Source organism: Sinohyriopsis cumingii, chromosome 16 (assembly GCF_028554795.1).
Source record: "Sinohyriopsis cumingii isolate HCF-2022 chromosome 16, ASM2855479v2, whole genome shotgun sequence".
Lineage (NCBI taxonomy): Eukaryota > Metazoa > Mollusca > Bivalvia > Unionida > Unionidae > Sinohyriopsis > Sinohyriopsis cumingii.
Genome location: NC_142976.1, coordinates 48,832,116 through 48,976,294, shown reverse-complemented (window position 1 = coordinate 48,976,294; position 144,179 = coordinate 48,832,116). Strand labels below are relative to the sequence as shown.

General features: G+C 38.7%; 2 protein-coding genes and 1 long non-coding RNA gene across 6 annotated transcripts; 2 read left to right on the top strand and 1 right to left on the bottom strand.

Annotated features, from left to right (window-relative positions):
- Positions 1-35,071: 35,071 nt before the first annotated feature.
- On the top strand, positions 35,072-77,214 carry LOC149780378 (uncharacterized). Of its 2 annotated transcripts, none has more exons than XR_016415069.1 (3): positions 35,072-35,188; positions 50,396-50,458; positions 55,023-55,161. XR_016415069.1 is itself a non-coding variant. In XM_089937285.1 (3 exons), exon 3 carries the CDS (start codon positions 61,559-61,561, stop codon positions 70,922-70,924), a length of 9,366 nt encoding a protein of 3,121 aa, XP_089793411.1. In that variant the 5' UTR covers positions 35,072-35,188; positions 50,396-50,458; positions 60,856-61,558; the 3' UTR covers positions 70,925-77,214. The 2 variants fall into 2 exon arrangements, 1 of the variants encoding a protein (XP_089793411.1); XM_089937285.1 differs by lacking the exon at positions 55,023-55,161 and adding an exon at positions 60,856-77,214.
- LOC149780377 (uncharacterized) lies at positions 50,466-117,607 on the bottom strand. Of its 2 annotated transcripts, none has more exons than XR_016415070.1 (3): positions 117,522-117,607; positions 72,000-72,095; positions 50,466-51,275 (listed from the first exon to the last, which is right to left on the bottom strand). It is a non-coding gene; the product is annotated as an uncharacterized LOC149780377 (long non-coding RNA). The 2 variants fall into 2 exon arrangements; XR_016415071.1 differs by lacking the exon at positions 50,466-51,275 and adding an exon at positions 56,714-57,719.
- A 783-nt stretch (positions 117,608-118,390) lies between these two features.
- On the top strand, positions 118,391-132,206 carry LOC149780376 (uncharacterized). Of its 2 annotated transcripts, none has more exons than XM_089937282.1 (2): positions 118,391-118,440; positions 124,500-132,206. In XM_089937282.1, the coding sequence occupies exon 2, from the start codon at positions 124,518-124,520 to the stop codon at positions 128,826-128,828; it is 4,311 nt and encodes a 1,436-aa protein (XP_089793408.1). In that variant the 5' UTR covers positions 118,391-118,440; positions 124,500-124,517; the 3' UTR covers positions 128,829-132,206. The 2 variants fall into 2 exon arrangements, with proteins under 2 accessions (XP_089793408.1, XP_089793407.1); XM_089937281.1 differs by having other exon boundaries at positions 118,395-118,527.
- The last annotated feature ends 11,973 nt before the right edge of the window (positions 132,207-144,179 follow it).

Below are 144,179 nucleotides of genomic sequence, written 5' to 3'. Positions count from 1 at the left end.
ATTTAGTGACTTATTTTGATCGTGATTTTTCTAGAAACGATGAGAAAGTAAATCGTTGATTTTGTGACTAGTATGCTTATTTTGTTGTCTTCAGCTAGGAAACGTAGTGTCCATCCATGACTCAATGACTTGCAACAGTGGAAATCACAATTTCATTCACAACGTTGCCAACCCTGTTTAAAGTAGAGTGTAAATTGAAAAAAATGTTTGTCATTTGAAAAAAATGTTTGATGTTATATTGTTGGATTATTGTTAAAAAATGTTAGAGTTGTTGGTTAATGTTAAGTGATTTTGAATAAAAAATGTTGTGTTTTGAAAAAAATGCCTTTGTATAGATATCAGCTTGTAACAATTAACTTTTGTGTTCATTGTTTTTGTGTCCACGTGATTGTATACAGTATAGATATCAGCTTGTAGAAATCAACTTTTGTGTTCGTTGTTTTTGTGTCCACGTGATTGTATACAGTATAGATATCAGCTTGTAGAAATCAACTTTTGTGTTCGTTGTTTTTGTGTCCACGTGATTGCATACAGTATAGATATCAGCTTGTAACAATTAACTTTTGTGTTCATTGTTTTTGTGTCCACGTGATTGTATACAGTATAGATATCAGCTTGTAGAAATCAATTTTTGAGTTCATTGTTTTTGTGTCCACGTGATTGTATACATTATAGATATCAGCTCGTAAAAATCAATTTTTGAGTTCATTGTTTTTGTGTCCACGTGATTGTATACATTATAGATATCAGCTTGTAAAAATCAACATTTGTGTTCATTGTTTAATACATGTCAACTCTCACGCCGGTAAAAAAAACTCCCAATGTTTGGGGGCCGTTCCACGCCTACCTCCTGATTTCATAAATCTCCCGATTTTTGCAGACAACTCCCGATTATTACATTATGTCTGTCGATTTTTAGTTCTCCTAAAAAATTACAAAAATCTACATAGATATATCGTATGCAATCCACATAATCCATGTTCTGTTTTATCACCCGTGAATATTGTTGTAACGAAATAATTGTTATCACACTGCAAAGAATTTTTGCTTCAGTAAACACAATTTTATATTCAAGCATTATTTAATTCAATTTGTATTTTTTTAACCCTACAACAACTCTAAAATCAGAAAATAAACAATGATAATAAAATTGTCAGTTTCAATCCCAAGAATGATCACTGTAAATGTTGTATGTTCTCCATTCAGATAAAAACAATCGTACACGAGTGAACATCTGGCATTACTGTACCGTATAAAACATACATTAATTATAATAATGAAATTATAAGAAGGAATGAAGAAACACGACATGAAACGTATGTGCTTTCAAAATTCAAATAAATATGTTATTTAGTACATTGCAGCCTATGTGCCCTCAAAATTCAAATAAATATGTTATTTAGTACACTGCAGCCTATTTGCCCTCAAAATTCATATAAATACGTTATTTAGTACATTGCAGCCAATGTGCCCTCAAAATTCATATAAATATGTTATTTAGTACATTGCAGCCTATTTGCCCTCAAAATTCATATAAATATGTTATTTAGTATATTGCAACCTATGTGCCCTCAAAATTCATATAAATATGTTGTTTAGTAAACAACGATGGTGAACTCTCGATATGCATATAAGGTCTGTTCCGTAGAATTGACCTCATAGTTACGAATGCGCATGTTTGAGCCAGACATTTCGAATGAAAAAAATAGTTTGATGCATTCACAAGTGATTGGACAATCCTAGTTTTGTAAATAGTAGAGATGACCCGAATGACAGTTAAAGACATATTCGAGGTACCACATTACCAATTGTTTTTCCATATACCTCAATACTAATGTTTTGTGAAATAAATATACTTTGTATCCTACCTCAGCATGCATGCCACACGCTGTCATAGAGAACGATGCCAGATTGTCAGTTTGACAAGGACAAAACCAGGTACTCCAGTGCATTAAGAGAGATATCTCTGCTGGAACTTGACAGGGGTAAGAGTTATCTAGTCACACAAGACAGTTTCAGCCATGAGTACCACATTTTTAAAAAAATCATAAAAATACAAAATATGATCTAGATATGAATCAACATAATCTCACATGTTTTTGTAAGCCTAACAGAAAGTACAACTCTTACATAATGCACCAATCACAGCTAGTGTTGTTCTTTATTTCTGAATGCAATGTTCCTACACGTTATGCTCCGCCCACCTGGACTTGCGCAATTGATACCATTATACCTCGATGTACGATCTGTAGACGTGACCTCAAAGTTGCGAATGCGGTATCGAATTAGGTATATTAATGTATAACAGCAAAATGGGGCCCAAAAGTGGTATAATTACCTCTTGGGGGGTCTGACTATATACAGAAACAAACTGAAACAAACCGGAACAAACGAAAATACCGGAACAAAAATAGATCATACCGGGACAAAGGTTAAAACACAAATTCTACTTACTTCTATAACTTGTTATAATTTTATTTACATTAATGTCAATTAATTTTATACTAATGTTGATTTATTTTTTTTAATCTTGTTGTTAATCGTTTTGCACTACTGATACTTGCTATGTATGGGGAAGGGGTTGCGATTATTCAAGGGCAATAACTCTTCTGTGCTTCAAATGTATTAGTACTAAAATTATACTACACTGTATATATTATGATATGCTAATGATACACATTGAACTTTGTAAGTAGGATATCTTGGTGAATCAAGGAGCGGCTACTGGTAGCACGGTATAAGTTGGTATATTATGATTCTTTGCAATAGTGCCGATAAACTGTTCTTTGTTAACCACACTGCCCATTTTATTGTGAGCAAATACAAACACGGTTTTATGAAATAATCAGACTAGTATTGCTCAACATGCCAGAATTTACGAAACACCAACGAAAAACACACAAATGAATATTTGTACATTCAAAACAGAAAGTGATGACATATGACGTAATACAAGTAAACAAAATTAAAAGCTACCAGGCTAGTATTGTATTCTCACCTATTATGTACGTCTTAATTCCTCGTCCCTGTCATTGCATCTGTCTTTGTCAGCGTCAGCCTGTTTTTGACGTTTTGCCGTTCTTGTTCGTTCGTTCGTTCGTCCTTTTTCTTTCATCTACTCTTAGGTGCCACAGTTGTAGTTGTCCCATCAGATGAAATCACCAGTTTCGTACCTTTTTGGATGAACTTTGCATAATATTTTTCCCTTTCAACATTTATTTTGGCAGCCTACACTACTTTAGATATCTGGAATTGTATATGACTGTCAGCTAGTCTATATTGTCCGGTACTTACGAGAACCGTTCGTAGGCCTTTAAATTGAGCGTCTACCATTTCATTCATGTCATATATAAAGTCTAGTAAAGGTCTAGATTTCCAGTCTCCTCCTTGTCTCAACATATGATAGACAGATCCACAGTTATTGTCCAGTGATTAGAGCCGAGTCATACCAAAGACTTATAAAAATGGTACAAACAGCTGCCTCGCTAGGAGCTCAGCATTAAGCGGTTAGTGTTAGGATTGGTTGGCCTGGTGTCAGGATAATGTGACTCGTTGGGACATCAGGCTACATGTCTGCGGAATGACGCCCCACTGCTGGAAATCACTATAAACTGCCACACTGCAGACGTATCAGCGAAGTGACTGAAAAATCGTTAAAGCTAGGTGTAAAATCTAAATGACACACACATACCTTAGATTTAATTTGATATTTGAGAATTTGATCAAAATATTTTTGAAATTTATCTGAAATTTGTGTGATTTTGTTTGCAATTTCTTCTGTCATAACATCAAAACAGATGGTGTCTTCGGCATTTACAAGCTCATCGTCTTCATAGAGTTTATTCAGAATCATGTATCTGTCTTGTCGACTGAATCATCTACGAGTATGTGTTTTGCATTTTGTCGTATATGACAAGTACACACAATCTGAGTGGCGGATGGAAATGCAATTTGTATGGCCTTCAAGATCTGCTCTCTCGTCATCGCTTCAGATCACTAAGTCAGAGGTGTCAACGTCAGTTAGTTTAACTTTAAGATGGAGGAAAAACTGTGAATAAGATTCAAAGTCACTATTGTCGTGAACACAAATTGGGCCGATAAATAATGGAGCTTTGTATGTGTCAGTTCTAGTCACGGTCAACTGTTTAAAACAAGCCAGTCACGAGTATGTTGCATAGATCGAATACACCAAGGAACGTCTGTCCCGTACAAGCACAGCTTTGGTAAGTCCGTTAGTTGTTCATCAATTGTACAAAATAATATAGGGTTATTTGCCTGAATTCATTACCACAAATCGTATAAAGGGATGTTTCCTACTTACTACGTTTTCAATTTCTGTTATATTATCTCCAATATTTTCTTATGTTACCACTGATAATAGCTTATCATCTGTCTAAACGAATGTTAACAAATCCATATTTTAAAAATATGTATTGTTTTGTTTACATCTTTGCCCAACAAGTAGATTTCGATTCATTTCTACTAGAATTGGTAACATTAACTTGGAACGCTGCTATTTTTGACGTATTGAAAATCAGAAACTAGTACTAAGGAATTCGAATATATTGAACGCATTTCAAATGCATTCATCTTATTTCATGATAACCAAAAGCGTGTGGTATGTTTTGTGACAGACCCAGTATAAATTTACAATACTCAATGTATACCTTATCCCTATCAGGTGCCTCATATATCGTTTAAAATAGGCAAAACTTTATTGTCAGCTATTTGATGTGGGGCATTAGAGGTAATTTGGCCAGTTTGAATGAACTACATTTCAATGACTGTTCATCTTTTACAGCTTGAGAGGCCTGATGTTTTCTAACACATTTATCAAGAATGTTTTGAGGAAAACAAGCAGCCCAAATATTTATGTTTTAGTTGCAATTTATGTTGGTGCATAGTAACATTCACATTGTTTTGTAGATAGGCTCCGGCACGTCGTTTTACTAAAAGACACTCAAATATACACAAATATACTCAAATATATGTTAAATGTATCTTTTGTTGTATATTTACATATAAATAAAAACACTCAAAACAATAAAAATTGAAATGAAGCATATGGTCTTAATTCTGGGTAAATGTCTAAGAAAATAAATTGACTTCATTCATTTTGGACACATGTTCATTTAGGCTGATAAATCAGCCCCTCACCCGTGATGATGTTAATTTTCGGGTTATGGGCTGATATCACATATTATTGAAAGCTGCAGTATTCGCAGCCACTTTTGTCTGCACACATAGGTGCACATTTTATACACATGCTGGTATTTATTGTGGCTCTGGAGCTACCGTCGGTTGAAGAATTAGTTTGTTCACATGTAAATTATATTTCCGGAGCAAATTCTATGTTTGGTAACTTGTAAATCCACGTGAAATAGCACAACCTTCTGTCCTGTTGCCATTTTAAATTTCCTGTTAGATATGACTCTAAACAACTACCGGTATGTGTCTAAAGTGTATGGAGGATTGTTCCGGAATGACCCGCATGCATCAAAATTGCATGTTTTAATAAACAGGGGACATCATATACACAGATCATCCATCAGTATAAACACCGATTTGGGGTTTTGATTTATCGGACTACAGTTCATTATCCTTGGACGAATACCTGAACTTTCAAGATTATTTTTGTAATCATTAGTAAAGTAAACTCAATGAAACCTTCGTTTCTACTTGTGACTCTTTATACTGAATGGTGGAAGTTTTGTGATTTTTTTAAAATACTAATTAGCCAGAAGTATTTTTAGTGAGACCGTACTTTATAATTTGTAACTCGTTACACTGAATGCTGGAAATTTTGCATTTCCGATAATTGTGATTGGCAAATTCTGGCCATCTTGTGAACGAGGTTTACATATTTCATTAGTTAATTATTCATTTTTTGGACACCAATAAATTAGTTATGTATTTAATATGGAGCAAATTTGTTTCATACCAAAATCGTCAACTCTCTTCTGAATATTGTTATATTCTCGAAATTTTTTCACCAACTTACAATGACTTGTCCCAAAAGAGCCTGAGTGTCAAGTTGGCCATGTGGAAAATGAAATGAGGATGACACAGCTTATACTTTTATGTGTGAGGCTTGTCAGAAATGGTCTAATTACAGCCGTGAATATCTGTGAAGTGAGACTTTCAAGTTTCTTAGTGAGATGAATGACTATTACTAATGTCCGACCTGTACGCTGCAAGACTATCATCATCACACCACTTCCCATCTAAACTTCTACAACATGTACTGAGAATATTTTAATCCTGTTAACGTTTATACTCTATCTTCAAATCTGAATGATGTCTAGAAATTACCAGTAATGTGTACACTTTTCATCATGCGTGTACTTTATCAGAAAATCCTCTAGATGAGATTCCTTCTGGCCAAAAGTGCAATAAGTTTTTTTTTAAAAAAAAGATAGTACATCAAATTTCGAAAGGCTAATATTCGGTAGTTTTTTTAATTATGATTGCGGAGTATGGGAATCAAAGTACATTATTGAGGACACATTTTATAAAGAATAAAAGACCAAAATATATTTATATGGAAGTGATAAGCACGTCCTATTTCACATCCTAATCGATAGGAGAGACACAAAACAGGTACGGAACATAAAGTATCATCAAGAAAGGAAGGATAAAGTACTTTTAAACAATAGACAGAACTTTATGGCCGATGAAATGTTACAAGTATTATCTATGCTCTCTGATCATCATTTCGTTCAAGATATTTTACATTGCAAAGAGCAGGTGCCATCCGTAATTTGTTCAACATTATATAACTTCAAGATCTGGAAAGTTAGGAATCGATGGAGCATGTAAGTTATGATAGTATTACGTCACAACTTTTGTATACAAAAAATGTATGACTAACCAGTAAAATAATCAGTAAGGAAACTAGTGATAATCCCCCTTTTTGGGGGATCCATTGTTCCTGCATCATGATGTATCATTATAACAGACTTACAGATTTTTTCTCTCCTATTTCTAGTAAATTGGAATCGTCCGTAATAGATGCTATAGACTTTCGCAAACAGAAAATAGTTTTAGCAGACAGGATATATTCGCTGCCAAATAAAGCAAGGAGAATAGCAAAGAAGGCTGGCCAGTGAAAACGAGGCATATTTGTAAGAACAAATAAAAGGATAAATTGACTATTAAATACTTTATTATTTATATGTACATATAAAAAATAAGAGAAATTGGGTTCTTTGTCAAAATTGTGACGTTAACATCCTTTGTGGCTTTGTAAAGCCTGTTATTATTGAACATTAAATAGCAAACAATCTATTATTATTGATCACATAAATAAAAAGTAAAAATATTGCATATTGTGATTTTGTTCTTGTCAACAGCTTACTGTTGGAGTTAATTAAAGTTTATGTCAACGTGATCACGCAGTGTCAGTTACTCAGATTACTTTAAATAATGTGTGTGGATCTACAATTAAATATATTCAATCGTGATTGGTGAATGCTTGTGACACCTTAAATTCGTATACAAAAAAACTTCCAGACGAAAGTGTTCATAGTATGGACTTTTACATATACTAAATTGGATGAAAAGGAGGAAGTTGGATATTTATTGCTGATAATACATTTATATAAATAAAAATATTTAATTAAGGTTAATATTGCGAAAAGGAAACAAGTCTCGGCAAAGACAGGTAAAGATAAAACAAAAATGTACACCAAAAATATAATACATAAGAATTATAAATGCTTGCTTTGTCTCTTTGCTTATATTTTTTAAAATTTCAATTAACTTAGGGGCCTTACAAGAATAGAGACTATGATTCCTTGTATTTATATCAGAAAGTAAATGACCGTTGAAAGAAACTTACAAAGATTAAACAAATGAAAAGACTGTTTAAAAATATAAAATTACATCCACATAACTATTATATAAATGGTGGGTCAAGTACGTTATTTACCGATTTGGGTAGTCAGATAACGTTAATGGGCTAACCAAAAAATGAAAAAGAATTAATAGTTCATGAAAAAAGCGTATCCTTCCGTTTTAATCTTACTTATACTATTTACGGAAATAAAGCATGTCTAATCCACGTCACGTGCTCATAGTTCTTAACAAAGTGGACGCACATCACGTCAACAGCCAATAACAGTGAAAGTGGAAGCTTGAATTATGTACGTTCATCAATTAACGATTAAAACTTGTCTACGTATATAAATATACGGCAAAATATATATTTAATATATGTAGTTGAGTGTATCTGAGTAAAAAGACGCACCCGGGAGGCTCCCTACCAAATACAACAATTCGTATTGGTGTTTTGTTTTGTTTTGTTTCTTGGGGTGGGGTGGGGTGAGGAGTCTGGTTCTTTTCCTGGGTCATGTACAGTGTCGCTTTTTCATCGGTGATGTGAAACTTGTCGTTGGACTGCTGAACGTGTTGAATCTTGTATATATATATATATATATATATATATATATATATATATATATATGCAATAAACTAACAACGAACAGTGCAAAGCTAGTATCTAACTAGCCTAAGCGCATTGGACTCTGAATAAGCCTTTTTCAAAGACAAAAACAAAACACAGACAAGACAAATAAAACAAAAAATTCGTTGTGTTTGCAAAACTTTACAAGAGTAGTGAATGGGGATGGTATAGGGTCTATGGAACTTATCATTAAAAATACCCTTGGGAACATATAGGGTCTATGTAAATTTAACATGGAGAAAAATCGTGGGAACATATAGGGTCTATGGGAATTAACATGGCCAAAAACCCTGGGACAATATAGGGTCTATGTAAATTTAACATGGCCAAAAAACCCCTGGGACTGTATAGGGTCTATGTAAAATTGAAATAGGGAGGGTCTCTATTTTTTTTTTTTTTAAAAAATAAAAAATAAAATAAAAAATAAAATAAAAAAAGGGGTAGGCAATTCAAAGGCTATCTCTTTTCGAGAAATATGGGGGCCCTGAAAAGGGCCTTTGGGTTTTCTTCTTCTTCTTCTTCTTCTTCTAATTTCTTCTTTTTCTCCACCAAGTTCTTATTTTATCTCCTACACTCTTCTTCCCTTTCTTTTTTTTCTTCTCCTCCTCTTCTTTCTTCTTCTCTTCCTCCTCTTCTTTCTTCCTCTTTTCATTTTCTTCTTCTTTTTCAATTTTTTCGTTCCATTTGCGTATTCTTATTCTTTCCTCTTCATCCTCCTTCTCCTCCTTTATCTCTTTCATGACACCACTAATCTTGTCCTTTGCTTTTCTTAAGTTATTAATTTCCATCTTTACACGATGGGGACTATAGGAATAATGGTCTTCAACGAGTCTTATTAGCATCTGTTCCATTATTCCTAAGTTGTCTAAAACGTCTTGCAAGGTTTGTATTTTGTCCATTTGGTTTGACGCCATCTTCTTTTTATTCTTTGCAGAATGGTTTGAACAACGAACACTGTGGGTTCTTATAGTGAAAGCGCGGACGTGAAGGAAAACATCCCCCTAATAACATAAAATTGATCTTACCTAGATCATGACCTAACATCGCGCGTACGTGAAGGAAAACATCCCCCTACTTTCTCATTTCATATAACCACAACTATACTCTCTACATACGCTAAGAATCAATAAATAAACCCATAATCTACTATTCACACAAACTTACTTCACCATTTACAAACACAAACTTACTTCAACATTTACAAACACAAACACACACACAATCACATACACTTTGACTATTAAAAAAGAGTTAGTGTTTATTTTCACACTACTCTACCTACACACATTGGCAAATCGATCGTTATTTCTTTTCTAGAGTATTGGGTAGCCCTGAAAAGGGCTGTTGGTTTTTTTTAAACTCCAGATGCACCTATCTAATGGTTGCACCTTCCTGGCCTTGCGCCACACACGCATCTTCTTCCCCAGTCTTCTTTCACCTTTCTTCTGGGGAGCGCAGAGGGAGGATGATTCGCTTCAACACCCCAATCCTCTATCTCGGGAATATTGAACGACATCCTCTCTTCTCTTTTCTTTTCCTCTTCTTCCCTCTCTCTTCTCTCCTCCTCTTCTTTCTTCATTCTTGCTTCTTCTACGATAGCCTCCGCTGATAGTTCGTTTACTATGCGCCTGGCATATTCCAGGTGCATCTGGAGTTCTAACAGTTTCACTATTCTGCTATTCATTCTTGTGTTGATCAATCAACAAGGGTAGCTGGACTGCCGAGCGAGTTTCAATTTATACTGAAAGCGCGGACGTGATGGAAAACATCCCCCTAAAAACATAAAATTCATCTTACCTAGATCATGACCAAAAAAAACCAACAACAACGCGCGGACCTAAAAGAAACACTCACTTTTTATGCTACCCATCACTATTTTAAAATTTTTTATAAATCACTTCAATAGACTATTTACATACGCAAAGCAATCCAATTTAACCCCAAATATACACCTCAAACACCAAAAAAGACATTATTTTAATCTACTATCCATACCAACTTACTTAATCACTTACAAACACAAACACACAAACACATACCCTGACATTTTTTTTTAAAAAAGAGTTAGTGTTTATTTTCACACTACTCTACCTACACACATTGGCAAATCGATCGTTATTTCTTTTCTAGAGTATTGGGTAGCCCTGAAAAGGGCTGTTGGTTTTTTTTAAACTCCAGATGCACCTATCTAATGGTTGCACCTTCCTGGCCTTGCGCCACACATGCATCTTCTTCCCCAGTCTTCTTTCACCTTTCTTCTGGGGAGCGCAGAGGGAGGATGATTCGCTTCAACACCCCAATCCTCTGTCTCGGGAATATTGAACGACATCCTCTCTTCTCTTTTCTTTTCCTCTTCTTCCCTCTCTCTTCTCTCCTCCTCTTCTTTCTTCATTCTTGCTTCTTCTACGATAGCCTCCGCTGATAGTTCGTTTACTATGCGCCAGGCATATTCCAGGTGCATCTGGAGTTCTAACAGTTTCACTATTCTGCTATTCATTCTTGTGTTGATCAATCAACAAGGGTAGCTGGACTGCCGAGCGAGTTTCAATTTATACTGAAAGCGCGGACGTGATGGAAAACATCCCCTAAAAACATAAAATTCATCTTACCTAGATCATGACCAAAAAAAACAACAACAACGCGCGGACCTAAAAGAAACACTCACTCACTTTTTATGCTACCCATCACTATTTTAAAATTTTTTATAAATCACTTCAATAGACTATTTACATACGCAAAGCAATCCAATTTAACCCCAAATATACACCTCAAACACCAAAAAAGACATTATTTTAATCTACTATCCATACCAACTTACTTAATCACTTACAAACACAAACACACAAACACATACCCTGACATTTTTTTTTAAAAAAGAGCTAGTGTTTATTTTCACACTACTCTACCTACACACATTGGCAAATGGATCGTTATTTCTTTTCTAGAGTATTGGGTAGCCCTGAAAAGGGCTGTTTTTTTTTTGTTTTGCTATGGCATTCTTTTTTAGTTTCTAAGAATGCGATGTCCTCTGAGGATAGACTTTCTGGCGATAGGTCTGCTTCTTCGGAAAGAGAAGAAGAACTCTTTGGTGTCGATACGGCAATCGACAAAGCCTCTGTCAGCTTCAGGTTGCTGCTGTTGTTGCTGCTGTTGCTGCTGTTGCTGCTGTCTCTGAAGTCTGTACTTCTCTGTCCATTCTTCTTTCTCCCTGTTCATTTCTTCTCTGAAGAGCTCTTCTATCAGGTCTTCAGTGATTTTTAACATTCTCACATTCTCTATTTCTTCTGGCTTCGGTATCAGACTGTGTCTGACCCTATGCAAATTCACGTAGGCTTCGTTGAGCTTAGCTAGTTTGGAGCACATCTTCGTAGGAGGATGAGTCGACAATGGATGGTTAGACTGGGAACAAACCGGTTCTTAAAATCAAAGCGCGGACGTGAAGGAAAACATCCCCCACACGGTTTTTCGAGCCGCAACGTTCATGAGAGGGATAGTAAGAAATGAAAGAGCATCAATCCAACATTCTTATAGCTAAACAAAAGACAAAAGCATCTTTTCAAAACACAACATTTTTTATTCAAAAATCACTTAACACTAAACAACAACTCTAACATTTTTAACAATAATCCAACACTATAACATCAAACAATTTTTTCAAATCACAAACATTTTTTTCTCATTTTACAACCTACTTTAAACAGGGCTGACAACGTTGTGAATGAAATTGTGATTTCCACTGTTGGAAATCATTAGACCATTGATGGACACTACGTTTCCTAGCTTGAGACAAAAGATAAGCATAATGGTCACAAAACCATCGATCTACTTTCACATCGTTTCTAGCAGAAGAACGAGGATCGAAATGAGTCACTAAATGTTCTAAGGAATAGCCCAGGCTGCGATGATGCAGAAAATACACACAGTACTGTCCACACACCAAGGAATCTGTGCCTTGTAATTTCACATTATTGAATCGGGTGGTTTGAGCATTTCTTCTCATAAAGTCGATGATATCGTCTTCCAAAGGGGGCAATCCGTACGAATCGAAATATTCCACACATCCTTCTTGAGGAAAGTAGACGGCTACCCAGTGGGTTCCTGGGAGATGACTGTCGTCCGTGTTGATCACGTAAGCTTGATGGTCTTTAGGTTTGCGATGAGGGAGTTCATCTTTAGCACAGACGACAGGATTCCAAGAAGCCGTATACGAACTGTGGTTCAAAAGGTAATAAAGTTCCCAGGTATCCATTGTTTTGTGTTTTCTTCTTCACAGGTAATAATAAGTCGTCAATTCGATCCTGACTTTTTGCTTGAAAATGTCTGACGAATAAACGGTTATTCGTTCTGTTTCCTCACTCTGATTCAGGAGAGCTTCGATACGATGGATCTCTTGAGTGGTTAATGGTGGACAAGAATGTTCACGCAAGTCTTTATACCACTGGTGCAACACGTCTTTGTTCGAGATGAGACTCCAAGCTTCGTCCAGATACTCGTCCAATTTTTCTTCTTGACTTAACATTAGGCATTTATCGTGTTGAATTTGACTGGGATGATCGTTTTGACATCCATAGCAATTTTTCTTGATCAATTCCGTCATTTTATCGACCAAGTGTTTGGCAAAACAGGAGACTAAATGGGCTTCTTGTTCTGGCCATCTCGACTTCATTATGATCACTTCTTCTTCTTCCACAGTCTCCTCACATTTCATGTCCAAAGTTTCTCCACTAGGTAAAGAGGGATAACAGTCTTCCATGACTTCTAGTAATCTAGAATGACTTCTCTCAAACTGTTGATTTCTATGGTATTGTCAAATTCTGCATACAGGATGACGTTCACTGTGTGATCTGGAGGTGGATTTGCAAACTGAAGTTCCACACGAATCTGGCCTGATTTTATAGGCTGGAAATGTCCCTCGTCGCTGCCTTGGTCTGGAGTGAAATCAAAACCCCACAAAGCATAGCCTCCTGCATAATCGTCGTACGAAATACCGTGACTGTTGTTGGTTCCTAACTGTCCGGTGGCTTCGTACAGGGACAAGTACGATCTCAAATAATTCTTTGCGACACCAAAGTTGGGCTCAAAGGGTCGGGTACACAAGGTCTTGCCGTCGCGACTGACTTCGATCTTGGACACATTGTAATGTTGAAACTCAAAAGGATTTTGATCGTGGGTTCCGTTGAAGGCTGAATTCCTGACGATACCAACAATCAAACGTTTGGGTAACTGTCCTTGGAACAGATGATCTTCGATCATAGATCGCTGTCCAGCAGGAATGGTGAACGTTTTCACTTCTACGCGTCGTATCGGATACTTGGCGGTTGTTCTGCTCAATGTCTGACTGATGTCGTTACCTACTTTAGGTAACACTTCCACACGACGCACGCAGAGTCTGGCTTCTTGGATGATGGTTTTGTAAGCGGCATCAGCAGCAGCCATCAAATGGAAAGCAGCACTACTGCGATTCAGTCTCAGGCGGACATCCACCCCGTTCAACAAATACTTTTCTTGTAACCACGTGTCCAAATGCAAGCGATCCATCAGTTCTAAACTACGACTTAGTGCAATTTTCGCTCGTCGTTCTACAAATCCCTTTGAATGTGAAGCATCCGCAGCAAGTACAATAGTGTTGAACTTAGTCGCTGGGTCAGGTCTCCATACCACGCAAGCATCCAGATGACTGTTCTTGGCATCTATTCCGTACGTCAAGAGATTTTCCACGTAGGCACGGTAAGGGTAAGTATCCATGCTGCTGCTGACTAGTTTGTTATTCAAGTACAAGTCCACCTCGCTAAACAAGGAATGCATGAAATTGTTGACGGGAGCTAGTGCATCATTATTGTCTATGGCTTCGTTGTTCGCTTCGGTTACTTTGACTTTCAAGTACAGGTAACTGCTATTCAGATCGATGTAATCTTCGGGTTGTCCTTTGATTTCAAACTCGATGGGAGCTGATTCCGTCAAAGAGGAGACGGGATGAAATTCCACCCACTGGGATTCTTGCATGGTCATCATGGTGGGGGGCATGGCAAACAGGTCCAGTTCCGTCTTGGAACAAGCGCAAGACTCTCGGTGCATCATTTTTTTCTCTTTCTCAATAATCGAAAACGTCTAAGTCTCGAACGGTTCTTCCTTTCTTGGCCTTTCTCGCTTGAAGTCTGGTGAAAGGGTGTTTTCTTCGTCGTCTCTTTCTGCCTTGTCCTTGCTGAATGCCTGACTCGGTAGCGTGCAGGGCATTTATAGGTGTGTCTCGTCGGCCCAAAATGTCTTTACCCGTTTGCAGCAAGACATTTTTGCCTGCCCTCATGAAGGCTTCTTTAGGGTTTTGTTTGTCGATGATGACATTTTGGAGAAATTCTTTGCCTTGCGTCAGTGCCGCATCTTTCAAGGCGTGCAATCCGCGTGTCACCATCGGTTTCAACACCGGAGCCACCGAACGAAAGGCCGATTTCAGCATGTCTCCTAAACCGTGTCCTCGCTGTCGAGCAACCCCTCGGTACACTGGATACATGACTTACTTACGAATCGTGAGAGAACCGTTTTCGAAAATGGAGTTTCACCGTGACTTTTCCTTTGGTGAATGGAATATTTTGTCCCAAATCTCCTTTTATAGTAATGTTGACCGTGTCCAAATACGACTTGCTGACAGGCAAATAGTGAGGATGGACAAATTCGCGGTGGACGTGATAAGTGTTTCCACCTTCCTCGTCAGCGTTCGTGGCAGAATCCACTTTGAAAGGAATGACACGCAGTAACGGTACAGAGGTGTGTCCCACCACGTTATACTCCACCACATCGGAGTACACAAACATCAAATTCAGTCCTTGGTTCAGTTCTACCGGGGCACGAAATAACTTGCTAAAAGACTCGTTGTCGTAAACGATGGGTGATTCGTTTTTCTTCATCATGGCCATTCTCATGTTCATGTCTCCGCCCAACATGTCAAACAATTCAGGACAAAATAAAATGGACAGGATTTTACTCCCGTCAAATTTCATCAAGAAGCGACGAGCTGTTTTGTGGTATTCCATGGTGACACTTTTTTGACACTTTCCAAAGCTTTCAGAAACACGACATTAAACCTGGAGGTAATGGTGCTCACCAAATGTTGACCACTAAAATAATACCCTGGGGGAATGAACAAGTGATAGGTGGTGTACTTTTGATTTTTTGTGCCAGGGGTTTTCTTGTCATATTTGCCATAGGTATCCAAGTACTGTTGCAATTGTTCGTCATGAACTTCCACATCAAAAACATTTTGATTGGGAAGGACATTGAGGACTTGGGTCGGGTGAATCATTTCCACTAAAGCCACTTCCCAATGGGCTTCGTGATCTAAGGGGATGGTCTGAGGTAATTTGGCCGTGTAACAGCACAACGTGTTGTGGGGAAACACCTCCATGGAACTGTCACTGGGTAAGGTTAAGTAAAATTGGTTTTGGTGACTCATAATTCCAGAGTTCTGTGGCTGTCCGAGGGGTTATTAATGGACGTCAGAGGCGTGTCTCCGCCCAAAATGGGGTTCTGATTGTGGTTGGAGTGGTGACTGGCACTGGCACTGGACACAACGTTCCCGTTCGAGGAGAATTTCAGGGAGGGATTGGGAAGCAGGTAACCGATACAACTGCTCAATAAAATGGTCCACAATTGTTTGTCTCCTTGTTGCAAACTCAAATTGGCAATGGCTGCCCCGATGACACAATACACCACGAAGATTTGGCAGAAAAAGACGATTTGCGTTTTAGGCACACGTTCTCCACACCACACCCACAAGGGTTGTTTTTGTAAATCTTGCACAGAAGAACTGGGTGAAGAAGGACTGGTCGACGTAGCTGCGTCTGCTGTGTGAAAGGGCATGATGATCACTTCTTCTTTTTATAGTCGATGACTTGCGAAGCGTCGATCCAAGAATCGAAACTGGGTGGATATCCTTTCCAACGTACTTTGACTTCTTTGACACGTCGTTTGCCTACTTTACGGGTTCTGCGTTCGAGAATGCTTTCGATGTCGTACACGTCGTCTTCTTTTTTGGTGACACGTTGTAACTCGGGCAAATAAAACGTTCCTTTGAGCACTTCTCCGTTCATGTCTTCCAATTTATAGACGGCAGGATCACGGCCATGCACTCGTCCAGTGACGCGAAACAATTCGGTCGTCCAGTTAGGTAAGTAACCTTTGTCGAAAGTGCGTTTGGTTTTGCCAATGCGCACCCAATCTCCTACGGCCAACACTCCCCTTTTCTTGGGGACAGTCCTCGTCGGGGACGTACCAAACAGACGCTCAAACACCAACACTTCGTTGTCGGGAGTCACGTCTTGCGGGGCACGTCCGATGCTTCGATGGTAAGATTGGTTGTACGCTTGCACCAGGTGCGTTAAGATGTCGATGTACTTCAGAGTGTGGTGATGCGTAAAATATTTCCACATGCGTTCTTTCAAAGTGCGTTGAAAACGTTCCACGATGCTGGCTTTGGTTTCGGGATTCAAAGTGGTAAAAAAATGAATGTCACGTTTCTTTAATTCTTTTTGGAAAGCTTGGTTCAGAAATTCGGTGCCTTTGTCCGTTTGCCATCGAAAAGGGTGACGACCGCTTTGTTTCAACACCCGTTGCAGGGCTCGCACTAACTCGCTGCTCGATTTGGAAGTCAAGGGTACGACCCAGGCAAATTTGGAAAAGACGTCGATGACACAAAACAAATATTTGTAACCACGATTGTAGCTGGCCAAGTGAGAGACATCGGCTAAATCGGCTTGCCATTGATGATCGATGCCTTCCACTCGGGTGCGACTTCTGGCAAACTTGCGTCGAATGGGTTTGTGTAAAGTGTAGGTAGCTTGTTCTTGTAACCATCGTTGCACTTGAGGTAAACGGAGACTTTTCAGTCGAGTTTTGGCAGCACGATACAATTTTTGAACTCCTGCGTAACCTGCAGGATGGGAGGGATCGTAGTAAATGCTGGCTAAGACTTTTTCCATTTTTTGTGTTGGTTGGTGTGTTAATAAGACACCCACTCTTGGAGGATGCTACTCTTTTTCTCTTGGGGTACTTTCTTGGATTGCAATGCTTTGCGTGTGCGGCCAGCAATAGGTGTCGAAGAGGAGAAGGATGTCTGAGCGGGGGATATCGGTTCTTGTTTCACTTCTGTCTTCACTTCTGTCTTCACTTTCTTTTTCTCTTGTGAGGAAGAAGAGGTGGCCATCATCTTTTTAATCCATCCAATTCTGGAGGTAGGTAGTGTTGTTAACTTGCGTACTTTTTCTGGTGGAGTTTGAAACCCTTCCTCTTCTTCTCCTTTTTCTGTCTTGGTCACGGGTACTGGTGGTACTGGTACTGGTACTGGTACTGGTGATGGTGCTGGACTTTTCATCAAGGTCTTAAAATCTTTCAAAGTGGGTAGAGCTGTTTCGTCTAAAGCTTTCTGGTGAAAGAGTTGCAGTCGTTGCAAGAGTTGACCGTACTTTTGCGATTTTTCTGTTTCGGACAAATCTTGGCGATCCATCAAGGACTGCAATTCGTGTTGTAACTGGGACATCTCGCTCAAATTGGGATTGGGAGGTAAATGCGGGGTGCGTTGTTCTTGCCACCGATGGTATTCCATCCATCGTTTGTAAGGCACTAAAGCTAGTTTTCGTCCTTCCATGGGGTTGTCAGGGGTCGATTCTGAGATCTTGGGACTTTCGAAGGCCTTTTTATCTTGCTCCCACCAGTCCTCCCAACATGGTTCCCAAGACTCCTTTCAGTATGGGGCCTAGCAAGAGAGGCAAAATGCCTCGACGTTGCACTAAAATCTTCTTTTTTTGACGAATGGGAATTTTCTTTCGAACCATTTGGTGAAGAACGTGACGATGTTTGCTTAAGCATTGTTTCTGGTGTTTGGACAAAGGGATCGTGCCTTTCAAAACGTTCAAACAACATTCGCACACGGTATCGATGACCTCTTTGGAGGCCGTTTGAATGAGTTTTTTTCGTAGGGGTGGAGAAGCTTTGGACAGGACAGATAACAGGTCCCCATGTTTGGCTAAACGTGGTGGCAGTCCTTTCCTTTTCTTTCCTTGGGGTTTTCTGGAGGGTGACATCTTTGAGTCTTTAGGAGCACCTAAAAAACACTGATACCCTACTCGGTCACAGGCCTTTTTTATACTGGAACGCGTCGCCACTGATTGTCTTTACGGCGTATCAGTTTGAGGACAGGCATGACACGTCGTGCAGGGGTACGTAACGGACTAAATCGAGCCAGTTCTTGCTTGGACAAATCCAGTAAACTTTGAAACATGCCCGGTCTTTCATGGACTTTGATTTTGGGAGAAGGTACTTTGTGAGCAGCAGCCACTGCCACTAAATTGGAGGGTCCTGCCACTGGGGAAGTTCTTTTGGGGGTCATCAAAGGAGAAGTTCTTGGTGTGATCAACGTCTCCAAGTACTCTTCAGTTCCTGGTGACATCAACGGAGAAGTGGATAAACGTGAGGCTGCCGGAGACGCAGTCACCGCTGTGGCAGGTCGCGGTTTGCGAGTGTAAGGTTGCGTCCTGGCCGAAGTGCCTCTCTTGCGACTAGTTTTCTTCTGTGGACTTTTCTTTTTCTGAGGACTTTTTCTCTGTTTCTTTTTCTGGGGGCTTCTTTTCTTTTTCCGGGGTGGTGGTGTCTGGTCAGAGGAGGGTCCTGCCACTGGAGAAGTTCTCCTTGGGGACCTGGTCTTTTTCTTTTTCTTCTTGGGGCTTCGTTGGACTTTTGTCTTGGGGATAACTTTGGGGGTATTAGGATCCCATCTTAAGAGTGAGCGAATGATGACCCCTCCTAGAGTACCGCTCCCTCCAGGTTTCAAAATGATTTGTTTTTTGGTTTGAGTGTCGATGCGGGGATCAGCCAGTTGGACCAAAGCGACTTTGTTTCGATCAAAAAAGCGTTTGGTTTGATGAGGAATCTGAATGATTCCTTGGAGTAATTGACGTGCCGTCACCGTGAACCATCGTAAGACTTCTTTGAGACTAGCTTCTAAGACACGAGCTCGTGTTTGTGGGTCTTTTTCTCGACTGATGCCATACAAGGCACGAATCAATTTGACGGGAAGATGCGACTGAAGGGACGTCATGTTCACACTGTGTGAGACAGACGAAAAAGGGTCTGAGGTTTTTATAGATTTTTTCATGGGGAGTGAAATGAAGTCGAGGACGGAGACGTGTACAGGACAGGCCCTCCGTCTTGGCACCAGTGGTGAAACAAGTGGGTACGAAATCGCAAATCCTCGGGGGTCGTAGGTTTCAAATCGACGAATAAATAGGCGTGTGGTGTTTGAGTGGCATCGTCGTACGCCTGAGTCAGCCAAGGCGTTCCTAACTGTTTGGCTAAGACTTGCACTTGCGATTTATCTCGAGGGCTTTTAAGCAAGACCACGTAATGAGCATTGAGACTGATGGTGCGATGGGCTTTACTTTGTTGAAACAAATTTTGGGTGATGTAAACGACACTGGCATTACGGTGATGCCCTTTGCGCGTGAACCACAATTTAATTTCTTCTTCGTCTTCTCCTAACATGTCGTCGAAAATGACCAAATGGGTTTGACGGGAGTCAGAGACGATGCCGTCGTCTTCTTTAGGAATGCCTTCCACAAACACGATGGAATCGCCTTGACTTTCTCGCAAGAGGTTGTACGCCGATTGCCACTCTTTGTAACACCACACGATCCGTTGAGGTGTCCGATCGATCAAATGATGTTTATGTTCGATCAAACGTTTGACGAATTCGGTTTTGCCTGAACCGCTAGGTCCAGCAATGAGCATGTTAAAGGGATGGCGAAGATACAAAGCCTCCCAACTGGCACGATCTAAGTGTTCGTCGATGACTTTGACAGTAGAGGAAGAGGGAGCAGAGACAGCAGAGGTAGCCATGGTGTGAGAAATGTCACTTGTGACACAAAAACAAACAAGACAAGAGTTTATATACTTTTTCAGAACACGTTTTTTGAATGTTTTTTTTTCAAACATGAATACGAAAGACAAAAATACATAAAAGCCAAAGGCTTAAGTACAACAATAAAAGGCACATGATAACTATGAACGTGGAATAAACACAAGTGTCTGTACAACATATTTTGGGTAATGTTCTAACCAGTTCTATAGTAGGGGGTAAGGTCACACAAGTGTCCTCCCGAAAGGGTCTTTCAGGCCTGTCCACGACAGTCCTGTCCTGGGTGACGGGTTCTTCTGGCACCGTCGCTAACACGGGTTGAAAAGTAGCTTTTTTCCTTGAACAACTCTCGTGCATACTGGGCCACTTCTTGGGTCCAAGCCTCAAAACCCCATTCTTTCCAGGCACGGACATCTGTCCAATGGGGATGTAAGTCACAAGCTACACACACATCGTCATACACGTCTTGGGTAGCTAAAAGTTGACGAATCTTTTTTTCCTGTTGAGGTCGAGAAGTATCCAGATGAAACCGCAAGGCTTTGAGCAAAAGGAGTTTTTCGTGACCATTTAAGGCCATTGAGGTGGTAAGTACTGATCGTAAAGAGTCCACAAAGAATCGGCTGGTAAACGAAATCCCAGAAAACAAGTCACTAAGACACACACCACTTGTCGTCCCAAATTGAATGGATACAGTTCTTGTAATAATTGATGGTAATGATCCACGGTTTGAATATGGTCATTGAGTTCCTTCCACGGAATCTGTTGGATGACATGTGACATAAACCGTGGCATGGCAGCCTGTTTTTATATTCTCTTTTTTTCGGATGCAATACACGTACTTTCTAGCCAGAGATCTTCGTTCTCCAGTAGGGAATCTAAATCTTGCATACTGTAACCGAAACGTCAGAGTTCGTTTAGAAGTTTCCTCTTCCGCTAAGTAGATTCCACGTAACAAATGTTGGTAATCCTTTAACTTGTCTTCCTCAATGCGTTGCACTAGGTGAATCTCGAAGTAACCATAATCATGAACATGTCGATCATTAGCGACCTCAAAGTTTTGAACAATGTCTGACCATTGAAAGAATTTCTGACGAATCAGTTCTCTTATACCATTCAGGTACCAGTGGTTAAAGATCTGGTGACGTATCGGATGCAATTGTTCTTTACGTTTCACTTGTATTTTGACCAGCTCTCGGTAAATCCTTTCTCTCAACTCCACAGGCAAAGCACGAATGTTTTCTTGTAAAGTATTCATGAATAGGTCAGTCCGTACAATTCACAAAAGTAATCCACATAGTGAGTAATTTCTGACCACTGCCATTCAGGGTAACGTCCAAGAATGTCACTGAACTCTTTTGATGTAAACGGTCTAAAGCGATACAATAGGAGGAATGCACCCTTGACCCAAAGAAATCTAACACACTGGTTGACTTTTTTCACTTTCCTCTTATGAATTTCTCGACACAAAAGTTCTACAGTGACCCATTGAGATTTCACTCTGGCAAACCCCTGCCAAACTTCCTTGTAAATCTTCTCTTGTAGTTCTTTAGGTAATGATTCAATATCATTTTTGAAATGAAGTTTAAATACTGGTCTCGGTGATGTCCAACATTTGACTCCTAGCCAATCTGGTTTCTTCTTCGTCAACGACATGGTAAGTTACTTCAATGTCTCGGTCCCACTAAGGGTAAGTAATGACAATTCGGTGACCATCGAGCATGTTCTACGTAGGCCGAATCTTGCGGTTCCCAGTGGTGAAGTGACACACCGCAACTGAAGCACTTGACTTTATCTCCTTCGCCCAAGTAGAAAAATCCGGCTCTGGCTAATTCTTCGGGGGTCGGTCCTCCCAGATATTTAGGCCATTTTCCTTTGAACGATTGAAGACGATTTTCAAAGTCGCAGTATTCCGACAAACGCACAGGAAACGAATATTCGTTTTTTACAGGTTCGTTTCGATGAGGGTTGGGTGACAGGAACAGGAGTTTGCTCAGGGCTGGATGACATCCGTAGGGGGGTAGACGTGAAGGTGAACATTCCCCTTTAAACCCGGTAAAATGTCTAAGAGGACGAGCGGCATCGCTTTCGCATCCCTCAGGTTTGACACGCACAGCATCACTTTCCATGACAGGGGTAGTGAGAACAAAGTTCCCATGATGCTTTACGGCATCGCTCAGGTCACAACGTACAGCATCGTACCCATCGCAAGGCTCACAATCGCACTCGTCTGCAAACTCCGTTACGCAATTACAATGGTAACCACATGGACAATCGCAGTTTCCTTCCGGACATTTTCCGTCGCAATGCGCGGGTCTTATCCATCCAATATTAGTCACACTAGAGGAAGATACAACTTTTTTACAATCCCCAAACTGGAACGATGCCTCTTTCAAAGTATTCATCTTGTTCGCTCGGTCTTGGTAGTCACAATGAACTATCGATCTTGCCTAGGGTTCCTTTTTTATATACAGACCAATACCGACGTGACCGTACGGTAAGGTGAAATGATTGGGAAGTCGCACTCGCTTCTGGTATACAATTTGATAGACTTTTTCCAAGGGTCGACTGACGATGTGGTGAGTGGGTAAACGTACAATCTTGTTCGGTTGATAGATGGTCACTTTAAAGTTTCCATCCTCTCCCGATTGCAAGGCTTCTTTCAATACCCCAAAGTTGACCACACGACTGGTACGATAATTCAGAGTCAGTCCTTTCACTTTGCACGTCGTGTGCACTTCTCCTTGTTTGTCACGGTATTCGTAGCCGTAATTTTTGGGACCGCCACTGACGAAACTTAGAATCTTGTCGTCGGGATGCTCGTCTGTCCAGGCTCCTAAACGGTCTCCTTCGATGTTAGGGTGATGTTGAATCGGGTGATGGATGTAAATGTAACTGTCCGTGTCAAAGTACAGGACGCGTTCCCCTAACAGTTCTAAAGCTTCGTACAATTTTAAGCGAGCATGGGCTGTCACGTAAGCCGCAATGATGACATTTCCAAAAGGGTCGTCTTGTACAAAGTCCAGATCTTCTTCGTAATTGACCAAGATCAAATTCTCTCGAACGACGTCCACGTGTTTCATGTATTTGGTTTTGTCGTGAATCATCTGGAAGTAGCGGGAAGGTTCTGTCAAATATTCCGTTTTGGGTAAACACGGTCGTTGTGCCATTTTACCCCACAAGCAATTTAACATCACTTTGGCAAACGATCGCCTGCCTTCGTTTTTCTCGATGTGGTCTAAAGTGATGCCTTCTTGTTCGTAGTATTTCTCTTTGAATTTTATTTGGTCTTCGGGAGTGTGACACCAGGAAGGATAGCCGCTGGCTTCTTGCTTCAGTTTCAAAAAGGCATCCACGTAGTCGGCGAAAATGCCTTTCTGCGTGGGGTCACCCTTGTGGTATTGTTGTGTCTTGGGAAAGTGGCAAATTTCGTACACTTCTAACAGTTGGTATCCCATGTCCAGAGCTTTGAACAATTCTACGCTGACCCAGGTTCCCGTCAAGGCCCGTTCTTCCTGGCTGTGATGGCAAGGTTGGTCTTGGTTGCACGTTTCGGCACAAGCACGGCACAAGGGAAACATCAGTTTGCCTTGACAATGGTGAGGTAAGACGGGATGGTATAGGTTCGTGGGATCAAAACTTTACACTTGATCAAGCCTTCGTATTGTCGAATGTTTTTCAGGTCGATGTGTTCCGTCAGCAATTGCGGGTGCCCTACAGGAAAGCGACAATATTTGCACACGTAGGGATACAGCGAACACACGTCCAAGTATTTGATTTCTTCTCCTTTCTCTTCGTCGGCTTGGTACAGCAAACAGGTGGCATTGGTCCTTCCTCCGTACAAACTATCCCTCGGGTTCAGCGGGTCCATGAACTGGTAACTTTCCACGAGGCGTTTAAACTCGGGATCGGTTTTCATACGGTGATCGTACTCGTGTTCCCACATTTCCACCACTTGGTATCCTTGCTGTTCTAACTTTAGGCGCCGCTGACAAGTGTCCTGGTACAAGTCTTCCATGGTTCGTTGCAAAAACTGATTTTTAGTGCCACGGTCAGGGTAACAGACGGGACATCCGTGAAATAAGCAACCGTTAAACTCGTACACGATCTTGGGGTTTTCTAAGTCCCAGCCATCGAACGAATACGTTCCGATGGTCTTTTCGCCCCCTCCGTTGCGGGTATGCTGAATCCACTTGTCTTCCTTGTCGCACAAGTAATGTAACCAACGTAGGGCTTTGACCGAGTATTGACGTTTGACAAAGTGGGTCGTTTGAGGACTGATGACAGCCACGGTGTTTTCAGGCATGAATCGTTGTCGATACACTAAGGAACACGCTTTGGCAATGGTGCAAGCTTCTTTCAAAGGATCGACCCCTCCGTGTTTCATGAACAGTTCTCGAAATTTTCCACAGCAACGTCGTAAAATGTCCACGTCGGAACGACAATACTTTAACATTTCTTCCTGAAAGTCGAAAGGGTCCGAGGCGTGAGCCTGGTACCAAGCGTAGAAAGCTTCTCGTTGTTCGGTACGCATGTTGTCCGGGTCGTAATAGTGAGCCTCAGGTAAATGGGGTAGAACGGCGTGTTGATTGGCTTCCGTATTGAAAAAGTGTGGAAAGTACCCTTTAGCCATTTCTGTCATTCCAAACATTTTAGGCATTCGACTCAAAGGCATGGCCAAATAGCTCATCGAATCTTTAAACTGTACTTGTCCAACTTGCATGAAAATGATTTTGGCTCCGTTCAAAGTCACTTTAGGACGTTCGGTGCCTTGTTCCGTATAGTACCTCAAAAGAAACTGTCCATCGTATCCGGAGAAATTGTGAGCCATCACCGTGGCATGACGATGACAATCTCCGTAACGTTCGATGTCCTCTTGGCTCCACGTCTTGTCGACGGGGTCTAAGACCCATTGGGCAAAATCGGCTAACGTGTTCGGTCCCCGAAAGATTTTTTCACGCCCTCCAGGAATCTTGCTGCAGTGAGGGCAATGACTGAAGATAGGTTCTTGAATGCACTTCTCGCACGCTCGATGAGCCACGCAGAAATTAGGAATGTGAATGCCAGTCTCTTGCATGCATTCGAAATCGAAAAAGATGAAATTGCCTTTCTTCTTGTGACCGTCCTCTTTCTCTGGTGGGGGTTGGTATTTTTGCACGTAACATTGGTGTTCCAAGTCCACGATGTGGTGACAAATGTGACATTTTTTCTTTCCTCGACATACGTGTGCCTTGGTACTATTGGTACGTATGACTTGTTCACACGTAGGGCACAATCTCAGGAGTTGACAAGCACATTTCTTCTGTGAACCTTGCGTTTTCAGATGTTGTTGGTAACAGGTAGGGCTGACAAACGTGCGCAGACAAGTTGAACAAGGCACTGGTTCTTCGCTCAGACAGGGTGAAGAGGCCAAACATCCTGAGCATTTCCATCCACAATGCTTGTGTTGCTCTCGATTATTATAACCATAGTCACATTTCTCACAGTAATAACCGTATCCCAGGAATCCAGTGATATTGGTAATGGTATCGAAATGTTCATCGTGATGATAAACATGAATGTATTTTCCGTCCTTAAAGTCTTGCCCTCGAAACAACAAAGACCCGCGCACTTCTTGAGGGTGCACTTTCAAGGTGTATCGTGGAGCTAGGGCATCTTGCAATTTTTGCATCTCAGGAATGCCACAGGGTGTGTCTTTGGACAGTCCAGCTTGTCGTAACAGGAGTTCTGCTTCACTTCGTTGTTTGGCTCGGTCCGATTGTCGAATGTTCTCCCAGTCTCTTTTCCATTCTACCGTGTCGTTCTTGTTGGCATAGGTTCGTCCCACCACGATGGCACGGGCTAAACACATCTGGTCATGAGGATTGTGAATTCGGACAAGGCTACGCTTAATGCTGCGAAGGTCGTTCACCAATAACATCTTTTTGCGTCCGGTCCCTTGAGGAGGAGAGACGTGGGTCATGTCCAATGTGGCTTTTCCATCGGTGATGTCAAACTGGTCATTAGATTGTTGCACGTGTTGAATCTTGTCCATGACTTTGGAAGCGGTCAATTCTGCAGGGGTGCTAAACTCGATCCAAACAGGGGATTTCAAACCGTCGTGTTGTATGGAAAGTCTCAAGCGATCGTCTTCTTTGGGTTGACATTGTCGCTTGAGTGCAGTGAGCAGAGAATCCCACACTCCGGTGATGAACCCTTCTGCTTTCTCTAACGGTACTTCGGACTTGAAATCTTTAAACTTCACCGTGTAGGTGTAAGCCGTGGTTCTAAATTTTCTAGAGGAGCGCTTTTCCGTCTCTCGAATGGAATAGTATTTTTCAGGGTTGACTAAGGGTGGTGAACTTGGTTTAGAGGTTTCAAATTCTGGTTCACTCATGTCCTCTTCAAAATCACTGGCATGAATTTGTGCCAAGATTTCAGCCCTGGTTCGAGGCGATAGATCACGTTTCTGCCTCTTACTTTCTTCTTCTTCTTTCTTCTCGAATGAATGGGATCGTTTCATCTTGAAAGCAAAAAGTCAAATGACTCAAGTTCAAACACCATGAGCTACTTTATAGTCATAGCAGACCAGCGTATATAAAAGGGTGTGTGTCTTATCCTTTCACTATTCATTTCACTCTCAAGCCGAGTACAACGATGGAAGAGACTAACCAGATGGAACGTTTCGTCAGAGCTTTGCGAGGGGTCATTAGAAAATTCTCTTCAGACCAGCCTACGGACTACTCTCCTTCCTTTCGAGATAAAAGTCAAGATACTTGCTATATCTGTCAGAAGAAAGGGCATTGGTCTTCAGAGTGTCCAGACCGTCAAAAAAGAACAAAAACAGGGACTAAAAAAGACAAAAGTCAAGATACCTGTTATTATTGTAAAGAAAAAGGACATTGGTCTCCAGATTGCCCAAAAAAGAAACAAGAGGAGTCAGAAGAAAAGAAGGATTCTTCAGAAGAAGAGAGGGATTCTTCGGAAGAAGAGAGGGATTCTTCAGAGGAAGAAGAGGAAGAAAAAAGACAATTCTATTTACAAGAGGCAAAGAAACAGGAGAAGAAGAAAAGAAGAAGGGAAGAAAATGAGGAAAAGACGGTGAAGAAATTCAAAAAACAGAGAGACTAAACAAGGAGAAAGAAGAAGTCAATGAACTTTTTATTAAAGTGTTGTGTTGTGAATTGTGAATTGGATTGTAAAAAATGGATAAAAGAATAAATTAATGATATAAGGTAAGTGTCTTTGAGTTTTGATTTTAAAATAAGAACGTACACTCACGCACTCATACACAGACACGTACTATAAGGGTAAAATGGGTGGGGTTTATTTTTGAGTTATTGGCAAATTGAAATTGTATTTCTTTTCGAGAAATGTGGGTGGCCCTGAAAAGGGCCTTTTTCTCTTTATGATGTAGGGGTGAGTTTAAGCAACCAACTTTAACTGCCTTATGCCTTTGCCACGGCCAAGGCCTACTTCTGGACTGCGTAATGTTGATGATGATGATGATAATGATTGGGTTGAAATCACTAAGGGTGGTACGGTAGGCTTAGTCACAGGGTTGACGTGTTTAGCTCGGGAAGGTCGTATTCTCTTCGGTCGTGATAAAGAAGTCTGATACATTTGTTTCAGACTTCTTAACTCCGCTAAAATGTCCAACAGTACCGTGACCGTTTGATTTTCACCCTCTTGTTTCTTTGCTGCTACTTCTTCTTGCTGTTGTTGCTGTTGTTTTTTTCTTACCTCTTCTTCTTGTTGCTGTTGCTGTAGGAGAAAAGCCTGTTCCGCTTCCTTTTGTCGTTGTATAAATTTCTCCAATTCTTCTTTCTGTCTCTGTCTAAAATTCTCCACTTGCGGTAATGAAGAAGGTAACGAAGGTTCCGGAACAAATTCTTGCGAGGAGAGAAAATCCACAAAATCCCAATTCACCTCTTCTGAAAGTAAGTCCGAGTTGCCTTGGGCAGTCTCCCCTGCTGGTGCACCCCAATGGATCGTTTTCTGAGTTTCCGTCATGTTGAATCACTGTCGCATAGATTGACTGCACACAAGCGCTAGCGAATCTATATAGACTACGTGACGTCACAGACTGCTCTCTTCGGATTGGATGCGAGCTGACTGAATTCTGTAACGCGTGTTCGGATTGGTAAATGAACTCAATCCGTTTCAATCCTTCCTGTACCTATAAATAAGCGCTGTTCAATGCATTGATTCACCTATTCTCGGAGCCTCAACATGTGGACCGACGTTGAATCTTCAACCCTTGTGTCAACAATGATGTTCAGGACGGACATGCTCATGTATGTCCGATCCAAGTGGACCGTTGTCCACAGGACCAGCAGCAGCCTGTGGATAAGAAGAGTCTATATAGAGAGACAAGGTTGCCTCAAGAGGACTCTGATGTATGGCCCTGCTGTAAGACGAAGTTTGAGGACAAGAAGATGTCGCAAATGCCCTTTATGTTAAGGGCATATTAACATAAACCAAAGGCCCTTTTCAGGGCCCCCATATTTCTCGAAAAGAGATAGCCTTTGAATTGCCTACCCCTTTTTTATTTTATTTTTTATTTTATTTTTTATTTTTTTAAAAAAAAAAAATAGAGACCCTCCCTATTTCAATTTTACATAGACCCTATACAGTCCCAGGGGTTTTTTGGCCATGTTAAATTTACATAGACCCTATATTGTCCCAGGGTTTTTGGCCATGTTAATTCCCATAGACCCTATATGTTCCCACGATTTTTCTCCATGTTAAATTTACATAGACCCTATATGTTCCCAAGGGTATTTTTAATGATAAGTCCCATAGACCCTATACCATCCCCATTCACTACTTACAAGGCTGTTTCTAAATGAATTAAACCTTTAAATGAATTATTTGTCAACTAGTTTATTTCAACTTGTTGTGGATGTTGGAAAATATTTGTATTGACCTAGAAATAGATGAGCCATAACGACTTCTGTTGTTGTATGTAAATCTATGTAAGCACAAATTATATCCTGGATATTTCATTGTGATAGTAGTAATTAAAGGATATTAAGCAAATTTAGAAAATTATTTAAAAGAAAAGATATCGGCTGCAAAAGTTAATTGAATTTGTGCATGGCTGTCTTTTTCTAGTCTTTTTGGTTTAAACTGCTTGGTTTCATGTTCTAAGGTCGCGTATCCAGTAAAATTCCTTTTACTTTATTGGTTTCGGAACTCCAGATGGGGCTGTGAGCAACTGCAATCAGTATTATATCACTGAAAGTGTGGCCAGGGGAGGAGAAGTGTTCTGCGACCGGGCTTCTGTACAGCGTCTTTGTCATCCAATCAGATCTATGAAGGTTGATCCTTTTGTTTAGCTTTTCAGTTTCTCTGACATACTGAAGGCTACAGATCTTACATGTGATGAGATAAATTACATTCTCTGTTTTGCACGTTTTGTTTGGACCATGTATGTTTCGTTTTTTCTAGTCCCTGTGCCAGAAAATGTCCTGATCTCTATCATATGTTGACAGGTTTGGCACCTTTTATCGCCACAGGGGCCAGATTGACTAGGGTGGTCTTGATTAGTGATTGGCGTTAACTTCGCCCTGACTAGGATGTCCTTGAGGTTTTTTGGTGTCCGGTAGGCTACTACAGGTTTGTTCGTGAGGATTAATTTTAGTACGTCTGACGATTCCACGATGGGCCAATGTTTCCAGATGATTTTACCTACTTTGGGGTTGTCTGGATAGTATCCTATCAGCCTTTTCCTTCCGAACGAAAGGACGGTTATTCGCCATCTGATTTATATTCGTTATATATATATATATATATATATATATATATAGAGAGAGAGAGAGAGAGAGAGAGAGAGAGAGAGATTAGTGTTAGGACTGGTCGGCCTGGTGTCAGGATAATGTGATTGGGTGGGACATCATGCTGCATGTCTGCTGCATGATGCCTGAGTGCTTTGACATCACTATAAATTGCCACACTGCAGACGTCGTAGCGATATGACCGAAAAATTGTTACAGCTACGTTAAAAATCCAGATCACTCACACACTTACACTCTACATTTCTAAGAGAAAAGTTTTCGTTTCCTAGGCAATGTGTGTTATGTATGTTTGTTTAAATATGATTATTATTATTATTATTCTGAATGCTCATATTTGTTTATCAAGACTATATGTACATGTACATATGTGATGATATTCTGACTTTACAACGTCGATCTCCAAATCAATGTAAAAAAAAAAACATTCATCCAATAGTGATAGCTTCGTTTTGATTTTTAGCACACGATATCAGGAACGGCAACTCGTCCGAAAAGCTTATTGTAACCGGAGTCTGTTGGAAGCATAAAGAGTGTTTCAACGGATAAATACTATTTCTGCAGCAGAATCAAGTATTGACCATTTGAAAAGAAAACTCATACGTTAAGAAGCACTAAGGTGGAGGTTACAGATGGCAAAATACGCACAAAAAAAAACAAAAAAAAAAACGCATGAGTCCCAGATCAATAAACTCGTTGACATCACAAACTAACAGTTATCTGTCTTCATAAAATGCCTAGATATCAACAGCTTGAAAACAAAATTCACTGAAGACTGACACCTGTAACATGAACCAAACATATTAAAACAAAGCTCCACTTCCCTAAACCCTTGGTATATGGTCTCAAAATGACAGAAAGATTAATCAAATTATTACCGGTACCAAAAATTAAATTTTATAAAAATATGGATTTTAATATTTTTACTCGTTTCCTTATGAGCTATTGGAGCACAAGGGAACTCTGCTATAAGGTTCCAAATTACTATTAGGTTCCAAATTAATATTAGATTCAGAACCGCTATTAGGTTCCAATTTACTATTAGGTTCACAATTACTATTAGGTTCACAATTACTATAAGGTTTTAAAGTACTGTTAGGTTCACAATTACTATAAGGTTTTAAAGTACTGTTAGGTTCACAATTACTATTAGGTTTACAATTACTATTAGGCTCCAAGTTGTGTTCACAATTAATATCAGGTTCCGATTTACTATTAGGTTCACACTTACTATTAGGTTCCATATTACTACTACATTCAGAACTGCTCTATTAGATTCCAAGTTACTAATCAGTTCACGATTATTGTTAGGTTCCAATTATTATTAGGTTCAAAATTACTGTGAGGTTCACGAGTGTTTATATTGATATGAATACATTTACTTTATGGCAAAATAAATTTTCAACTTCACAATAAAGGAAATGTAATTTTATCATCTAATAACATTTTCTTTCTTATTGCATACATTATCTGACTTCATTGTATCTAGGGGAATATGGTTTCCTCTTCTGCTGCATATTAATGTGTCATGCAGTTTACTGCATCTATTTGTGCATGCTATATCATCTCTCTTTCACACCTGCAAACCAAACAAGAAAGACAGTCTTAACTAGCAGAGTGCAATATTTATAATTATGATGTATCTACACCGCATTATGAGAGAGTCAATCCTGCATCTAATCAGCCATATATAAACACTAAAATGACGGTGCTCTTCGTGATAGACAAGGATTGAAAACAACTACAAACTCAACATTTATCTGTCTAAGATTGCTGTCTGGGGAAAACATAATTATTTGAGTAAAGCTTTGTTCCCAGTCTCCTCTTTGGGCATTTGTTGTTTTGCAGTATCCTAACATGTGCCAAAAGTAACAATGTTTGTTACAGTCAGCTTATCAACAGGCATTCACCAGTCCTGAAACACCATATAAAGGTAGGAAGTAGGATTATTACAATGTGATTGACTATATCGGGTAGGTATCAAATTGTAACACCGGTCATAAATAACAAGCAGACATGCAAGTTGCCCCTGCAATTGTCAAAAATAACACTAGTACTTATTATAAAATATATATGGGGTAACTGCGGTGGTGTATGGAATTTGTGAGATGATTGAGTCCAACAAAGACAAATTAGCGCCAAAGGAAAACGTAATAAATTGTGCTGCATGGCATATTGTCGTGTATTTTATCAAAGCAGCAAAGCCTGGCTTGGATTCAGCAAACGGCGACGTGATAAAATATCCCACTGAGAATAACGTGTTCATGAAAACCGTGCTAAGATTGATGATATTAGACATTAAATCAATCAGATGTCCAGTCGTCGTCATCAGGAAAATCTCGAGCCAAAATTAATATTTACAACCCTATGTCTTGATGCCATTCTAAATTTAGTGCTTGATTTAGCTGTTATCAAATACCAGTATGTGTCGAACCTGTACGCAGGGAGTGTTCCGGAAATATTTTCATGCAGCAATGTTACGAATTTTAATGAAAAATTGAGATCAGACCAAGTAATCATCCATCAATACCAACGCAGCTTTAGGGCTGATTCGTCGGACTAGATAGTCTGAAATTCACTGGCACGTTATTGAGGAGCGATTAGGTCTAGTGAAAATCTGCAATATGGTTCTCCAATTTACAAGAATTATCCAGATGGCGGTTACGTTACGTTGCTCAAGGAATCGTTAAAATTACACAATAACTTGCTGCAGCGGATAAGATTTTCATGGACCAAACAAGATGGTAATTTGCTTCGTTTGCTTATGGATAAACTCTGTCTGTCTTTACAATCGGGACCTTAACGGGTAAACACGAGACCACGTAAACGTGGTCAATTAGAATGGCTACGACAGAAATAAACTATGACAATCATATATCGGGTTATCCATACTGGTCTGCACTCAGAGTAATACATTTACGAGCTTTAGTGTGGCGCGCATATTACGGATATGAGCTCGGTGAAGTTAACACGCGTTTGTTTAAAAAGAATTGCCACGCATGCGCTGCCAATTGCAAGACAACTCGTTGCAGAAACCCATTTACGTCGTTGGACAAAGCAATCGGCACTGTCGGTGATTTAACATGAAAAGCATTCTCTGCTGTGCTAGATACAAAAGCAAGTTCGGTCTCACAAATGCCTCACAAATCAGTAAAACTGGTCGACACATCGTCATGCTAAATACTGTTAGTAAAATTGTCAAATGACCGCGGAACAAGGATTGAATGAATTAGCGACAAATTACCCATATACATGTTTGTTTCTGATGCGACAACAAGCTTCATTTGAGAATACTACTACCAATATGAGTGCTAGTAGTGAGCTGAAAATTACTGCGCCAGTTAGACATATACAACGAACACAAAAGCAGTTTGAAGCCCGCATTTGACAATGAAACACCCGTGCTGAAAGATGAGACAATGCGTGATTATCAGTATTATTCTTAAGACGCACGTGTACCTGACGAGAGTGAAACTGTAGAACTGCAAGTTCAAGATACAAGCATATACGTTCTGCCTAGTAAAGCGTTCAATGAATTCTAGGGAAGACACATGAAAACCGAGGGTAATCCATGTGCGGCTCTGGAACAAAGTAGATTTGTTAGCAACGACATATAAAGGCGTCCGATATGTCATTGACGACACAAAAATCCCGTTCTCGACAACGTTGACGTGGCAACATGATTACTTGGTCTTGTTAGTTACAGCTATGATTATTAACACTCGGCAGGCAGAGGCGGCATTAGTAGTACGCGGGGCCTGGGGCCGACCATGACCGCACGGGGCCAGAGTATCGGTATCTCGATTGGTATGCTACTGCAAACACTGATTATTTCTAGACTAGATCAACTTTCGCGATTTGGCGCACGAATTTAGTTTTTTCATTATTCATTTTAAAAAATCATGTTTGTAGACAACGGTTTTTTTTACAAAAATCGAAATAATAACATTTCGTGCATTACGTGCGGCCTGTATCAGCTTTTCCAATTTACCGGAGAATATAGCTTGACAAACTCATAAGGATGACTTTAGGCCTGAAGTGCGGGGCCCCCTCAAGAGCGGGGTCTGGGGCGGTCGCCCCACCCCAAACGCCGTTCATGTCGGCAGGTCCATCAATGATCTCTCTCTCTCTTTCTCTCAACTGCGATGTTCCTTTAAGTAAAATGTAGTAACGTACGTAGATATAAATGTGGCCTCATTTGTTTTCGTGTTTTTCAGTAAAACGAGCGTTGAATAACTGCATGAAGAAAAATAGTAGAAAACAAATAACTAAAATGAACAAAATTATTGCACGTTTACATTTGCTTGGTCTGATTTGTTATTTCTTATACTTGCACCCTATCTGTTACATTAAAATTGTTCTGTTTTTAAGGATAATGTATTTTTCCACCTTGAATTGAATAGTATAAGGGTGTATATCTCATGACAATTTTCCAGTTTGTTACACAAGTTGATTTGCAACAGTATTGAAAGCGAAGAATGCTTGCTTTTTGACGTTAATCAATTTTCTGAAAAATATAGTCTGCATTAACTTTTGAGTAAAATAGCATTCTAATGTAGGAATACTTTTTTTTAAAATAAACCTATACTTTACGATTCCATTTCGTATGATGACTTCTATTTTTTCTCAAAATTAATATTATTTTAAAAATTTAATTATCTATCATGAGGTATGAACCTATTTGCATTTCACTCAAAATGTCATTTAATTCTATACATGTGATATAAAAGGTGATAACATTTTAAATATTTATTTTCAAAGTACTAATAATAAATAATTTAAGGAAATTACGTTCAATAAATGTTGATTTTTTTTTTCTTCAAACATGTATTATAGAAGGGAAATAATATAGTTTTCATTCACATCAAACTGTTCGTTCCGCTGCATTGCATAAAGTAGCTCAATCTCGTATTTTAGTCTAGCACCTGCTTATAATGGGAAGGACTTCCGCGTCACAGTTTATATTTGTGCAGTAATTTATGCATAGCAGATACCCAGGAGTTTGTAAGATCTCCATCTTTTGTAGTGTTACAAACGAGAGCACTCAAGGTAGATATGACGAAATCTGTACAATCTTAGTGCACATGAAAACAGAGATTCTCTTATGAAGAGTAGTCTGAAATGATTTGCCTCGTGGTCACAGTAGTCAAAAATCAGAATATCTGAGTATCATCACTGACTCGGATTAAAAATTCAGACTGAATTTCATCAGAAGTAAATTTACTCTTAGAAGCATCATAATAATTTGACTGCTTCGTTCAACATTCTATATTTCAGCGGTAATTAGTACCAATTAGTGCCTAACCTTTCGTCACAAGTGCGTCGCGCATGCGTCCACGTGTTTCTGAGTTTTCATGGGCCTTTGTATACAATTAAATGTGAATAATATTATTATTTAGTATTTAATTTTAAAGCATGTTCAGTACGTGATTAAAATGTAGATACCTTTATAATGCAGCCTGCAGTAAAAACGAAAATGTAATGGCTTAGCACGGGGAAAATAAAACAACAAAAGCCGGACAATAGCTTTGCTGTAGCAAAGGGGAGGGGTAATTCGAAACAAACATTGGACCTGGAATCCATAAAAGGTATATTTTTGCACCATACCTTCAACTCATGTGATTGCTTGTACGGAATTTTGAATATGCAAGCAAAAAAATGAAAGAAAGGTCTTGTGTCTCTGGCCAAATTACAAGTGTAACACGTTTTAAGTTGACTAAATTATGTGATGACCAAATCCTTTTAATACAGTTTCCATTTGTGCATCAGGGATGCACAATGGAGAAAATTGATGCACGCATTTTGTTGCCGTGCAGTTTGTTGATGCAAGGGATTCGCATCATGCGATCAGGATTTATTTAATATCCAATGCGTTGGATGAAGGGTGACATCATGTATACTTCGAGCATAGGCATTGACTGGTTTCCCGCCATGTTTACTCCCTGTGTTGGGCTTCTATTCGTATAGCGAAGTGGAACACACGGAGCATACGAAATAAGGAACCAGACTAGCATAGACGATGTTATGACGGAGTAGCTTCACCATATCTAGCAATCTCTCAAGCGATTTCCATATAGCTCAGCAAGATGTCATCTAGATGTTTAACCTCAATGCTTGTTGCACTAGAAAGTGATCTCCAGATTAAAAAGTCATGCACTGAAAATCATTAGCGAAGAAAGTGAAAGAAGTAGAACACAAAAGAGTAACTGGATCTAACTTTAATGAAAAATGGAGAAAATAATTCCCTTGACTGGAATATGGCACATCCATTAGGATTACTGGTGTGACTTTTGATAGCGTGATTGTGAAGACTGCGAAACTGAATAATCCTTTCATGCCAGGATTTAAGAATTTTAAAAATCTGCCCTCGTTTGCCACAAGATATCTGGAGAACACATTATAACCCAAGACATTCTTTCACAACAAAGAAATCAGTAAACGTGCTGAGACATACAAGGGCAGATGCCAGTAGCTACTCTCAGGTCCGGGGTTTTCCAGGATTCTTCCTCCACCAATTATACTGGCTGCCATGTATAGCCTATTTTGTGCTGAAAATGGCGTTAAACCCTACAACAACATCAAATGAGGGCAGATTTTAAATATATAAAAAAAACCTCTCACGAAAGGATTATTCACTTTTGCAGTCTTCACATTCACATGATCAGAAGTCACACCGGTAATCCTAATGGATGTGCTGTATTCGAGTCAAGGGAATTATTTTCTCTATTTTTCATTAAAGTTAGATCCACAGTTAGTCATTTGTGTTCTGCTTCTTTCACTTTCTTAGCTAATTACTCTTAGTGCCGTTTTAATCTGGAGATCACTAGTGCAACAAGCATTTGAGAGCTCGTGAGATATGGGGAAGCTACTCCATCATAACATTGCCTATGCTAGTCTTGTTCCTTATTTTGTATATTTCCTGCATTGCACTCTGCTACACGAATAGAGGAGTGCAATCCAGGGAACAAACAAAGCGGGGAATCAGTCAGTGCCTATGCTCGAAGTATACACGATGCCATAATTAGTCCAATGCATTGGATATTCATAGCTGCCAACCCTCACGAATTCTCCAATCCTCAATTATTTTAAATCTTTAATAAAATAACCGATTTCCCGTTAAGCACTAGTCGTGATATTTGCAGTTGCCGTAACGGTCCGGTACTGCTGGTCGCGATATTAATAGATCTACAGCCAATTAGTACAGTTGGCCTGGTAGCAAGCATTTTAGCCTATTTTAATCTATATGTGTAAGAGTAGTTTTACAAATGCTGTTGAGAAAAACGGGGGCCTAACTGGAATTTTGCTCCGCGCATGCGTCACCAACACTGATTTGAGTTGTCGTTCAGCATCGCATGTAAGATCTTGAAAATGTCTTCACCACCAAGGAAAGAGAAATATATTACTCAAAAAGTGAAGTTTTATTTGGAGTATATCAAAAATTGGCCGTGCATTCTGCCATTAAACATTGATATTCATCATGCTTTTTGCACTCAGTGTGCCATCACAGAGACGATGTGAAGAAGCACGTCGGTTGCAAGAAACATGTAGAAGTTGGGAAAATTAAGAATTCGCAGATTTCATCTCTGGAATATTTTAAACCATTGGCAGAAGACCTGCAGGCTACCAACGCTGAAGCATTATTTGTGAGTTTTCTTGTCTAACACAATCTACCTTTATCAACTGGAGACCATGCTAAACATTTGTTCTGACAAATGTTCCCGGACTCGAAAATCGCTTCCAAATTTTCCTGTGGAAGAACCAAAAGTGCTGCAGCTCCTGTGCATTCATCACAGCAACAGTGACAGCGAAATAGTATTTTCTCTAGTGAGGAAAAATAAGACACTTTAGGGCCTCCTTAGCTGCAGAAAATTTGTCAGCAGTTTTAATGAGCAAGATCAACCAGCAGGCAAGAAGTCTGAACTGTTTAGAAAACAAATTTACGATCAAGCAGTTGATGAAGTTCAAGTCTGCCACAGTATCATCTCTTGATAAATATTTCTGCATATATGTAGTGTTTTAGATTTTTATTGCGAACTTGATATAGTGTGGAATTGACGGTCAGAATGGATGGAGTGCTCAGAGTGGATTTAGTTATTGTCATGGTATTTTTCACGAATTCATGTCCAAGTTCACGACTTTTTATCCCTAATTTCACTAATTGTGAGCCTGGAAGGTTGGCAGCTATGGATATTAAATAAATCCTGATTGCATTGTGCGAATCCTTTGTGTAAAAAAATGTGCATGTCAGTTTTCTCCATTGTGCATACCTGATGCACAAATGTGTGTAAAGGGAAACATTGATCCATTGTCATTGGTGGTGTTGAAGGATCAGTCCTGGTCCCATTCATAGGAGGCAAAACACCAGTTTACCATTGGGAGGAACTGCAGCCTTTCAAAGTCTGTGTTACTGCAAAGGTGATGCCATCATGCCATCCTTAGAAGATTGTGGAACAATTTTAGTCAGATAATTTTAATATGAGATTGTTACTAGAATGGATTTTATATGGTCATGTGTGAAAGACCATCAGAATAACTGGTTGTGCACTCGGCTTAGTAAATGTTCAGGCAGTCAGGGGGCTTGATGATTTAGAGACATATGTTTTACTTGCTAGCATTAACCTTTCTGATGCAGGTAATGTGCTCTCAGCTTGTCTCATGTATTAGCATTGGGTTAGTTATAAAATTGGATGTACCTTTGAAATAGGCTCTTGCATAATTGGCTAAGTTAGTGTGTAGTACAAACTGACCAGTATGACCTCATCTTACTCATGGTCAGGTCTTTTTCTGTTGAGCCTGGAAAGTTGTAATGCATCTATTTTTATCATAATTTCCATCCTTTTCACATTAGGTATGTTTAGAGCCCCTCAGTGCAACACATCTCATAGCTGGCAAATTCCCTGTGGTTGATTCTTGCCTTCTGCCAGTACCGCTCCGGTGGCCTAGTGGTTAGAGAGTCTGCCTCGAATGTGGGAGGTAGTGGGTTCAATTCCCGGCTGAGTCATACCAGATACTTACAGAAATGGTAGTAACAGCTGCCTTGCTTGGCGCTCAGCATTAAGTGTTAGGACTGGTCGGCCTGGTGTCAGGATAATGTGACTGATGCTACATGTCTGCGACATGATGCCCCAGTGCTAGACATCGCTATAAACTGCCACACTGCAGACATCGTAGTGATATGACTGAAAATTTGTTAAAGCTACATTAAAAATCCAAATGACACACAACCACACACATATTTCTTCTGCCAGTAAATCCATATGTAAATGAACTTGTAGTTTCTAGGAAAAATTGTAAACCAATGCTGTTGATAATTAGTTTTAGCTATGGTTGAGAACAGAAGACCTGCCAACCCTTACGATTTTGCAGTAAGTCTTGTGGAAATGACTCTTAAAATATGGACTTGCAGAATAAAGGTACAAATTATGGAAATTTGATTGTTTGCAGTAAAATTTGGATAAATGCTTGTCCGTGTTTGATCCATATCCTTGTGTCATATTAGATTTAGTGGATTTGACTTTCTTTACAGAAGTACCCCAGATGCATGAAACTGCATGCATTTTGTGATACAAAACATTTGCATGATCAAGTTGTTGCCTATTAGTTTTCAAATGGCATGCAACAAGTGACAGTTCTGGACAAAAGGGACAATACACCTCTTAAAATGTTTTAATAGTGCTAAAGAGTCAAAAGAATTCCGATTCTTGGGGGAAAAGCAGAAAGGTCAACAAGTACATTTAGTTGACGTTACGTTAACATATCGATTTTAGTATGTCACAGGGTAGGAAAGATGATTGATGTTGCCATGGCCCCTGTCCTTTTTTAAGGAATTACAGTTGAACCCGGTTATGTCGCCGGCCTAGGGGTTTGCCAAAAAGCGTCGAGATAACCGATGATCGAGATAAACGAAAACCAATATGGTGGCAATATATTAACATGTGCTTGAAATTTCTTAATGTACATGATGTGCGTTAATAAATGAGAATGTACATGCACATGTTTTTGGAGTTTTTTTTACACAACAGCGTTGCCGCGATTTGTTTGATGAAGCGATCGGTATGCTATAAAAATGTACATACATGTTTGCTAACAACAAAAGGCATATGTGCACCAACTAACAGCAGAGATTTACCAGTATACAATACAAACCACCGTCAATTCTCGATACAAACCTTTATTATATTCTCCAACATTGCAAACACAAAGATCGCTCACAAAATCACAAAAAACGTGCGGGGTGTAGTTCGTTTGTACAAAAAGCTAACCAGTGTCAAAATTAAATTCGCGTGTCATTTCACTCTGACACAGTTCAGAAAAGTATCATACACGCGGTTACTATGGTTTCTTTACAAAGTCTAAAATGCTTTGTTGCTTTTTGCCTTTAACAGTCTGCTTGAAAACAAATGCTTCAATATTATTTATGCTGTCTAAAACAGTTTCATCTCCTACAAAAGAACCATACCGTCGAATTGTGCTACAGATATTAGGGTTCGGTGACATAAAAGAATCGACATAACCGTTGAGAAAATGCTAAGACAAAGAGAGAATTTGGCGGTTCCACTTCAAAAACGTCGACTTAATAGGGTTGGCGAGATAAGTGGGTTCGACTGTACATCAAGTTGAAAGATTGCAAGAAGCCATTAAGCTGCATAGGGTTTTTAGCCATGCAGCTGTGAAGCTGTACTAACAGGTAAGTAAGCTTGAAATTTCTTAATGTACATGATGTGCGTTAATAAATGAGAATGTACATGCACATGTTTTTGGAGTTTTTTTTACACAACAGCGTTGCCGCGATTTGTTTGATGAAGCGATCGGCATGCTATAAAAATGTACATACATGTTTGCTAACAACAAAAGGCATATGTGCACCAACTAACAGCAGAGATTTACCAGTATACAATACAAACCACCGTCAATTCTCGATACAAACCTTTATTATATTCTCCAACATTGCAAACACAAAGATCGCTCACAAAATCACAAAAAACGTGCGGGGTGTAGTTCGTTTGTACAAAAAGCTAACCAGTGTCAAAATTAAATTCGCGTGTCATTTCACTCTGACACAGTTCAGAAAAGTATCATACACGCGGTTACTATGGTTTCTTTACAAAGTCTAAAATGCTTTGTTGCTTTTTGCCTTTAACAGTCTGCTTGAAAACAAATGCTTCAATATTATTTATGCTGTCTAAAACAGTTTCATCTCCTACAAAAGAACCATACCGTCGAATTTTCTGTAGCATTTCTACCACCTCACCAGCTGAGGGAATTGGTTCCAAATCTTCGTCCGCATCTTGGTGAAGTGGCATCGATAACTAACATTTTCAAAAGCCGGCAATTGGTCATGGGGATCGAGATAACCGACGTTAAGTGGCAAATTTGGCCTTCTTTTGTGCTTTAGATATTAGGGTTCGGTGACATAAAAGAATCGACATAACCGTTGAGAAAATGCTAAGACAAAGAGAGAATTTGGCGGTTCCACTTCAAAAACGTCGACTTAATAGGGTTGGCGAGATAAGTGGGTTCGACTGTACATCAAGTTGAAAGATTGCAAGAAGCCATTAAGCTGCATAGGGTTTTTAGCCATGCAGCTGTGAAGCTGTACTAACAGGTAAGTAAGCAGACATGATTTTTCTCCATCTTAATCGGTTAATCAAGTTTATGGAAATTTCTTAGAAATTGTCAAAGAATGGCTCTTTTTGTAACTTATGTGCAATACTGATGCACAAATGATGAAATAAATACATATTATTCAGATTTGGTGATGTCACCCAAATTCTCCCATTAACTCATTCGGCCCCAGAGGTTTTTGTCGTTTTTGCCTGAAATGTGCGTAGAAAAGACATTTTGAGGGCTATTTCTGAATACGTCATAATACATTGGCTTTTAACAGATTTTTCATGAGACTGATGCCTAGTTGTATTAGAAACAGCATTTTCCTTTGGTTATTTTGCTTGCGCATGAGCAGAAGGGTAAAAGTTGGATTTTTTAATAATTTTTTTTTGCTTAATGGACCCATCATTTTCGTATGGAGGCCGCAATTTATTCCAAACGCCCACCTTATCCTAGTTTTTGCAAAGGTTCACATGTCTGTTTGCAGTTAAGACTTGTATGCCTTAGATCTGAGGCCAAAAGGTCTAAAATCTGGACACAAAATCGCATTCCAGTCTTGAGCAAATTTTTGGTGGAAAAAAAAAATGGGTCCAAAAAATGAGGTTTTTTCCTCTGTATTTTGTAGTGCAGCTAGAACTTCCAGATTATTTGGTATCATTTTAGAGCTATATCTGTCTGCTTTTTTTAAATACCACCCATGTTGGTGTATCTTAAATGACCTTGATGCTGCAGAGCTTGGAAGTATGGTGCAGCCTCATCATGTCTACAGACGGGATCGGAGCCGAATCGGTTAAAGCAGAATTCCGCTTTTCTTCTGACCAGAATCAGATTTTTCTTGATATAGTCCATTTTTTGTATAATCTCTGATCTGGTTTTTAAAAATAGTCTCTCTGCTCCCATTCCACAATGACCCTTGTAAATTATTTGTTCCATATATTAGTTAGCACATGACTCTTGTAAAGAGTATTCTGATTGGTCAAAGGTTTAAATTCATCCAATGAATCTTTGTGTAATGGAAACTGATGGCAATGGGAAGAAGTATGCTTGCAAAACACGGCATCCCAAGTTGTTGAGAGATACCATGACACTAAAAGTTTAGATAAAGGTTTAGAAAACATGGACATAAGAATAGCTGGAGTAAAAGTTGATATAAATTTAGTTGGTCAGTTTATAAGAAAACTGAATGCTAGAGGACTGGCATTTTTTACCTCTGCAAGAAAGATTTCAATTACTGTAATCACGGTTGGAAGAGTTTGGTACAGCACCTACAAAAGAAGCTGCATATGGAAATATTCAAGCTCAGAAGGCATCTGGAAAAAGTGCAGTTAATTACTATAGGAAGAAAGATTTCTTGCATGAGTGAACAGATGTAGCTCTCTGTCAGAATATGCGCATTGCATGTTGCCAATACAAGCACCAGCTTGAGAGGAAAAAGGATCTCATTGAGAAGGAAAGAAATGATTGCACATTGAGCCAAAAAGTCAGTGGTGACAAAAAGGAAGGCTAAAGAAATCTTTGCCAAAGCTGCAAAAAGAGCTTGAATGTCATATCAACAGGTTGTGTCCATTGGACAGAAAGACAAGTTAATGTATGGGATTATTTGTATATAGTTGATGTACTTGGGTGTTTATTTTACAGATTTGTTATGAAAAGAGAGAAGTTTAATATATTTGCTGCAAAAATTGAGAAGTTGTTGTGGCTTAATTAATTATGATGTGAAAACTGACAGGCATTGTGGCAGGACATGAAATAACTTTATCTTCAGTAGTATTGGAGAACAAATTCATGTATACTTTGTCTTCAGTAGTATTGGAGAACAAATTCATGTATACTTTGTCTTCAGTAGTATTGGAGAACAAATTCATGTATGCTTTGTCTTCAGTAGTATTGGAGAACAAATTCATGTATACATACTGTGAAATTATTGTGGTCAAGTTGAACATTTTTGTAAGTTTATTAGTTTTTCAAATCGCTTATTTGGTTTACTTTATGATTCAAAATTTGCACCATTGGCAATTTTTATGAGTGTAAGATGTGTTTTTTGCCGGGGGCCTTTGTCTCCCTTAACCCCCATATAGGGGACACTGCCCCTCGAGACCCCTTTCGGGGAGGACCGCCACCCCACCCCACCCCTCAAAAAAATGTTGCCTTTTTTATGGAGGAACAAAATCATGTCTGTAGTAAGGTCAAAGTAAACTTCTGAAAGATTTTGTTGAACACAATGTGTACCGTCACTGCATCTGTCTAGCATCAGGTTTAAATGCATTTTTTCCAGTTTCACATATCAGTACATTATATTTTGTGACACCTTACTGAGAACTGTACTTACTTGCAGGGGGACCCTGAGTGGTCTAAAGCGCTCTCCGTTACGGATTACTGCCATCTCACTTCTGTCTGCGTGGGTTTGAGTCTAGGATTTGGTCGATGTGGGTATGTGAGAAAGCTTGCCAGTAGCTTCTCGTGGGTTGGTGGTTCATCCTCCACCATTAATACTGGCTGCCATGCATAGCCTGTCGTGTGCTGAGAAATGGCATTAAAACCAGAGATCTCGGAAACGTTTAATTATGCATATTTGTACGCCAATTTTTTGATCTGGGATGCAGAAAGTCACTGAGGCGGGAGTCCTACGCATGTAACAGGTGTGTGGCAAAATTGAAAGACATGCCAGTCCCATACATGCCAACCATTACGCTTTTTTTCCCACTAAATTACGCTTTACGTGTAAACGTATATGGATTACGGTTTTTCGTTATATCCATCTTCCAAAAAAATCAATCATTTGTTTTCTCGTTTTTAACATCATTAATCCCACAGACTGTATTTTAGAAAAGACGGCTTCTACATAACTACAATACAAGAGTACGCTTGTCTGTGGACTTGCGTGCACTTTCCTAACAGTATTATGTTCTGTTTATAGCTACTATCCTTTTACCAAGAAACATGCTGGTTCTACTTTCAAACTTTCGATCTTGTTTTCTATTTATAGCCACTATATGGGCTTAGTGAGGAGAGAACAGACTGGTTTTCTAATATTTAATCTTGTAGATTCTTTGTTCTAATTCATATTTAGTACAGAACCAGTCTATAGTTATTTGGCACCAAAAAGTATAATGTATTTAAGTCTGTTTATATGAGAGCAAAAGGATCTCCTCTCAGATAATTTGACAGATGGATTAGAAAAGGCAAAAAATAAACGAAACCAAAAATAACCAAATCCTCCAAAGACGAAGGCAGGATCACGTAACGTCTGTTGCAGGCCGTGTGGAAAGAATTTTACTATTTGGCGCTAAAAGTCCTCCGATGGATTCTAGTCGATGTGTGTAGTAAAACATATTTTTTCCAAGAATTTCACAGATGGATCAGAAACCGAATCCTTCAAAGATGAATACATGAATGTAATTATACAGCGTTCCATTCTAGGGCAGCACCATGCTCATTGCAGTCTGTGTGGAAACAAGTTTTTAATATTGGGCATGGTGTTAAATTTGATGTGGAGAAACACTTGAAAACAAAGAAACACATCGAATTAGCTCGTCTTACGAACTCCAACACTAAGGTAGCTTCTTATTTACAACAGAACTCTAGTGCGGACATGAATGTTATAAATACAGAGGTGTTATTTACGGAGTTCTTAATAGAAAGATTTTAACTGACATAGACTTTCATGACCGAGCAAACCAGAAAGATAGTGAAGATCTTGCTATTGGTGCAGAATCAAGAGAATTCATAGAACACAATTCTACTCTTGCTGTGCTGTTCTATGATAATGTTAGAGACTGTGCTACAGCCTGTGATTACTTGCTCCAGAAATTCCCATATGGAGATGAAGTGCTTTTAATAGCTTCAGTTGCAGAGAGTAAATGAGAGACAGTCAAAAAGCTTCAAAAGTGTTAGATTCTTTGTCAAGAGATATCCCTTTCTATTGCCACCCTTGTCTACCTTGGATCATCTGGAAGGAGAATTCCTGAAGTATCAAGTTGGGATTATACCTGACAATATACTTAATGCAGATAGAGTTGATGTGCAATGACACCTTATTTCCCAGCTAAAAGACCCAATCACTAGAAGATATAAATTTCCTCTTCTTTGTCAGGTTATGAAAGGAATATTGGTTCTTTACCATTCTGATGATGACTGATTGTTCAGTATTGTTAACAAAAATAAAACTGAATTCAGATCCAGGCTCAGTAACCCAGTACTTAGTGCTCTACTGGTGTGCAAAACATTCGTGGTCTCAGCTGGTACAAAGTGTTTTAAAATGCAACATGATATTCTGTTGCTTTTAAAGCTAAAAGTGCTACATATGAAAACTTTAAGCAGTAAAGGATGTTAAAAGACCAGAGGGGCAAATAAATCATTGTTCATTGTATTTTTAGCATGTTATTGTGGATTACTCTTTCTGCTTGGATTCCTCTTTTTGTCCACTTGGATTACACTTTTTCCTTGTCAGGGGTTGGCATGTATGCAGTCCTGCTTCAGCCACCTGCTTTGTGGGAAAATGTGTTGATCAATTAGCTTTGCTGATATTTACAATGACAGCATTCAGTGACTGAAAGACCCCTTGATGTCTATGCATGTTGCCATTATAAGAGTACATCAAAAATAACATGATGCAATAGCTGGGCGGCAAGTTCAAAGGCTTTGACTGGCGGGGGGGGGGGGGGGAATGTACTGATATTTACAGTAATTGAATTCAGAGTCAGAAAGACCCAGAGATGTACATGTGGTCATTTGTAAAAGTACATCAAATAAACAACTTTAGCTTTCGTTATTGTGTTCATTTCCGAATGTATCGGAATAAGTAGTGCACGAGAATCAAGACATGTTGAGACTTAGACAAAATGCCATTCGTAAATTTGGATAAGTATTTTGGGGTTAAACGGCAAGCTTAGTGTTTGGAATAAGTCCTTACTTGGATTGAGAAAATTCAGTATAACTCTGAAGGACGAACAAGAGCTATTTAAGAAGTACATTGACTGACCATACTTTTTTTTAAATGTCCATCGCCTTAGCCCAGTTAGTTCTAGTGTTGTAGCAAAATGTATTCATCAATACATCAGTAGCTAGGTCTGGTTTTGATATCAGTTACGTTGACAAACAAACTCTTGCCCATTCACAAGCATATGTTTTGATAGCTGATTGACCATTAACCCTTTTCTGAGTACGGTAGCAACTATCAATTTCCTGCATGATATCCTTTGATGATAAAACATACAAACATGTACCTCTTGTACACTATTTTATCATAAAATTAGTTGGAAACTAAGTGAACCAATAGGCCTAACGGGAAATAATGGCTGACTTCGCAAAGTCTGGGATGTACCAGTTTATTAGATTGTCTTTTTTTGTAAATCATCGGGCAAATATTTTCAGAAAAATATACAAATCATCGAAAGCAAAGCAAAGGTATTATTTTATTAAATATTTATCTTTAAAATGCAAACTATGTAGATCAGAAACGTATGGGACAATGCGATGTTGTGGTATTCGTGAGATGCGCTTTAAGGTCTTAGCTGTTTTCTGACTTGACATGTATTTGCAAAATTATGGGGGAAAAAATATAAAATCAGATACTATTTAACCATTGCCTAAAATTACTACAAGGACATAGACAAATAAATAAACCATAAATTTGAAATCATGTCAGTGGACTGTTGTAATGAAGCTATATTCAAGTGAGTGATTACATTACAAAAACCTCTCCATCTAAAAATAGATGCACTCCTGTCTGTGTTGATTCTGTAGGAAAGAAGGGACTGCAAGTTTTGATGGTGGGACTCCTATTTTTTCCAAAATTGGAGTCCTGGACTCCTAGTTTTAAAATACTGGCGAGACCTCTGAAAACCCACAACAACAAGTCTTACTTGCCGAAAATATCGGCTGCCTTACTGAGAAGGTCTTGTTGAGGTTAGCAGGTCTGAGTCATGAAGATCAAGCTAAAAAGAAATAGTAAACGTGTGATGGGCTAATGATGCTTACATATGACATGTCTGCTGCTTTAAAAAATCAGCCCATTACCCTGGACCACCATAAATTTCAGCCCCTGTTGTTATCGGTAATCATCATACTTTTCATGACATTTTGTTGGTCCTGAATGAAAGTTGTGCCGATCTAACTTCTACAGCAGTTCACTTGCAAATTGAGTTATTTCTAAATAATAATGAAGGTGGTTTCAACACTATGCAAGTTCCTTTCAGCCAGTTGAGCGTCTGTCTCTTTGAGGGGCTCTTATTTGTTGGCAGACTCTAACCTGAGGACTGAGACTGAGGAACTAGTGGAGATGGCTCATTCCCCAACCTTTTTGTCCCTAGCTGACTCCCATCTGACAGGCCCAGTCTTAAAGAAGGAGAAAATCTGGAAGTTCTGTAGGTGGTAATGAAGATTACCACCTACTTCACTCGGACTTGTACCCCAAAGCATTTGGGCCTCGACGAAAAGAAGTTATGTTTCAGTTTGAATATACTGTTTTTTCAGCACAGCATCCAGGCCTTCTGTTGCACAGACATTCTGTGATTATAAAAGAGTAACAAAGGGGGTTTTCAGTAACTCCATCCATGCTTTGTGTGCTGAATATGGTGCTTCAGAGTTTGCTCTTCTTCATGATCCATCAGCCCCCCCCCCCCCCAATTTCAGTCACTGTGGCATTTATTGTCCAATTTTATGCCTACGCCAGCCAGTTGAGCACTTATGAATGTTATTGAGTCTTATAAAACAGTTACAGACATTTGATACCATTTACTTTGTCTCATTGTGCTGGAATGCTACATTTAATCTTTGCTGTAATTTCAGCCAAGTAAAATTCTTCATAAAAGAGAGTTAACGTAAAACAAAAAATAGCCAGTGCTCATGGAGCACTTCTGCTGTCACTTATGCAGTCTTACATGTTATCAAGCTCTATTTAACTTTACAGCATGAAAACTATTTAAACATGTAATCACGGCCTAATTGCAATTGAAAAGAATTGAAAAATCTCCCAAGTCAAATAATAACCAAAGTACACAAATCACTCCTACTAACATCTTGAGTGTCTCGCCAGATGATCGAAGCTGGAATTTCTGGATGAATATGCCAACTGGTCCAGGCTAGAATAGCTGCAAAGTTTATTAGATCTATGTACATTTATAACCGGTTCCCTCTTTTCCAATTATGCATGGACCATGTGGGAAGAAGCAATTTGTCTTGGATGAAATTTTATAAAAATTGGGGGTTGGGAATTTTTCCATGCAGGTTCAGTGCTACCCTCTAACAATTTAAATATAAACCTGTTGATTCTGATAATGCATGGACTTCCAAAAACAATGTTGCTCTTTGCCGGCCCCCATTCACTTCCAGGCCTAAATAATACTATAGCATACACAATCTTATCCGGATTCCATTCTCATTTAGATTTTGTGTGGCAGTTGTACAGTTTACACACCACTTTTTGTTCAACCTAAGATACAACATGACTTGAGCATTTAAGAAAGTGAAAATTATTTTTCAAAAATAATCTGAAACATTAAGACAGCCATTTACAGGGTGGGGAATGCCTGGGATTTTGTCGTGAGTTAAAATGCTGGTTTTTTTTTTTTCTTCATCTGAGGGTTATAACAGGGGTTTTGGTGCAATAAATCAGCAAGAATGTTTTAACTGTCATGGAACTAAAAATAGTTACCATTCTGTGGCACAATAGGTTCTGACTACTTAGCTTGCGACCTTATCACATGACCTTCATTAGAGGAATGACTTCTGGAATGGGGTTACATGATCAACTAAATGACAAAATGGCAGAAGTTCCCATCTAGAATCATGGCTCAACACTGACTCATTCTCTCTCAGTGATTTCAGTATCTTCTAATGTTTTTCTTCTGAAGGAGGGGCCCCAAGTGTCCGAGTGGTCTAAAGCGCTCCGTTACGGATCACTGCCATCTCACCTCTGTCTGCATGGGTTCGAGTCTCAGATTCAGCCAATGTGGGTATGTGAGAAAGCTTGACAGTAGCTTCTCATGGGTCGGTGGTTCTTTCCAGGGTTTTCCCAGGTTCTTCCTCCACCGTTAATACTGGCCGCCATGTATAGCCTCTCGTGTGCTGAAAAATGGCGTTAAACCCTACAACAACAACAACAAAATCTTCTGAGGGTATTGTTTTCTCTACTGATTATTCCGATGTTATCCCAATAAATAGTATGTCCTTATTCTTTGCAATGTTCATCAACTGTTATCACCACTGATCTCTTGTGTTCAAGATGGTGGTGGTGGTGTTTAATGCCATTTTTCAGCACTTGATAGGCTGTACATGGTGGCCAGTATTAATGGTGGAGGAAGAACGCGGGAAATGCATCATGGTGAAAATGTCGTCCGCATACTAGTGGGATCATTTTTATAACTAGACATGCCTTCTCATCCATCAAAAGTGTCCTAATGTTTTAGTCATAGTCCCTTCTATTCAGAAACATTGTTGTTCTACCTTTGTCTGCTGGGAGTATTAGGTATTTGTCCCATGGTCAATGTTTATTTGATCAAGGGACTCCAGTCCAGAAGTTATTCCTCTGATGAATGCCCTATGATAAGGTCAGAAGAGTTATAGTGTGCATCTATGCTTAGATTCACTGATTGCAAGTGACTTGTAGCAGGTAACAACGTTCATTCTAGTTTTCATTTCTTCTTTCAGTTTCTGACAGTTTGTACCAAACTACTATTGGAAGACTTTCAGTGAAGATCAGTTGACATATCAGTAAGTAATACTGCCATGGTTGGATAATTTTCCAGAAAGGATTTGACTGTGGGTAAGAGTGACATGGTTGGATAATTTTCTAGAAAGGATTTGACTGGGTTAGAGTGACATGGTTGGATAATTTTCCAGAAAGGATTTGACTGTGGGTTAGAGTGACATGGTTGGATAATTTTCCAGAAAGGATTTGACTGTGAGTTAGAGTAATAATTTTATTTAATGTCAGATTGTTAGGGGGTGATGTCCCACTACCTGTTCTGGTGCTTTGGTTATCATTATCGATGAGATGATCGACCACAGTATTATTGCCCAGATAAAAGGAACAATAATGTAAACTATGAAACTTATGGGTGGAATAACAGAGCTGAGCAAAGATATAGAAGAGAACTCCCTTAAAATATAACAATTTAATTTAATCTGTGTAAGACAGAATGAAATTGAAAATGACATTTGAATGATACACTATCTCTTAGAAATAAAATTATAAAATCTATGTGAAATGCAATTAGCCATTCTGTTATACCGATAAAACAAATGTCATCATGTAATCAACTGAACAATCGAACTCCAATTGCCAGTGTGTCAGCAAAACCTGGTTTCTTCTGGTCCTTTCCAGATCACTGTTGGTGACAGGTCACTGTTGTCATATTTCTTTTCCTTCCTTCTCTTTCTCTTTCTTTCTCTTTTCAACCTAATTGGTTCATCAACTCTGACTTGTTGTAGTCTGTATTTCTTCTGAATGTGTAGAACAGGTATGGAGCTATTTTTGTCCTTGGTGCAGTGTTTCCCTTTACGAACATTTGTGCGTCAGGGACGCACGCTGGAAAAAATTGACTCACACATTTTGTTACCGTGCAGTTTTTTTTTTTTTTTAACGCAAAGGATTTTCATAATATGATCATGATTTATTTAATACCCAATGCATTGGACAATGGATGGCATCGTATATACTTCGCGTATAGGCATTGACTGGTTCCCCGCTTTGTTTGCTCCCTGCCTTGCGCTCCTCTATTCATATAGCAAAGTGCAACGCAGGGAACATATAAAACAATGAACCAGACTAGCATAGGCAATGTTATGACAGAGTAGCTTCCCCTAATCTCGCGAGCTTTTCGCGATTTCCATCGAGCTCATCAAGCTGTTCTAGATATTTAACATCAAGGCTCGTTGCATTAGAAAGTGATCTCCAGATTAAAATGTCATGCACTAAAAAGCATTAGCGAAGAAAGTGAAAGAAGCAGAACACAAAAGAGTAACTATGGATCTAACTTTAATGAAAAATGGAGAAAATTATTCCCTTGACTGGAATATTCATTATGATTACCGATGTGACTTCTGATTGCGTAATTGCAAAGACTGCAAAAGTGAATAATCCTTTCGTGAGAGGATTTTAAAAATAGGCCCACGTTCGCCATAAGATATCTGGAGAACACATTATAACCTAAGACATTATTTCACAACAAAGAAATAGTAAACTTGCAGAGACAAATGCGTTATTTGGATTACAAAGTCAGCGGGTCATTGCAGATTTTGTTGGTTTTTAACTTTTACTGCAGTAAAAGAAAGATCTTAAAGTTCAAGTGTAACTTATTAGAAAGAAGATGAATCAGTATCCTCCTTGATATTTGGATCAGTGTGTTCTAGGACGAAGTACAATGAAACCTATGATACACATTTGATGAAAGGCAGTAAATTAACTCCAATTTGGTTAAAAAGATTTATTTGGCTTTTTTGTATTGGCTTATATGTAATGTGTTGGGCTATAATATTGTTGAGGAGACTGTTAAAAGTACGACTTTAAAAGAAAAATGAACTAATAAAATTATTCTTTGAATGGACAATGCATTTGTTTGTTAACTGTGCATGTTGGTGTATTTGTATGTTTAGAGAGAGAGAGAGTATGTTGTGCAAGTTGCAATATCCTATTTCAAGCTGAAAAAGTACGAATCGTATGAAAATTTGTCAGTACATTTTTGACCCCCACTTTTTTATTTGACCCCCAGTTTTGACACCTTGGTTTTTTTTTGTACCCTCAATTTTACACCCCTGGGGGATACACTGCCTTGGTGCCATTCCCAGAATCATTCTTTCTATGCAGCCGAATATCTCTTTCCATGTCCCTCAACTGTGGACGATTTATTTAATGATAGAAATTACTTGTTAATTTCCCCAGAGTCATTCAGACTTCCCTTTTGGCAGAAGAACTTGGGCTGCTGAATGTCGCAAAGGAAATGACTTAAAACATTGCATTTTATTTAGGAAGCTCACCTTAAAGATTTTGGCATGTATTTCACGGCCCTCAATAGCGATTCACTGGTTCACTCTGCATGCCAAAAAATCATGAATTCCCAAATTCTCAGTTATTTTTAATCTTTAATAATATAATCTTTTTCCCATTAAGTGCTAGTACGTTATCGACAGTTGCCGATATGGTCCAGTTCTGCTAGTCATGTTATTAGTAGAACTACATCTGATTGGGGTACAGTTGGCCCAGTGGCAAGCATTTTAGTGTATTTTAATCTGTATAAGAGTTGTTTTACAAGTGTTTTTGAAAGAAATTGTGGCCTAACAAGATGTTTTTTGCACATGTGCTGCCACCACTGATTTGAATTACCATTCAGCATTGCATCTTAAAAATGTCTTCACTGACAAAGAAAAAGAAATGTATTGCACAAAAAGTGAAGTTTAGTTTGGAATATGCAAAAAATTGGCTGTGCATTCAGCCGTCAAACACTGATATACATCATGCTTTTTGCAAACAGTGTTCCACAAATTTTAGCATTGGGCATGGTGGCAAAGATGATGTGAGGAAGCGCATGGTAGTAAAAGGCACATGGAGGTTGGGAAAATTAAGAACACCCAGCAGATTTCAGCTCTGAAATATTTTAAGCCATCAATGGAAGACCTGCAAACTAACAGTGCTGAAGCATTGTTCGTGAGTTTTCTTGTTGAACACAACCTACCTTTATCATTTGGAGACCATGCTAAACATTTGCTCTGACAAATGTTCCTGGACTTGAAGATTGCTTCAAAATTTTCCTGTGGAAGAACCAAAATTGCTGCACTAGTTAAAGTAGTGTCAGAGAATGCCACAGAAAACTTGGTGCTTCACATGCAAATGTCTTCATTTTCTATGGTGACTGATGGCAGTTATGATAGAGGAGCCACTGGTGGTTAAATGTTTAAATCCTGACCTTGGCAGGGTTACAACTGAGCTGTTACCATAGAAGCATGCAACAAAGCTTTCAGAGGTAATTCTTTTTACATCGACTTAAACAGTTTATCACCAATAGTCTGTATCTAGCAACCACATTATAATTTTTCAAGTATAGAATTTATATAATTCAATAAAATGTATACAGTAACTATATCAGATCCTCCCATCATAATTTTCTGATTTCATTGCACATAAAAGTAATGAATTTTCTTAATCTCATTAAATTATCATTTATATCCCTCTTTTTTTAGAAGATTCCTACTATCAGTTTCCTAATATCATTTGCTCATATTTATTGCTTTTGCCTAATTTGGTATCATGGGATTTTTGTGCCTTATTTGGTATCGTGGGATTTTTGTGCCTTATTTACTTTATTGTATAGTTTTATAATATATCATTTTTGCAGGGGATTGTTTGATGCAGCCTTAAAAAGGTATGGGATTACTTGGGAGAATTGCTTATGCTTTGGCTTGAATAAGCTGTGGTCATGACTAGCTCTAAAATAGGAGTTGCATTATTCCTTAAACAGAAAAATACTGGCAATTTTAAGCAGTGTTGCCCATGTCAACTGTTGCATCTTGCTGCAAAGAAAGCTACTGATGAACTTACTTTAGACCTGGAAGAAATCTTTACAGGTAACCTAGAAGAGTCCAGAAAAAATGTCCAGAAGATTTTAAAGTGTGGACCCGTTGATGGCTGTCCTTGCTCGACACCATTACTTGCCTTATTGAGCAGTGGGAGTCTCTTAAATCCTTCTTCATATCTGAATTACCTCCCACATCAAACCAGGCACCTGCAAGTTCTGCTGCAAATGGAAGCCAGAGTGAAAAGCCAGGAAAGAAGGTTGAGAGAGTGGTACCTTTTTTAAAAAAACCATCGTCAAAGCTATATTGCTTGTATCTTAAATCTATTCTACCATTGTTTACAGAAAGCAACAAGAAGCACCACAAAATGAGAAAGATACTGGAAGAATTGTTAATTTAACTTTATTGCTGCTTTCTCAAGCCAGAAGCTGTAGATAAGGCTGCTTTTTAAATCCAGAAACTGTAGCTAAGGCTGTCTCTCTCATGGAAGTGGATTACCTCAAGAGGACCAATGCCAGAAAGAACAGCATGACAGGATTTGTCATCGTCCAAGCAGCCAGGGCATAATGTCAGATGCAGAAGATGCTGGGTTGCCGTCATCAGCATCTGTTGCTGTATTTTATGTTGGTGAGTTGATGTTTCCTCCATTTATTTGACAATAATAGTTTTGTAGTGTCTTCCATCACTTTTAACAGTGCAGTTTTGAATTAGTTACCAGTTGTAGCATTTTGTTCCATTGATTATGTTCTTTTATCCATCTTTCCAGCTGTAAGACACTTCTACAGAAAAGCATGTGACTACATTGTAAAGAAAGTTCCGATTGACAGTGAACTCCTCAAGCAAGCAGAGATACTTGATGTCAGCCAGAAAATGGAAGCAAAGACAGACAGCATTGACTACTTTGTAAAGAGATTTCCTCACCCCACACCCCACCCCCCAGCAGAAAAGGACCAAATCTGCACTGAATGTTTCAGGTATAACGCTGGGTTTTTTCTTCAGTATGTCACTATTTGCAAAATGAAAAACAATTGAATTTCTTTTTGTTAATATTTTAACTGTTTCATGATTATTTTATACAACTAAAAAGATACAGCTATTTGCTTTCATATATATGCATCTGTGTGTGTTTATCAAAGTTTTATTCCTATTTCTAATTTCAGATGGATTCCTCAGTGACTTCCATTTTAACAGGAGTGGAAAAAGTGGACCAACAGTGGGTGAGAGTTTCGGAGAGTCTAGCATCTGATGGAAGCCAGCAGTAAATTCACGCTGTAGCTCCTGTGCATTCCTCACAGCAACAATGACAGTGAAAGAGTATTTTCTCTAGTTAGGAAAAATAAGAGACTTTAGGACCTCCTTACGTGCAGAAAATTTGTCAGCAATTTCAGTGACAAAGATCAACCAGCAGGCTAGAAGCCTGAACTGTTTAGAAAACAAATTTACAATCAACCAGTTGAGGAAGTTCAAGTCTGCCACAGTATCATATCTTGATAAATAACCACAAAAACAAGTGAAGTTTGTGAATAACATAATAAAAAGAAATGCAGATATATATATATATATATATATATATATATATATATATAGATTTTGTTTTATTTTCAGATCTTGATCTAATGTAGTACTGACATACATGCCAACCATTATGCTTTTGGTGTAATCATTACACTTTTGTTCACTAAATTACACCTTACGTGTAAATGCATTAGTTATATGCGTTTTCGGTATACCCCCCTCCCAAAAAAATTTATAATTTGTTTTCTCATGTTATTAACATCCCATTAATCTCACAGACCGTATTCTAAAAATACAGCTTCTGTGTAACTGCAACGTAAGAGTACAGTACTCTTGTCCATAGACTTGCTTGCACTTTCCTAATAGTATTATATTCTATTTATAGCAGCTGCCCTATTTCCAAGAAACATGCTGGTTCTAATTTAAAACTTTTGACCTTTGTTTCTATTTATAGCAGCTATATGGCTTAGTTAGGAGAGAACAGACTAGTTTTCTAGCTTGTAATTTTTGCTCGCAAATTCTTTGTTCAAATTCATGTCTGGTACAGAACCAGTCTGTAGGTATTTGGCGCTACAAGTCAGATTTATTCTAGTTGATGCGTGTGTTAGAGCAAAACTTTTTCAAATAATTTCACAGATGGATTAGGAAAAGACGAAAAATCCATTCAAAGATGAATACATGAATTACATAATACAGCATTCCATTTTAGGGCAGCTTCACGCTCCTTGCAGGCTGTATGGAAAGGATTTTAATATTGGTCATGGTGGTAAAACAAAGAAACCTTGAATTAGCTCGTTTTACTAACTCCAATACTAAGGTAACTTCTTTTTTTACAGCAGAACTAAATTGTGGACACAAATTTTATAAATGCAGAGGCATTATGTACCGAGTTCTTAATAGAACATTGACTACCCCTAGCAGTAGATTACTACATTGGTCCTTTGTTCAAACGGATGTTTCCTGATTCCAAAATTGCAGAAAATATGCATGTGCAAGAATAATGATCTAATATTATTGGACATGAGTGCTCACTCTCACTTGGTTGATATCTTCCAAGGTCAAGAAGTTGTGCTCACTAAGAACATAATTAAATCGTTCTGATACAGTCTTAAAATGTGCTCTTACAGGATCTCTTCGTGTATGCCTTCATGCGTTAATGATGTACCTATCATTTTGATCCACTTGTCAAAAAGTGACCATATGCATGCATACAGTTGCATGTGCGATTAGTTCTTTTTGACAAATCTGAAAGATAGAAAAACCTATGATTGAATAAAACATACATACATGCATGAATACAGACAGACATACACATACAGACATAACGAGTAACATTACTAGAAATACAAAGTCCTAAATATGGCTTCTCAATGCTGCTAACATCCTGTCATAATGAGCTTTCAGTTTCCGAGTAGCACATGTGCCCGCTGTTACTAAAAAAATGAGTAATCTGTATACAGTGTTTCAAGCGCCACTCAGCAGAATATAAATATGACACAAAGCATTCTGGCATAGTGATCTTTATTAAATTTATGAAAGTGATTCTGATCTGCCATCAAATTTTGACAAAGTATTAATTTTTTAAACATTCATTCAAGAAAATGCTCAGCAAAATTTAACCAAATTTGACAAATTGACATTCAGATGTGTGTAAATGATGCCAATTCAAATATAGCTGCTTTTATTACAAATAGTAAATCTTTGAATGACTTTTGAAATACCTCCAAAGAAGAATTTTAACAAAAATTTTACACAACTTCTTGGCATAAAGGACTTTTAAGTTTGTACAACTGCTGCTATCAAATATGACTGCTGCTGTTTAAAAGACGAATTGTTGTAACTACTAATGAAATGCTGTCAAACAAAACTTGAATGGAAGCATGCAGGCTTGAAGGTCATCAGAATTTTTAGAAATGATGCTAATCCACTATTGATAATCCCATGATTTCTGAAAAGAGAAAAACATTTGCTGGACTTTATCTCAAAAGCAAGCTAAGCAGTATTTAACCAATTCGGACAGAAGGCATTCTGGCATAGAGGCCTCTCAGCATTTGACAAATGATGTGGATGTGCCCATCAAGTATGGATGCGAGTGTCAAGCCATAAATACTTTTAAACAGTTGTTTTCTTCAATATGAAATCAGTAACGATGGAATAAATGTTATATTAAAGCATTTGCTAGTTAAATAGATGTCAACTATGGATTGAGATGGGCCTCTTATTTAATTTCATTTCAATACAGTTTTATCATGCCCTTTTATGATTTGGAATACATGATGAATGTACCTGCTGTATAGATAGGCTGGTTAGTTTAGTCCAACTCCAAACTGCAAAGATCCAGCTCTGTATGTGCATTGCATGATGACAAGGCAGGATCTGTGTTATTTTTGGTTGGGCCTGACTTGAATATATATGAACATTATCTTGTGTAAAGCATGTCTTTTCTTTATAAATAAATGCCCTTATTATCCAAACCTGGAGGCAGATAGACAAGCAGGCTATGGCCAAATTCTTGTCTTTTTACCAGCACAACTCTGATCTTTAAAAAAATGAATTTTGCCCATGTATGTGAACCATGTTTCTTGCAACTCATCTTGCATTTATTGGACAGCATTGACCATAAAGAGTGGCATAGTCCAGATTGAGGACTTGATCAGTTAAAGAGATTTTATAGATAGGGGTGCAGGAAAGTAGTTTAAGTGAAAATTGGATGGCTTTTCTTCATATAAATGCATTCTAGGGGACAATTGAGAAAAACTATTCACTGTGGAACTGGAAAAAAGATGCCTTCAACTGCTCCTGTGGCCTAGTGGTTAGAACGTCCACCTCAGATGTGTGAGGTCAAACATTCAAATCTCGGCCGAGTCATATCAAAGACTTATAAAAATGGTACTAAAAACAGCTGCCTTGCTAGGCCCTCAGCATTAATAGTTTAGTGTTAGGACTGGTCGGCCTGCTGTCATGATAATGTGACTGGGTGGGACATCATGCTACATGTCTGCAGCACAATGCTTCAGTGCTAGACATCACTGTAAATTGCCACACTGCAGACATCATAGCGATATGACTGAATTTTTTTTAAAAGCTACATTAAAAATTCAATTCATACACACAGCTATGTTCATTGATTAGTGTTGCACTTTTCATACCTGTCAACCAGTTGAGCTGAAAACCTGTACACCAGACCCATAAAAACCTTACAAAGACCCAAAACCTTACATGAAAAAATGTATTCATGCATTATGTAAGGTCAGCAGTTTTAAAACAACAAATGCCATAAACAAACTAATTTTACACACACTTGCATAATTATTTACATCTCTGAAACTTTATTTCATTTCATTCTTTTACTTTTTAGTATGATGTAACAAACACATTATTATATGCAACACATGCACCCTTTGCACTTTTTAAAATGTAATCAGGGTTTTTAAAGTCTATGCAGCAGGTGTAAATGTTTATTGTACATTGTAAAAATGATGTTAGTGTGTCTGCATTCAGGGAATACAATATGTATGCATGTTTTTTATCATAGAAAAAGATCTTTCACAATTTGCATTGTTGTGTGGCAAGGTAAGTAGTTGCTGCTGAATAATTGATTTCAGATTGGGAAGTGGATGCCACCAGTACTGATTATCTGGCTGATAATATCCATCCAGTAGCTAAAAAGCTCCTTTTCTGGCGATTGTTAATGAATGAACATTCATCAGGCAGCATGCAGTAATCCTCAAACTCATCAGGCAGCATGCAATAATCCTCAAACTCATCAGGCAGCATGCAATAATCCTCAAACTCATCAGGCAGCATGCAATAATCCTCAAACTCATCTTTAAGTGCTTCATTGTCCATGTGTGGAGCAACTCAGAAGCTAAAGTGTCTCTACTAGGAAACAAAAAGTATATTGCAAGGTATTTTGAAAAAACAATTTTCAAGGTGTAATATTACCTTCGGATTTATCATGGTCTTGTTATTACATAATTATACTTTTCCCCCATACACCCTTAGACCCACAATATAAAACCTCATCCTGATATTTATTATCTGGGCGTTGAGGTTTTACTGCCCAATGACGGCGCTGTGTAGCGTGTTCCTACATTAATTAACTTCGGAACGATAAGTAACATTTTCAGGAATATCTCGCACACTTAGCATCCCATATCACTGCTTTTCTACAAATTGAAGTTATAATGATTTAGTCAGACTATGCTTTCACTGATGTCATTTTCCAAATAAATTCAAATTCCCACACAAGCAAATGGACATGTTTTCATGTTCCATTGGCTTCCATTTCAGTTGGATGGAATGCAGAGGAAGTTGTGAATACTGAAATCAGTTAAAAGGATCGTAAGAATATTGAATGAAACGAAGCTATCTTAACACTTTCTTCAAAATCAATATATTTGTATTCATTTCGTTAAAGAAAGATACTTTCACTTAACCTGATTTCGGCATTCCTGGCTTCTGTCACTTCCAAAGCATTTTAGAGTTATCCCCACATTGATTGCGAATAGCTTTAAAAGATTCTGGATTGTGCTTGATTAAAACAAACTATCTCCAAACTCACTGGATTAACCAAAAATTTGTAGAAATTAAAATTTTAAAAAATGTGAAATATTTATAAGAAAAAAACATACAAAACAGTTTTATGGCCATACAGTAGTGAAAATGAAAAACAACATACAAATTACTAGTAAACCATTTGTTGACATGTACTAAAGCTTATTTCTAACTGGTGCCATTGTCTTGCATTCATCATGATGAACACTAAACTTGTTAACTGAACTTGACTCATTCTTGTCTGATTGCAAAGCAAATCTGGCTTATGGATTGATGATACATTTTGGGAAGTCTGTGTCTGTCCATCCATAAAGCCTCTACACAGAGGTTAGGCTTTGAATTCAGTTAATTTTCTCAGCACCTATTGAGTTGCATGAATTAGTATGTAACGGTGTCTCGATGAATGCACAAGCCATCTGTAGAAACAAGGTAATAGTGACCTGTATTTAATTGTTTGAAATTGAGCCAATGATGGTTTTCTAGTTTCATCTTTTTAATAATGAATTTATATTTCTCTTTCATTTCAGATATTCCATCGATGATTGGAGGGTTTGAATGAAAACAGGAAATGGTCAAGGAGGTAGAAGACTTAAGTAAAGGATTAAATATGTACACTATTTCTTTGCTTTTGTAGATAGCATTACATTCAAGAATCAGAACAGCCATCATTTAGGATGACACAGTACCCACTGCTATGATGAAGCCATGGAACCTTTGAAGGAAGGAAATTATGCAGGAGATGGTATGAGATCAATTACAAATTTTGACACGTCAGAGGCTAAAGATTCTAGTCAAACACCAGTATCAAGTACCACATCTGATCAGCACTGTACACATGAGGTCACAAATGCCATCACAGATGGAAACCTAAAAACTGAGTCTAAAATACAAGATGATACTGTTTCTACATTAGAAACAAAAAAGAAATGTGGCTCTTGTGGGGGAGCTGAATGTAGTTGTGCCTTTTGTGATGATATTTTTGTCGTTTCTAGTATGGTGAGCATGTGAGATTCAAACCATAGTGCCCATTACAAACAAGTAGGTTAAAACATGATAGAATATTAAAAATGTTGAGATTTTTGTAAACCGTATTGCTTGTGGAGACAAGGTGTATAGAGTCAGGTGAATTGGGGTTATTTATAGTGTGATTAATTGTTCTGAAAACAATTACCAATAATATATATATACATATATACTAAAGCAATTTTGCTTTTTTCTGAAGAAAAGAAAATGGAGTTGACTGAAGGATCAGACAGTATGGAGATGTTAGTAGACAATAAACTGGACCTTGTTGATTACAATGAACAGCTTGGAAACAGCAAAATTGACTTTGATAACATCACTGGAACAGCTCAAGACATTGAACAAAACCTGGATGATGACTGTGAAGTTACTGTTGACAGTGAGCACAAAATGGATGAAAATGTTAAAAGCCTTGAGAACAGGATGTACAATTTTTCTGACACCGTTGTTGGTGATAAGGCTTGTAAAGAAGATATTGATTCCAATTATACACCCATCATTGAGAATGCACAAGAGGGGAATGATAAAGGTGAAAGATGCGTAGATAAGGAATCCATTGCTAATGAGATGTGTGAATTATTAGAAAAAGAGGATAATAATATTGAAAGATTTCAAAATATTCATGACCAGGATGCCTTACAATCAGCCATAACAGAAGAGTCAGTTAAGGGGGGCTCTTGGATGATGTCAAATAAAGAAGTTGAACAGGATGGTCAAGTATCTCTGGAGGAAAGTCAGATTGAGTGTTTGAATTCTGCATCAGGTGCAGCTGAGGATGTACAACTAGGCCCATCAAATGACAGAGCACCTCAGATACTTGAATGCCCAGTGAGTGTCAAACTTGAAATCTCTACAGGTAATGAATTCAGTTGCAGTGGTAATAAAAATACTTCCGGCAGCAATGCTGACCAACAAGAGAATGACTTGCTCAAGAAATTAGATGAACAATCTTCCAGTCTCGATCCACTAGAAGAACACCGGAAACTAATTATTCCCAAAAAGGAGGTCACGGCTGTTGGGGACCTAGAAGGCTGTGAGATATCATATTCTAGTCAGTTAGAACAAGCGTTTCCCATGGCATCAGAAGCAAGTCATGGAGATGTGGGAGAAGAGAAGACTGTACAAGATGCTAAAAGAAATGTGTGTCATTCTTCAGCTAATAAATGTAGCTTATGTGGGAAGGTTTGCTTAGGACAGGCCAGAATGGTTAGGCATATGAAGGTTCACTCAGGAGAGCGTCCATTTGACTGTAAAGTTTGTGGCCTTAACTTCAAGCACCAAGAGAATCTTAAAAGGCATCAGAAAACACACAAGACCTCAAAACAAAGGAACACCACATCACCTAACTATAAACAGATCCTTAAAACAGTGGAGCAGAGGAAAAGGAGTAATTCAAAATACTTGGACATCCATGGACCCTTCCAAGGTTCTGTTGTTAAAAGTAGGGAAAAAGTGAAGTGTGTGCCTCAAACTGAAGGCATAAAAGGCTGCTTCGCCTCAGAAGATAATATCACAGATCCAAATGTTTGCAAGGAAACAGAGATTTCTGCTACAGTAAAAGAAAATGTGAATTCTCATTGCAGATTCCTAAAAGGGGATGAAAGGAAACTAATTTCTTCGGTAGATAAAGTACTCGTCACTGAACAGAGTGAACAAAACACTGTGGAAATATTTGCCTGCTCAGTGGTGCTCGATAAGATTAGTCTCCAAGAGCAAAATACTGAAGTGTATCGCAAACACCATATCAAGGAGAAACTGACTACCAGTATTACACAAATCCAGTGTCCTCTGGGATTGCCAATAAATAGCAAAACCAATGCAGATAAAGAAGGATCAACTGACAGTGTAGAAAAGAATGACTCTCGGGGTGAGGGTGTATTCAAATGTCCCCTCTGTAATAAGAGTTATTCTCATAAACGGAGTTTGAACAAGCATACAAGGCATGTACACCCAGATCGTTGGCATCAAGAGACTGTCCTCAGCATGAGGTCAAAAAAGAAAATATTCATGTGCAAGTACAAGTGTGACAAATGTGCATTTCGTTTCTTCAGTACAGCTGGACTAATCAGGCACCAAAATAGGTTTTGTTCAATGAAACTTGCTGATTCTTCTGAAGAAAAAATGATGAGCACCAGTCAGTCGAAGCAAAAGGTTAGAGGAAAAGAAGCACAAGTTTTGGATTACAAATATAGTCAGCTAAGACCATTAGGACAGAACGTGTTTTCCAGCTCAGAATTGGAGAGTGGCTCTGGGAATGAGAAGACAAATATTTGTAGATTCTGTGGAAGAGTGTTTTCTAGAAGGATCAATCTTTGTCAGCATGAGCGGATGCACGTTCGTAAGAAATTAAATGCAGTAAAGTCCGAAACAGAACAAGAGTTATTTTCATCACCATCCCAAAATGACCACTCTCCAGTAAATTCAGATAAACTTTCAGATGCCTCAAAGCAACACAGATGTAAACTCTGTGGGAGAATGTTTTCTAGAAGGATCAATCTCATTCAGCACGAGCAGATGCACATTCGTGAAAGATTAAACACAACAAAGTCAAAAGCAGAACATCAGTCTTTTTCATTGGCGTTGCAAAGTCATCAGTCCCCAGTGAATTCAGATAAAGTTTCAGATGCCTCAAAGCCTCTCAAATGTAAATTCTGTGAGAGAATGTTTTCCAGAAGGATAAATCTCATTCAGCATGAGCAAGTTCATAAAAGAAGAAAACCGGTGGAAATGGTTTTGGATGAAGTATACCCAATGGAGTCTTGTGATAAGAAAAGGTCAAAAGGACCAGGCAAAAATACCTTCAAAATATCTTCAGTACAAATCAATCATAAGTGTAGATTTTGTTCTAGAAAATTCTTTAGAAGATGCAATCTTTGTCAGCATGAGCGGGTTTGTCATAGGAGACAGACTGTACAAAAACTTAAGAATAACAGTAAAACCAAGACTCACAATTCAAGCTCAAAGAAAGTGTCAGTCAGCGCTGTTGAAAATCCACTTAGGATCATTTCCAGTAAGAAATTTAACAGTTGTCTGTATTGTAGAAAGACTTTTTCAACCAAATCAAATCTTAACCGACATGTAAAATTGCACAAGCAGAAAAAGAAATTTCTTCAGCAGAAAAACAACAATAGTAAAAGAACAGATGACAATCTTTATGCCAAGAGAAAGTCACCTGAGTCCATCAGAAATCAAGTCAGAATTATTTCTAATGATAATCGGCATCCATGTCAACACTGTGGAAAGTGGTTTCCTCGAAAGCTGGATCTTTCTCAACATTTGAAATTGCATAGCCAGAAAAGCTCACGGCAGGAGCAGGGAAACATAGTGAACAGCTCTTCATCAGTGAAAAGCAATTTACATACAGGCACTTCAGAATCAGACCAAAAACTGAACACTTCAGAATCAGGCCAAAATTTAAAAAAAGAAAATATCAATAAAACTCCTCATATTTGCAGATTTTGTGGAAGACCCTTTGCTAGAAGAATTAATCTTTGTCAACATGAGCGGGTTTGTCACAGGAGACAGATTATACGAAAACATAAACCTGATAATAGCAGTAGAAGCAAGACTCCCAATTCTAACTTGAAGAAAGTGTCAGTCATCTCTGTTGAAAATCCACTTAGGGTTATTTCCAGTAACAAATTTAACAGGTGTCAGTATTGTAGAAAGTTTTTTTCAACCAAATCAAATCTTAACCGACATGTAAAATTGCACAGGCAGAAAAAGAAATTTCTTAAACAGAAAAACAACAACAGCAAAAGAACAGTTGACAATCTTTATGCCAAGAGAAAGTCATTCGAGTCCATCAGAAATCAAGTCAGATTTATTTCTAATGACAATCGGCATCCATGTCAACACTGTGGAAAGTGGTTTTCTCAAAAGTTGGATCTTTCTCAACATTTGAAATTGCATAGCCAGAAAAGCTCACAGCAGGAGCAGCGAAACACTGACAGCAGCTTCTTGTCAGTATCAACAGATTTAGATACAGAAACTTCAGAATCAGGCCAAAATGTCAACAATTCAGAATCAGGCGAAAATATTAAAAATGAAAATATCAATAAAACTCCTCATATTTGCCGATTTTGTGGAAGACTCTTTGCTAGAAGAATTAATCTTTGTCAGCATGAGCGGGTTTGTCACAGGAGACAGATTATACGAAAACATAAACCTGATAATAGCAGTTTAACCAAGACTCACAATTCCAGCTCAAAGAAAGTGTCAGTCATCTCTGTTGAAAATCCACTTGGGGTTATTTCCAGTAACAAATTTAACAGGTGTCAGTATTGTAGAAAGTTTTTTTCAACCAAATCAAATCTTAACCGACATGTAAAATTGCACAAGCAGAAAAAGAAATTTCTTAAGCAGAAGAACAGCAGTAGCAAAAGAACAGATGACAATCTTTATGCCAAGAGAAAGTCATTCGAGTCCATCAGAAATCAAGTCAGAATTATTTCTAATGATAGTCAGCATCCATGTCAACACTGTGGAAAGTTGTTTACTCAAAAGTTGGATCTTTCTCAACATTTGAAATTGCATAGCCGGAAAAGCACACAGCTGAAGCATGGATACACCATCAACAGATCTTCATCAGTGACAACTGATTTACATACTGACACTTCAGAATCTGGCCAAAATTTTAAAAAAGAAATTATCAATAAAACACCTCATATTTGCAGATTTTGTGGCAGACTCTTTGCTAGAAGAATTAATCTTTGTCAGCATGAGCAGTGGCATAAACAAAAGGATGAAAACGTTTTTAAAGAAAACAACAAGAAAGCAACACATATTTGCAGAGTTTGTGGAAGATGCTTTGAAAGAAGAGTAAATCTTTGCCAGCATGAGCGATGTCATAGCCAAAAGAATGTACGTCTTTACAGGCAAGAAATGATAGAATCAAAACCATTTCAGGCAAAAAGGAAAAATAAGTGTTGTGTTTGCAGCAAGACATGTACAAATAAATCAGATCTGTTGCTACATTATGAATCCAGACATACAGAAAATTTAAAGTGCCAGATTTGTAATACATTATTAGGAACCTATGTTCATTTAAGGAATCATATGAGGACCCATGTTGAATTCAGTATGGTTGACATGAAGGAACTATCACATAGCAAAAGGGCAAAATATACTAATGCTGCACATTTTCACAAAAAGACAAAAGTTGGAAAAAGGTCTCAGGTCACAGGAAAATCACACAAAGTAACAAAAAGTAAGAAATATAAATGCACGGTATGTGGCATGAGTTTCAACACCCATTCTCTTCTCTTTCTGCACAAGAAGAAACATGTGATGTCAACACATGCCTGCTTTGTATGTGGGAAGATATTTACAAGGAAATTTGATCTAGCTCGACACCTTCAAATACACACAGGTGACCAACCACATGAATGTGATATTTGCTTGAAGGGCTTCCGTTGCAGGCTTAATCTTGTTGACCATATGGGAACTCATGTTCTCGAGGAGGCTAATGAATTTCAATGTGACGGATGTAAAGCATTGTTTTTTGACAAGCGATCCATCCTGAACCATCTAGAGTCAGCCCACGCTAGCCACCACAAAGTCAGTCACTTAGGAACACAAATAATTCATAATGATAATGAGCTGCAAGGTAATGAACATGCCTCAGGAAGTGAAAGTATTGAGAGTGACAGTGTGATTAATTACATCCAAAGTAAAAAGCCAATATTCTCCTGTGGAATATGTGGAGAAGTATATGAGGAAGCAAGTCATCTATATTTGCATATGGGAAATCATGTCAGTGAATCATTAGAGATCGAAAATGGCAAAGAAGCAGGCATAACGGTTAAGGCTGAATCTTGTAGTCCAAACAGACAGACAGACAGACAGATGGATAGTTATCAGCACTTGTGCAAACTGGAAAATCATTCATCCCATAATGACATGCAGAATTCACAAGGCCATGTCAGCCTGTCGGACTTTGTTGACACCATACAAAATGAAACAGTCGTGAATACAGTTTCAAGTCTTGGTGGTGAGGGGAATACATTCACTCATGCAACTGAAAGTCTGAGAGACGAGTACATTGATTTAGGCATAGATGATACTGTAGACCCTTCAGAAAGTCTATCAGAGTTTCCGAATGTGAAACATGATAATGAAATGGATGAGAGAACCATCAGTGTTGATAATAATGGAGCAGATTGCACAGAACTGAATAAAAAGTTTAAATGTGGCCTGTGTATGCACATGTTTTCATCAAAACAGGGTCTTTCACAACATAAAAGATGGCATGCAAGTATGGATGTAAAGTTCAATCAAATGAAGAAAGACTATTGCACAGTTTGTAAAATATACTTTTCATCAAAATCCAGTTTTGCTTTGCATTTGAATTGGCACAAAAGTGGACTAGCGAAAAAAGCTGTAATTTCAGATAAAATAAATATTCCTCTCAAACCATACAGATGTGAGAAATGTGGAAAAACTTTTACAAGGAAAGATAGTCTTGCCAAACATAAATGCATGATGCATTATTCTCATGACGAAGAAGGCGATTCAGGCAGAAGTAAAACAGTGATGACAAAAGATGTAATAAAGTCAGTTCCAAATGGATTCAGATGTGAAGTCTGTGGTTGTTCTTATGCTCAAAGAGCTTGTCTTGTCCAGCATCTCTTACACAAACACAATTTGGCGGAGAAAAATCTTAAAGCTGTGTGTGGTGAGAAAGAGAAACCAGTCAAATGCCAGCTTTTCCTGAACAATCCAGGGCTTACAAGTCACAGCCGAAAGGACCAAAAAGGAAATCAAAGAGCGTACAAATGCATTTTTTGTAGGAAACAATACATCAAGAGACATGCATATTTGTTACATACTTCCAGAGTCCATCCCAATTATTATCAGCAGGTGCTGGGTAAAATGGCAGAGGAGTCTTCCAACAAAAAGAAGTGCAAACACTGTAAGATTTGGTACAATCCAAATGATAAAACTGGCCATAAAGATAGGTTTAATTGCAAGTCATGTGAAAAAATATTTCCTTGCAAAGGATGTTTCATTCAGCATCTGGGCCTGCCAGAGTCTTCCGAACTGGAAGGTGTTTTTCGGTGTTGTGTCTGCCAGATCAAATTCTCCAACAGAAATGAGCTCAAGGAACATGTTCCTCTTCATGCATCTGACCTCGGAAAATATAATTGCAGAATGTGTAGACAAACATTTAAGTACAAGCAGCACCTCTTTAGACATGAAAAGGTACATGGCATCAGCTTGCAGTATAGCTTGAAAGAATCCTATACTTGTAAATGGTGTGACAAAGTGTTTCCTTATGAGCATGCGATGCACCTTCATGAGAAAACAAAGCACTGCATAGATCATAAGACATCTAGAAAAGCCAAGAAAAGACAGGTTCTGGTGAATGCAAAGTCATGCAGCATCACAAACCTTACTAATGTGGTAGACGTAAATATCGCTTCTCCAGCCGGAGTAGGTTCAGACATTTTCTCATCATCATTACCTGGGCAGTATGATGCAATAGCTCTAGATCAAGCATACTGTGAAGCATTCTTCACAAAAGCTCTTGATGAAAGCACTTGTAGAAATGAACAAGGAAAAAAGGTTGCCTCAAATTTGGGATCATTGGAAGCATTTCCTATGTCCATAAAACAGGAGCCAGTTGATTTGTGTGACAACTCAGTATGTGGTTCTACTTGCACCAGTCCTGTCAACGAGGTTGAGAACAATGGCATCGTACACAACTCTGACTTTGATACAAGCATACAAGATTCCCCTTTTCTCAACAGAGTTGGCTCTGATGCAACAAAATTGGATTTGTCTCCTTCAGTACAGTTACATGAGAGAGTCGAACAAGATGACATTCAAAGAGGTTTTGAGGACTTTGATCAGGATGAGGTTGATATTGATGACATTCATGACAGGAGCAGCTCACCAATTGACAGATCTGATATGCTTTATTTTGCGAGGTCAACCATGGAAACTGGTCAAAATGACAGCTTGGCTTTATTGAAAGAAGTCCTTGAAAAACCATATTCTGAAGCCCAATCGAGTCATAAAAGTCCTCCAGGTCTAGTTAAAGCTGCTTATGTTAAAGATATGGAAAAGTTTGATGAACAACAAAACAGCCCAGAGCTCCCGATCCCACAGATGGAATCATCAAACAAGTATGATAAATCCCATAGTCACAAACCTCCAAATAATTCAGAAGACAATGCTAATGATGCATGTAAGGAAGATTTACTCGAGGCTTCAAAAAAAACCCCAAAATGTCTAAAACAAACAGAGGATGTGTTGAGAAAAGATGCATCTGACCATTCCCACTATCAGGAACATCAAATTATTAAAGACGATGAGTCATCGACTTCAAGAATAAACCAGGAAAGTAAAGAACAACGGATACGATGCATTATCTGCTGTAAGATGATTTATTCACAAGAGTTGGTCAGACATTTGCAGAGCCATGCAGATTTAAAATTGTACGAATGCAAGCACTGTGATGAATGCTTTTTATCAGCAATGTCGTATTCAGAACATATGGAAAAGAATTATGGAGTGATTGTATGTTGTGCATGTGGAGAGACATTCACTGAAAAAAAGGACCTAATAATGCATGTTAGAAAACACAATTTCGATGTTGTCCTCAATTGCAGCATATGTGGAGCAGTATTTACAAGCCATGATACTTTCTCAAAACATCTGGAGTTCCATGTCATTTCAGAAGCAGAATCTGCAGAGACACAAATTGATAGCAGTGATGACAATGGAAGCAGAGACATTGAGATTATTTCTACAGAGGATAGAGAAGAAGAAGAAAATCTCAGGGCATTGATGGAGGATCAAGGAGATGCAGACAAGAACCCGAGTTCAGTAATCACATCCTCGTTGGCTGCTTGGAAACAAATGCCTATGACTTTATTGTCAGAAGGTTCTATAGAGGATGCTAGAAGAGATGATAGTGCAACGGAAACCATTGACAACCCTGGGGAGTTATTAGGTACTAGCAAAGATGCCGCTATCTCTGAAGTCGATGAAGTGGCTGACATCAAACCAGATATAAATGAATTGCATGATATCATGATGATGCAAAATGCTTACAAGAATATGAAAACTATCATGGGATGTAACCAAACTATTCTAGATAGGATGGTTCAGAACAGTCCATGTCAAGTGACAGCAGAGTCCATAAAAACAGGTTGTGGAGCACCCCTAAATTGGTACAGTAAGTGGAAAAAACTCACAAACATTACAGGTTCTGAGAATACACATCTGTATGACAGATGTCAAAAAGAGCAAAACCAGGCAGCTCCATCCACATCTTCTAACAGGTTTCCAATTAGAACTGAACTAAGAGAACCAGAAAAAGTACCTGTAATAAAGAAGGAATTCTTTGAGCAAGATACCCAGCTTCTGATAAAACAATCAGTGAGACCAAGAACTACAGGTAGGACAGGACTAATGCAACTAGGACTCAAGCCCTGTTATGTAAAGTTGGAGAAAATTGATTGCAAGATTCTTACCTGTCTTCTCTGCCTTCGAATATTTGTAACGGAAAATGCACTGAAACATCATTACATGTTGCACTTAATTCCAGGACATAAATTTTCATAGCAACCTTAGTTTTGTGATGAAACTGTTTGCATCATGCTGTTTTTTTATATAAATACATAGGTGCTAGTATATTTCTGCTGAATGTAATAATTTGGATGCAAACATTGTGAATTCCATTACTGTTAATGTGTATCATATTCTGTATCTATGAATTGTCTTTTTTCAGTGGTAAATTTTCATCATTTCAGTTCACATTTTGTGACTAACTTGTATAAGCATAAGAAATCTATGTATCATTTTTTTGTATAGTGACAGCATCAGTTTGTGAAATTCATGTGCCGTGGATATGCGATTGTACTTATATAGGTGAAATTCATGTGCAGTGGATATGTGATTGTACTTATATAAGTGAAATTCATGTACAGTGGATATGTGATTGTACTTATATAGGTGAAATTCATGTACAGTGGATATGTGATTGTACTTATATAGGTGAAATTCATGTACAGTGGATATGTGATTGTACTTATATAGGTGAAATTCATGTACAGTGGATATGTGATTGTACTTATATAGGTTAAATTCATGTACAGTGGATATGTGATTGTACTTATATAGGTGAAATTCATGTGCAGTGGATATGTGATTGTACTTATATAGGTTAAATTCATGTACAGTGGATATGTGATTGTACTTATATAGGTTAAATTCATGTACAGTGGATATGTGATTGTACTTATATAGGTGAAATTCATGTGCAGTGGATATGTGATTGTACTTATATAGGTGAAACTCATGGTTTAGCAACAATTTGTGTTGAATGATTTTTTATTGCATTTAAAAGTATTTAATGCCTGTATGTATATTATGCAAACTGTAAATGGTGTACATATATGCAATTAAAAGGTGGGTTTATATTTCACAATTGGTCTTGGATGGCATAAATTTGGACTTCAGTACACTTAATGCAAGTATTGGTAAAGTTTGACTTAAAACTGCTTTGGCATAGGGGGATTTCAACCCCTCACTGTTTATGGTATTATGTCTGTTCTATTTTTAAAATGTAGATTTTATTACTAATAATAGTGGCAGAGTGCTCTAAGGCACTCAGATTTATTTATCACTGACATCTCACCTCTGTCCACATGGATTTGAGTTTGAGTGGGCAAAAGCGTTTAAGTAGCTTCCTGTTGATTGGTGGCTTTTCCCAGAGTCTTGCCAGCTTCTTCCACTGCAAAATATACCAACCACCATGTATAGCTTATTAATGCTGTAAAACAGTGTTAAAGCCATGCAACCAAGCAAGAAATAACTAAGTTTTATGTAAATTATTAGATTTTGTAGTAGTTATCTTACTTTGTGAATGTTCAAGTGATGGTAATACTTCAAACAATAGGAAAGGCAGACTTGCCAACGCTTGTGATTGGACTTGTCTTTCTAAAATGACCTTTAGTTTACAGACTTGGAAAATATACTAAATTTGATAGTTACAATAAAATGTAGGTATTTGCTTGCCTGGTTTTGACAAGATCCAGGTTTTCATGTTATATAAAATGGAGTTGGTTTGAGTATTATATACGCTACCTACAGGTTTTATGCAAAAGAGCAGAACGATCAAGTGTTTCAGTTTACATGCAATCTTTATTTGTTATCCAGTAAACAACACATTTTAAAATTGAAACGAATAGCACACAGGTATAAAAGGTAATGATTATTTGCTGCGCTTAGAAAATGAAGGAAAGGCAATTTATTGAACATTGTGACGTGTCAATTTGAGTATTGCTCATGATGGGAGAGATGATTGCCAATGCTCCATGTAATGAAACAATTTTGTTCACATCAAGTTGTGAGATCTAGCAATGATATATAACCTTTTTTATTGGGTTAATTGGCCTAGCAATGCTGATGCACCTGACAACTACAGTCAGTCAGTGAAATCAACCATAATAAACCAACACTGTATGTAAAACTATTGTAAACATTTCATTCTCGTATTTTATTTTCTATGGTGCTAAATGGCCTTATGGTGCCGGTGCAGCATAAAACTAAATTAATCAATCAACCTAGCAATGAGCAACTGCAATTAATCAGTCAACCTAGCAATGAGCAACTACAATTAATCAATCAACCTAGCAATGAGCAACTACAATTAATCAATCAACCTAGCAATGAGCAAGTACATTTAATCAGTCAACCTAGCAATGAGCAACTACAGTTAATCAATCAACCTAGCAATGAGCAACTACAAAACTACAGTTAATCAATCAACCTAGCAATGAGCAACTACAATTAATCAATCAACCTAGCAATGAGCAACTGCAATTAATCAATCAACCTAGCAATGAGCAACTACAATTAATCAATCAACCTAGCAATGAGCAACTACAATTAATCAATCAACCTAGCAATGAGCCATTGACCTACATGGGGTTTAGGAACTACATTTTTGAAACTTTACTGGCAGTCATTAAAATCCAAGTGTATTTTACAAAACATTTCATTGAACATAATGTTGTCTTCAGAGCATTGGATAACACTTCTGAAATTTTCAAATGCAATTTTTTTTTTTTAGTCACTAGCAGTACAATATATTTCATCACACATTACTGCAAATTGGTTTAAGATAATTTATTGACTGCCATATTGAGAATGTCTTGTAAGGGTTGGCAGGTTGAAATGTTTATATAAAGCTACTATTATTATGACAAAGAGAAGAAATTACATTAATATTATTAAAACTATTTAAAGCAGTCTGTTTTATATTAAAGAAAAAAATACTCTGTAGTTGCATTTGTGTATAAATAACCATCAGTTAAGCTCTGTAAGCCGATGCTGTTTCTGAAACTTTATGTGAAGCAAACTCCAACAGTATTATATACCCAGGACTAAAATGTTGGGTTAGGGCAGGGGGTTTAAGCAGGAATGCATCTGTAAAGAAACGTCTTCCAGGAATTGATTACACATGTATTTGGTGTTAGGCGAGGCAGTTGCAGGCTTCACGTCCACTTCTCTATCCACTCCATACCTCTAGCTTAAGCTCAAAACTCTTCAATCAGCTATACCATGGAGTCAGTAATTTTTATTGGTGATATTGTTTTGAAGTGGGGCTAATGTGTTCTTTTCATTAGGAATACTCAAGTCTAATGCAAATGCTTGTGTACAGTGCCCAGTGTTTCATGTTTTTATGATATTTATTTACCTTTTGAGTTGAGCTCAATTTGATTAGGTCATGGCTTCAATTTCAATTACTTCCTACTTCACTGTTACTCATAGAATCACATAATATAGCATATGTAAATGCAAACCTGTTATAACACGATGCTTGGGTTCCAGAGAACAACATCACGAGATAAGCAGGATCGCATTAACAGATTTTTAAAAAAATTTCTCGATAGAAAATGAGCATTGAAATTGCAATGTCATCAGCTTAAACTAACTTCTTGATCATGTATTGTTTGTTTTAATTGCGGGGTTTCATTAGACATCAAATATACTTCAGTTTTGAATAGCATACATGCCAGGATGATGGAAATGGTGTACAGTGATGAAGTAAATATACCCATTGACAATTGACGCAGTGCAGGAATTGAGAATTCGCTAGTAACACGAATCTGCTTTTCTGAGAGCATGTATTTAGGATGTTAAAAAGAAGAGATTACCTTAAATTAAAAAATGGGAGCCATGCTGTCATCATGTTATAAGCAGAATCACATTATTCAGGTTTTACCTGTATGTGCAGTGTGCAGTGATCATCTGTTCAATGAAAATAAGGTCACATTGTTTTATATTCAGTGACTTTACACATTCTAACTCATTCTCTTCGACATTATGGCCTATATTGGCACTTGACTTGGAATGTAATTCAAGTACAATGACAAGAGGTAACTGTGATTTCATGGTTCAGGTATGCATGATTATTTGGGGTTCATTCTCTCACGTTTCGGGTTTTTGCTACCAGTGGGTCATTGTTCTCAGTCACTGTTGCATATAGAGTCACACAAGTTTGTATCTACATGTCAGTTATTTTTTCAGAGGATCCAAAATGTATGCAAATATTGGTACCCCATGAACAAAAAGTAAAACTGAATACCACCATTTGAGGGTTTTCTCTTCTTGACGGGCAATAATGATGCTTGCAAATCATTGTCATAACTTATTTCAGTATAGTGGAGTGTTGTGTTGTAACTTGTTTATCATAACTTATTTCAAAATGTAGTATTACGTTGTGCTGTGATTGGAAGACTTTCTTCACTGACACCTACAAATCTGTAGAGTTCTTATTCAAGCAAGATTTATCTTCCCTATAGTCAAAGGCCTGGCATCATCTTAGGCTGTTTGCAGTCCACATAATCAAATATTGTATTAAGTTAATGTCCACAGTTTTAGGTGTGTGTCTTTGTGTGTATTTTATGTACTCCTATCAAAATTATCTTCATTGGTGGGGAGGAGGGAACAGTTTGTATATTTCATGTGGAATGTTGGCATTGAATTCTGTGCTATCAATAGTTTAGCAAAGTCAATAGCAATGGCATCTAACACAGTCAGGGATGGAAAATAGTAAATACATTACATTATCTGTTATTGATTTTGTTCAACAATATCCATCTCATGATTGTAACCCATCTTGAAAATCTTGTTATTTTTACTCAAAAGAAATTGAAAATCATCAGCATGGGCCTTTCTCAAGAATATATCATGTTTATCAGAAACTTAATGGTGATGACATGACACCCAGTATGTTCACCATCATGAAAATTTTGCTGCTCTTAAAGTCACTTAGACAAAATGTTTTTATTTTAAGAGTTCTTGTGTTGCCTAGCTGGTCTTAGCTGAAACTGATGCAGATTTACCCACAATATGACAGTCATACAGCTTGAAATCTCTGCTCCTCCTAAATGGATAAACATGTCAGCATCAAACATTTTCAAAAGTAGACTTCATGCAATACCTTTTGATCCTGAATGAAGATGGTCCTAATTCTACATCCATTATGGTTGTCATGAAAATCTTTTTGTAGCTACTTCCCCAGAATGGATGGTCATAGTGTCAGGGTCTTCACAAAAATAAAATAAAAATTATTTGGATGTCTACTTATTTCTACATGAAAATGATCCCATTTTGACATCATGACTTGTAATCGGTCTTGATAGTTTTGGCAAAAGACTTCTTGGTCTGAAGTAAAGATGCAGTCCAACAGATTTCCAATATGGGCTGCAACGAACGTATTGAAATATTAGTTCTCCTGAATAGAGGGGTAGGGTTATGTTGGCAAGAGGTTTTTACCTCAACTGAGAGTAGGGTCAGAGTGGCATGAAGTTTTTAGCTAGGATAGGATCATGGGTCCATGAGGGTTTGACCAGAACTCTTCAAATGCTTTCTGGTTTGTCCCAAATGAAATTGGTTGTGATTGCCATGGTTCAGATTTTAAATTCGCATGGCTGAAAAAAAATAACCAAGTTCGTTTCAACACTCGGTAGTTAAAAAGAAAAGATGGTCTTATCATAGTTCCTGGACTTTGTTTTGGTGGATCTTAATCCCTGTTTAAGACCCACCTGTGTACAATTTGGTGGTGAATCCTAATCCTTGTTTAAGACCCACCTGTGTACAATTTGGTGGTGAATCCTAATCCCTGTTTAAGACCCAGCTGTGTACCATTTGATGGTGAATCCTAATCCCTGTTTAAGACCCACCTGTGTACAATTTGGTGGTGAATCCTAAATTTTAGTACTAGCTCTAGTTACATCAAGAAAGTTGCATTTTTTATTATGTGTATCATGTGCAATATGAATATTTTAGAAAAAGATGATCGGTAAAATTACATGGTCCTTGATGATACTTACCTTATTCCTTTTTGTCAGTTTGTGTGAATTTTAAAATTAGGTCTTGCATGCTTGTCAGTAGCAAAATCACTCAAGTCATTAGCTCAGATTTAAATTCAGGCTTAAAAGTTTACAGTGTTTAAAATATTTTTATGAAGAATTTGTGTAATTATCATTATTACAAAATTAGATTTTTAAAGTTTGCATTGCACATAACGGTAATGCCAATTTCTTGTTACACGACACACAAAAAATTTGGTGTAGAGGATTTCTGACTACAAGGATGTTGAATTGTATCCTTCGATCAGAATTGCCTGAATCCTGGGCTAATGTTGTGTGTCTTTGTGAATAGCATTTACTCAGCTGCCTTCAACTAACTAGATGAATCATTTTTGTTGCCTCGTATCTTCATTTTGCTGACTACAAATTTGCATGTAATTAATGCTTCAATATGTTTAGTCTCCTTTCAACCTATAATATTATTGTTTTGCTGTCAGGCACATTTTAATACAAATAAAAGAATGAAACACCTGGGATGTGTTTACTAAAATTATTTTTCCCGTCATTTCAAGAAGGCCTATTTTACAATGACTAATATATAAACAAATCCGTGGCGACTCTAACAGCGTCATTGGGAATTCTTTTGATCATCTGTAATATGTTTATTGATGAGTAGGTGAGCATTGATAATCTCAAATGAGTAAATTGATGAGAATAGCCGTCGCAGTAGCTAATAATAATTATTCCATCTCGTGTTGTTGCATTTGTCCCTGACACGAATATACTTTTTGCCGCTGTGCCCTTCATGACAAAATCTAATTCTTCTGGATCCATAATTAATTTTGTACAACGACGTGATGAACACTGAGTAAATTTACCAATATTTTTTCTGTACATTTTTTTGTCATCTTGCGGTAACCAAACTTTTTGTTGTTGTTTGTACTAAATTATTGCAGAGGTTACCGTTAATGACGTTAAAATCTTAGTGTCTAACATATATAGTAATAACACTATTTGAGCCCAACCATAGTGGTATTTTGCGCAGCAGTCATTTAGATTGACATTGGTATCTGGGTTATTAAAGTGTCTACCAAACCAAATTGGTAAAACTGGATGAATACTCACTGAAAACTCGAATGATTCAATCTTGACAAATCCAGTAAGATCAATATTTAGTAGTGGCCCATTTATTGCAACTCGTGTCATTTCATGTGTTTGGTACCCAAATCGTTTACAATAACGGTGACACTCGCCAAGTTAAAGAAAAGCCTTTGGATAAGCAGCGACATTGTTGACAGAAATCATATCCAAGGAATTATATTTTGCATTCCAAAGACCGCCATGACCAAATTGGACGCAAAATTGTGATACATCATTGAAAAATTCTTTTGAAGTTTGTCGCCGAGAATTGTTGTACTGGGTGATATGCACAACAGACGACATATTAAACAGTTTTGTGTTTGTAATTCATCGTTGTCTAAGTTATTTGACCAAAATATTTTTCAAATTTTGTTAGAGTGATTCATTCCGATAAATAACTCCAGATGGTAACATAAACTGATCAAATGTTGATTCATCTTGCTCAGAGTCACCTCCACAAAATAACCAGATTGATACAGGGTCATGCTTACTTATGTTTTAGATTTCTTCGTAGATGTCACCATGGTAGTTAATTAATGTTATTGGAGCACCGCATGATATATATTTTTTCGAGTTGTATAAAACTTAACTCGTTATTGTTTTCATAATTATCGGAAGCATTAACAATTTTTCCAATTCAACTATCATCTATATAAGCTCCAGTCGCATTGACATGTTTTTCCCAATTTTTTGTTTTTAATTCTTGATTCTGTTAATTTGTTTCCATGTTTGAGGTTTACTAAATGCTCAGTGATATGTTAAGCAACACAATTTAACTAGCCTGTTTTCATCGGAGCAAGACCAGCTATGTCTGGTTCATTTAGGTAATAAATTGTGTAAACAACACTGTAGCAGGATAAGCGTTCTTGTAGTAGGTGTTTTCTATCCCGATAAATGTTCCTGGTTTGATATTTTTGTACAGGACGACTATTGATGCTGATCTTGACTGTTTTTACCGGATCCAGCTGATCATATGTGATCCGCTATGATCTGTCTGGTGTTTGTTGCTCAAAAAAATACTTCTTGTTGTCCTGCAGATTTTGCAATATTTTGAATCAATAAATGTTACATCACCATTTATTTAAAAGTCGACCAAACATAAACAGCACCATCGTCGTAAAACTCCTTCTTTGCTGTTTTTATTTTTAATGTAATTGTAGTTAAAGTGGTATTAGTTTTCTATCATCGTAGAGTCTGTCTAAATCAAATCTTGATGTTGACAGCTCAATCGCAGACAACCTTGTAAACTCATCTTGTGCTTTTCTTTAATATTATAATATTTATCTAATCAGACTTTCACAAAATAATAGGGGCCCCGAGTGGCCGAGTGGTCTAAAGCGCTCTTCGTTACGGATCACTGCCATCTCACCTCTGCCTGCGTCGGTTCGAGTCTAAGATTCAGCCAATATGGGTATGTGAGAAAGCTTGCCAGTAGCTTCTCGTGGGTCGGTGGTTCTTTCCGGGGTTTTCCCGGGTTCTTCCTCCACCATTAATACTGGCCGCCATATATAGCCTATCGTGTGCTGAAAAATGGCGTTAAACCCCACAACAACAACAACAACACAAAATAATATGATCAACTAACCAAATAATAGTTGTAAATGGTTGATGATGGGATCTGCTATACCTTGTGGAAAAAAACTGCTGCAGAGACTATTGCAGTATTCATTTACAAACTGTCAGAAAAGAAAATACCGACCGAAAACTTGTCTGAATTGTCGCGTCGGAGTTAAAGATAGGACACTATATGTGTAGCTTGTGGCGGAAGAAAATATCTTGCATTGAAAGGATACTATGAGATAACAAATGCATCTGATGACGTTAAAAAAGAGACACTCAAGATTATATTGCTCGGTACGTTAAAAGTAAGGAAAATAATATTAGAGATAAAACTATTGTATAATGGAAGAAGCAAAGATTGAAGTCAGTAATATTGATGAATTTGTGAAACACCCGATATTTACTCATTACGAAACGAGCAGAGTGGGAGTTATAGGAAAGTGTCATCTAAAGAAAAAAACCTGTAGGAAATATCAATAACTTTGGTTACGTTATGATCGGAATTTCTGGAAGTAAAAAAAATAAATAAATATTTTGCTTATATAATTACTTATGAGTGTTTCAATGGCATATTCAATAAAGGTCTTGTGATTGATCATATTAACTCAAATAGAAAAGATAACAACATAGAAAATTTTCAAGCAATTACCCAAAGTGAGAACAGTAAACGCGGAAAACACAAAAAACAGACTAGTGAAATCAATCAATCTGGAAACCGGTGAAACATAATATTTTGATATTAATACACTTTCTGTACAAGATGTAGCTAAACCAATTCTGCTACATAAAAGAGGCTCAAGCAATAAAATTTCAGTATATTGTATATATTCAGTAAACATAAAAGATCTTTTGTTAATACTACTTGTATATTTTTGGCGTCATTTTCACTTGATCTTCTCGCCATTTGGTTGATTACCCCCCCCCCCCCCGCTTGTTATGTTGTTCATATTGTGACAAAATATCAAATAAAAATATTCACATTTTATGGCACATAAAAAGATCTTGATGTGTCACACATAGTTTTGGTTACTATTCGTTGGTCATTCCAAAGGTTCCATGTATTTTTTACGTCATTTTTTCACCACCCCTCTATCCGCTATTTCCTCTGCTCACTCCATTTGCTACTACTGTTTTGATGGCTCCAAAAGCATCAAAAAGGAAAAGAGGTTTCATGATTAATTGTGCAAAAGGATCTAAGGCGAATTCGCACAAGGCAAATCTCACATAGTCAAAGAAACATCGGGTGGGTACCGTTGCACTATAGTAAATTTATGAACGTCTGACTAAGCGACGGATATTTCCGGATGCAGTCCAGCATAAGATTGTCGCCAGTAAAACTATGTTCTGGACTACTTTCTTTCATATGGAACAATCAATATCCGCCACAGCCCCTAAATAAGTATTCTGGTCTCTGGCGACTTTCTAACCAATTTTGGACATTATCCTGACGCCGACCAACTCTGTTACCATGTCTATATGTTAAGAGCTACACATTAGATCCAAACATTGGGCCCCATTAATCTATTAATTTTCAGGACCTACTGAAGTCAATCAGCAGCAGGGAGGGTAAACCCTACTTTTTTTTTTTTTTTAGCGGTCATTTTTGAAAAATAAAGCTTCCTACGAAAAATGAAAATAGAAGGTTAATAACGTCAAACTTAAGCCTCTAACCGACCGAAACTTCTCTAATTGGGTTATTTTATCTTTGAGTTTCTGTTTACGTTTTTTAGTCGTGTTTGTTTACCTACCCGGACACTCAATATCTGTCGTCGCCCATCCCTGCTGCTGTGTCTCTCAACCAAAATTTGTTCGAGACCAATACAATATCGCGAACGAGGATCGTGTAAATTTATCGTTATAAATCCGTGTGGGGTAGCTTGGGCCTTTGAAGAGAAGTTTCTGAATTTAATCATATCCATGTCTCCTGAATACCAAGTCTGATGGATGTTTCGCAGAGTATGTGTATCGACTCCGTTAAAGACAACTAAGAGATTGCAGTTATCTCTGATCTTTTTAGATAGCTTGGTATATTGCTGAGCAACATATATAATATTGGTGTTTTTGTGTCTGCCTCGGGGATATCTCTAAGCTTGACTTGATTGTTGGTCCAGCATCACATCATCGTATACCTCGAGATTATTAATAAATCCATCGAGATCATCTACGGATGGAGCTTCATCAATATCGGTGATAAAAATAAATAATATCATTATCGTTTTCATCCGACGACTTCGCTTCTTCATTAAAATCCCTCACATCGTATCATCACTGATCAAATACGGATGTTATCGCTAAATACAACTTGTCCCACTTGAACCATCTCATTATCAGATTAATCAATAAGTTTGTCTATGGACCTATGAAAATTGCTCTGATAGAATTTGATAGCGGTGGATGATGTTTGAATGGCTCTTTCTTTCGTGTCGCTGAGAAGACTATGATATTAATGTTGTAGAAATTTAATAAATAATATGGATTTGTATTGTGTTCGATGCAGAACACCCACCCCACCAGTGGATTAACAACAATAATAAGAAAATAAAAAGCTTGCGCTTAAAGGCAAGTGTGTGTAATGTGGTACAAGCAAATACGTATTTATTTCGTCTCGTACGAAGACAGGTGGTGTTATCGCTGCTTCATTGTGAAAATTACGAGGGACTCTATGGGCTAAATACCAAGGAGAAAAACATCTTTTTGGATATAATTATTGTGGTCATGGAATCCGACTTGACGAACGAGACCAACCAAGACCTGGAGAGTATCCAAAAATTGCGATTGATCAAGCGTGCCGTATTCATGATGTCGCGTATAAAAATCTAAATTTACAACAACGACATGTCTCAGATGTAAAATTGATTATTATTTTAAAGTCTGTAAAAAATAAATCTCTCAGAGAATCATTAGCTAAATGGTTGGCAAGATCTGCGTTGAAAGGTAAACTAGTGCTAGTGGCAGGTAATAATTATAGATAACTATTGTAATGCAATCGATTTATTATAGCCCAAGACGATATTGGAGGGGTAGAGCAGCGATTAGTAAACTTGCTGATGCAGCAAATGTCACATGGCAAATTTATCTACCACCACCTAAAAAAAAATTCCGTACGCAGATTTTGATGTCAGCGCTCCAAATGTAGTTCGTCAAGCAGATATTTTGTTTTAACCGCACGATACTGTTAAAACTGGTAGACGTTAACACGCACATACAAATAGGCGCTAACTGTCGTTGATGTTGCAAGTAGGTATAAAGAAGCAGAACCACTATCAACAAAGACGGCAAGTGAAGTTGCATCTGCATTTGAAAGAATTTATCAACACGGCGGTCTACGATGGCCAAAGCTAATGCTTGTTGATCCTGGCAAAGAATGTATTAGTGCAGTAACGTCTCTGATGAAACAACATAATGTCAAATTCAGACGAGGACATACCGTAATTCATCGCGATCAGGCAATCGTTGAGAAATTTCATCGAACACTTGCTTAGCGATTGTTTGGATATCAGCGTGCACAGAAAATATCCCTAAATAAAGTTAAGAAAGACAAAAGATCTAATGAATGTGTTGCAAGACTACCAAGTGTGATAGCTGCGTTAAATAATTAAATTACTCGTGCAACTTCTATGAGTCCCATCATCGCGATCACAAAAAAATATACCAGTACAACGACGTGACTCTTTTTCAAACTGATCCCACTTGGAGTGTAACAACACATAAAGTTTCCATCGTGATAAGATCTACGGGTAGACCTGCAATCAAAAGACTAGATTCAAATGCTCCTCAACATGCAATTGTACAATTACAAGTAATTCCTGAAGATACACAATTACCACTGCCTCTACTTCTGTGACACCAGTATCCCTACATCGATTACACTCGACAGATCAACATCACATTTTCGCGTGTGTGACCGTGATTACTATTAATTCTATCCATGGTAAACTGTCTTAGGTTATTCTTCGAATCCTTGTCTGAAGGATTACTGTGTTATAGCTCGCACAATGGTCATTTTGTTGTTGTTTCTGTGTCGTGATAAATTAAACATTAAGGTGAAAGTCACGTTTATACTTTTTTTGTCAGCTCACTGATAACCAGCTAATTTTTTTCTTTACTGCATCATCTCAATTTATATCAATGATTTAATCGGTCATTCTATGATGCATGAGAACCCTCCGTAGCTGAGACAGTTTTCTAATTCTAGATACTGCTAGATAAACTAAATTCGACTATTCGATCCGATCATCTTCAATCCATAGTTTTGTATCAGAAATAGTCAATCCTTGTGATGAGTGAATCGTTATAGCATATCTTAATATCCACTTAGATTTGTCCATCATTACTGCGCTCTCAACGGCACTCACATCAACAACAACAATAACTAAGAAAAATTATGTCTGATTATAAACATAGTGAAAGAGGTGACACTGCCAATGACTGAGTCCTTGAAGAAAGTCAAAGTGGATAGAAAACATGAAAGTATTAACACCGAGTAATAATACATGTACTAATTCAGATTAAGATTATAACGATTATTCTGATTGAGAATATTTTTATTTTTACCTTTTTGTGAAATTATTATTATGTTACTTTTTTCTGTTTCCAGTAATATTTTCGTTATTTGAGTATTGTTTACCCCAGCAAGTTATGAATTATGGCCGAATTACAACTCTGAGTACCGTTTACCCCAGCAAATTATGAAATATGGTCGATGATCACAATTTTGAGTACGAATTATCCCAGTAAATTATGAAACCCGGTTGACAATCAGTAAAAAAAATTATATTACGAATCTATAAGACTTATTTATTTGTTGTTTGTGAAGTCATTATGTAATTGTTTCCTTTTACTGTTTTCAGTAGGATTTTCAATTGTTTGAGTACCAATTACCCAAGCAAATAATAAAATCTGGCTGACAGTCACAACTTTGAGTATCGTTTACCCAAGCAAATTAGGAAATATGGTCGATAATCTCAATTCTAAATACCAATTATCCCATCAGAAACATGAAATCTGGCTGATAATCAGGAAAAATTATAATTTTATTACGAATCTATAAGATTTGTTATTTGTTGCTTGTTGTCATATTTATTAATATGTGAACTTTTTTGTTTTTGTTGTTTTCAACGTTGCGGAGAAGCGTTTTCTATATCGATTCCGACATCGAGAACCTTACTAAGAAGATGTTTAGACAAAAATAACACACCATCAATTGTTGTGCATGGTTTAGTTTTTCTATATCGGCAATTATTCCATCCATTATATTTATTCCTGATTTTAAATCAGGATGATTCAATTTGAGAAGAGATCAGTCACGATCTCACACGCAAACGTATTGTCAAAACTTTATATCGCATATCAAAAAGGTGTCCGCTCTAATCAGTCAGTCTGAAATGTATCCATGACAGTGGCGGTTTATGACATCGTAGATAAACTGGATTAACGGGTATTGACACAATTAAAAATCCAGGAGGTATTTCAGAGATAAATGAATATAAGATATATCCTAGCTGCACTTATCTGGATCTTTTCAAATCTACTTGATAGCTGCCATCGATTGCATCACATACAAGATCGACTGCGATCGTTGATGTAATATTGACAATAGCTGGTGATATATTTGACGACCTACGCCACATGCATCATTGTTTTATCGGAGAATATTCGCCGGCGGGGATATTTTTCTCCACGCGGCAACAATCTGTGGAAACCATTCATCAACGTTATCACTGATTGCTTCTGGAATCTCGTCGATGTTAAATAATGGTATTATAAATTTTTGTTATTCTGTGTCCGTGACTGCGTACTGTCTGAGAAACAACTGCTTACGTGTCGTTGTATGTGGGTTCATAATTAACGAAATTGTTACCGTCGGCGATTAGTTTCAATGGTAGGTTTATTGATATACTTAATGTCTGATATAACTTGGTTTAGATGTTGTGTCGTTCAATGACGTGTTGTTTTGTTTCAGCGTTGTAATATTGTGCAACACTGGAAATAAATTTCGCAGGTTGTTGATTGATTGTCTAAGCTCGGACTTAATGGAGTTGGAAAATGATTTATTAAATTGTTCGTCGATGATTGGTTTTCTATTAGCATCATAGTGATATATGGTTCGTGATAATCTATGAAGTCTTGTGTCATCAGACGCAATAAAATAAAACTTTTCCGCCAATATCTATATCACGTACTTCCGTAGAAATCAATGGTTCTGTTTTTCGGTATTCTGGAAGTGAATTATTGTAAACTCTCTTTTGGTCTATAGTGAAATCAGATTTCCGAGGCTCCAGTAGACTTTCATAAACAGGCGAAACTTCTGGCAATCCGAGAATGATTCTGATCGATGACTGATATATATCTATGGTGTATTCGTGTGTTGATATTTTTATCGCAGCTGCGAATGTTGGCTCGTGAACTGTAATAGCGATTTTGGATTAATCATGCGTGGGAATTCACTACTGATCTGTTTTATTTAATACGGCCCGTAGGAATACCAACAACTGGCCAAGCTAGAATTCCGTCATATTTATTTTTATAAGAAAACACTAATGAATTAATTTGGGGCAATCCACAGAACGATTTTGATCTAATATTTGGTCAGCTGTAATATCCTCGCAATTGTGCTAATGCTATTTCCTTGGCTGGAAAGCTAACGTCGACCTCGGGATTGGTTGAGCTAGATGATATCATCGTGGTTGTTTGTTGTGTTGTATTAGCGACGATTTGTTATAGAAATCCTAATGACGTAGTCATTAGTTACATTATTATCATTACTTCCTGATTTAAATTTGGGATCTTTGTCGTTGACACTGTCCTTGTCCCTGACATAGGAGACAAGAAGGTTTGGTTTCCAGTCGAGCCATTGTAAACCTTAATTATTTCTGCGAATTCCTAATCTGATATATATCATTGAGCCCTGACGATATCAGCGATAATGTTGCGTGTATGTGTGTATTGCGGCTGATAGTAATATTGTAAATTATTGTAATTTATCAGTCGCACTCGTTGATATTTTGTTTGCGATGATATTATGAATCCTAGTAACACCAGTTATAACTGAAACACCAATTCCTATTACTGATGATATTATGTACGTGGCTCATAATGATCGAATTATAGTTGCTGTTTCAGTGACTAGCGTAGATGCAGAATATAAAACTATGTCAGTAACAACGACACGTCTGTGGTATTTATTTTATAGTTTTACTATATATTCATCAATGATATTTTTCAGTTGGTCTGCAAAAGACACACTTGTTCGAATCTGTAATGCTGCGCTGCAATATCACGTTGAAAGTCAATCGTGAAGTCGTGGACCTTCTGGTACATTATACAATTCAAGTAGGTGATAGTTTAGCGACTAATCCTATACACCAATAATAAAACAAACCGAGTTTTTTTCTTCTTCGAGATCCACCACGAATGTTTCCTCGTCGGTTTGATCCATTACTGCTAACACAGATCCAATCCACTAAGTGGATAACGACGCAGTTTTAATGTGGTAGATACTGTAAATGTTGTGTCTTCGAGTACTGAGAATCGGTATATGCGGGTAACCTCAGCGCGATGTTTAATGGATTTATTGAGTGGTTCCTATAATGCTGATCCAGACGCTACTGTATATACTACATCATCGTTGATCTTTTTTATTTCAGAGAGCTTAATGTCGACGATTGCTGAACTTCCAGCAAATTCGTTACTAGCTCTATTTGTGTTTCTACGAAAGTTTACAAACGCGGTTACATGAGTAGCGTATTCAGATCTAAATGTGGTCATTCCATCATTGATTGTCATTGACGAGGTCATCATAGGGATGTTGTCATTGGAAACTTATTTCTTTGTTGTTGCAGCGTCATCGCTTGTTTCTGCTCCTCTAAGACCAGTAATTGCATTATTAGCCATATTGAGGGAACCAGTCATTGTTACACAGGTGAATAGTATACGAACATTGATATCGGTTCTGATCGTATTACTGTTACTGTATACATATCTTTTCGTTGCCACATCATCGTGTGATTTTGGTTTTCTCAAACTGATAATTGTATTTCTGCTTATACTTAGATCTCCATACATAATATCTCCAATTCTTCTGACGTGTCCAGTAATCTCTCTCATGAGTGTTAAGACCGATTCCTCCAACATTTTAATTTTGCCGTTCTTAGTAAATACCGCTGAGATACATTCGGCCGCATCTGGCACTCGCGGAATAATATCTGTCACCGGGATAGTACTCGTTTTTATTTGTCCTTGTTGATCATGAGAAACGACAACTTCATTTTGGTCGACAACTTCATTTTTGGTCTGCGAGACGCAAGCGATTAGCGACCTCGTCCTTGACTTGGTCAAGGATTGCATATTTGGATAATTCACCTCGAGGTTTGAGACTCCGAGATCTTCCGAAAATACCTACCATTGTATGTTCACTAGGGACTATTTAAAACAACGGTGGACGGTTATACCGTCTGGTGGTATACTCGTGTCCGACTTTATGAGGTGGTGTCGTTGACGATGCACAGCGTCGAGTACAGCAAGTACTTGACGGCCACATATTGGCGGATCAGTTATTAGCTGTATTGGTAATGATGAATACCAGATTGGAGTGTCGTGCATTCCGCTGACATATTTTAAAAATTCGTTCGGCGGGGCTAGTCCGTACGAATCAAAATAAATAACCCCACGTGGATCAATCGCGTATGCAACCCAATGAGTACCTGGACTAGAACTTCCATCGAGATTGACGATACCGGCTGAAACACGGTTTGGTTGTTTTGGTAATTGATCACTCGTAAAAACTACTTTGAAGTTTTTGATGTTTATTTTTAGCAGCATCACATAAATCAAAATTGGACATAAGAAGAATCAGCTAAGTGTTCAGGGCAGTCTCAGGCTTTCCCCGTGGATCGACCGTACCACGAATGGGGAGTTCCTGGCAGTCTTAGACCGCGTCATTTTTTGGAATTTTTAAAATCTTTTTCTGTTGATTTCTTTAATGCCATCCCAGAAGCAGTTCCAATAGCGCCAAGTGCAGCTGTTTTAGCAACAGCTGGGGAAGCAGCAGCTATCAACGCTAGTATAGCTACTAGAAGTGAAAATATACCACCCGTTTTGGCAGTGTCTTTAATGGTACCCTCATACAGAATAAGTCGTTCGCCGGTCTTTGATCGTTTGGGATTACTTATCTGCTTGAGGTGACGTTCAGTCAGTAAAAGCTGACTTGAACCACCTGTGATCTGTTCTCATCTCACTGATATTTTTATTCCACTATTCCCATTTGATACTGATTGTAGCTTTTTAATCGGACCAGGAGTCAGAGTAACATTAACGTGATGATAAGACATTATAAATGCTATCCCAGTCTCACGATTTTATTTTATCTAAATGTTTAGTACAATTATTTAAAATGTTGCGTACATGTACCTGGTTTCCAATGATTACGTTGCTCATTTCATCCAATGTGATGATTTTTTCGACTCGTCACTATGTTTCGAGTAACTGTTAGATAATTATGTATTATTAGATGACAATATTTTATTTTGCCTTACTTGTTTACAGTGTATTTTAATCAAATATTGCCTCCCGGAACGTGTTCGCTAGGTTTGTAATGGCGCCATTGTTCGCAGTACTTTAGTTTGCTGAGTGCGATGTGGTAGCGTTCTCCTTTCTAACCCGTATCGGAGAACCTCGAGTGTTCCCGTTGTTTATATTTGTGCAAACATCCAAGGTTCTCCAAGGCTATAGAGAGTATAAATAAGGCCCCCGTCCTTGCAGACGAGAGACTGACAATACTGAAGTCACAGCCGTCTGTCTCCTTTCGGACCAAAATTCTAAATCCAAATTTGTATCAGTCATGACTACTTTTATTCAGGTAAAAGCCCTCTCGGAAAGTGTTATGTTATTACAATATCAAAATTCGGATTTGTCCGGATTTTGATTTGTACAAAATTTGGACTTATCCTGATGTAAAGTTATCCGAATTTAGGATTTGTCCAAAACTCGGATTTGCCCAGATTTTGATTTATACAAATTTCGGATTGGTCCAAAATTCGGATTTGCCCAGATTTTGATTTATACAAATTTCAGATTTGTCTAAAAATTCGGAATTACCCAGATTTCATTTAAAGGTTTTATTTTACAGAATTTCTATAAATAGGGGTAGTACAATCTACCACCAATAAAACTGACCTTACGCCAGAAGGAAGATCGCTCCGCCTACCGAACACGTGACTTGCAAACCTCTTAACCTTCGACAAACATTCTGTGAAAATGACGGGCGTGATAACATTAAAAGATATACCAGACGATATTGGTGAGCAGTATTTGCCATATGAAACAACATTGAGACAGAGACAGAAAGCGAGAGCATTTATCCATCGCTTGCACTTCTGTAAGTTACGTCGGTATGCGGAGAACTCTTCCCATGGAGAACTCGCCCCCACGTATCTGGAGTCGCCCCAGAGTGGTTGGAGAAGTCGCCCCAATTGGTTGGAGAAGTCATCCCAAAGCTTGTCACCAAAATAACCTTTTTCTCACAGAATTAAGTCATCTTTTGCGTGATTCATATTATATATATATATATATATATATATATATATATATATATATATATATATATATATATATATATATATATATATATATATATAAACTAAATTAAAGCAATATCAAAGTAATATTTATAAGGACGAAGTTAAGTCTGTATATATTCTAATGAATGACGACAGTATAGTGATTAAAAAGGATGATAAGTCAAACACTATTATTATTGTGAATCAAGATGATTATCTTAAAGAAGTTGAACGTCAGTTAGAAATTAAATAAAAAATTTCAACATGCATTAATGAGATTGATAAAAATAATAATTCCATATGTGTGGAATTTGATACGTTCCCTCTTAACATACGTACACCTCAATTCAACATATTACCCAAAATTCATACAAATCCTGACCATAATTTACCTTTAAATTTTCCAGGACTACCCATTATATCAGGTTGTAATTCATATGCTGAAAATCGATCCAAATTTATTGATAGTGTTTTACAACCTTTAATGAAATCACTTCCTTCATACATTAAAGATACAACTACTTTCATTAAAAAGTCGAAGTCTATTCCACATCTTTCTGGTATCATTATATGTAACATTACTATATACCAACATTCCGCATGCAGATGGTATTGAAGCGTGCAAATATTTTCTTGATGACAATCCTAATAATAGCACACTATTTAGCGAAGATATTTGTAAAATAAGAACAATTTATCTTGGAAAATAATTATTTTCAATTTAATAATACGAATTACATACAGATAATGGGTATTAATATGGCTCCTATATACTCTTCCCTTTCATGGGTGAATTAGAAATGGATTTTATTTAAAACGAAAAGCTTAATCCATCTCCTTGGTTCAGATTTTTAGATGACATATTTATGATCTGGAAGCATTCAACTGAAGAACTGAAAAAAATTATTGATATACAATAGCCGAGTCGATATCGACAGAAGGAGCTTGTCGGAGGAAAATGGCGGATGTAAACAGTGTCTGGAGGTGTGTATAATAGTTCTCGCTGATTGGTCAATCGAGCAGAATGATTGACAACTGGCGATAGGTCAATTATACTTTGATGTTATAAAAACATAATCTTCATTATATCAAATTTAGTTTTAAAACATATTTATGCTAAAGTCGTTGTTTCTTAAAATATACATGAACCCTTGTGTATTAAAAAATAATCTTGTTTGGCTTATCTTCTATAGAAAATGTATTGTCATGAAGTAAAATTATTATTGTGTATGTCAATGTAATTTTGATCTTGTGAGTATTAGAAAACGGAAATAAGAGAACACAATAAAAAGTAAAACATAATTTATTCTGTATTTATTTGCAACATAAATAGCACACATTTCTTCCTTCTTTTCTATAATCTCCTCTGTCATTCTAGCCTTTTATTGTATAGAAATATCAATACAAACACCACAATCAAAATGCTACATTCATTTCACCTCAAGCCAGTACCAGGCGAACCCAGAATATGTTATGACTGAAAGAACCATAGCAAACATCGTAACATAATATCATGGGCGATTTATTATTACGTTTTCCACCAAGGCATCAGCAACTCTCAGTCGTACACCAACACATTAAAGCAACATTGTTTTGTCTGAGATTGCTTTGTAATTAGCAATAGCTCCTCTTGCCACACGAGCTTGAAAGTTTATATCAAGGACAGATTGCCTAAATAAACCCAATTGTTCCAGTGAAAAATAATAAATCGGATACAACGTTGTAAGATCTAGCTGTGATATTTGTGAACTAGCATCAACATTTTGATCACGTCCCATATATGACCACAAACCATGATATACACGTGCTACATGATTATTTTCAAAATTCAAAAATATATCTTCCGATGTCCATTGTTTCATAGAGAAACGTCAGAAACACCGATTTTGTGAAATATCATTATAATGTGTTTGTGAATCTAATCAATCATAATTTTGGAACGCAATAAATATATATTGTGGTGCAGAAATACCTTGTTGTGACGCTATCTGCAACGTAAATAAGCCATTAGCTGTACTCTGAATATTATCTGTGGTCATTGTTAACCATGATAATGTTGATTTTCCGCTGGATTCCATAAAAGAAAGTAACCACTGTTCTGTACTCAGCGATGGAGTTAATACTGGCATCCACAACGAAAGTTTTGTCAGTATTCCTTTACCAGTATCACTGATAGGGCGCCAGACTGCATCATCGTCGGTAGCCTTTCGTACGAACACAACTGTACGCTTGGCTCCGAAAATAACCTTTCTGATATTTCTGCAAATCCAAAGATATGTGACGGTGGAATTGCACATGAAAATCTTCTACGACCATCTTTCAGCATTGATTGACGTGCTGCGAATCCTAAGTTGAATTCGGGATTAGCACAATGAACCAGCGGAGCCACATCTGCGTCGTTAGCAACAACTGTAACTTCTATTTGGTCATCTTATATCATAATGCCTGTTGCCTGGGTAGTCAGAAGTATCCTTTGTAAACATCACTGACGGACCAGCAGATCTTGAATAATCGTCGGAATATCTTGCTAGACCCAATATCGTTGCGGCAACATGGACGTCTTTCTGAATTGATTCAATATTTCTTCCGTCAATCATATACGTGGGACTGTCGAACAATGCCATAATACCATTATTAACAAAACCAACCCTAACATCAGCTCCGTATTAAGTATCATCTGTTTTCAGAATTCTACCTTCTACTTCAATAAATGCTTCAGCGGGCAATAAATATCTGCTTGTATCCTGAAATTGCAGCTCAGTTCGCCCATGCTGATGTGGCTGTCGTGCGTCATAAGAATAATATTGACATCACTCACCGATTTATCCTTGAGAACTGTTAAGTCCATGTCGAATGCGGTATCAGGTGTATATTCGAACATTTTATTATACTTGTTATCGTCTAACACGAAGACCACTTCCTGCTATCAGATTCGCGATTATATTTGCTTTTCTTTTTCTGATATGGGTACACCAGCCAACTCTGCTAGTGTTTTATTCGCAGCTTGATTGACTGTTTTACTAACATTCGCAGACATAACTTCAGTGCTGGGTAATTTTGCTAGCTGAGGTTTTCATTGTATTAATCGTGCTAGTCTATCCTTGATTGCCGAGAATGCTTTACTAGCAACGGCACCAATAACTTTACAACAACGTCAATATCTTTCATTCCCAGTTGCTTTGCAATCGGTTTTGCTTTTGGGGCTATCCAACTGACTAAACCCTGAACAACATCATCGAGTCCATCTCCGTAGGTAACCCTGCATACTGGTGATCGCGAATAATTAATCACCCTGACCATGATCGGTCTGCGTTGAGCATTATGTATGATCATCTTAGTTTATTGCCACTGATCTAATTGTATATCATTAATCACCGCGGAAACCATCGGCGTTTAAATTTATATCCATGATACCTCCTGTAAACAATATCTGACAAATAGTAGCTGCTTCATTGATAATTTCTGGGGAATTATTACCGGTTTGTTTTCAGCCAATCAGAATCTCTAGTCATTCAACATCGGTAAGGACGTTGCTAGATATGGAGTAATAAGACCATTTCCTCGAGTAGCAATACCACTTCCAGTGGCACCGGGGTTAGAAATTGTATCATGCCATCACTTCTTCACTTGTTATTTTGACTGGTTGTTCTTGTTGTTGCTTTTGTTTTTGTGGTTGTTGTAATAATGACTGTGGTTGTTGTAAATGTGCAAGATTTTTATCTATTCCATTGAATAATCAACTCCGTAGTATATTCGAAATATCCATTTGGCTTTACGACTTATGGCATCATCAGCGTACTCGGGACTCAATTTTGTTTTCTTTCATGAAAACTGCGCACGACAAATCTATGTAAGTCATCTCTGTTGTAAAGTTTTCTTATGCCGGTAATACTCATGTCGGTAAATGTTTGATTCACTTCAGTTTTCTCTCTAACTTGTTCTGGTTCTTGCAAAAGTTCCTTTTACATCAGATACTTCAGAACGAATTTCTTCTGATTGTGGCTGAACCGCAGCTATTTCAGCTTGAAGTTCCCTTAGACTCTTTGTTTTGTTTCTTTAGCTCTTTCCGCGATCTATCCAGGTGACTTAGCGGTTTGCTCTAACATGGGAAGAAGACCATTTTGTCGTCTCTGTGATCCGTTTAAATAATTCTTCTGATTCCTCTGCAAATTCCATACGAGCTTCCTGACGCTGTTGTAGTAGCTGCTTGACAGAATCACGGACGGGGAGACATTTCTTAATTGCCTCTAGTCGGTGTCATTTTAGTTTAGATGTGCGAGATTATATGGTTAGTGTTATTACTGATATAATAATGATTTAATTACACCACAGTGAAGCAGCAGGGAGGACGACGACAAATATTGAGAGTCCGGGTAGGTAAACGAGCACGCATAAAAAACGAAAACAGAAACGTCCAAGATAAAATAACCCAATTAGAGAAGTCTCAGTCGGTTAGAGGCTTCGGTTTGACGTTATTGACCTTGTATTTTCATTTATCGCAGAAAGCTTTATTTTTCAAAAATGACAGCTGCAAAAATGTTGTAGGGTTTACCCTGCCTCCACCTCAAATTTAATACATCTTTTGGAAATAATTTCAAATTAAGTAAAATACATTGTAAAAGGTGTGTTAGTATGTGTTTTTGCGAAGCGCAAAATTGACTATGCTTATCGGAGCACTTCCGTTCTTACCTTAGCCTGGTTCTCTGCTCCGTAAGTAGTGAAGTGGGATACTATAGGGTCTATGGGATTTATCATTAAAAAGACCCTTGGGACAATATAGGGTCTATGTAAATTTAACATGGAGAAAAATCGTGGGACAATATAGGGTCTATGGGAATTTAACATGGCCAAAAACCCCTGGGACTATATAGGGTCTATGTAAATTTAACATGGTCAAAAACCCCTGGGACTATATAGGGTCTATGTAAAATTGAAACAGGGAGGGTCTCTATTTTTTTTAAAATAAAAAATAAAATATAAGAAGGGGTAGGCAATGGAAAGACTATCTCTTTTCGAGAAATATGGCTGGCCCTGAAAAGGGCCTTTGGGTTTTCTTCTTCTTCTTCTAATTTCTTCTTTTCCTCCACCAAGTTCTTATTTTATCTCCTACACTCTTCTTCTCTTTCTTTTTTTTCTTCTCCTCCTCTTCTTTCTTCTTCTCTTCCTCCTCTTCTTTCTTCCTCTTTTCATTTTCTTCTTCTTTTTCAATTTTTTCGTTCCATTTGCGTATTCTTATTCTTTCTTCTTCATCCTCCTTCTCCTCCTTGATCTCTTTCATGACAACACTAATCTTGTCCTTTGCTTTCCTTAAGTTATTAATTTCCATCTTCACACGATGGGGACTATAGGAATAATGGTCTTCAACCAGTCTTAATAGCATCTGTTCCATTATTCCTAAGTTGTCTAAAACGTCTTGCAAGGTTTGTATTTTGTCCATTTGGTTTGACGCCATCTTCTTTTTATTCTTTGCAGAATGGTTTCAACCACGAATACTGTGGGTTCTTATACTTAAAGCGCGGACGTGATGGAAAACATCTCCCTAAAAACATAAAATTGATCTTACCTAGATCATAACCCAACAACGTGCGGACGTGATGGAAAACATCCCCACTTTTCTCATTTCATATAATCAAACCCTAACTATACTCTCCACATACTCTAAGAAACAATAAAGAAACCCATAATCTACTATTCACACAAACATACCTGAGCTCTTACAAACACAAACACAAACACACAAACACATACCCTCACATTTTTTAAAAAGAGTTAGTGTTTATAATCACACTACTCTACCTACACTCATTGGCAAATGGATTGTTATTTCTTTTCTAGAGTATTGGGTAGCCCTGAAAAGGACTGTTTTTGGAACTTCAGAGGCACCTGGCTAATGGTGACACCTTCCGGGTCTGGCACCACAGACACAACGCCTACTCCAGTCATTTGTCCAATTGACTGAAGTTGTTGGAAGAGCTGACGGGGGGTGAGTGGCTTCACTATCCCACTCCTCCGTTTGCGGAATAGTGAACACTTCTTCTTCCCTTTGTCTTCTTTCTCTTCTATTCCTCATTCGAGGATGAACAATTACCTCTTGTTGTGGTTGTAACTGCTGTGGTGCAGTCATTGCCTGTGGAGGTTCCATCACCCAGGGCTTCACCTCACATTTCTTTATCATCAACACGTGAGACCTTATCCCTCTCTTTTTTTCTTCCTCTTCTTTCAGTTTTCTTTCTTCTTCCTCTTGTTTTATCCTGGCTTCTTCCACAAGGGCCTCTGCAGCCAGCTCATTCAGGAGGCATCTGGCATACTCCAGATGCATCTGAAGTTCCATCAATTTACTCAGTCTGCTGCTCATTTTTCTAGTGTTGAACAATCAACAAGGGTAGCTAGACTGTCCAGCGAGTTTCAATTTATACTGAAAGCGCGGACGTGAAGGAAAACATCCCCCTAAAAAACATAAAATTCATCTTACCTAGATCATCACCAAAAAAACAACAGCGCGGACCTAAAAGAAACACTCACTCACTTTTTATGCTACTCATTCCTATTCTAAAAATTTTTTATAAATCACTTCAATAGACTATTTACATACTCTAAGCAATCCAATCTAACCCCAAATATACACCTCAAACACCAAAAAATACATTATTTTAATCTACTATTCACCTTAACTTACTTTAACTGTTACTAACACTAACACACAAACACATACCCTCACATTTTTTTAAAAAGAGTTAGTGTTTATTTTCACACTACTCTACCTACACACACACTTTGGCAAATCTATCGTTATTTCTTTTCTAGAGTATTGGGTAGCCCTGAAAAGGGCTGTTTTTTTGTTTGCTATGGCATTCTTTTTTTAGTTTCTAAGAATGCGATGTCCTCTGATTATAGACTTTCTGGCAATAGGTCTGCTTCTTCGGAAAGAGAAGAAGAACTCTTTGGTGTCGATACGGCAATCGACAAAGCCTCTGTCAGCTTCAGGTTGCTGCTGCTGTTGTTGTTGTTGTTGCTGTTGTTGCTGCTGTTGCTGCTGTCTCTGAAGTCTGTACTTTTCTGTCCATTCTTCTTTTTCCCTGTTCACTTCTTCTCTGAAGAGCTCTTCTATTAGGTCTTCAGTGATTTTTAACATTCTCACATTCTCTATTTCTTCTGGCTTCGGTATCAGACTGTGTCTGACCCTATGCAAATTCACGTAGGCTTCGTTGAGCTTAGCTAGTTTGGAGCACATCTTCGTAGGAGGATGAGTCGACAATGGATGGTTAGACTGGAAACAGCCCCGGTTCTTAAAGTGAAAGCGCGGACGTGAAGGAAAACATCCCCACACGGTTTTCGACCCGCAACGTTCAGTGAGTGTCATGAGAGGGATAGTAAGAAATCAAAGAGCATCAATCCAACATTCTTATAGCTAAACAAACCACAAAGGCATTTTTTTCAAAACACAACATGTTTTATTCAAAAATCACTTAACACTAAACAACAACTCTAACATTTTTTAACAATAATCCAACACTATAACATCTAACAATTTTTTCAAATCACAAACATTTTTTTCTCAATTGACAATCTACTTTAAACAGGGCTGACAACGTTGTGAATGAAATTGTGATTTCCACTGTTGGAAATCATTAGGCCATTGATGGACACTACGTTTCCTAGCTTGAGACAAAAGATAAGCATAATGGTCACAAAACCATCGATCTACTTTCACATCGTTTCTAGCAGAAGAACGAGGATCGAAATGAGTCACTAAATGTTCTAAGGAATAGCCCAGGCTGCGATGATGCAGAAAATACACACAGTACTGTCCACACACCAAGGAATCTGTGCCTTGTAATTTCACATTATTGAATAGGGTGGTTTGAGCATTTCTTCTCATAAAGTCGATGATATCGTCTTCCAAAGGGGGCAATCCGTACGAATCGAAATATTCCACACATCCTTCTTGAGGAAAGTAGACGGCTACCCAGTGGGTTCCTGGGAGATGACTGTCGTCCGTGTTGATCACGTAAGCTTGATGGTCTTTAGGTTTGCGATGAGGGAGTTCATCTTTAGCACAGACGACAGGATTCCAAGAAGCCGTATACGAACTGTGGTTCAAAAGGTAATAAAGTTCCCAGGTATCCATTGTTTTGTGTTTTTTCTTCTTCTTCACAGGTAATAATAAGTCGTCAATTCGATCCTGACTTTTTGCTTGAAAATGTCTGACGAATAAACGGTTATTCGTTCTGTTTCCTCACTCTGATTCAGGAGAGCTTCGATACGATGGATCTCTTGAGTGGTTAATGGTGGACAAGAATGTTCACGCAAGTCTTTATACCACTGGTGCAACACGTCTTTGTTCGAGATGAGACTCCAAGCTTCGTCCAGATACTCGTCCAATTTTTCTTCTTGACTCAACATTAGGCATTTATCGTGTTGAATTTGACTGGGATGATCGTTTTGACATCCATAGCAATTTTTCTTGATCAATTCCGTCATTTTATCGACCAAGTGTTTGGCAAAACAGGAGACTAAATGGGCTTCTTGTTCTGGCCATCTCGATTTCATCATGATCACTTCTTCTTCTTCCACAGTCTCCTTACATTCCATGTCCAAAGTTTCTCCACTAGGTAAAGAGGGATAACAGTCTTCCATGACTTCTAGTAATCTAGAATGACTTCTCTCAAACTATTGATTTCTATGGTATTATCGAATTCTGCATACAGGATGACGTTCACTGTCTTGTCCAGTTTATCTGCAAACTGAAGTTCCACACGAATCTGACCTGATTTTATAGGGTGAAAATGTCCCTCGTCGCTGCCTTGATCTGGAGTGAAATCAAAAGCCCACAAAGCGTAGCCTCCTGCGTAATCGTTGTACGTAATGCCGTGACTGGTGTTGGTTCCTAACTGACCGGTGGCTTCGTACAGGGACAAGTACGATCTCAAGTAATTGTTCTTGGTAAAGTCAGGTTCGAAAGGTCGGGTACACAAGGTTTTGCCATCGCGACTGACTTCGATTTTCTTCACGTTGAAGTGTTGAAAGTTGAAAGGATTTTGAGCGAAGGCTCCGTTGAAGGCTTCATTCTCAACCATACCAAGGATCAAACGTTTGGGTAACTGTCCTTGGAACAGATGATCTTCGATCATGGAATGATGTCCAACGGGAATGGTGAACGTTTTCACTTCCACCCTTCGTATGGGATACTTGGCGGTCGTTCTGCTCAACGTTTGACTGATGTCGTTTCCCACTTTAGGTAACACTTCCACGCGTCGTACGTAGAGTTTGGCCTCCTCGATTTTGCTTTTAGGAGTGGCATTCTTAGTAGCAGCCTCATCAGCCAACAAATGGAAAGCGGCACTGCTGCGATTCAGTCTCAAGCGGACATTGACTCCGTTTAGCAAATATTTCTCTTGCAACCACATGTCCAGATGTAAACGATCCATCAGTTCTAAACTCTTTCCATCTTTGATTCTGCTTCGTCTTTCCCCAAAGCCGTCATTGTCATTTGCGTCACCTATCTTAAACTTGGTCGCTTCGTCAGGTTCCCATACCACACAAGCATTGAGATGGGTATCCTTGGCATCTATTCCGTACGTCAAAAGGTTTTCCAGGTAGGCACGGTAAGGGTATGTATCCATGCTGCTGCTGACCAGTTTGTTGTTCAAGTACAAGTCCACTCCACTAAACAAGGAATGCATGAAATTGTTGACGGGAGCTATAATCTCATCGCTTACTTCACCATTATCCTTATCTATAACTTTGACTTTCAAGTACAAGTAACTGCTATTCAGATCGATGTAATCTTCGGGCTGTCCCTTGATTTCAAACTCGATGGGAGCGGAATCGGTCAGTGAGGAGACGGGGTGAAATTCCACCCATTGGGATTCTTGCATGGTCATCATGGTGGGGGGCATGGCAAACAGATCCAGTTCCGTCTTGGAACAAGCGCAAGACTCTCGGTGCATCATTTTTTGTTGCTGTGTCTCAATAATCGAAAACGTCTAAGTCTCGAACGGTTCTTCTTTTCTTGGCCTTTCTCGCTTGAAGTCTGGTGAAAGGGTGTTTTCTTCGTCGTCTCTTTCTGCCTTGTCCTTGCTGAATGCCTGACTCGGTAGCGTGCAGAGCATTTATAGGTGTGTCTCGTCGGCCAAAAATGTCTTTGCCCGTTTGCAGCAAGACATTTTTGCCTGCCCTCATGAAGGCTTCTTTAGGGTTTTGTTTGTCGATGATGACATTTTGGAGAAATTCTTTGCCTTGCGTCAGTGCCGCATCTTTCAAGGCGTGCAATCCGCGTGTCACCATCGGTTTCAAGACTGGGGCCACCGAACGAAAGGCCGATTTTAACATGTCTCCTAAGCCGTGTCCTCGCTGTCGTGCAACCCCTTGGTACACTGGATACATGACTTACTTACGAGTCGTGAGAAAACCGTTTTCGAAAATGGAGTTTCACCGTGACTTTTCCTTTGGTGAATGGAATATTTTGTCCTAAATCTCCTTTTATAGTAATGTTGACCGTGTCCAAATACGACTTGCTGACCGGTAAATAGTGAGGATGGACAAATTCGCGGTGGACGTGGTAAGTGTTTCCACCTTCCTCGTCAGCGTTTGCGGCAGAATCCACTTTGAAAGGAATGACACGCAGTAACGGTACGGAGGTGTGTCCCACCACGTTGTACTCCACCACATCGGAGTACACGAACATCAAATTCAGTCCTTGGTTCAGTTCTACCGGGATACGAAAATACTTGGCAAAAGAATCGTTGTCAGAAATAACTGGTAATTCACCTTTTTCTTTTTCTACTTTCTTCCTCAGCTCCATGTCACCGCCCATCATGTCAAACAATTCAGGACAAAATAAGAAAGACATGATTTCGGCCCCTCAGGAAATTTTATCAGGAAGCGACGAGCTGTTTTGTGGTATTCCAGGGTGACACTTTTTTTGACACTTTCTAAAGCTTTCAGAAACACAGCATTAAACCTGGTGGCTATGGTGCTGACCAAATGTTGACCACTAAAATAATAGCCTGGGGGAATGAACAAGTGATAGGTGGTCCACTTTAGATTTGGTGTACGGGTTTTCTTGTCATATTTGCTATGGATATCCATCCACTGTTGCACTTGCTCGTCATGAACTTCCACATCAAATTTATTTTCATTGGGAAGGACATTGAGGACTTGGGTCGGGTGAATCATTTCTACCAAAGACACTTCCCAATGGGCTTTGTGATCTAAGGGGATGGCCTGAGGTAATTTGGCCGTGTAACAGCACAACGTGTTGTGGGGAAACACCTCCATGGAACTGTCACTGGGTAAGGTTAAGTAAAATTGGTTTTGGTGACTCATAATTCCAGAGTTCTGTGGCTGTCCGAGGGGATATTACTGGACGTCAGAGGCGTGTCTCCGCCCAAAATGGGGTTCTGGTTGTGGTTGGAGTGGTGACTGGCACTGGCACTGGACACAAGGTTTCCGTTCGAGGAGAATTTAAGGGAGGGATTAGGAAGCAGGTAACCGATGCAACTGCTCAATAAAATGGTCCACAATTTTTTGTCTCCTTGTTGAAAACTCAAATTGGCGATGGCTGCCCCGATGACACAATACACCACGAAGATTTGGCAGAAAAAGACGATTTGCGTTTTAGGCACACGTTCTCCACACCACACCCACAAGGGTTGTTTTTGTAAATCTTGCACAGAAGAACTGGGTGAAGAAGGAGTGGTCGACGTAGCTGCGTCTGATGTGTGAAAGGGCATGATGGTCACTTCTTCTTTTTATAGTCGATGACTTGCGATGCGTCGATCCAAGAATCGAAACTGGGTGGATATCCTTTCCAACGTACTTTGACTTCTTTGACACGTCGTTTGCCCACTTTACGGGTTCTGCGTTCGAGAATGCTTTCGATGTCGTACACGTCGTCTTCTTTTTTGGTGACACGTTGTAACTCGGGCAAATAAAACGTTCCTTTGAGTACTTCTCCGTTCATGTTTTCCAATTTATAGACGGCAGGATGACGGCCATGCACTCGTCCAGTGACGCGAAACAATTCGGTCGTCCAGTTAGGTAAGTAACCTTTGTCGAAAGTGCGTTTAGTTTTGCCAATGCGCACCCAATCTCCTACGACCAACTCTCCACTTTTCTTGGGGACAGCTCTCGTCGGGGACGTACCGAACAGACGCTCAAACACCAGCACTTCGTTGTCGGGAGTCACGTCTTGCGGGGCACGTCCGATGCTTCGATGGTAAGATTGGTTGTACGCTTGCACCAGGTGCGGTAAGATGTCGATGTACTTCAGAGTGTGGTGATGCGTAAAATATTTCCACATGCGTTCTTTCAAAGTGCGTTGAAAACGTTCCACGATGCTGGCTTTGGTTTCGGGATTCTCGGTGGTAAAAAAATGAATGTCACGTTTCTTTAATTCTTTTTGGAAAGCTTGGTTTAGAAATTCGGTGCTTTTGTCCGTTTGCCATCGAAGAGGGTGACGACCGCTTTGTTTCAACACCCGTTGTAAGGCTCGCACTAACTCGCTGCTCGATTTGGAAGTCAAGGGCACGACCCAGGCAAATTTGGAAAAGACGTCGATGACACAAAACAAATATTTGTAGCCACGATTGTAGCTGGCCAAATGAGAGACATCGGCTAAATCGGCTTGCCATTGATGATCGATGCCTTGCACTCGGGTGCGACTTCTGGCAAACTTGCGTCGAATGGGTTTGTGTAAAGTGTAGGTAGCTTGTTCTTGTAACCATCGTTGCACTTGAGGTAAACGGAGACTTTTCAGTCGCGTTTTGGCAGCACGATACAATTTTTGAACTCCTGCGTAACCTGCAGGATGCGAGGGATCGTAGTAAATGCTGGCTAAGACTTTTTCCATTTTTTGTGTTGGTTGGTGTCTTAATAAGACACCCACTCTTGGAGGATGCTACTCTTTTTCTCTTGGGGTATTTTCTTGGATTGCAATGCTTTGCGTGTGCGGCCAGCAATAGGTGTCGAAGAGGAGAAGGATGTCTGAGCGGGGGATATCGGTTCTTGTTTCACTTCTGTCTTCACTTCTGTCTTCACTTTCTTTTTCTCTTGTGAGGAAGAAGGGGTGGCCATCATCTTTTTAATCCATCCAATTCTGGAGGTAGGTGGTGTTGTTAACTTCTGTACTTTTTCTGGTGGAGTTTGAAACCCTTCTTCTTCTTCTTTTCCTTTTTCTGTCTTGACCACTGGTACTGGTACTGGTACTGGTGATGGTGCTGGACTTTTCATCAAGGTCTTAAAATCTTTTAGAGTGGGTAAAGCTGTTTCGTCTAAAGCTTTCTGGTGAAAGAGTTGCAGTCGTTGCAAGAGTTGACCGTACTTTTGCGATTTTTCTGTTTCGGACAAATCTTGGCGATCCATCAAGGACTGCAATTCGTGTTGTAACTGGGACATCTCGCTCAAATTGGGATTGGGAGGTAAATGCGGGGTGTGTTGTTCTTGCCACCGATGGTATTCCATCCATCGTTTGTAAGGCACTAAAGCTAGTTTTCGTCCTTCAATGGGGTTGTCAGGGGTCGATTCTGAGATCTAGGGACTTTCGAAGGCCTTTTTATCTTGCTCCCATCAGTCCTCCCAACATGGTTCCCAAGACTCCTTTCAGTATGGGGCCTAACAAGAGAGGCAAAATGCCTCCACGTTGAACCAACATCTTCTTTTTTTGACGAATGGGAATTTTCTTGTGAACCATTTGGCGAAGAACGTGACGATGTTTGCCTAAGCATTGTTTCTGGTGTTTGGACAAAGGGATCGTGCCTTTCAAAACGTTCAAACAACATTCGCACACGGTATCGATGACCTCTTTGGAGGCCGTTTGAATGAGTTTTTTTCGTAGGGGTGGAGAAGCTTTGGACAGGACAGATAACAGGTCCCCATGTTTGGCTAAACGTGGTGGCAGTCCTTTCCTTTTCTTTCCTTGGGGTTTTCTGGAGGGTGACATCTTTGAGTCTTTAGGAGCACCAAAAGAACACTGATACCCTACTTGGTCACAGGCCTTTTTTATACTGGAACGCGTCGCCACTGATTGTCTTTACGTCGTATCAACTTCATGACAGGCATGACACGTCGTGCAGGGGTACGTAACGGACTAAATCGAGTCAGTTCTTGCTTGGACAAATCCAGTAAACTTTGTAACATGCCCGATCTTTCATGGACTTTGATTTTGGGAGAAGGTAATTTGTGAGCAGCAGCCACTGCCGCTAAATTGGAAGGTCCTGCCACTGGGGAAGTTCTTTTGGGGGTCATCAACGGAGAAGTTCTTGGTGTGATTAACGTCTCCAACTACTCTTCAGTTCCTGGTGACATCAACGGAGAAGTGGATAAACGTGAGGCTGTCGGAGACACAGTCACCGCTGTGGCAGGTCGTGGTTTGCGAGTGTAAGGCTGCGTCCTGGCCGCAGTGCCTCTCTTGCGACTAGTTTTCTTCTGTGGACTTTTCTTTTTCTGAGGACTTTTTCTCTGTTTCTTTTTCTGGGGGCTTCTTTTCTTTTTTCGGGGTGGTGTCTGGTAAGAGGAGGGTCTCGCCACTGGAGAAGTTCTTCTCTTTGTGGACCTGGTCTTTTTCTTCTTGGGGCTTCGTTGAACTTTTGTCTTAGGGATAACTTTGGGGGCATTAGGATCCCATCTTAAGAGTGAGCGAATGATGACCCCTCCTAGAGTACCGCTCCCTCCAGGTTTCAAAATGATTTGTTTTTTGGTTTGAGTGTCGATGCGGGGATCGGCCAGTTGGACCAAAGCGACTTTGTTTCGATCGAAAAAGCGTTTGGTTTGATGAGGAATCTGAATGATTCCTTGGAGCAATTGACGTGCCGTCACCGTAAACCATCGTAAGACTTCTTTGAGACTAGCTTCTAAGACACGAGCTCGTGTTTGTGGATCTTTTTCTCGACTGATGCCATACAAGGCACGAATCAATTTGACGGGAAGATGCGACTGAAGGGACGTCATGTTCGCACTGAGTGTGAGACAGACGAAAAAGGGTCTGAGGTTTTTATAGATTTTTTGATGGGGAGTGAAATGAAGTCGAGGACGGAGACGAGTACAGGACAGGCCCTCCGTCTTGGCACCAGTGGTGAAACAAGTGGGTACGAAATCGCAAATCCTCGGGAGTGGTAGGTTTCAAATCGACGAGTAAATAGGCGTGTGGCGTTTGAGTGGCATCGTCGTACGCCTGAGTCAGCCAAGGCGTTCCTAACTGTTTGGCTAAGACTTGCACTTGCGATTTATCTCGAGGGCTTTTAAACAAGACCACGTAATGTGCATTGAGACTGATGGTGCGATGGGCTTTACTTTGTTGAAACAAATTTTGGGTGATGTAAACGACACTGGCATTACGGTGATGCCCTTTGCGCGTGAACCACAATTTAATTTCTTCTTCGTCTTCTCCTAACATGTCGTCGAAAATGACCAAATGGGTTTGACGGGAGTCAGAGACGATGCCGTCGTCTTCTTTAGGAATGCCTTCCACAAACACGATGGAATCGCCTTGACTTTCTCGCAAAAGGCTGTACGCCGATTGCCACTCTTTGTAACACCACACGATTCGTTGAGGGGGCCGATCGATCAAATGATGTTTATGTTCGATCAAACGTTTGACGAATTCGGTTTTGCCTGAACCGCTAGGTCCAGCAATGAGCATGTTAAAGGGATGGCGAAGATACAAAGCCTCCCAACTGGCACGATCTAAGTGTTCGTCGATGACTTTGACAGTAGAGGAAGAGGGAGCAGAGACAGCAGAGGTAGCCATGGTGTGAGAAATGTCACTTGTGACACGAAAAACAAACAAGACAAGAGTTTATATACTTTTTTCAGAACACGTTTATTGAATGTTTCAAATATGAACACGAAAGACAAAAATACATACAACCCAAATAGTGATGTACAGGAATATAAAACACAGCAAAGCGATCAAAGTGGAATATAAACAAGTGTCTGTACAACATGTTTTGGGTAACCAAGATGTCCTAGGGACAGTGTGTAATGTTCTTACAGTCTCTACATGAGGTATTGTCACACAAGTGTCCTCCCGGAATGACCTTTCAGGAATGTCCATGACAGTCCTGTCCTGAAGCGAGTGGTTGTTCTCAGTGACGGGTTCTTCTGGCACCGTCACTAACACAGGTTGAAAAGTAACTTTTTTCCTTGAACAACTCTTGTGCATACTGGGCCACTTCTTGGGTCCAAGCCTCAAAACCCCCCTTTTTCCAGTCACGAACATCTGTCCAATGAGGGTGTAAGTCACAAGCTACACACACATCGTCATACACGTCTTGGGTAGCTAAAAGTTGACGAATTTTTTTTTCCTGTTGAGGTCGAGAAGTATCCAGATGAAACCGCAAGGCTTTGAACAAAAGGAGTTTTTCGTGACCATTTAAGGCCATGGAGGTGGTAAGTACTGATCGTAAAGAGTCCACAAAGAATCGGCTGGTAAACGAAATCCCAGAAAACAAGTCACTAAGACACACACCACTTGTCGTCCCAAATTGAATGGATACAGTTCTTGTAATAATCGATGGTAATGATCCACGGTTTGAATATGGTCATTGAGTTCCTTCCACGGAATCTGTTGGATTACATACGACATAAGTCGTGGCATAGCTGCCTGTTTTTATAGTCTCTTTGTTTCGAAAAGAATACACGTACTTTCTAGCCAGTGATCTTCGTTTTCCAGTGGGTAATGTAAATCTTGCATACTGTAACCGAAACTTCAGAGTTCGATTAGAAGTTTCCTCTTCCGCTAAGTAGATTCCACGGAAAATATGTTGGTAATCCTTTACCTCGTCTTCCTCAATGGGTTGCTCTAGGTGAATCTCGAAGTAACCAAAATGATCAACACGTGAATCATCGGGGGCCTGGAAGTATTGAACAAGGTCTGACCATTGAAACAATTTCTGACGAATCAGTTCTCTTATACCCTTCAGGTACCAGTGGTTCAAACACCGGTGACGTAACGGATGCAATTGTTCTTTACGTTGCACTTGTATTTTGACCAGCTCTCGGTAAATGCGTTCTCTCAACTCCACAGGCAAAGCACGAATGTTCTCTAGCAAAGTATCCATGAATAGGTCATACTAAATCCTCTTTGGTCTGACACAAGAAATGTACTGTTTGCACAAACATGGTTTTAATTCATTGTCGAATCTAAATCGTTTCACCACTAATCTACACATTACAATTCGTTCAGAAGTTTCCTCTTTCACTAAGTTGACATTGCGTGAAAGATGTTGGTAATTCGTTAACTCTTCCTCTGGAATTCGATGCAGTACGTTTACAATGTAGTAGATAGAATCGTCAATACCAAACCATTCCTTTTTATAACCAGGAGGTCGTTGATCAATGTCTGTCCAATGGAACACTTTCAATTGAATTAGTCCTTGTATAGCCTGAAGGTACCAGTGGTTCAAACACCGGTGACGTAACGGATGCAATTGTTCTTTACGTTTCACTTGTATTTTGACCAGCTCTAGGTAAATGCGTTCTCTCAACTCCACAGGCAAAGCACGAATGTTCTCTTGTAAAGTATTCATGAACAGATTATTATGGTAAGAAGTTACTTCAATGTCTCGGTCCCACTAAAGGTAAGTAATGACAATTCGGTGACCATCGAGCATGTTCTACGTAGGCCGAATCTTGCGGTTCCCAGTGGTGAAGTGTTACATCGCAACTGAAGCATCTGACTTTATCTCCTTCGCCCAAGTAGAAAAATCCGGCTCTGGCTAATTCTTCGGGGGTCGGTCCTCCCAGATACTTAGGCCATTTTCCTTTGAACGATTGAAGACGATTTTCAAAGTCGCAGTATTCCGACAAACGCACAGGAAACGAATATTCGTTTTTCACAGGTTCGTTTCGATGAGGGTTGAGTGACATGGGTAGGAGTTTGCTCAGGGCTGGATGACATCCGTAGGGGGGTAGACGTGAAGGTGAACATTCCCCTTTAAAACGAAACCCAGTAAAATGTCCAAGAGGACGAGCAGCATCACTTTCGCATCCCACAGGTTTGACACGTACAGCTTCGCTTTCCATGATAGGGGTAGGGACACTAAAGTTCCCATGATGCTTTACGGCATCGCTCAGGTCACAACGTACAGCATCGTACACATCGCAAGGCTCACAATCGCACTCGTCTGCAAACTCCGTTACGCAATTACAATGGTAACCACATGGACAATCGCAGTTTCCTTCCGGACATTTTCCGTCGCAATGCATGGGTCTTATCCATCCAATATTAGTCACACTAGAGGAAGATACAACTTTTTTACAATCCCCAAACTGGAACGATGCCTCTTTCAAAGTATTCATCTTGTTCGCTCGGTCTTGGTAGTCCCAATGAACTATCGATCTTGCCTAGGGTTCCTTTTTATATACAGACCAATACCGACGTGACCGTACGGTAAGGTAAAGTGATTGGGAAGTCGCACTCGCTTCTGGTATACAATTTGATAGACTTTTTCCAAGGGTCGACTGACGATGTGGTGAGTGGGTAAACGTACAATCTTGTTCGGTTGGTGAGTGGTCACTTTAAAGTTTCCATCCTCTCCCGATTGCAAGGCTTCTTTCAATACCCCAAAGTTGACCACTCGACTGGTACGATAATTCAGAGTCAGTCCTTTCACTTTGCACGTCGTGTGCACTTCTCCTTGTTTGTCCCGGTATTCGTAGCCGTAATTTTTGGGACCGCCACTGACGAAACTTAGAATCTTGTCGTCGGGATGCTCGTCTGTCCAGGCTCCTAAACGGTCTCCTTCGATGTCAGGGTGATGTTGAATCGGGTGATGGATGTAAATGCAACTGTCCGTGTCAAAGTACAGGACACGTTCCCCTAACAGTTCTAAAGCTTCGTACAATTTTAAGCGAGCATGGGCTGTCACGTAAGCCGCAATGATGACATTTCCAAAAGGGTCGTCTTGTACAAAGTCCAGATCTTCTTCGTAATTGACCAAGATTAAATTCTCTCGAACGACGTCCACGTGTTTCATGTATTTGGTTTTGTCGTGAATCATCTGGAAGTAGCGGGAAGGTTCTGTCAAATATTCCGTCTTGGGTAAACACGGCCGTTGTGCCATTTTACCCCACAAGCAATTTAACATCACTTTGGCAAACGATCGCCTGCCTTCGTTTTTCTCGATGTGGTCTAAAGTGATGCCTTCTTGTTCGTAATATTTCTCTTTGAATTGTATTTGGTCTTCGGGAATGTGACACCAGGAAGGATAGCCGCTGGCTTCTTGCTTCAGTTTCAAAAAGGCATCCACGTAGTCGGCGAAAATGCCTTTCTGAGTAGGGTCACCCTTGTGGTATTGTTGTGTCTTGGGAAAGTGGCAAATTTCGTACACTTCTAACAGTTGGTATCCCATGTCCAGAGCTTTCAACAATTCTACGCTGACCCAGATTCCCGTCAAGGCCCGTTCTTCCTGGCTGTGCTGACAAGGTTGGTCTTGGTTGCACGTTTGGGCACAAGTACGGCACAAGGGAAACATCAGTTTGCCTTGACAATGGTGAGGTAAGACGGGATGGTATAGGTTCGTGGGAGGCAAAACTTTACACTTGATCAAGCCTTCGTATTGTCGAATGTTTTTCAGGTCGATGTGTTCCGTGAACAATTGCGGGTGCCCTACAGGAAAGCGACAATATTTGCACACGTAGGGATACAGCGAACACACGTCCAAGTATTTGATTTCTTCTCCTTTCTCTTCGTCGGCTTGGTACAGCAAACAGGTGGCATTGGTCCTTCCTCCGTACAAACTATCCCTCGGGTTCAGCGGGTCCATGAACTGGTAACTTTCCACGAGGCGTTTAAACTCGGGATCGGTTTTCATACGGTGATCGTACTCGTGTTCCCACATTTCCACCACTTGGTATCCTTCCTGTTCTAACTTTAGGCGTCGCTGACAAGTGTCCTGGTACAAGTCTTCCATGGTTCGTTGCAAAAACTGATTCTTGGTGCCACGGTCAGGGTAACAGACGGGACATCCGTGAAATAAGCAACCGTTAAACTCGTACACGATCTTGGGGTTTTCTAAGTCCCAGCCATCGACCGAGTACGTTCCGATGGTCTTTTCGCCCCCTCCGTTGCGAGCATGTTGAATCCACTTGTCTTCCTTGTCGCACAAGTAATGTAACCAACGTAGGGCTTTGACTGAGTATTGACGTTTGACAAAGTGGATCGTTTGAGGACTGATGACAGCCACGGTGTTTTCAGGCATGAATCGTTGTCGATACACTAAGGAACACGCTTTGGCACTGGTGCAAGCTTCTTTCAAAGGATCGACCCCTCCGTGTTCCATGAACAGTTCTCGAAATTTTCCACAGCAACGCCGTAAAATGTCCACGTCGGAACGACAATACTTTAGCATTTCTTCCTGAAAGTCAAAAGGGTCCGAGGCGTGAGCCTGGTACCAAGCGTAGAAAGCTTCTCGTTGTTCGGTACGCATGTTGTCGGGGTCGTAATAGTGAGCCTCAGGCAAATGGGGTAGAACGGCGTGTTGATTGGCTTCCGTATTGAAAAAGTGTGGAAAGTACCCTTTAGCCATTTCTGTCATTCCAAACGTTTTAGGCATTCGACTCAAAGGCATGGCCAAGTAACTCATCGAATCTTTAAACTGTACTTGTCCCACTTGCATGAAAATGATTTTGGCTCCGTTCAAAGTCACTTTAGGACGCTCGGTGCCTTGTTCCGTATAATACCTCAAAAGAAACTGTCCATCGTATCCGGAGAAATTGTGAGCCATCACCGTGGCATGACGATGACAATCTCCGTAACGTTCGATATCCTCTTGGCTCCACGTCTTGTCGACGGGGTCTAAGACCCATTGGGCAAAATCGGCTAACGTGTTCGTCCCCCGAAAGATTTTTTCACGCCCTCCAGGAATCTTGCTGCAATGAGGGCAATGACTGAAGATAGGTTCTTGAATGCACTTCTCGCACGCTCGATGAGCCACGCAGAAATTAGGGATGTGAATGCCAGTCTCTTGCATGCATTCGAAATCGAAAAAGATGAAATTGCCTTTCTTCTTGTGACCGTCCTCTTTCTCTGGTGGGGGTTGGTATTTTTGCACGTAGCATTTGTGTTCCAAGTCCACGATGTGGTGACAAATGTGACATTTTTTCTTTCCTCGACATACGTGTGCCTTGGCATTGTTGGTAAGTATGCCTTGTCCACAGGTAGGGCACAATCTCAAGAGTTGACAAGCACATTTCTGCTGTGAACCTTGCGTCTTCAGATGTTGCTGGTAACAGGCAGGGCTGACAAACGTACGCAGACAAGTTGAACAAGGCACTGGTTCTTCGCTCAGACAGGGTGGAGAGGCCAAACATCCTGGGCATTTCATTCCACAATGCTTGTGTTGCTCTCGATTGTTATAACCATAATCACATTTCTCACAATAATAACCGTATCCCAGGAATCCAGTGATACTGGTAATGGTATCGAAATGGTCATCGTGATGATAGACATGAATGTATTTTCCGTCCTTAAAGTCTTGGCCTCGAAACAACAGAAACCCGCGCATTTCTTGAGGGTGCACTTTCAAAGTGTAGCGTGGAGCTAGGGCATCTTGCAATTTTTGCATCTCAGGAATGCCACAGGGTGTGTCTTTGGACATGCCAGCTTGTCGTAACAGGAGTTCTGCTTCACTTCGTTGTTTGGCTCGGTCCGATTGTCGAATGTTCTCCCAGTCTCTTTTCCATTCTGTCGTGTCGTTCTTGTTGGCATAGGTTCGTCCCACCACGATGGCACGGGCTAAACACATCTGGTCATGAGGATTGTGAATTTGGACAAGGCTACGCTTAATGCTGCGAAGGTCGTTCACCAATAACATCTTTTTGCGTCCGGTCCCTTGAGGAGGAGAGACGTGGGTCATGTCCAATGTGGCTTTTCCATCGGTGATGTCAAACTGGTCATTAGATTGTTGCACGTGTTGAATCTTGTCCATGACTTTGGAAGCGGTCAATTCTGCAGGGGTGCTAAACTCGATCCAAACAGGGGATTTCAAACCGTCGTGTTGTATGGAAAGTCTCAAGCGATCGTCTTCTTTGGGTTGACATTGTCGCTTGAGTGCAGTGAGCAGAGAATCCCACACTCCGGTGATGAACCCTTCTGCTTTCTCTAACGGTACTTCGGACTTGAAATCTTTAAACTTCACTGTATATTTGTAAGCCGTGGTTCTAAATTTTCTAGAGGAGCGCTTTTCCGTCTCTCGAATGGAATAGTATTTTTCAGGGTTGACTAAGGGTGGTGAAATTGGTTTAGAGGTTTCAAATTCTGGTTCACTCATGTCCTCTTCAAAATCACTGACATGAATTTGTGCCAAGATTTCAGCCCTGGTTCGAGGCGATAGATCACGTTTCTGCCTCTTACTTTCTTCTTCTTTCTTCTCGAATGAATTAGATCGTTTCATCTTGAAAGCAAAAAGTCAAATGACTCAAGTTCAAACACCATGAGCTTCTTTATAGTCATAGCAGACCAGCGTATATAAAAGGGTGTGTGTCTTGTCCTTTCACTATTCATTTCACTCTCAAACCGAGTACAACCATGGAAGAGACTAACCAGATGGAACGTTTCGTCAGAGCTTTGCGAGGGGTCATTAGAAAATTCTCTTCAGACCAGCCTACGGACTACTCTCCTTCCTTTAGAGATAAAAGTCAAGATACTTGCTATATCTGTCAGAAGAAAGGGCATTGGTCTTCAGAGTGTCCAGACCGTCAAAAAAGAACAAAAACAGGGACTAAAAGAGACAAAAGTCAAGATACCTGTTATTATTGTAAAGAAAAAGGACATTGGTCTCCAGATTGCCCCAAAAAGAAACAAGAGGAGTCAGAAGAAAAGAGGGATTCTTCAGAAGAAGAGAGGGATTCTTCAGAGGAAGAGAGGGATTCTTGTGAGGAAGAAAGAAGACAGGTGAAGAAAAAGAAACAGGAGAAAAAAAGAAGAAGGGAAGAAAGAGAGGAGGAAGAAGAAGAGGAAAAGAGTGTGACGGTGAAGAAATTCAAAAAACAGAGAGACTAAACAAGGAGAAAGAAGAAGTCAATGAACTTTTTGTTAAAGTGTTGTGTTGTGAATTGTGAATTGGATTGTAAAAAATGGAGAAAAGAATAAATTAATGATATAAGGTAAGTGTCTTTGAGTTTTGATTTTAAAATAAGAAGCTACACTCACGCACTCATACACAGACACGTACTATAAGGTAAAATGGGTGGGGTTTTTTGAGTTATTGGCAAATTGAAATTGTATTTCTTTTCGAGAAATGTGGGTGGCCCTGAAAAGGGCCTTTTTTGGTGTAGGGGTGAGTTTAAGCAATCAACTTTAACTGCCTTATGCCTTTGCCACGGCCAAGGCCTACTTCTGGACTGCGTAATGTTGATGATGATGATAATGATTGGGTTGAAATCACTAAGGGTGGTACGGTAGGCTTAGTCACAGGGTTGACGTGTTTAGCTCGGGAAGGTCGTATTCTCTTCGGTCGTGATAAAGAAGTCTGATACATTTGTTTCAGACTTCTTAACTCCGCTAAAATGTCCAACAGTACCGTGACCGTTTGATTCTCACCCTCTTGTTTCTTTGCTGCTACTTCTTCTTGCTGTTGCTGCTGTTGTTTTTTTCTTACCTCTTCTTCTTGTTGCTGTTGCTGTAGGAGAAAAGCCTGTTCCGCTTCCTTTTGTCGTTGTATAAATTTCTCCAATTCTTCTTTCTGTCTCTGTCTAAAATTTTCCACTTGCGGTAATGAAGAAGGTAACGAAGGTTCCGGAACAAATTCTTGCGAGGAGAGAAAATCCACAAAATCCCAATTCACCTCTTCTGAAAGTAAGTCCGGGTTCCCTTGGGCGGTCTCCCCTGTTTGTGCACCCCATTGGATCGTTTTCTGAGTTTCCGTCATGTTGAATCACTGTCGCATAGATTGACTGCACACAAGCGCTAGCGAATCTATATAGACTACGTGACGTCACAGACTGCTCTCTTCGGATTGGATGCGGGCTGACTGAATTCTGTAACGCGTGTTCGGATTGGTGAATGAACTCAATCCGTTTCAATCCTTTCTGTCCCTATAAATAAGCGCAGTTCACTGCATTGATTCACCTATTGTCGGAGCCTCAACATGTGGACAGACGTTGAATCTTCAACCCTTGTGTCAACAATGATGTTCAGGACGGACATGCTCATGTATGTCCGATCCAAGTGGACCGTTGTCCACAGGACCAGCAGCAGCCTGTGGATAAGAAGAGTCTATATAGAGAGACAAGGTTGCCTCAAGAGAACTCCGATGTATGGCCCTGCTGTAAGACGAACTTTGAGGACAAGAAGATGTCGCAAATGCCCTTTATGTTAAGGGCATATTAACATAAACCAAAGGCCCTTTTCAGGGCCAGCCATATTTCTCGAAAAGAGATAGTCTTTCCATTGCCTACCCCTTCTTATATTTTATTTTTTATTTTAAAAAAAATAGAGACCCTCCCTGTTTCAATTTTACATAGACCCTATATAGTCCCAGGGGTTTTTGACCATGTTAAATTTACATAGACCCTATATAGTCCCAGGGGTTTTTGACCATGTTAAATTTACATAGACCCTATATAGTCCCAGGGGTTTTTGGCCATGTTAAATTCCCATAGACCCTATATTGTCCCACGATTTTTCTCCATGTTAAATTTACATAGACCCTATATTGTCCCAAGGGTCTTTTTAATGATAAATCCCATAGACCCTATAGTATCCCACTTCACTACTTCCGTACGCTACATGAATTACCAAGTGCAATATAAAGCAGGGAACCAGTTGATCTCAGATCTTAATTTTAGGAAGTGCGTGTTTTGCACGTTGTAAATCTCTTCAATTTCGGAGGTAAGTAAATCTTGCTAGTAGTTCATAATCTCATCAGGCCTAAATAGAAATAATCGGTTTTGAAAAACACTGGAACTTGTGAAGTTTGATGGAACAATATGGCGGCAATATATATATATATATATATATATATATATATATATATATATATATATATATATATATATATCAACGCTGCATTATCACAGGCTCTTTATTATCGTGGCAAACGGGATTTTCTGATTAATTTTGGACACGCTCAGTCTAGCGGTTGTCTACAGATGTAACGCTGTAGTTCGTAAGGACGCCAACTATCTTACAGAAAAAATTCCCCTAAAAAGTCAACATGTTTGATAAGTTTACGTCGAAAAACAATGAATATAGCTTTTTTGTAAAGTGCATGCAGTTCAATTGATCATCATAAAGAAAACTCCGGTTGAGTTTGTTATACCTGATTTGGATTTGATTACAAAATAAGCTCAGTGTATAGTCTCTTTTTGATGATTATAAGTCATATACCCGATGATGAAGTGCATGTCCTTACATAGACCGATAAATCAGCCCCTCCCCCGTGATGATATTGACTTCGATTTCAGTATCAACACAGATTTGGAGGGTTGATTTATCGGACTAATCATTACAAGATTAAGCTTGGAATTTCATTCCATGGTAGCCAATACGGACAAAATTTTAACAAATGTTGCTTATGATCATACTTCCCGTACGCAAATAAGAATATAATGGCAGTTAAACTTTCTTGAAATAAAGTAATATTTAGTTAATAATAATAATATATTTTAGATAATTATAATCATTTGCCCACATTGCATTTAAAATTTAAATAAAGTTACATTCTATTTGTTTTTAATTTGTAATGTCGTTATTCATGGGTTTCTACTTTAATTACATTTGTGTGTTTAATTTGATTATTGGGTCCTTTCGATTTTGGTGGAAATATTCTGCCAGTGCAAGGGTGGACATTCATTCTCATCGGTCAGTTGAAATGTATGTTTATTACAATACGTGCGTGCTACCGTATCTAAGCTAGGCCAATACTGCGATAGTAGTTGTTCCGCCAAGGTAGGTTAATCTGGGTTATCCACCACGTGCTGTTTTATTTACATTTTTGCGCTTCAATTGACAACGATTTTTGGGGGGAATAGAAAGAGGGAAAGTCATATAAACTGTACAAATTATAAGTAAGCAGCAATAGCAAAACAGTTTTAAAATGGACCGATAAGAACATTAAGTACCGCAATAATACAGCGTTCCGGGATACCCAACTTCACGGTTAATCTTAAATCAATCCAATGGCTGAAATAGCATGTGTATTGCGATTTTAATATATTTATTCACAATTTCCGGCGAACACAATTATGGTTAGTTTTTTGTTTTTAATTTTCCCGTTGAATTACTACGCCGTTAGGCATCGTACGCACTAGCCTTGTACCCTGGAGTTTCATGATGTTGTATGCGGGCATCATCGCAGGTCTGCGTACAAAGCTATTGAGCCACTGTGTTATCTAGTCTGGTTCCCTGACCTCTCTCCACTCCTTCAAAACGGAATAGAGAGAGGTCAGGGAACCAGACTATGTGTTATCTTGCCTGTTTTCCGGATGTTGCAAGCTACTTTTTTGTACACATTTAATGCCGCAATCAGCGACCTAGTGTAAAAAAAGAAAAAAAAATCACAATAAGTCAAATCCACAAGTGAGGTCAAAAAGGTCCATATTTTTGGATACCTATATTAAAACAAAGCATACGAATATTATCCACTTGACCAAAGAAGTCAATGGTAGTTCATATCAGTGGAAGTTTATGCACCCCAACCCCAAATTTATATCATCAATGTTCACGTCCGAAGGTTATTTTTGACATCACGTGATGCTCACAGTGCAAACACAAGCCCTTTTCCAAGATGGTTATTCTGCAAAACTATGTGTACTAAAAAGGCTGATGCAACGCAAAATAGTTGTCATCCAAGCCGTTTTTGAGATATTCTACTTGCCCCAAGCCCATGTGTTTGCTGCTATGGGAGGCTAGATCTTCTTCCTAGCCGACTATTGGTATTTCACTATCAATATTCTGCAGAGTAACTATGGAAGGTGTACATGCCTAACATCAGTTTCAAGAACAACACAAGCCTGAAACATCTAGTTCACAAACATATCCATATCTTTAAATAATAAACAGGGGAAGCGCTCTCCGTTACGGATCACTGCCATCTCACCTCTGTCTGCGTGGGTTCGAGTCTTCGGATTCGGCCAATGTGGGTATGTGAGAAAGCTTGCCAGTAGCTTCTCGTGGGTCGGTGGTTCTTCTCGGAGTTTTCCCGGGTTCTTCCTCCACCATTAATACTGGCCGCCATGCATAGCCTATCGTGTGCTGAAAAATAGCGTTAAAACCCACAACAACAACAACAAGAACAAATAATAAACAATAATAGCTGAAAAAGTCACACCATAGCCTTAAGTTGAGAAATTTGCCAGAAGCCAATTTACAAAATTGGACCCTGCCACCTACACCTATATATTACATATCACGTAGAAATTATCTATGCAGGCACTGTATCGGTTAGTCCTGCAATGCAAGACATAGCACATGTCTTTGTTTTAGTGCTATGTCTTACTATCCAAATAACTGCCTTGTATATAGCGTCTTCCGATGTAGTTGACATCGGAATCAGTAATAAAAGTTTCAGGAACATCCCACATACCTATCAGCCTATATCAACACTCTTCCTCTAATTTATGTGTAATTAATATACTTACTATGCTGTCTTTAGCCTGGCGAAACAAAAATATGATACTAGCAAATGGATGCATTTTCACGTTCCGTTGACATACATTTGAATTTCTTGCAATGCGACGGCAGAAGAGATATGCCGAAGTAAGTTAAGGAGGTTCATGTTTGGGATATATTTCTTGAACGAAACGAACCATTGCGTTCCAATTGGCATAATATATTTTTTGCTAAAGAATAATATTTCAACATAACCCGATTTCGGCTTTCCCGGCTTTTATCACTATCCAGCAAACTGAAATGTAGGCCAACGAAATTTGAAATTTTGAAAACAGGTCGATTTCTTTTGTGAGAATTTGAATTTATTAGAGAAAAGATATCAGAGTAAGTAAAGTCCGACTAAAACATTATGACTTTACTTTGTAGAAAAGCGTCGTTTTTTAAATAGTTGTCAGTTGTATGATTTGACTTTGGTAACGATGTTAGTTGACATAAAAGCACGCTACGCAGGGCCGTTAATTAGGCTGTAAGAATTGACGCAAATAACATAAATATCAGCGTCGAGGTCTTACACGAAGGACTATGTAACGGTACACGTTGAACTGAGGAGCCCATTTTTCATGTTTTCATTTCAGCGTCTATACAATGTATGAGCTCCTGATTCTTACATTAAGTTGTAAAATTTATATATTTACAAAACAAATCCTAAAACACGGAATTGAACGTGTTTTATGTGAAATGCAGCAAAGGAAAACAATTATAACTACAAATTTGTATTTCACGTAGATTTCACAAACATTGCAAAGGGATATAACTCTCAACATTACCTTAATTGACGGAAGTATCCGGGAGTAACCGAATAGGATTAATGACGTTACTCTATTTTGAGGAATATAGACTTGCCCATAGTGTATGTAATATGGCGTCGTTTTAATATGGGAACTTCCGGTAAGCATGAAACGCGCAGAGGATGACACTGTTCGGGCCACAGGGGTCGCAGTCGGTTTAGAAATGATAAATCAATTAATGAACAGAGTAAGTTCTCTGCATTTATGATATTAGTTATACTTTTCATTTATGAAATCCGTATCGCGTATGGTGGTACAAGCATACAGGTATGTATCGTCAGACTAAACGGTCTTGTATAGCGTGTTCCGATGTCGGTTAACCTAGGAACGAGCACAGGTGCTCGACGCGAGCATGATGTTGAGAAGAAAAAAACAATAATCTGAAGGAAAACAATAATACAGAGTGACAAAAAATACCTTAGATTACCCCCATGACCCGTTCTGAATTAGGACCCTCTCTATCATAATACATATCGCGTCGAGCACCTTTGGGAACGAGTACACCGTAGTCACAGTTCCAGGAATATGTCGCACATATAGTAGCCTATGTCGACACTCTTCCACTAATTTATGTGCCCCACAACTCTTAGCTAAAATCCTAAATACATCGCTGGCTGTGGATACAATTTGTATCTTTTATATTACCAATTTTGTAAGACTTTATATGTAATTAATATACTTACTGTGCTGTCTTTATCCTGGTGGAATCAAAATATACAAGCAAATGGATGCATTTTCATGTTCCGTTGACCACAGGGGCTCATTACAAAGAAAATTTGGAGTATCCGTCCTTGAATCGAGGGATGGGGGTTCTAATCTGTAAGTGTTATATTGTTACAGGTTAGAACCCCCATCCCTTGATTCAAGGACGGATACTCCAAATTTTCTTTGAAACGAGCCCCTGTGCCGTTGACATACATTTGAATTTTTTGCAGTGCGACGGTAGTCGAGGTATGCAGTAGGGATAACAGGCCAAATTTAATATTTCATCTCGGGTAATAAATATGGTATTTTTGAGAAGGTCAAAGCATCAGAAATAACACATTAGGAAATAAAGTATACTCCTTTTTGTGGTTTTTGCTCATAGCAAGTGCAAACAACTTATTTTATTGCCTGCAAAAAGAAAAGAATTCTCCAGAAAGGGAGCATTTTATGTACAGTGTATATATATATATATATATATATATATAGAAAACAAATCCAGTAATGGAAGGTTTTCTTCAGTCACTAGAGAATATAAACAGACTGTTCTTGAGGCATAATTTACAAATGTCTGTAGTATATAAAAGGAAATTTATGTCAAATTTGCATCAGCAAATCCAGAATTTTCAGCTTTAATTACTCAGAATTTAAAATTACGAGTGTATGTCCAATCCAAAAGCCAAATTATATGTAAAGCTTGTTTTTATTCATGTAAAAGTAAGTAGTAACATCTGCCTCCTTACTTTGCAAAAGAAATCTATAAGGACAATGTAACAAGACAATCCGAGTATTTATTCCTTTTAAATTCCTAGACTAATTCATCAAAGAATATTGTTTTCATGACTGAAAGTTTACATAAAATATTTATTTTTCTCTAATATTTCCTGTGAAAAGTTATATACAGTACTGTATATAATGTATATTTTTATTTTTATTTTGCAGTTGTTTTATTGCATAGTTTGATTGTGCTGGCATTTTTGTCATAGAAATATTAACTTATTTTTTAAACAGTGTCAAATAACAATAAAGTCACACACCAATGATGTTTATGCAGGGGTGTGGATGTTACAACAGCCTGAGCTGTGAGTAACCTTAAAAACTTCAAAAGCTGCTTTTAAATTATTACAGGGGTGGGTCTTATTCTTCATACAGAAAACAATCACATCTCATCTGTGACGATACAGGTATAAATTTGTATTAATCTTTTTAACTACTAAATTAATTTCATATCCAAAGGTATCAAGCAGGTTTTATACTATTTTGTAGCAATAACAATACAAACTACTGGTTACAGGTAGCGGTAGCAACAATATTTATATTCATGAAGTATATATGCAGAAGGAGTCTGATGTTTTGTCAGTAAAGTACCTTACAATAAATCACCTTAATGTACTCTAAATTTATGTATATTTATTATATTGATAAGGTGACTTCATGTTGTCACACATTCCACTGTATGTTATTGATAAAATGTCACTCTGTGGCTGCTACCTATACCAAGTGCTCAAGGAAGAGAACTGACATACATTTCCTGTTAAAGCTGAGACGGAGGGTATGTTATAATACAACCCTATTCCCACGAAACGAAGATAAGTACCACAGTATTCTTGGCACATTCAATATTTACATACGTTTAATGGATTTTTCATGAAAATATTCTCCGAGTCATATAAAATTCTTACCAATAACATATAGATTAAAAGAAAAGTCAAATGGTTTCCTTTGCGCAGGTTATCATGTGAAATGTTCCCGCTATTCCTGAAATTATCCAATCATGTTAAAAGAATGGGAGCCCAGTAAAGGGGGATATCCTCTCTGTACAAAAATAGTAAGTTGGTGGCACTTGGCCTGACTGAAGCACCCTCTAGTTATGTTGTTATCACTATATGCAGAAGTATGTTTAAGTAGATTCATGTAGGGGATGTTTCTTGAACGAAATGAAACGTTGCTTACAGTTCCAATATGCATAATATATTTGTATTCATTTTGTTAAAGAATAATATTTCAACTTAACCCGATTTTGGCTTTCATAGCTTTCCAGTCAACTGAAATGTAGGTGAACAAAACTTGAAAATATGTCCATTTCTTTAGTGACAGTTTGAATTTATTAGAGAAAAGACATCAGGGTAAGTAAAGTCTGACAAAAACATGATGACTTTACTTTCTAGAAAAGCATCGTTATTGGTTGCCAGCTTTTTGTGACATTCCTGAAAATGTGTCTTTCGTTACACTGTTAGTCGACATAACAATATGCTACACAGCGCCGTTAATTAGGCAGTAAAACCTGTCACCCCAGAACAAAAATATCGGGTGATGTGTCTTACGTTGAAGGACTAAAAAAGAACCCTGTCTATCATATTATAAAAGAGACAAGGTAAGTAACTTCCAAAAATTCATTCTACGCCTGACCCTCAATCTCCTGCTAATTCCGTATTTGAAGGCACAGAACCATAATCTATGGCTTGTTTTACTTTTGAGATATTTTTCTATTCATCAAGCTATAATTGATTTGTTTGCGTTAAACCAAATTCAAGTTAGGGGCTCCGAAAAGTACACATTGAGCGAATTTTGCCTGCGGGGACAAACTTGCGCTCATCTTCAACATGCTTTATTCACTGAGTGACACGGTGTTTGAGACTCTACAATACATTCTTTCATTAATTGGAAAGCAGTGGTAGATGCAGAAGTAAGTTCCTACTTACCATTAACTCGATTCAACTTTAGGAATCCTGTTCCATGAAATAATTAAGTCCACACAGATCGAATATGCATTACACTAATTTTCAAAACATATGAACTATGTGGCATGCACAGTCATAGCAAAATATGATTGGCTCAAAAGTTAGTCATGAGTCAGATGCATGGGTGTTTTTTAAGTATTACCCTTTGAGTCAATCATGTTTCACCATTAATGTGTGTTCTGCATAGTCAGGATGAGTTGGAAATGAGTGTAACATGCATTCGACCCATGTGGACTTAAGAAAACAAATAAATAATTCTTTTTTGGAACAGGATTGTAAGTTTGAACTTATGTTTGCATCTACCACTGTTCTCAGATTATTGAAGGAATGTATCGTAGAGTCACAAATACTGTATCTCACAATAAATAGAGCATGTTCCAGTGGGTGTAAGTTGTCTCGGCTGGCAAAGTTTGCACAATTCATGTTTTAGAGGCCCTAACTTGAGTTTGGTGCAATGCAGAAAAATCAATGTTTGCTTGATGAATAGAAAAATATCTCAGGAGTAAAACAAGCCATAGGTTATGATCGAGTACCTTTGAAGCGGGAAATAGCAGAATGAGGTCAATGGTCAGGCATTAAATGAAGCCTTTTGAAGTTACTTACTATCTCTTTTAAAGTATGATAGAGTGGACATTGCAGGTTCTGGATACAGACAAGATAGTTTGTACTAAATTTGACTGTTTATGAACCAGATCAAGATATTGAACTGGCTGTCTGCTTCTTTACGTTGAGAGCTTCTGTTTGGTTTGAAATGACAATAAGTAACCACACATCATGCTGTCACACAGTCATTTTCCAGTGATATAGGAATGCGATGGAAACCAAGAAATAAGTTAAAAGGATGATACATGTCTTGAACGAAATGAAGCTGTTGAAACACTTTCTTTAGGAATAGCATATTTTATTTGTTTTAATTTTAAAAAATCAACTTCAGCTTAATCCATTTTTATCATTCTTGGCTTCTAGTGCATTTCATCCAACTGAAATATAGGTCAGTGGAACTTGAAAGCATGACTATTTGTTTGTGTGAGAATTTTAATTTATTAGGAAGAAGACATCAGAGTAAGTAAAGTCAAACTAAAGCAACAGGACTTGAATTTGTGGAAAAGCATAAATATGTGCAGCCAAGTGTGTGAGATATTTTTGAAAATTTGGCCTCATTCCCTTGTCAGTTGACTGGAGAACACGCTACTACAATATCATTATTTAGGCAGTAAGACATACTGGTTTAGTTTTAGACAATGCAGTAATTGCAATGTAATGGGTCAATGCAATGATTGATTGCACATTTTTTTGTAATATCTCATCTATCTTGTCTGTGAAAAGTACATATTCTGCAAAATATGTTATACTTGAACATTTCATTTACAGATTTGTTTTAGTGAATAATGTAATATTTTCCACTTAATGCGTACTATGCAAGACATTTCGCTATACTGTGAACAGTTTGTTTTTGTTGTTTTTAACAGCACACTTAAAAAATTATTGCTTGTCTGATGCAGATGAAAGGGGAGATAAATGCCCCTCCCAAGGACACACCAAACAGGTTTCATAGAATGAATGTGGTATAGGGTTATATCATATGTTCATGTATTCAGCATAAAAGTGCAAAATACATTATTTATAGTTTAAAAAGAAATGTCAGTTTACTGTAGGTACAACCTGTGTTGCAGAAGAGATTTCTGTAAGAGCAAGAAAGGGCAATTTGATAATGCATTTTATACACTTTAAATAACAACATAGAGATAGAACTAATCATTTGCACTGTGCTATTGTCTTGCATAAAGACTATGTGAGAAGGAACAATTATTACATTCTGCATGCAAATGGACTCTTAGATATGCTGGATGTGGCAATAATCATGTTGCTGTTTTAATGGAGGCTGACATAGTGGTATTCTTCCAGTCAGTTCAGTCTCATGATTCTGATGGCTACTAAATTCTCCACATAGAGAATAGAGTTGTGATTGGTACTGTTAATTATGAAGAAAATTCTGAGATATTATATTTCTTCAGTCAACTGACATTTTTTGTCATTTACATTCACTTGCTTTTCCACTGTCTTTTTACTCCATATATTTCCGTAAATATTGGTCTGCTGATTACCTCAAGTGTTATCAGCCATTCCTTTTTAATTCCAGTCTAGTCAAAAGTTAGTAAAATCTGTTGTGTATTGCAGATATGCTATATATTTCTTCATAAACAGTACATTTATTGATTCCTCAGATGTGTGAGGTTGCGGGTTTGTACTCGGGCTGAGTCATAGCAAAAACTTTAAAAAATGATACTAACAAGTGCCTTGCTAGGTGCTCAGCATTAAGAGATTAGATGTTAGGACTGGTCGACCTGGTGTCAGGATACTGTGACATTATTAAAGCTACATTAAAAATCCAAAACACACACACATATAATGAATTTGTGAGCAGTTTCGATAACTATAGTGGGTGTAATATAGTGTGAGAAAATATCACGTTGTTTAACTTGAAGAGAAGATCATTAATTACGTGTAACTTGAAATCTGATTCAAAATGGGTGAAATGGAAGAACTATCAAGTCTTGAAAAGGCAAAAGATAAAAATGATGCACATGGTCCCAAAATAACAGAAGTTGTACACAGATCTTGGGTCTCAGGAAGATCATATGAACAAAAGAAAAGCGACAAATACAAATGCATTGGATGTGGCACGAGTTTTAACATCCATTTTCTTCTCTTTCAGCACAAGAAGAAGCATGTGATGTCTGCTCATATCTGCCTTGTGTGTGGGAAGACATTTAGAAAGAAATCTTATCTAGATGTGCACCTTCGAATACACACAGGTGACCAACCACATGAATGTGGTATTTGCCTGAAGGGCTTTCATCGCAGGCTTAATCTTGCTGACCATATGGGAACTCATATTCTAAAGGGAGCTAATGAATTTCAGTGTGACGGATGTAAAGCAGTGTTTTTGGATCAGCAGTCCATCCTGAAACATCTTCAGTCCACCCACACTACACACCAAAGAGCCAGTCACTTAGGTACACAAATAATTCACAATGAAAATGGGGAAGAGTTGCAAAGGCATGAACATATAGCAAGAGGAGAAAATATTGAGAATGATACAGAGATGTATGATAACATTCCAAATAAGAAGCCAATATTCTCTTGTGGAATATGTGGCAAGGCATTTGAGGATGCAAGTCATCTTTGTGTGCATATGGGAAATCATGTCATTGAATCAGCAGATACTGAAAATGGCAATAAAACATGCATAACAATAAAGGCTGAATCTTGTAGTCCAAACAGACAGATGGACTCATACAGATTCGAAGCTTGTTCTAGCCATAACGACATGCAAAATTTACAAGACCATAACCACCTATCCCATTTTGTCAGCATGAAAAATGAAACATCCAGGACAGAAGCTTCCAGCAGTGACAGTGATGGGAATGCATTTTCCCTTGCAACTGAACGTCATCATGATGAATACATTAATGTTGTGGACACAGATAACGTAGTAGGCACTAAACAGAATGTATCAGAGTTTCACAATGTGAATGCAGATGTGGAATGGAATGATAGGAAAAATAGTATTGACAGCAATGGAGAAAATGTCAGTGACGTTGCTATTATCAGACATTACAGTGAGCAGAATAAATGGTTTAATTGTGATCTTTGTATGCTCTTGTTCACTTCACAAGAAGGTCTTTCACAACATAAAAGATGGCATTTAACTAGAAAAATAGCGTTGACTAATCATATAAAGATGGGCCTCTATTGTCCATTTTGTAAAACATATTTCTCATCTAGATCTGTCCTTGCGATGCATATGAATTGGCACAAAAATGGGCTATTTCAAAAACTTGTCAATTTAGACAAAATTAGCATTCCTCTCAAACCATGTAGTTATAATAAATGTGGAAAATCTTTTGGACGGAAGGAAAGGCTTTTGCAACACAAGCGCAGATTTATGTTTCCACCAAGCAAAAGAGGTGTAGCAAGTAGGCAAGAAGTAGTAATGTCAGAGCTAGCTGATAGTCCCAGTGGATTCAGATGTGAAGTCTGTGGTAGTTCTTACTCAAAAAGATCTTGTCTTGTTCAGCATCTCTTGCACAAACACAATTTGGCGGAGAAAAACTTTGAAGCAACGGGTGATGAGAAAGATAAACGATTCAAATGCAAGCTTTGTTGTAGAGTTTTCTTGAATAAAGCAGGACTCGAATTTCACAATCATATGGTTAACAGAGAAAAGCATAAAGCATACAGGTTTTTTGGAAAGGAATATGTACAAAAGCATGCATTTCTGTTACATACTCGCAAACTCCATCCTGATTTTTATCAGGAGGTGATAGAAGAGCCTTCTAGCAAAAAGAAGTGTAAATATTGTGAGATATGTTACAATCCAAATGATAATGTTAAGCACGAAGATCGTTTTATCTGTGAGTCATGTAAAAAGGTGTTCTATTGCAAAAGATGTTTCATTCATCATCTGGACCTGCCAGATACTTCTGAACTGGAAGGTGGTTTTTGGTGCTGTGTATGTCAGATCAAATGCTCAAATAGAAATGAGCTCAAGGAACATATTCCTGTTCATGCAACTGACATTGGAAATTATCATTGCAGAATGTGCAGTCAGGTATTTAAGTACAAAAAAAACCTAGTTAGACATGAAAAGGTACATGGAATCAGCTTGCAGTATAGTTTGAAAGAATCCTATGCATGTAAATGGTGTAACAAAGTATTTTTTTATGAGTATGCGATGGATCTTCATGAGAAAACAGAGCACAAATCTTTGCAGACTCATCAGCACCAGGTAGAGAATAAAACATGTAAAACCCCACCCAAAAGTCCAGTTCAGGTCAACTCAAGGCCTTACAACTGTGCAAATGTTACAGATGGAGTAGAACTTAGTAAGGTTTCTTCTTCAGCTGGAGTAGATTCAGATGTTTATTTTTCTCAGTTATTACAGCAGCAAGATTCAACATCATTTACTGGTGAAGAACAGAACAATGGCATCGTGCATAACGTAGATACACAAATACAAGATTCCTCTCTCCTCCACAGTGTCAGTTTTGATGCAAGAGAATCTGGCTTGTCTGCTGCAGTAGAATTAAACCGAGGGATTGAACAAGATGCCGTGCAGAGCAGAATTGAGGCCCCCCTTAATATTGATGACCTTCGTGACAGGAACAGCTCACAGATTGATAGATTGACATCGAATATGCATTATTTTGTGCAGTCAAACAGAGAAACAAGTCAGTGTGGGAGTTTGGCTGTATTGAAAGATGTCATTGAGAAGAATTCATATCAGGAAGCCCAATCAAGCCAGGAAAGTCCTCCAGTTCCATTTAATCTTGATGATGTCAAATATATTGAACATTCCAATGTGCCAGGAAGAAGCACTGTGTTTTCACTCTTGCAAGAAGTAGAATCGTCAAAGAATAATGATCATTCCTATAGTCAAAAACATGTCAGTGATTCAGAGAACAATGCTATTGCTAATAATACAAGTAAAGAAGGACCTGAGATTTTGAAAAGTAACAAGAAAAATCCCCAAAAAACAGTTAATGTATGGAGAAAAGATGTGTCTGGCCATTCCTACAATCAGAAAGATCAAACTGCTGGATATCGCAATGTTTTTCCAAAGATTGTAAAGAAAAATACATTTGTAAAAGCTTGTTGTTTAAAATGCTTTAGAGTGTTCACAACAATGCCTGACTTAAAAAATCACCTGAAAATCCATTCTGCAAAGGATTTACTGTTTATTACAACTGATGTCAGTTTAAATAAAAATGCTCCAATATTCAGAAATGAGCCCACGACTTCAGGTATAAACCAAGAATGTAAAGAACAATGGATACAATGTTTCATCTGTATGAAGGTGGTGTATTCACAAGAGTTGGTCAGACATTTGCAGAGTCATGCAGATTTGGATCTGTATGAATGTAAGAACTGTGATGACTGTTTTTTATCTGCAACTTCTTATTCAGAACACATGGAAGAGAATTACGGAGAGATTGTATGCTGTATATGTAGAGAGACATTCACTGGGAAAAAGGACCTAATAATGCACGTTAAAAAACACAATTTCGATGTTATCCTAAAATGCAGCATATGTGGAGCAGTATTTACAAGCCATGATACTTTCTCTAAACACCTGGAGTTCCATATCATTTCACAAGCAAAATCTGCTGAGACACAAAATGATAGTGGTGATGGAAGCAAAGACATTAAGATTATTTCTACAGAGGATAGAGAAGACAAAAACCTCAGTGCATTGATGGAGAACCTGGAACAAGGAGATGCAGACCAGACCTTGGGTTCAGGAATCACATCCTCGTTGGCTGCTTGGAAACAAATGCCTATGACTTCATTGTCAGAAGGTTCTATAGAGGCTGCTAGAAGAGATGATAGTGCAACGGAAACCATTGACAACCCTGGGGAGCTATTAGGTACTAGCAAAGATGCTGCTTTCTCTGAAGTCGATGAAGCGGCTGACATCAAACCAGATATAAATGAATTGAATGATATCATGTTGATGCAAAATGCTTACAAGAATGAGGAAACTATCATGGGATGTAACCAAACTATTCTAGATAAGATGGTTCAAAACAGTCCATGTCAAGTGAGAGCAGAGCCCATAAAAACAGGTTGTGGAGCACCCTTAAATTGGTACAGTAAATGGAAAAAACTCACAAAAATTACAGGTCCTGAGAATACACATCTGTATGACAGATGTCAAAAAGAGCAAAGCCAAGCAGCTCCATCCACATCTTCTAACAGGTTTCCAATTAGAACTGAACTAAGAGAACCAGAAAAAGTACCTGTAATAAAGAAGGAATTCTTTGAGCAAGATACCCAGCTTCTGATAAAACAATCAGTGAGACCAAGAACTACAGGTAGGACAGGACTAATGCAACTAGGACTCAAGCCCTGTTATGTAAAGTTGGAGAAAATAGATTGCAAGATTCTTACCTGTCTTCTCTGCCTTCGAATATTAGTAAGTGAAGATGCACTGAAATATCATTACATGTTGCACTTAATTCGAGGACATACATTTTCATAGCAACCTTAGTTTTATGAAGGCCAGACCTTGGGTTCAGGAATCACATACTCGTTGGCTGCATGGAAACAAATGAGAAACCAGAATCTTCAGAGAGGACAAGACCAATGTCACAAATAATCCATCCTTGCTTTGTAAAATTAGAGAAAATTGATAGCAAGATTTTTAAGTGAACTTAGAAATTTACTAACTTAAAGTGCACTGGAACATCCTTTGTTTGTACACTTTATTCCAGGGTCTAACTTTTCACAACAACCTTATAAAGAAGCTGTTTTCTGTTCATATCTTAGGTTCATGCTATTACTTATAAAGTAGATAAGGTGGTAGTACATTTTGGCTGTGTGTAATAATTTGCGTGTACACACTAAGAATTCCATAACCATTTACATGTATCAAAATTCATGTATCTAATGGTGTTTTTATTTAATGATATATTTTCTGCATTTCTGGGGGAGGGGGGTCTCTCACCTGTATAAACATTATGGAATATATCATTTTTTAAAACCAGTGGCAGTATCTGGCTTGAAGTTTTGTGTTAAAGTTTTTGAAACTAATCTGATTGTAATGTGATTGATATATGGTTGCACTTACATGGGTGAAAGATCAGGTTCAGCAGAAGACTGTTCTTATATTTTCTTTTTTCACATTTGAAATATATTTTTGTATGTTTCTATGTACATATATTAACTTTGCAATGGGTCTCTAATGACATATTGTAGCTTATTATTACACAATCGAATTTTCCAAGGTCCGGTCTTTAAGCTTTGTTTTGGCTTAGAGGAATTACAGTCTTTCCAAGCTAATGGCATGATCTCCATTCTCTTTGTATTTCTAATACTGGTAATTTACCTATATGATTGTACTAAAATTAGTTGCCAAGTATGGATCCAATGGCCTCAAGGTAATTTTTATATATTGAAAAAGAGGCTACTTAAACCTGTAACAATTTTAGGAAACTTCTGCTGATCAGTTACTAGGGTAACCAATCGAAGGAAAATTGTATTAAATGTGAACACATGCCAACACTCAAGAGAGATATAAGTGTAGTTATTTCTAATATAAGTGGCAAAAAGCATAATCTGATCATTAAAAGACCAGTCTGTATATAACATGCCACAATTACAAAAAATTGAAAACCACAATTATTTTTGCTACCTACCTGGATCTACAGATAAATTCTTGTTACTAATCAGGCTTAGTAGTTAATACGAATATAGACACAAAAACAAACTGATAAATTATTTATGCATAACATTCCCTTTAACTAATCGACATGTCTGACTTTTCGCTGAGTGGTCATGAAGTCCACAAATGATGAATGCTGTATTGCACCTTTGTTCATTGAACTTTTCTTTCAGAATTCGTGTATTGATTTATCCTTTTACTGATGCAGCTTTTAAGTTTAATAAAATTATTTTAACATTTTTCAGTCATGGAGTCAGATCAATAAAGCCTGTTTCTCTTAACTCATTCGCCCACAATCCTGCCTGTAGGCATGATGAGGTTGTACCCTATTTCTGAACTCTGCAGCATCACCGTCATTTAATATACACCAAAGTGGGTGAAATTACAAAACAGCAGACAGATATAGCTCTACAATGATACCAAATAATCTGGAAGTTCTAGTTGCACTACAAGATACAGAGGGAAAAGCCTAATTTTTTTAACCCATTTTTTTCCACCCAAAATTCACTCGTGGTCAGAATGCGATTTCATGTCAGGATTTTAGACCTTTTGGTCTCAAATCTAAAGCAGACTGGTCTGAACTGCACACAGACGAGTGAACCTTTGCAAAAACTAGGATACGGTGGGCATTTGGAATAAAGAGTGGTCTCCATATGAAAATGATGGATCCATTAAGCAAAAAAACTAAATAAGGACAACTTGTACCCTTCTGCTCATGCACAAGCAAAATAACCAATGGAAAACGATGTTTCTAATACAACTAGGCATTAGTCTCATGGAAATCTGTTGAAAGACGATGTATTCAGAAATAGCCCCCAAAATGTCTTTACTACATGCATTTCAGGCGAAAATGACAAAAACCTCCGGGGCCAAATGAGTTAATATCTGGCTCTATTTTTTTTCTTCAGTTTAAATTGGTCTACTACATATATGTTTATTAAAATATAATGAATCTGTGACATTCTTTTCACATTCAAGAAATGTGTCTGTTTTCTTTGAATTGTTTCATGTATAAAATTTCTCTAAATAGTAAATAAGGAAATTAGATGGAGTTCTAGCAATGGATAAATGCGCAGCAGCCAATAGTCACATGACACGCACCTCAAACTGTAATCATTATTCTGTCTTGCTCGCTCCTGATATCTTTGACTTGAACTTGGAAACTTTTGTTTTTAATGGGTACCCATTTTAATTCCCAGGTTATTATTAACAGGCAAGTACCCAGGTACCTGTTTTCAGATTTACATGAACTTGTGCAATATATTAGATCTTATAGCAGTTATCTCCCTTGGTTATTTTTCCTTTGAAGATTATGACACTGCCTACAGTATATGTCATTGCCTTCCACTTTGGATTTCATCTGGATTCGAACTTGGTTTCATTAGGACTTTTTATTACTAGAACTTCTATAATTTTTTAATTCTTGGATTATTTTTTAATTTGATGCATAAAACCGTAAGTTCTTTTTCTCAAGTTTTCCTTGTTTTTGTAAGGAAACAAATTTTGTTAAATTTTACGAAGCTTGTTGTCTTCACTTTTTCTTGTTATGTTTCGGAATGAGCCTAAGCATGTAATAATAATGTGCAATATGGTTTTTTCTTTCTTCAAAAATATAAGTAAGAATACAAATTTTATAGTCCTGGATGATGCAATGCTTATAGCTTTTGGTAATTTCGTGTAAATTTTAATATTAATAGCTCTTGCATATGTTTAGCACCAAAGACACTAAACTGATTAGCACAAATTTAAATTAGGGCTTAAAATTTACTTGTTTTAAATAAATTTATAAAACAGAATAACTTAATCAGCATTATTTCAAAATTATCTTCATAATGTTTTCATTGCATGTTAAAATGGTGTCATCAGTTGCCTTTAATGCATCAATGGTTCACTCGTTTGTGTGTTGGATTCATGACCATAAGGATGTGGGTTTGAATCTTTCTGTTAGCTAGTATCATAGTATGAATTGGCTACTATTTGGAGTCCATGGGGAAGACAGTTATCTCTGTTGCCATGGCATTAACTGAGGCAGTAATATCACATGTACATAAAGACATGTACAACATAATGACTAGTGGATTATAAACTGGAAAGTTTGATATATTTGATTCTGCAATGTGTATAGTCTATTTTCAGACTTGTAATATTATTTTGCTCTTATAAACATTTGAATACAAATAAAAGAGTAAATATACAGGGATGTGTTGACTTAAAAAGTGTTTCTCCCACTATTTACATGGAAACAGCATATTGTTACCCATTTCCATCCGTCCTGTCATCTCACATACAGTGCAGATTTCATTTCATCTAAATGATTTTTAGATTGAGACTTGGTATGAATCTTTTTATTCTAGAAACCTGTCAGGTTGGGTCATAAACACTTTCAAACATATTGTTATGGAGTTATTACCACTGCTTTTTATTCTAGAAACCTGTCAGGTTGGGTCATCAACACTTTCAAACATCATGCTATGGAGTTGTTACCACTGCTTTTTATTCTAGAAACCTGTCAGGTTGGGTCATAAACACTTTCAAACATATTGTTATGGAGTTATTACTGCTGCTTTTTATTCTAGAAACCTGTCAGGTTAGGTCATCAACACTTTCAAACATCATGCTATGGAGTTGTTACCACTGCTTTTTATTCTAGAAACCTGTCAGGCTGCGTCATCAACACTTTCAAACATCATGCTATGGAGTTGTTACCACTGCTTTTTATTCTAGAAACCTGTCAGGTTGGGTCATCAACACTTTCAAACATGCTATGGAGTTGTTACCACTGCTTTTTATTCTAGAAACCTGTCAGGCTGCGTCATCAACACTTTCAAACATCATGCTATGGAGTTGTTACCACTGCTTTTTATTCTAGAAACCTGTCAGGTTGGGTCATCAACACTTTCAAACATCATGCTATGGAGTTGTTACCACTGCTTTTTATTCTAGAAACCTGTCAGGTTGGGTCATCAACACTTTCAAACATCATGCTATGGAGTTGTTACCACTGCTTTTTATTCTAGAAACCTGTCAGGTTGGATTATCAACACTTTCAAACATCATTTTATGGAGTTATTACCGCTGCTTGATTTGAATTTTGCCTTTAAACTGCATCCACTGGGTGGAGTATCTGTGTCTATAGACACATTCATTGGATTAATGGCATGATACATTTATACAAATGAAGGCATGTAAGGGTGAAAGCTTGTAAAATATTGGACTTCTTAACTACTCATTCTGGTGTGTTGGAATTCACATGTCCTGCCAACAACAATTTCGTTGGTGCAGCCTGTCCCATCTTTGTATGGATTGAAACTTAGTAAGTAGTATGATAATCACATGTAGATGGAGATATTAACAAATCACTTTGAATCACAATTTTGTTTAGTTATGTAGCTTGATGCAGTACTATAAACCAAACTTGTTTGCACAGCTAGAAGTACATTTCATTTTACTGATTGCTTTGAAATGTGATAAATGTTATACATATTGACAAATCGTTTTGTTCCAACAATTTGTACAGGAGTTATTACCCATTTTATCATTAGGCTACATGCAGCGTTAAACAAATTCTTATGAATAAACTATTCACGAAACATTGTAAATGTTACGGTCATCATTTGAAGATGTGCATTATTGACACATAACTCTCCTTGCACAATTTGTTTTGATGCTACCAGTTTTGCACTGAGGCTGAATGCAGTGTAAGACTGATTGCAGTGTAAGACTGATTGCTGTGTAAGACTAAATGCAGTGTAAGACTGATTCTTGTGAATACAACTCATCTTGCAGATGTTTATATTTATATCTGAAACTTGGTACATGTCATTACGTAATGTCCACAACTAGTCCAGTGGTAGTAGTGAAGGGGTATTCTATAGGGACAATGGGACTTATCATTAAAAACACCCCTGGGACAATATAGGGACTATGTAAATTTAACATGGGGAAAAATCGTGGGACAATATAGGGACAAGGGGAATTAACATAGGGAATAAATCGTGGGACTGTCTAGGGACAAGGGAAATTTAACATGGGAGAAAAAAGCAATTCTATGGACAAGGGGAATTGAACATGGGAATAGAGTTTGGGCCTGTCTAGGGACTTGGGGAAATGGAACAGGGTCGGGACCCTATTTTAATAGGGTCCCGACCTGATGGGTCTCTATTTTTTTTTTTAAAAATAAAAAAAAAAATAAAAAAATGGGGTAGGCAATTGAAAGTCGATCTCTTTTCGAGAAATGTGGGTGGCCCTGAAAAGGGCCTTTGGTTTTCTTCTTCTTCTAATTTCTTCTATTTCTCCACCAGCTTCTTATTTTCTGTCCAACACTTTTTCTCTTCTTTTCTTTCTTTTCTTCCTCCTTTTTCTTCTTTTTCTCTTCTTTCTGCTTCTCATCCTCTTTCTTCCTCTTCTCATTTTCTTCTTCTTTTTCAATTTTTTTGTTCCATTCTCTCATCCTTATCCTTTCCTCTTCATCCTCCTTCTCCTCCTTTATTTCTTTCATCAGAGCACTGATCATGTCCTTTACTTTTCTTAAATTGTTGATCTCCATCTTCACTCGATGGGGACTATAAGAATAGTGATCCTCGTTTAGCCTCACTAACATTTGCTCCATCATACCCAAATTGTCCAGGACGTCTTGCAATATTTTCATTTTATCAAGTTGGTTTGAAGCCATCTTTTTTATTCTCTGTAGAATGGTTTGAACGACGAACGCTGTGGGTTCTTATAGTGAAAGCGCGGACGTGATGGAAAACATCCCCCTAAAACAAAATTGATATTACCTAGATTATCACTTAAAACGCGCGGACGTGAAGGAAAACATCCCCTACTTTTCTCATTTCATATGATCTACTATTCACATTCATGAAGCAGCAATAACCAAACCCAAAATCTACTATTCACACACGCAAAGAATTAAAATTAAACCCCAAATCTACTATCCACACAAACTTACGTGAGCACTTACAAACACACAATCATATACACAAACACATACACTCACACTATAAAAAAGAGTCAGTGCTTATATTCACACTACTCTACATACACACATTGGCAAATCGATTGTTATTTCTTTTCTAAAGGTTTGGGTAGCCCTGAAAAGGGCTGTTTGTTTTTTGAACTCCAGTGACACCTGGTTAATGATGGCACCTTCCAGGCCTGGCACCATACACACATCTTCTTCCCTAGTCTCCTTTTACCTTTTTTCTTGGGAGTGCAGAGGCGGAATAAGTGGCTTCAGAATCCCAATTTTCTGTCTCTAGGATTCTGAAATTTCCTCAATCCTTTTCCTCCGCTTCTTTCTTTCTTCTTTCCTCCTCCTCTTTCATCCTTGCCTCTTCGACAATGGCCTCCGCGGCCAGTTCATTTAGTATGCGCCTGGCATATTCCAGGTGCATCTGGAGTTCTAGAAGCTTTGCAATTCTGGTATTCATTGTTTTGTTAACGAATGAACAGGGTAGCTAGACTGCCAAGCGATTTTCAATTTATAGTGAAAGCGCGGACGTGAAGGAAAACATCCCCCTAAAACAAAATTGATATTACCTAGATCATGACCAAACAACGCGCGGACCTAAAAGAAACACTCACTCACTTTTTTATACTACCCATTACTAATTTAAAAATTTTCATTGATCACTTCAATATACTATTCACATACGCAAAAGCAATCAATCAAACCCCAAATCTACTCTCCCCACACGTCAAACAGCAAAAAAACATGATCATAATCTACTATCCACACAAACATACGTGAGCACTTACAAACACACAATCATATACACAAACACATACACTCACACTATAAAAAAGAGTCGGTGCTTATATTCACACTACTCTACATACACACATTGGCAAATCGATTGTTATTTCTTTTCTAGAGATTGGGTTAGCCCTGAAAAGGGCTGGGTTTTTATTTATTTTTTTTTGTTTGCTATGGCAATTTTTTAGTTTCTAGGAATGCGACGTCCTCTGAGGATAGACTTTCTGACGATAGGTTTGCTTCTTCGGAAAGAGAAGAAGAACTTTGGTGTCGATACGACAATCGACAAAGCCTCTGTCAGGTTCAGGTTGCTGCTGCTGCTGCTGTTGCTGCTCTCTCTCTGCTGTTTCTGAAGTCTGTACTTCTCTGTCCATTCTTCTTTCTCCCTGTTCACTTCTTCTCTGAAGAGCTCTTCTATCAGGTCTTCAGTGACTTTTAGCATTCTCACATTCTCTATCTCTTCAGGCTTCGGTATCAGACTGTGTCTCACCCTGTGCAGATTCACGTAGGCTTCGTTTAGCTTAGCTAGTTTGGAGCACATCTTCGTAGGAGGATGAGTCGACAATGGATGGTTAGACTGGAAACTACCCCGGTTCTTAAAGTCAAAGGGCGGACGTGAAGGAAAACATCCCTCTACGGTTTTCGAGCCGCAACGTACAATGAGTGTCATGAGAGGGATAGTAAGAAGTCAAAGAGCATGAATAAAAATTCCTATAGTCAAACAAAAGACAAAGGCATTTTTTTCAAAACACAACATTTTTTGATTCAAAATCACTTAAAACTAACAAACAACTCTAACATTTTTAATAATAATTCAACAATATAACATCAAACATTTTTTTCAAATGACCAACATTTTTTTCAATTCACACTCTATTTTAAACAGGGTTTACAACGTTGTGAATGAAATTGTGATTTCCACTGTTGGAAGTCATTAGGCCATTGATGGACACTACGTTTCCTAGCTTGAGACAAAAGATAAGCATAATGGTCACAAAACCATCGATCTACCTTCACATCGTTTCTTGAAGAAGAACGAGGATCAAAATGAGTCACTAAATGTTCTAAGGAATAGCCCAGGCTGCGATGATGCAGAAAATACACACAATATTGTCACACACCAAGGAATCTGTGCCTTGTAATTTCAATTTCACATTATTGAATCGTGTGGTCTGAGCATTTCTTCTCATAAAGTCAATGATATCGTCTTCCAAAGGGGGCAATCCATATGAATCGAAATATTCCACACATCCTTCTTGAGGAAAGTAGACGGCTACCCAGTGGGTTCCTGAGAGATGACTGTCGTCCGTGTTGATAACATAAGCTTGATGGTCTTGAGGTTTGCGATGAGGGAGTTCATCTTTAGCACAGAAGACAGAATTCCAAGAACCCGTGTACGAACTGTGGTTCAAAAGGTAACAAAGTTCCCAGGTATCCATTGATTTGTGTGGTTTTCTTCTTCTTCACAGGTAATAATAAGTCATCAATTCGATCCTGACTTTTTGCTTGAAAATGTCTGACAAATAACCGTTTCTTCGCTTCGTCTCCTCACTCTGATTCAGGAGAGCTTCGATACGATGGATCTCTTGAGTGGTTAATGGTGGACAGGAATGTTCACGCAAGTCTTTATACCACTGATGCAACACGACTTCGTCCGAGATGAGACTCCAAGCTTCGTCCAGATACTCGTCCAATTTTTCTTCTTGACTCAGCATCAGGCATTTATCGTGTTGAATTTGACTGGGATGATCGTTTTGACATCCATAGCAATCTTTCTTGATCAATTCCGTCATTTTTTCGACCAAGTGTTTGGCAAAACAGGAGACTAAATGGGCTTCTTGTTCTGACCATCTTGACTTCATCATGATAACTTCTTCTTTTTCCATGGTCTCCTCACATTCCATCTCCAAAGTTTCTCCACTAGGTAAAGAAGGATAACAGTCTTCCATGGCTTCTAATATTCTAGAATGAGTTCTCTCAAACTGTTGATTTCTATCGTATTATCGAATTCTGCATACAGGATGACGTTCACCGTTTCATCAGGCTCTCGTTTTGCAAACTGAATTTCCACACTAATCTGGCCGGATTTTATAGGGTGGAAATGTCCCTCGTCGCTGCCTTGTTCTGGAGTGAAATCAAAAGCCCACAAAGCATAACCTTCTGCATAATCTTCGTACGTAATACCGTGACTGGTGTTGGTTCCTAACTGACCAGTGGCTTCGTACAAGGACAAGTACGATCTCAAGTAATTCTTCTTGTCAAAGTCGGGTTCGAAAGGTCGGGTACATAAGGATTTGCCATCGCGACTGACTTCGATCTTGGACACGCCAAAGTGTCGAAAGTAGAAAGGATTTTTAGCGATAGCTCCGTTGAAGGCTTCATTCTCGACCATACCAACGATTAAACGTTTGGGTAGCTGTCCTTGGAACAGATGATCTTGGATCATGGATCGTCGCCCCTTGGGAATAGTGAAGGTTTTCACTTCCACGCGTCGTATCGGATACTTGGCAGTCGTTCTGCTCAACGTCTTACTGATGTCGTTTCCCACTTTAGGTAACACTTCCACGCGGCGTACGTAGAGTCTGGCTTCTTGGATTTTGGTTTTGTAATCGTCAGCACCAGACATTAAATGGAAAGCGGTACTGCTACGATTCAGTCTCAGGCGAATATCCACTCCGTTCAGCAAATATTTCTCTTGCAACCACATGTCCAAATGCAAACGATCCATTAGTTCTAAATTTCTCTTGACTCCCATGAATCTGTTTCTTCGTTCTACAAATCCCTCATTGCATTCTTTCTTTTTATCAGTTGTATCAGTTTCCAATAATTCAAACTGGCCTGCTTCGTCAGCTTCCCATACCACATAGGCATTAAGATGAGTGTTCTTGGCGTCTATTCCGTACGTCAAGAGATTTTCCATGTAGACGCGATAAGGGTAAGTATCCATGCTGCTACTGACTAGTTTGTTATTCAAGTACAAGTCCACTCCACTAAACAAGGAATGCATGAAATTGTTGACGGGAGCTACTGCTTCACTGTCTATGTCACCTCCTGTCTTATCTAGAACTTTGACTTTCAGGTACAAGTAACTGCTATTCAGATCGATGTAATCTTCGTGCTGTCCTTTGATTTCGAACTCGATGGGAGCGGAATCGGTCAATGAGGAGACGGGGTGAAATTCCACCCATTGGTATTCTTGCATCGTCATCATGGTGGGGGGCATGGCAAACAGATCCAGTTCCGACTTGGAACAGGCGCAAGACTCTCGGTGCATCATTTTTTTCACTTTCTCAATGATCGAAAACGTCTAAGTCTCGAACGGTTCTTCTTTTCTTTGTCTTTCTAGCTTTAGACGTATGAAGTCTGGTTAAAGGGTGTTTTCTTCGTCGTCTCTTTCTGCCTTGTCCTTGCTGAATGCCTGACTCTGTAGCGTGCAGGGCATTTATAGGTGTGTCTCGTCAGCCCAAAAGGTCTTTGCCCGTTTGCAGCAAGACATTTTTGCCTGCCCTCATGAAGGCGTCTTTAGGATTTTGTTTGTCGATGATGACATTTTGGAGAAATTCTTTGCCTTGTGTCAGTGCCGCATCTTTCAAGGCGTGCAATCCACGTGTCACCATCGGTTTCAACACCGGAGCCACCGAACTAAAGGCCGATTTTAACATATCTCCTAAACCGTGTCCTCGCTGTCGAGCAACCCCTCGGTACACTGGATACATGACTTACGAGTCGTGAGAGAACCGTTTTCGAAAATGGAGTTTCACCGTGACTTTTCCTTTGGTGAATGGAATATTTTGTCCCAGATCTCCTTTTATAGCAATGTTGACCGTGTCCATATACGACTTACTGACGGGCAAATAGTGAGGATGTACAAATTCGCGGTGGACGTGATAGGTGTTTCCACCTTCCTGGTCACTGGCCTTGGTATTATCCACTTTGAAAGGAATGACACGCAGTAACGGTACGGAGGTGTGTCCCACTACGTTATGCTCCACAACATCGGAATACACAAAGATCAAATTCAGTCCTTGGTTCAGTTCTACAGGGAATCGAAAAAACTTGTAAAATCCCGTATTGCTGTTGATCTTCGGTTTAAAATTTGGAGGCATTTTTGTGTCTCCACCTAAAATATCAAACAAGTCACGATTAAAACTGAAGGACAACGTTTGGGTATCCAGAAATTTCATCAGTAAGCGACGAGCCACTTTATGGTACTCCAGAGTGACACTTTTTTTTTATTCTGTTCAGGGCTTTGCCAAAGGCTAAGTCGAACCTGGAACCAATGGTTTCCACCAAATGTTGGCTACTAAAATAAAACCCTGCAGGAATTTTCAAGGTGTAGATCCTGAAGGCTGGATTGTTGGCTGGTTTTATGTCGCCTGAAAACCCGATTTCATTCATGGTTTCTTGAAATTGTTGGTTCAGGATTTCGACCTCAAAAGTGTTTTGCTTTTCAGTGATGTTTTTCATTTGTGTAGGGTGAATCATTTCTACCAAAGCCACTTCCCAATGGGCTTCGTGATCTAATGGGATGGCTTGAGGTAATTTGGCCGTGTAACAGCACAACGTGTTGTGGGGAAACACCTCCATGGAACTGTCACTGGGTAAGGTTAAGTAAAATTGGTTAGGGTGACTCATAATTCCAGAGTTCTGTGGCTGTCCGAGGGGATACTGGACGTCAGAGGCGTGTCTCCGCCCAAAATGGGGTTCTGGTTGTGGTTGTTGTTGGAGTGGTGACTGGCACTGGCACTGGACACAAGGTTTCCGTGGTTTCCCGTTCGAAGAGAATTTCAGGGAGGGATTGGGAAGCAGGTAACCGATGCAACTGTTCAATAAAATGGTCCAAAATTGTTTGTCTCCTTGTTGCAAACTCAAATTGGCGGTGGATGCCCCGATGACACAATACACCACAAAGATTTGGCAGGAAAAGACGATTTGCGTTTTAGGCACACGTTCTCCACACCACACTAACAAAGGTTGTTTTTGTAAATCTTGCAGAGAAGAACTAGGTGAAGGAGTGGTCGACGTAGCTGCGTCTGTGTGAAAGGGCATGATGGTCATTTCTTTTTATAGTCGATGACTTGCGAAGCGTCGATCCAAGAATCAAAACTGGGTGGATATCCTTTCCAACGTACTTTGACTTCTTTGATACGTCGTTTGCCTACTTTACGGGTTCTGCGTTCGAGAATGCTTTCGATGTCGTACACGTCGTCTTCTCTTTTGGTCACACGTTGTAACTCGGGCAAGTAAAACGTGCCTTTGAGCACTTCTACGTTCATGTCTTCCAATTTATAGACGGCAGGATGACGGCCATGCACTCGTCCAGTGACACGAGACAATTCGGTCGTCCAGTTAGGTAAGTAACCTTTGTCGAAAGTGCGTTTGGTTTTGCCAATGCGCACCAAATCTCCTACGGTCAACTCTCCACTTTTCTTGGGGACAGCCCTCGTCGGGGACGTACCAAACAGGCGCTCGAACACCAGCACTTCGTTGTCGGGAGTCACTTCTTGCAGGGCACGTCCAATGCTTCGATGGTAAGATTGGTTGTACGCTTGCACCAGGTGCGGTAAGATGTCGATGTACTTCAGAGTGTGGTGATGCGTAAAATATTTCCACATGCGTTCTTTCAAAGTACGTTGAAAACGTTCCACGATTCTGGCTTTGGTTTCGGGATTCTCGGTGGTAAAAAAATGAATGTCACGTTTCTTTAATTCTTTTTGGAAAGCTTGGTTCAGAAATTCGGTGCCTTTGTCCGTTTGCCATCGAAGAGGGTGACGACCGCTTTGTTTCAACACTCGTTGCAGGGCTCGCACTAACTCGTTGCTGGATTTGGAAGTCAAGGGCACGACCCAGGCAAATTTGGAAAAGACGTCGATGACACAAAACAAATATTTGTAGCCACGATTGTAGCTGGCCAAATGAGAGACATCGGCTAAATCGGCTTGCCATTGATGATCGATGCCTTCCACTCGGGTGCGACTTCTGGAAAACTTGCGTCGAATGGGTTTGTGTAAAGTGTAGGTAGCTTGTTCTTGTAACCATCGTTGCACTTGAGGTAAACGGAGACTTTTCAGTCGAGTTTTGGCAGCACGATACAATTTTTGAACTCCTGCGTAACCTGCAGGATGGGAGGGATCGTAGCAAATGCTGGCTAACACTTTTTCCATTTTTTGTGTTTGTTTGTGTGTTAATAAGTCACCCACTCTTCGGTGATGCTACTTTGGGTGGGTCGAAAGGGTGGTTTAGAAACGGATTTACGTGTCCGATAGGCTACGGGAGTAGAAGTCGAAGGTAGTGGTGGTGGAGGTGGCAATGGAATGGCTTTGGTCTTCTTTTCTTTTTTGACTTCTGGTTTCCCGTCTTTCTTTTTCACTTCTGTCGAAGGAGGAGTGGACATCATCTTTTTAACCCAAGCTTTCATTTCTTCTCGTTGGGGTGTGGGGGACGGGGTCAACAAGGATTCTGCAATCTTACTTGAAATGGGAGCTGCTGACGGTGTTTGAAACACTTCTCGCATCTCTTCTTCCTCAGGTCTTCGTGGGGTAGCATCTCTGGTGACCCCTGGGGATGGTAGTAGTGGTGGTGGTAGTGATGATGGTGCTGGACTTTTCATCAAGGTCTTAAAATCTTTCAGAGTGGGTAGAGCTGTTTCGTCTAAAGCTTTCTGGTGAAAGAGTTGCAGTCGTTGCAAGAGTTGACCGTACTTTTGCGATTTTTCTGTTTCGGACAAATCTTGGCGATCCATCAAGGACTGCAATTCGTGTTGTAACTGGGACATCTCGCTCAAATGGGGATTGGGAGGTAAATGCGGAGTGAGTTGTTCTTGCCAACGATGGTATTCCATCCATCGTTTGTAAGGCACTAAAGCTAGTTTTCGTCCTTCCATGGGGTTGTCAGAGGTCGATTCTGAGATCTTGGGACTTCAGAGGGCCTTTTTATCTTGCTCCCACCAGTCCTCCCAACATGGTTCCCAAGACTCCTTTCAGCAAGGGGTCTAACAAGAGGGGTAAAATGCCTCCACGTTGGACCAACATCTTCTTTTGACGAATGGGAATTTTTTTTTGAACCATTTGGCGAAGAACGTGACGATGTTTGCTTAAGCATTGTTTCTGGTGTTTGGACAAAGGGATAGTGCCTTTCAAGACGTTCAAACAACATTCGCACACGGTATCGATGACCTCTTTGGAGGCTGATTGAATGAGTTTTTTTCGTAGAGGTGGAGAAGCTTTGGACAGGACAGATAACATGTCCCGATGTTTGACTAAACGAGGAGGCAGTCCTTTTCTTTTCTCCCCTTGGGGCTGTTTATAAGAGGGATGTTTTCTGGAGGGTGACATCTTTGAGTCTTCAGCACCAAAAACACTGATACCCCGACTTGGTCACAGGCCTTTTTTATACTGGAACGCGTCGCCACTGATTATCTTTACGTCGTATCAGTTTGAGGACAGGCATGACACGTCGTGCAGGGGTACTCAACGGACTAAATCGAGCCAGTTCTTGCTTGGACAAATCCAGTAAACTTTGTAACATGCCCGATCTTTCTTGGACATTGATTTTGGGAGAAGGTACTTTGTGAGCAGCAGCCACTGCCACTAAATTGGAGGGTCCTGCCACTGGGGAAGTTCTTGGGGTCATCAACGGAGAAGTTCTTGGTGTGATCAACGTCTCCAAGTACTCTTCAGTTCTTGGTGTCATCAACGGAGAAGTGGATGAACGTGAGGCTGCCGGAGACGCAGTCACCGCCGTGGCAGGTCGTGGTTTGCGAGTGTAAGGTTGCGTCCTGGCCGAAGTGCCTCTCTTGCGACTAGTTTTCTTCTGTGGACTTTTCTTTTTCTGTGGACTTTGCGCGTGAACCACAGTTTAATTTCTTCTTTGTCTTCCCCTAACATGTCGTCGAAAATGACCAAATGGGTTTGACGGGAGTCAGAGAAGATGCCGTCGTCTTCTTTAGGAATGCCTTCCACAAACACGATGGAATCGCCTTGACTTTCTCGCAAGAGGCTGTACGCCGATTGCCACTCTTTGTAACACTACACGATGCGCTGAGGTGGTCGATCGATCAAACGATGTTTATGTTCGATCAAGCGTTTGACGAATTCGGTTTTGCCTGAACCGCTAGGTCCAGCAATGAGCATGTTAAAGGGATGGCGAAGATACAAAGCCTCCGAACTGGCACGATCTAAGCGTTCGTCGATGACTTTGACAGTAGAGGAAGAGGGAGCAGAGACAGCATAGGTAGCCATAGTGTTAGGAATGTCACTTGTGACACGAAAACAGAGAAGACAGGAGTTTATATACTTTATTCAGAACACGTTTATTGAATGTTTTAAATATGAACACGAAAAACAAAAATACATAAAAGCCAAAGGCTTAAGTACAACGATAAAAGGCACATGATAACCACTAACGTGGAA

Coding starts and splice junctions, on each gene's coding strand:
- LOC149780378 (XM_089937285.1), top strand. CDS start 61,559: ATGGAGTTGACTGAAGGATCAGACAGTATGGAGATGTTAGTAGACAAT.
- LOC149780376 (XM_089937281.1), top strand. CDS start 118,447: ATGAAACGCGCAGAGGATGACACTGTTCGGGCCACAGGGGTCGCAGTC. Junction 118,528..124,499: donor TAAATCAATTAATGAACAGA/GTAAGTTCTCTG, acceptor CTTCTCTTTCAG/CACAAGAAGAAGCATGTGAT.